At 42.8% G+C, this 130,012-nt stretch overlaps 3 protein-coding genes across 4 annotated transcripts in view; 2 read left to right on the plus strand and 1 right to left on the minus strand.

Annotated features, from left to right (window-relative positions):
* The window catches only part of DYNLRB1 (dynein light chain roadblock-type 1), a 15,479-nt gene extending 14,292 nt beyond the window's left edge, over positions 1–1,187 (plus strand). The window contains exon 4 of the mRNA XM_046679565.1: positions 805–1,187. Within this exon, the coding sequence (XP_046535521.1) occupies positions 805–848 (44 nt within the window). The 3' untranslated portion in view covers positions 849–1,187. The remainder of the gene's footprint in view (positions 1–804) is intronic.
* A 17,886-nt stretch (positions 1,188–19,073) lies between these two features.
* On the plus strand, positions 19,074–20,622 carry MAP1LC3A (microtubule associated protein 1 light chain 3 alpha). Of its 2 annotated transcripts, XM_046680085.1 has the most exons (5): positions 19,076–19,292; positions 19,556–19,611; positions 19,702–19,808; positions 20,026–20,195; positions 20,457–20,622. In XM_046680085.1, exons 1-4 carry the CDS (start codon positions 19,253–19,255, stop codon positions 20,186–20,188), a joined length of 366 nt encoding a protein of 121 aa, XP_046536041.1. In that variant the 5' UTR covers positions 19,076–19,252; the 3' UTR covers positions 20,189–20,195; positions 20,457–20,622. The 2 variants fall into 2 exon arrangements, with proteins under 2 accessions (XP_046536040.1, XP_046536041.1); XM_046680084.1 differs by having other exon boundaries at positions 19,074–19,292; positions 20,026–20,622.
* Positions 20,623–20,822: 200 nt separating this feature from the next.
* Positions 20,823–110,077, minus strand: PIGU (phosphatidylinositol glycan anchor biosynthesis class U). Its single transcript, XM_046679681.1, has 12 exons — positions 109,883–110,077; positions 100,314–100,378; positions 84,997–85,056; positions 84,059–84,121; positions 77,930–78,039; positions 75,620–75,720; positions 58,766–58,863; positions 44,594–44,748; positions 42,822–42,965; positions 39,954–40,078; positions 33,558–33,700; positions 20,823–21,252 (listed from the first exon to the last, which is right to left on the minus strand). The coding sequence occupies exons 1-12, from the start codon at positions 110,010–110,012 to the stop codon at positions 21,139–21,141; spliced, it is 1,308 nt and encodes a 435-aa protein (XP_046535637.1). The 5' UTR covers positions 110,013–110,077; the 3' UTR covers positions 20,823–21,138.
* Between the last annotated feature and the right edge of the window lie 19,935 nt (positions 110,078–130,012).

Below are 130,012 nucleotides of genomic sequence, written 5' to 3' on the forward strand. Positions count from 1 at the left end.
GGGTCCAGGATGGACGTTCCACCTGCTGGGCTAGACCCTGGAGCTGGCGTCCAGGATGGACGTTCCACCGACTGGGCTAGACCCTGGAGCTGGGGTCCAGGTAGTTTGGGCCCCTTTCGACCTGGTGCCTTTGAAATTTTCTCATCCAGAATGCTCTGGAAGGCCAGCAGCTGAGCTTGTGACAGAACTGACACTAACCCAAGACTAGTGGGGGTGAGGTTAGAATTCCATCTTTGACACTGACTAGCTGGGTAGCCTTAAACAGCGGTTCTCCCAGAACCTGCATTATCAGCATCACCTGGGGACTTGTTAAAAATTCAAATTCTCAGGCTGCACCCCAGACCTACTGAATCCAAAGGGCTGGGGCACAGGGGCGGGGGGAGCAGTGTTTGCTTTGAACCCAGCCCCTCAGGTGATTCACATGCCCTCTAGTTTGAGAACCACTTCCATGGGCAATTCATTTAAACCCTCTGAACCTGAGTTTCCCTACCCAGAAAGCAGGTGATAATCCTGCCTCCCTGTTGGTACCGGGAAGATTAGAAAAGAGGATGCGCTACAGAGCACCACTGATGGCTAGAGTGAGGGACTTTGCATTCCAGCAGCCGCACTTGCAGAAGCCCCCATGGGAAACTTTCAGGTTTATCTTCTATTTTCCCAGCAATTGGATGTAGCCTGAGCATTGATGCTTTTTTATTGCCCTACTCCCATTTTATGGTTGGTGATTTAATGATTTATTTCCTTTCCAGTGTGTTTCTCTCTCATTTTACATTTAGTGATTTGTTTTTTCATTTTTCTCTTTTGCAGATAAAGACTATTTCCTGATTGTGATTCAGAATCCAACTGAATAAGCCACTCTCTTGTCCTCCCCGTGTTATTACTTAATTTGATGCCCCCCAAGAATAATAGTGTTAATCATGTCAACCGATTGGCTGGTGGAAATCACCGTCGAGTCCACTCAGAGCAGTCCAGTGACCAAGGGTGGGTTGCAGCTTTGCCCACCCCACCAAAGCCATCCCTCTGCTGGCCGGTTGCCCCTGAGTTCCCAGGAGGGCCCTCTTTCCTCAAGTCCTGGTTTTGAAGCAAGAGCTTGTGAGAAACCCACATCCTGCTTCCTTCTGACCTTCAGTTCACTTTGTTACCCTTGGAAAAGGCTGTTTTTCTTTAACTAAAAATAACTGAAATGCTTATCCTGCTATGTGTCTTTCACACTAGGTTGAAAAGGCCTCTCTCGTCCCGTCTAATCACATGGTCTGAAGACTGAGCCCAGTGCTGCGTCCAGCCTCCACGCCAGATTGTGTTCATGGCTCTGAGAGGCCTGCTTCTTACTGCACCTGTGGCCACACTTGCAGAGCTGAGCCTGGTTTATAATTGGTACCCTGGTTCCTGGGCTTCTTATCCCTGGCCACCCCCACCAATGTTTTGAAAGATTTTCTAATACACTGCACTGGGGAAAGGAAAGGAGTGATATTTGTTAAGTACCCAGAATGCAGTAAGCGTATATTATATCATCCTCACAGTACCCTGCAGACTGGCTGTTAAAGCCATCTTAAACATGAGGAAATTGGGATCTAGAGAATCACTTGCCTGAGGTCTTACGGCTGGGACACAGGTCTCAGAATCCAAAAGCTTTGCTGTTTCTGCAATGCCTTTCCCAGAAATCAGGATGGTCCTGAACACCTGAGTGAGCTCATCCTGGGTAAACGTATGCCTTCCCTTAGACTCATGCCTGGGGGTCCCCGAACATGCCTGCTCGTCTCTGAGACTGTAGCCACCCATCACCCGACAGCACTCTGGGATTTTTCCCACAGAAACCACGCGTATTTATTCTTTATTAGGTTTTTCTTTTTGTGTTTTATTTCTTGTTTTGGAGGGAAAAGATGCAAAACTGTGTAGTGCAAACCTTGAAATCCCCCTTCATTGTCCTCCCTTCCCCAAAAGTAACCTCTGTCTAGAGCGTGAGTTCTTCCATCTAGCAAAATACTTCTCTAAATTTTCCAGTGAAGTTTCCTTAACAGTATCAGGGCAGTAAAACATGTACCCTTGGGAGCCTAGGGGTGTTGTTTATAAGGGCTCAGAAAAATTTTTTCAAAATCTCCTATTTTAGTGAAAGATCATAGGAATTTTCCACTTCATAATATATCCGTGTTTGTCTTAGTATAGATATAATCCTTTCAAATAATTTTCCCTGAATCTTCAAGTAAAACTGATTCTCTGGGAAACCACTGCCTGTTTGCCTTGTCCTGTGGACTCAGGAATCAGACCCTGAGGTGAGGGTGATTGATTGCAGGACTAGAGCAAAATGACTCTGAATTGTAATTATCTCAGAGATTGTGTTTTAAAAGAAAGGGAGGTGTGGCCACCAGTATCTTCTCTTTGTTCTCAGAGGCTTTTGGAGGCTGACATTCAAGTCTGAGGTTCTCCTGTCCTGGCTTGAGTTTCTCCAAGCAGGATAGTGGACGAGGGTCTGATTAGCTTAAATTATCCCTGGTAGGGAGGGCAGGTTTCTAGACGAGGGGAGGGCCTCTGTCCCTGGGGGAGGAGGTCTGGCTGCAGAGCAAGAATTGAGGACCTGGCCTTAGTCCCTCTACCACACCCTCTTGTTTGCCTTAAAGTTCCCCATCCTAAAACTCTCCCTCTAGGTCCTGAGGAAAGTTTACGCTCAGTCTGGCTTTGGAGGAAACCAGATGATTCGTGAATATAAAGACGCTCCGCCTCCCACTCCCCTGAGCAATGGGATTTCACACTTGGGAAGCCTTGGATGCATTCCAGTTTGTGATGCAGCAGACAGAATTCCCTGGATTCATCTTAAGATGGAAAAATGCAGATTTTAAAAAGTCTTAAGTAATGCCATCACACATGCAAATACCCTAGTGTTTCTGTACTTAAAAGTAGCAAATGTACGGGAATACAACACCTACTAAGGTTAGAAACCAACATCTGTCCTGGGCATGAAGGGAGGGCCAAGGCTTCTGGGTTTCAGAAGTACATTTGCCAGTGTAACAAGGGTGTGCCCACTCAGCATTATGAAAAATTTCAACCATACAGAGAAGCTGAAATAATTGTGTAACCTCATTTAATTCAACAATTAACATTCTGCTATATTTATCACATAACTATCCATATCTCCATCCATCCATTGTATTTTCTGATGCATTTCAAAGGACAGTTGTAGACAATACATATTCCTAAACACATCAACATGCATATCAATAGCTAGTTTACCTTTTTTGGAGGGTGAGACTCAGTGAAATGCACAAATCTTAAGTGAACCACTTACGTGACAAATGCTTATGCCTGTCAACCCAACCTCCTTTTCAAGATCACATTACCCCAAAACGCTCCCCTGCTGCTTCCCAGCCAGTTTCCACCCCTCTTTCCAGAGGCACCCTTTGCTCTGATTCCCTTCAGGTATGATCTTCATCCTCCAAGATACTGCTCTTGGGTGCGGTCTCTGAACAGGGGCCTGCAGTTCAGGGAACTTGCCTCTTAGGGAAAATGCAGCAGCTGCCTTCTCCATTCATCCCTCCACTTGAGCACTTGCCACGGTTCCTTGGAATTCTGATATTCCTCCATGAGCTAGTATGCCTTTTCTCCAAAATCGTGTTTTTAAAACACTCCAGGAATTATGTGCTTTCTCCCCTTTCATATGTTTGACTCCCAAACCAACTGCACTTTTGTAGATTTTTTCATTGAGAATCCTAAACCGTCTTTCCACACCAAATTCAGGTTGTGGTGGATTGCCAGAAAAAAAAAAAGGGGGGGCCAGTCCGGTGGCGCAGCGGTTAAGTGCGCATGTTCCAGCCTGGTGGCCCGGGGTTCGCTGGTTCAGATCCCGGGTGTGGACATGGCACCGCTTGGCAAGCTATGCTGTGGCAGGCGTCCCACATATAAAGTAGAGGAAGATGGGCACGGATGTTAGCTCGGGGCCGGTCTTCCTCCAAAAAGAGGAGGATTGGCAGCAGTTAGCTCAGGGCTAATCTTCCTCAAAAAAAGAAAAAAAGAAATGGCAATCTCATAAATTTGATCACTGCAAGTAGAAAGTATTAAGTTGCCGAACACATCAAATTAGTAGACAACAATCCGATGTCAGTTAAGTTGATCAATCATATCATTCAAATCGAAAAGGAACATGCCACAGAACACATTCAAAGTGCTAGTCCAACCATTATGTTAAACAAGCTCAACTGGATCAAAAAGCAACTTTATTTTGGCCTCCCACTGTCTTTCAGTTTACTCTTAGGGGCCCATTCTTCCCCTGCCCCTAGATGGAACATAGGGCAAGTCCAGGGGCTTCTCCCACCACTTTCAGGTACTGAAGGCCCTCCCATCGATAGATGATGTGTGCAGTCCAGTGTAAAAACAAAACCTTTGAACTGCATTTCGAGAGAGAGGCCGCCTCTTCCCCAGCTCAGGCTCGCTGCCAGCCTCGCCCTCTGCAGTGAGGGAGCAGTAAGTGCTTGGCCTTGGCCTTGTTTCCTGCCTTGTGCTGTCACCCGTTTTGACCGAAGTTGCTAAGAGCAGGGTGAGTTGGAGAGAGGAAAGTTCATGCTTTACCAGTACTGTTGTGAACTGGCCTCTGGCTGTCTGAGCTTGGTGTGTGTAGAAAGCTGAAACTTGTGCTTCTGGTACACCTTGCATGAGTTTTCAAAGACCTGCCCCTTGTCTGCCAATCCCATCCCCTTCTGTTTTCCTTCTCCCACACGGATTCCCTTACTTTGAATGATGCACTCTCTGGCTGGCCCCTTAGAACTTGCCTATTGGCCCCTGGTTCTCAGGGTCCCCCTCTACTCACTCTCGCTCTGTTGATGCAAGGTGAAGCAGAATCACTCCATCTCCCCTTATGGTGGGTGAGATTCACAGTACATCAACAGCTTCTAAAAACTGTCCTCTAACTTCCAGTTCTTGTAAGATAAAGGTCAGGCAGAAGTCTGAACTCACTTTGGGGCACCTTGTTTTGCAGCCTGCATTGGTCCTGCTCCTCTCCTTTGCCGGTGGCAACTACTGCCTCGGGGTTTCAGTAGAAACTGAGCAAAAATAATTACAGTTTAACTTTGTAGTTCATAAGAAATATGTTGTTAAAGACATTGTGTAAAAGGCAAGATAAAATAGAGAATTTCATGATTTTTTTAAACTTTTAAATACTTTTTTGACATGCAAGATTGTTTGACTTTCAGGTATTAGGTTTTCATATATATTTAGGGAAAACATGAACAAAAGTAGCAGATTGCATGTAACTTGTCCTTATTTTACAATCTTCCTTTACAAAATAGTGTTTTAGTCATTTATTCATTCAACAGTTATTTAGTGTATGCCTACTATGCACCAGGCCCCAGTCTAGACATAAAGGAGATGGTGACAAGAGCTTGTTTCTAGTGAAAATGAGACAGCCAATTAAAAAACAAGAACAAAACTATGTTTGGGCCCCACCCTAGACAAATTAAATCATAATCCCTGATAGTAAGCTCTGACATCATTAGTTTGTAAAAGCTCCCCAGGTTTTTGTGACATGCGCTAGGGTCAAGAACCACTGGCGTAGTGCCTTATATGCCATGGTTAAGACTACAGGAGGCTATAACAAAAATATCATTGAGAGATAAGGAAGAACTCATGTGTGTGTGTGAGGAAGATTGTCACTGCGCTAACATTGGTGCCAATCTTCCTCTCTTTTATATGGGGCACTGCCACAGCAGGGCTTGACGAGCAGTGCTGGGTCTGCACCTGGGATCTGAACATGTGAACCCTGGGCTGCTGAAGTGGAGTGTGTGAACTTAACCACAATGCCACTGGGCCAGCTGCAAGGAAGAACTCTTGAAAGATTGAAAATAAGAGGAGAATAAATTCAACAGGAGAGTTGCAAGATAAAGTTGAGAAAAATCTCCTAAAAAGTGGGAAAAAAAGAAAATGAAAGAGAAAAGTTAAAACTAAAGGATCAGTCTGGGATATGCAACATCTGATTAAGAGGATTTCCAGAAAGAGAAAACAGAAGGTGGAAAATTGTCAACGAGTGACTATAAGAAAATCTCCCAGAACTAAGGACGTACATTTCCAAATTGAAAGATCTGAGTCTCCAGAGCAATTAATTTTTAAAAGGCACACATTGGGGGCCAGCCTGGTGGCGCAGCAGTTAAGTTCACATGTTTCGCTTTGGCAGCCCAGGGTTTGGCCACCCAGGGTTCTCCAGTTCAGATCCTGGGTGTGGACCTGTGCACTGCTTGTCACCTACCATGCTATGGTAGGTGTCCTACATGTAAAGTAGAGGAAGATGGGCACAGACGTTAGCTCAGGGCTAATCTTCCTCAAAATAAATAAATTTTTTTAAAAAACGGCACACACCAGGCCACATCATGAAATCTCAGAAAACCATGGATAGACAAAATCCAGAGAGAAGAAAAACAGGGTGCAAAGGATGAGAAATTTCAACAGCATTGGACATCCCAGCAGCATCACTAGAAACTAAGCGAGAGTGGAGCAATGCCCTCAAAATTCTGGTTAAAAAAATTATTTACAACCTAGAGTTCTATACCCAGCCAAACTATTAGTCAAGTATAAAAGAAAGATAAATAGTTCCAGACCTATAAGGTCATGTGTATTTATCTGCCAGGCACCCTTTCTCAAGAAGCCACTGATGAATATATATCAAAATAAAAGAGTGAAGCAAAGAAAGTAAGACATGGGATCCAGGCAATTTGAGGCTCCAACACAAGAGAGAGACAAAAGGGATAGCTGAGGACGGTGGTGAAGGGCACTGGGCAGTAAACCCAGAGTAAAGTCCTGGATAGGGTAGGAGGCTGTTTCCAAGAAGAAGACAAAACACACTATCTTGGGTATTTGAATGTATTCAGAGGAGACTTTTACTTCTGCAAAGAAAATAGGGATAATTTAGAATTGGGGCATGAAAACAAAACAAGAAATGGAAAATTAACCTGAAACTCCAAAAAATAAAATATTGTACAACAAAAAGCAAATCCAGGGCATATCATGTAGCTCAGCTGTAATAGTTCTGTAGATAAAATATTACGAACCCTGAATGGTGCTGTAACTGCTGGGGATGGGAAGGGGGAGGAGAGGCAGAGTCAAATCCCCTTCCATGGTGAGAACTAAGGAAATAGGAAAACCAGCCTGCTTAGAAACATGAAGTAAATGTCAGAAGGGACAGCTAAAGTATTTAAATTGCTATTTGACTTTTTTATACTATACGTATTATTTGAGTAAAAATTAAATTTTAGAAGTTTTCAATAATCTAAAGCTATGCTTTTAATGTGATAAGCCAGTGCTTCTAACCCTTTTTCAGTGAAGTAACTGAAGAGTGAGGAGAGTTTTCTAGAACTCCAGGAGGAATCTGGAGGGGTAGACCAAAGGGAACCCATTGCAAGCACGAAATATCTTTGAAGTCTCCTACTGTCTTTAAAATTGTACGCATATTTTGCATTCTGGTGGCTCTGTGGAGAATGCAGGGCCTGAGTGGATTCAGGAGCCCAGGCAGCCAGGTGGGCACTGATGGTGGCCTGGACAAGAGGGGTAACTTGGGGTCATTGTGGGAGAGAGTCCCAGGGAGAGCATCTGGACTTGCTGATGGTTTTGAACATGGGAGTGAGAGAGTGAGATCTCATGGGGACTCCTAGGTGCTTGCTTGGAGCAACCAGGTGCTGCCGTTGAGTGAGATGTGGGTGACTGGGAACAAGTTAGGAAGAGAAGAGGGGATTAACGATTTTGAAATGGACTGCTTAATTTGAGCCTATTAGACATCAATATATCTAATAAGGTAGTTGAAAGACTGTTGAATACACACTTCTGCCAATCCATGCTGGACATATAGATTCAGAGCCATAAGTTTGTGATTAAAGCCAAGGGGCTTTAAGTGAATTCACCAGAGTGAAAGAGGGAGTGAAGGAGAGGGGAGAGATCTGAAGGCATCACCTGTGGAGGTCTGGTCACGGAGCAGGGGCCAGCAGAGAATGAGGAGGCCCGGAGAGTCATCTGAAACAAAAGCTGTTCCAATTAGGATTCGGTTCAGCTGCAGAAAACTCCAAATAACAGTGACTGAGACAAGATAAAAGTTTATCTAGTCAGCAGTCCAGGGTTGGATTGGTGACTCCACAAACTCATCAAGGATCCAGGCTCCTTTTGATCTTCAGTTTCACCATCCTCAGGGTGTAGCGTTTGTCCTTGTGATTCAAGATAGCTGCTGGAGCCCCAGCCATCATACTCAAGTTCCAGGCAGCTGATGGAGGATGGGGGTAGAGGAGGATGCATTCTTTTGCTTTAAGATTTCCCAGAAATCCCATACAGCACTTTCCTCTTTCTCTCTTTCTTTTTTGCTGAGGAAGATCTGCCCTGAGCTAACATCTGCTGCCAATCTTTCTCTCTTTGTATGTGAGCCACTGCCACAGCATGGCCACTGACAGGGAAGTGGTATAGGTCTGTGCCCGGGAACTGAACTGGGCCGCTGAAGTGGAGCACACTGAACTTAACCACTAGGCAACCAGGGCTGGCCCAACCACTTTTTAATTTTTTTAGAGAAGTCTGCCTTTATTGACCAAGCAGGCTACTTGAGGGGGATGAAGCAGGAGGAGTGGGTGGCCCTGATGCCAGACCAGCCATGCTTTCACGGCTTATAGGTGATGGAGAACTTGCCCAGGTAGTGACTGATCGATCATCTCAGTCTTGATTTCCACCTAGCTGGAGGTATTGCCATTGTAGCCGCCCACCATGCTGCCCACCATGTCAGGCAGGATGATATGTCCTGCAACACTTAAGTTTTATTGACCAAAGATTAGTCGTCTTGCCATTCCTAACTGCAATGGAAGCTGGGTGCATGGCCGCCCTAAGAGACATTCAGGGTTCTGTTGAAAGGAGGAAAAGGACAATAGTTGCTGGGGTACCAGTCGGCAGTCTTCGCCACAGAAGCCAAGAGTATTTCAAGGAGAAAGCGGTCATAGCAGTGGGTTGAGAAGGGAGCAGTCAGAAGCGGGGTGGGAGGTGGAGGGGGGGTGTGAGTTACAAGAACATGTTTGTTTGCTGCTGGGAGATACTGAGGGGCCTCTTGGAGAAGCAAAGCCCACGAGAGGGTGAGGAAGGATGGCACCGGGCACAAGGAGAAGGGCTGGCTTAGGCTAGAACAGGGGTGGCTATTCCATTGCCAGGGAGGGGAGGCAGGGTGAGGGCACAGAGGACAGGGCAAAATCTCTACTGGGGGAGTCAGGAGGGAAGGAGTGCTGGAGCCATAAGAGGAGGAGCTCAAAATTCCTAGGAAAACATGGGAGGGTTGGGCAGGGCCTAGCCCAGCATTGTTGCATCAACACTTTTGCATCATCTTTTACAGCCAGGGATGCAGCGATGTAGTAAGCTCACAGCTGGCTTTAATAAGGCTGGGATTTTGCTGGGTTAACTCAGCAGAAAAATGAGGGGTTAAGTGCTCTGGGAAATAATTATCATAATGGGCTGTGGAATTTTTGCTGGGCAAGGAGGAAGTGGAGACAGGTAGGGAAGCAATTGGAAATAGAAATCCTGTCTTGTTCTTGTTCGAAGGGTGGTGGTCAGTGTGCCTCTGCAGGGCATTTGCAGGGGAGGTGCATTGGTGAGGTGCACTTGGTAAGGCTGAGACTAGGAAAGTGGGAGGCCAAGGGGGAAGAGCAGGTTGCAGGGGACAGCCAACATGGTGGGGTGACAGTGGGGAGGGTTGGAAGGGGACAGATGGGTTTGAGAGCAACTTGGGATAGACCTGAGAGGACTCGGGGAGTGACTGGACTGGTGGGTGAGGGAGAGAGTCCAGCTGAGGCGTGGGTCAGGCTGGGGTGCTGAGATGCGAAGGCAGATGGGGATTAGCTGGAGGTTCAGGTATTGGGCAAGATGGTGGCTTCATTTGAATGTGTTGAGTTTGAGAAGCCTAAACCTCTGAGGCAACCTTTGTTCAGGAGGCAGGACCCAGACCTGAGGCCCAGAGAGAAAGTCAGGGGCTGGAGGCGGGGATTTGGGAGTCACTGTCAAGTTGGAGGCACTGATGGGTGTGAATGTGGCCATGACCCAGGACGACATGAGCATGCTGAGGAAAGCTGAGGGCTGTGGCAGGTCGAGAATTCTGAGGTGCAGTCAGAGGCTGGAAAGGCCAAGGGGAGGCAACTTCTCCAGGTGACTGGTCAACTGTGAAGGCCAGTGTCTGGGAAGGGTAGGGGCTGAGGAAATAGGAGGAGGAGAAGAGGGTGGCAACCCTGGCCCTGTCATTCAGTGAGGTGGAGTGAGAACTGAGCACTCCCCTGGCTAGAGGTAGAGGTGGAGACTGAGGCAGTGAGGCCCCATGTGGGCAGTGGGGATGGTGGTCATGGCCTCCACTTCCCATTGAGGCCAGAGAGCTTCAGGGGTAGGATCCAGAGGCTTGGGGACTCCTGGGTGGGTCTCTGTCCCTCCAATCTTTAGAAAAATTCTACTTAGAGTCTGTAAACAGGAACAACCAATCCTTACTCAGAGATAATGACCCTGACTCAGACTTCATTTCTCCTGGGTCCTCCCAATGTGAGGCCCATTTTACAAGTGAGTTCATTGCCTTAAATAAGATACCACAGCACCGTGGTACTAAAGTTGATGCATCTGATTCCAGGCCCTGTTTCCCTAAGACTCTGTGTCCTCCTGGTCACGCAATGATCCTTGACCTCGGAGTTAGGTTCTGTTACTGTCTCCATTTTGCAGATGAAGAAACTGAGGCTCCAGGGGAAAGAATTTGCTCAAAGTTATCCAGTAGTGGTAAAGCTACTTTAGAACCGGGTCTGTCTGCCATTGTGTACAGGAACAAACAGAGGCTCAGAGAAAGAACCTGCCATGGTCACACAGCAGTTGGTGGCTACCTAGGCCAGGGGTTGCTCCACCCTCATGTGACAGGCCACTCTCTGCCTTTTCTCAGGCCCACGAGTCCCAGTCAGAAGCCACAAACAGCAGGAATGCTGGGGCGGGGGGGGGGGGGGGGGGTTGAGACAGGGGTGAGCTTGACCATGGGTGAGGCACTGCCCTGAGCTGACACTGTTTCCCCAACCACCCCAAACAGTCCTCTTGGATACCTTAGTGTCCAGCAGGAGTGCTTGGCCCAGACTCAGTCCCTGCACATGGTCCAGAGGGGAGACAGACCCTCAGATGGGCAGTGACCCAGAGAGATGACATCATGGGGGCCCAGAGGCAGGTCCTCATCAGATGAATATTTAACTGAGTACCTATCATGTGCTACACTGTAGATGCTGAGACACAGCAGGAACCAAACACATAGAAAATGCTGCCCTTAAGAGGCCTGCATGTTAGTGATAGCGAGAAATAAAATAAATGTTTAAAATTACTTGGCATATTAAATTTAAACCCACAATGAGATACCACTACACACCCACCAGAATAGGTAAAATTAAAACACCTGGCAATACCAAATGTTGGTAAGGATGCAGAGCAAGTGGAACTCCCATATACTGTTGATAGGAATCTAAAAATGGAACCACCACTTTGGAAAAACGTGGTAATTTCTTATAAAACTAAACACACACCTACCCCATGACCCAGCAATTCCACTACTAGATATTCGTCCAAGTGAAACAAAATGAATATGTCTGTACAAAGACCTTTACAAGAATGTTCATAGCAGCTTTATTCACAATCCCCCAAAACTGGAAACAGTCCAGGTATCCATCAATAGACGAAGGATAATCAAACTGTGGTACATCCATCCAACAGAACCTACTCGGCAACGCAGAGAAATGGTCTACTGATAGCTGCCACAACACGGATGAACCTCAAAAACTGTGTTGAGGGAAAGAAGCCAGATGCAAAAGAATACGTACTGTATGATCCCATTTATAGGAAGTTCTGGACCAGGTCAGACTAATCTATGGTGACACACACAGAATCGTGGCTAACTCTGGAGGTGGGATGGAGATGCACTGGGAAGGGGCAGGAGGGAACTTTCAAAAGAGCTGAGAGTTATGTTCTGTATCTTGATAGGGGTTTAGGTTACACAGGTGTGTGTACTTATTGAAACTTATCAACTGCATACTTAAAATCTGTTTCATTATAGGTAACTTTTATCCCCTGAAAGACAAACAAACGAAAACAAATATTGATATAAATATTGTCAAGGGTTTAGGGATAAAGTGAACTTATGTCTGCAACTTACTAGGTTTCCCCCATTTTATTGATAGAATTGACATATAACATTATGTTAGCTTCAGGTGTACAACATAATGTTTCAATATTTGTACATATTGCAAAATGATCACAACACGTCTAGTTAACATCCATGACCATACATAGTTACAAATTTTTTTTTCTTGTTATGAGAACTTTTACAATCTACTCTTAGCAACTTTCAAATGTACACTATGGCATTATTAACCATAGTCACCATACTGCACATTATATCCCCATGACTTATTTTATAACTGGAAATTTGGCGTCCTTCATTTGGTCCACACACTACCCCCCAGCTCTGGCAACCACCAATCTGTTCTCTGTATCTATGAGCTCAGTTTTGGGGGTTTTTTTAGATCCCATATGTAAATGGTCCATGGAGATCATGTTCCATCACTGTTGTTTCAAATGGCAAGATTTCTTTCTTTTTTATGAACAAAGAATATTCATTCATGGAATAATATTCCATTGTTGATATATATATATATAACACTTTCTTTATCTACTCATCTATCAACAGACACTTAGGTTGTTTCCATATCTTGGCTATTGTAAATAATGCTGCAATGAGCATGAGGGTGCATATATTTTTTTGAATTAGTGTTTTTATTTTCTTCAGATATATACCCAGAAGTGGAACTGCTGGATCATATGTTGGTTCTATTTTTAATTTTTTGAGGAACTCCATACTATTTTCCATAGTGGCTGCATCAATTTACCTTCCCACCAACAGTGCACAAGGGTTTCCTTTTTCCACATCCTTGCCAACACTTTTTATTTCTTGTCTTTTCAACAAGAGCCATTCTAACAGGTGTGAGGTGATATTTCATTGTAGTTTTGATTTGCATTTCCCTGATGATTAGTGATGTTGAGCACCTTTTCATATACCTGTTGGCCATCTGTATGTTGTCTTTGGAAAAATGTCTATTTAGATCCTCTGCCCATTTTTTAATGAGATTGTTTAGTTTTTTGCTATTGAGTTGTATGGGCTCTTTATATATTTTGGAAATTAACCCCTTATCGGATATATGATTTGCAAATATTTTCTCCCATTCAGTAGGTTGCCTTTTCATTTTGTTAATGGTTTCCTTTGCTGTGCAGAAGCTTTTTAGTTTGATGTAGTCCCACTTGTGTATTTTTGCTTTCATTGCCTTTGCTTTTGGTGTCAAATCCAAAAAATCATTGCCAAGACCGACTTCAATGTTTAAGGAGTTTCATGGTTTCAGGACTTATGTTCAAATCTTTCATCTATTTTGAGTTGATTTCTGTGTATGGTGTAATATAGTGGTCCGGTTTTATTCTTTTGCATGTGGCTGTCAGTTTTCCAAACACATTTACTGAAGAGATTCCTATCCCCATTATGTCTTCTTGGCTCCTTTGTTGTAAATTAGTTGACCATATACGTGTGGGTTTATTTCTGGGCTCTCTGTTCTGTTCCATTGATCTATGTGTCTGTTTATATGCCAATACCATACTGTTTTGATTACTATAGCTTTGTAACATAGTTTGAAATCAGGAAGTGTGATGACTCCAGCTTTGTTCTCCTTTCTCAAGATTGATTTGGATATTCACAGTCTTTTGTGGTTTCATACAAATTTTAGGATTGTTTGTTCTATTCTGTGAAAAATGCCATGGGAATTTTAACAAATTTCATTGAATCTGTAGATTGCTTTGGGTGGTATGGGCATTTTAACAATATTAATTCTTCCGATCCCTGAGCACAGAATAGCTTTCCATTTATTTGTGTCTTCTTCCATTTCTTTCATCAGTGTCTTATAGTTTTCAGTGTACAAGTCTTTCACCTCCTTTGTTAAATTTATTCATAAGTATTTTATTCTTATTGATGCAATTTTAAATGGAATTGTTTTCTTAATTTCTCTTTCTGATAGTTATTATTGTTTAGAAATGCAACAGACTTTTGTATGTTGGCTTTGTATCCTGCAACTTTACTGAATTAGTTCTAAATTTTTTGGTGTAAGTCTTCAGGATTTTCTAAATATAATATCATGTCATCTGCAAATAGTGACAGTTTCACTTCTTCCTTTCCAATTTGAATACCTTTTATTTCTTTCTCTTGTCTAATTGCTCTGGCTAGGACTGCCTATACTATGTTGAATAAAAGTGGCAAGAGTGGGCATCCTTGTCTTGTTCCTGATCTTAGAGGAAAAGCTTTCAGCTTTTCACCCTTGAGTATGATGCTAGCTGTGGGCTTGTCATATATGGCCTTTGTTATGTTGAGGTACGTTCCCTCTATACCCACTTTGTTGAGAGTTTTATCATAAATGGATGTTGGATTGCAACTTAGTCTGAAAAGCATCAAAAAGATAAAAATGATGGCTAGACAGATGGACAGATAGTGATCAAGCAAATGGAACAAGTGTTAAGTGTAGAATATAAACTGGTGGGTATATGGGTGGTCATTTCAAGCTTTCTGTATGCTTGAAAGTTTTCATAATAAAATGCTTAGAAAAATTATATAGCATATTAGAAGGTAATAACCGGTCTGGCAAAACATTAAGCAAGGCGTTGGGAGAGAGGATAGGGTGACTAGGGAGGGGGCTGCAATATTAAATAAGACCATACGGATGGCCTCCCTAAGGAGAACTTGGAAATGAGAGTGTGAGCCACGTAGAGATCTTGAGGAAGAATGTTCCAGACAAAGGAAACGGTAAGTACAGAAAGGCCCTGGGGCACAAGCATGTCTGGGATTCCCAGAATAGCAAGGAGACCAGTGTAGCTGAAGCTTAGGGGGCGAGGGTGAGTATAGATGAGGCCAGGGGAGCAGCTGGGAGCCAGACAGCCCAGGCCTCATGGGCCGCTGTTCAGTCTTTAACTTCTGCTTTGAATGAGTGGGGCGCAAGAATAGCATGACCCAACTCCTGTGTGCACAGGATCGCGCGTCAGTTTAGTAGATCGAACTGAAGCAGGCAAGGCCAAAGCAAGATGATAGCAGTAGTCCAGCAAGAGATGGTGGTGGCTCTGGCCTGAGGGGCAGGGGTGGAAGTGGTAAGAAGTGGTCAGATTCTAGAGATATTTTGAATGTGGAACCAATAGGATTTGGTCATGGATTGGATGCGGGGGGTTGGGGGGGGGGGAAGAAAGGAGTCAAAGATGATGGATGGGGACAGGGAAGATTACAATTGGAGTACATTTTAGGGGAAGATCATGGGTTCATTTTAGGCAGGTCAAGTTTGAGATGTCTGCTGGACTTGAAGTTGAGACATGGAGTAGGCCAGGCCTTTGGATTGACGGGGGAGAGGAGGAAGTAATGAGGAGATAAACCAGAGGACTAGCCCTGCTGACTGGTCAGGTAAAAGAAAGAGTGAGCACAGACTTTGGGATTGGGGGATGGGCCCCTCCCCCACTATAACCTCAGCACAGGGCTTAGTCTGACAAAAGAGAGGTGTAACCATTTCCCCAAGGCCAGGGCTGACCTGGTTCTTACAGCTGTTCTTAAAGGTTCTGATCACACTCAACCTCATGCCACTTTGTGAGATTTGTCCCTTTTGACACACACACAGCTCTAGATCAAGAGTCAGCAAACTAAGGCCCTCAGGCCAAATCTGTCTGTTTTGGCAAATAAAGTTTTACTAAGACTCAGCCATGTCCACTAGGGTTGTCTAAGGCTGCTTCCACCTAAGACAGAACTGAGTAATTGCCAGAGACCACATGGCCTGCAAAGTAGAAAACATTTACTATCTGGCCTTTTAAAGGGAAAGCTTGCCGACCCCTTCTCTCCCTCCTTCACTAGAACAGGTGCTGTTCTGTTATAGGAATACACAAAATATTTAATAAGACATTTAGGTGGGTCCCAATTTTTGGCTATTTTGAAAAGGCTCCAATAAACATATTTAACGGTGTTTCCTTGGGCTCATGTGCACACCCGCAAGTGAAATTCCTGGTTTGTAGGACATGGGCATCTTCAGTTTGGAGAGATTTTCCAAAATTGCTCTCCATTGTGGCTGAAATGATTTACACTCCCATTTGCACTATAAAGAGTTCCCCTTTTCCCATATTCCTCTAAAACTTGGTATCATGTACTATCAGACTATTAGTTAGCAATCTTTTATTGTTTGCAGATTTCTTTGGGTTTTCTGGCTGTGAAGGATAGTTTTGCTCCTTTCTTTTCCTTGTCTTGGTGCTCTGGCTGGAACCTCCAAACACTATTTCATTTTGTTTGATTACAAAATTCAAAATTTTGTTCCTGGCTTTAAAGGGAATCATGCTTAACATTTTACCCTATATTATATAAGTATGGTGTTTAACCATTAAGTATAATGTTTCCTGCGGGTTTGGGTTTTTTTATTTCGGGAGAACTCACCTAGAAAATCATCTGGCCTATTTGGTTTTTTGAGGTACATGGCTATTCAGTTTGTCTATTTTTTTTCAAATTAGTCTTGGCAAGTTGTCTTTTTCTAGAAAATTGTCCATTTCATCTAAGTTTTAAATTCAGTGGCATAAAGTTTATAATCTTATTTTTGTCATTTCTACATCTGTAATTATGTCTCTTTTGTACACTAACGTTTATTTTATTGGTCTTTTCAAAGATCCAACTTTGTTTTATGGTCCATACTAGTGTTTTTTTCTGTCATCAATATCTACTCTTCATTATTCTCTTCCTTCCGCTTTCTTTGGGTTTACACTGTTATTTTAAAAATTCTTTTGACATTCAAATTTTCCATGTTTCTTCTTACTTAACTAAAAAGGCTGTAAATCTTTTTTTTTTTAAGATTTTATTTTTCCTTTTTCTCCCCAAAGCCCTCTGGTACATAGTTGCATATATTTTTAGTTGTGGGTCCTTCTAGTTGCGGCATGTGGGGTGCAGCCTCAGCATGGCTGGATGAGCGGTGCCATGTCCACGCCCAGGATCCGAACTGGTAAAACCCTGGGCCACTGAAGCGGAACACGTGAACTTAACCACTCGGCCACGGGACCAGCCCCAAGGCTATAAATCTTCTAAATGCTGCTTTAGTTGCCCCCCTCCCTGAGTTTTTATGTGTATTCTCATTTTCAGTTTGATCTAAATAGTCTTCATTTCCATATGATTTCATCTTTGAGTAAAATGTTTTTTACAAGTATGTTTAAATGTTCAAACATTTGGAGTTTACTTGGCTCTTGTCTGTGGTCAGAGAATATGGTCTGGATGAAATTGACTATTTGACATCTGTTGAGATTTGACTTGGGGTCTAGAAGGTCATTTTGTAAATGTTTCTTGTGTACCTGAAAGTAATGTTATTAGGTTCAGGGTTCTATCAGGGTCCATTGATCAGGATTATTAACAGGATTAAAATCATCTATATCCTTTTTTGGGGGTGTTTGGTCTATAAGGTACTGAAAGAGGTCTTAAATCTCCCACTATGATGAAATATTTAGGCATCTCTCCTTGTACCCTTGTCACTTCTGCTTTATACATTTTCAGCCTTTTTTTTTTTTTTAGCCTCTAATATAGAAGTTATAGCTTCCTTTACCCCTAATAGTGTCTTCTGCCTTAAAGCCTATTTTGTCTGATTTTGCTATAGATATATCTTTTGGTTAGTTTTTCCCTAGTATATCTTTTTCTTTCTTATTACTTTTGGTGCCCTTTGGTTTTAAAATGCCCTCTTGTAAACAGCATAGAGGTGCATTTAATTTTTCTTGGCCAATCTGATCATTTGTTTTAATAGGTGAACGTAAAACCTCTGGTTTTGTACCATTTATCTACTTCTTACTTTGCTTCCTTTTTCTCCTTTCCTGCCTTCTATTCTAATATCCTTTACTAACCTTTTCTCTTTCTTGCACTGGCAGTTATACTTTCTATTTCTAATCTTTTAATGATCCCTCTTAAGTCTTTGAAATACATACTTGACTTTACAAAGGCCAACAATTATCAATATCTTTATCCTCCCCTCAAGTAAACCAAGCTGCTTAGAACACTGGAACTGACTCCCCTCTCCAGTCTTACTGTTACTGTCTTCCAGGGTCCTGGTTTTGGACTCCACAAATCATCACTCTTCACGTTCCAATGAAGTGCCTGTTTAGATCTCCTTTTGCGTTTATCAGTTTAGTTGCTCACCATTTTTCCATCTAATTTCTTCTTTTTGGAGTTCTGTAACTTTACTACAAAGTGCCTAGATACCGATTTTATTTTTATTTATCCTGCTCTGGATTTTATGAGAATCCTCGTCTTTAATCAATTTAGAAGCTCCTCAGGAACTGCCTCTCCCACAGTCTCTTCTCTCCTTCTGGAACTCTGATTGGCCCTGTGAGTTCTTTTCACTTTACCATTCCTGTCACTCCCTCTTTTATATGTTTCACCACCTTGTCACTCTGGTTAATTGCTTCTAATCTATCCTCCAGCTCAGTGATTTTCTCTTCTGCTGGGTCTAATCTGCTTTCTTGCCTTATCCTTTGAGACTTTAATTTCAATAGCTCTATTTTTCAATTCTAGAAATTCCCTTCTAAAACCTGTGTTCCTTTTTAGTGCCTTGCTCTTTCACGTTTTAATCCCCGCTACCCTACCTTCTTCCGTCTCTAACATAAGCTCCACGAAGGCGAGGAGGACTTTTGGTTCACTTCTGTCATCCCCAGTGCCTCCTACCGTCCCTGGAACAGACTCAGAGCGCGCGCTGTCAGATGAATTTAGTGACAGCGGGAACAGAAGGATGCTGAGCCGCAAGCTGGGTGGACTCTCCCCACCGCTGGAGCTGGGAGCCCGCTCCCCCAACGGCTCGCCGGCTTTCCAGCCTCCGCTCAGTCCCGGCCTGGGTAGAAGGGACGCGCAGGCCATGACGTCAAGGGACTGTGACGCCTGCAAGCCCCCGCCCCTCCGCGGCGCGGGGTCGGGAATCCAGGCTCTGCGCCGTGACATCACGGTCCGGGCGGGCGGGTTTTGCGTCGGCCCAATAGGAGCGGCGCGCCGGCCTCCCCTTTAAGGAATGTTGTGACCTGACGTCACCCGGGCTAGTTACCTCCCCGAGCCGCCGCCGCCGCCGGGCTCAGCGCGAGCCCAGAGCCCTTGAGTGCGAGGCGCGGAGCCCCCGGAGCCCCCGAACCGCAGCCACATCCCCGAGCCGCGCGCCCCGGAGCCCCGGCCTGCGCGCCCCGCCGGGCCGGCGCGATGCCCTCCGACCGGCCTTTCAAGCAACGGCGGAGCTTCGGTGAGGCCCGGAGGGCGATGTGCGAGCGCGGGGTGGGGGCGCTAGGGTGGTGGGGGAGGGCGACCGACCCGACTGCTGTAGGTGACGTCAGCCCCATGACGTCAGGCTCCGGCCGCCCCCTGGGCTGGGAGGCAGGGTCAGGCCTGTGCCCAGGCCTCCGCCTCCCAACCTGGTTCTGTGCCGGGGCTGGGGGGCCGACTGCCCGGGGGGCGGGGGCTGTGGGGAGGCGGGGCGGGGCCTCACCGCACGACCGCTGTCCGCAGCCGACCGCTGTAAGGAGGTGCAGCAGATCCGCGACCAGCACCCCAGCAAGATCCCGGTGAGTCCCACCGCCCCCTCCCATCCCTGCTCAGCCCCAGGCCCCGCGCCCCACCTCAGGCTGACGCGTCCCGCCCCACCCTGCTCCCAGGTGATCATCGAGCGCTACAAGGGTGAGAAACAGCTGCCCGTCCTGGACAAGACCAAGTTCCTGGTCCCGGACCATGTCAACATGAGCGAGTTGGTCAAGATCATCCGGTGCGCGGGCAGCAGCTGTCAGAGGGGAACTTGGGTCCTGCTGGGGTCGGGCAGGGGGCTGGGTCCTTCTGAGAAGGTTGGGAAAGGTCAAGGTCAGGGCTGGGGTCAGCGTCAGGTAAGAGCCTCTAGAAGGGGCTGGGATGGCGAGGGGGGTCAGGGCTACACCGGCCTAGCAGCCAGGCCGCTCACAGTCGGCATGCCCTCCTGCCCACCTCAGGCGTCGCCTGCAGCTGAACCCCACGCAGGCCTTCTTCCTGCTGGTGAACCAGCACAGCATGGTGAGCGTGTCCACACCCATCGCCGACATCTATGAGCAGGAGAAGGATGATGACGGCTTCCTCTACATGGTCTACGCCTCCCAGGAAACCTTCGGCTTCTGAGCTCGCAGTAGGGGGGGTTGGCCTGGGAGTGGGGGGCCCTGTCAGGCTCTGCCCAGGTAGCACCTGGCTCCTGAAGCGAGCTGCCTCTGCCCCTGCTGGGCTGGGCAGGGATGCGCCTCCTAGCCAGGGGCACCAACCATGCCTACTCTGCCCCTGGGTGGATCCTGGGCTAGTCATGTTAGGATTGCTCCTCTGGGTGCTGGCTGGGATGGGGGAGGGTGGGGAGTAACCCCCAGCACCCCTGCTGTGTGGTTTGTCTTTTTTTTAGGCCCCTGCCTGTCTGCCCATCTGTCCCTCCCCAACCTGAGGCACTACCCCCTGCCTGGACCCGCCCACCCCTGAAGGACTGGCCCCTGGCTCACCCGTCTTGACATGGTGTATGGATCTGTGGTCATTGTCCCTCTGCAGAATAAAGATTGCTCAGGCCTGCCTGGCCCTTTGCCTCTGGTTGCGTGGGGACTGGGGAGGGCTGCTGATGGGGCTGTCCCACACCATTCTTAGCTCGCCAGTACACAGACTTGAGTTTTGTGGACTCAGGGCTCCTTCTGGAAACTGACACCAGTGTGTGGTGTACCACAGCCATATTAGGGGCCAAGTCCACCCTTCCAGAGTACAGTGTGGTCCCAGAGTAGACTTCTTCATAACAAAAAACATTTATTAAGTAGCCACAAGCTAACAAACCCTGCTCACCTGCTTCTTCCCCTTTCCTGCCTGGGAGGGGGCTCCTTGGTGTGCAGAGTCACAAAGAGGGGGTCCAAGTGGAAGTGCTCCTGGCTACTCCCCACAGGCCTTGATGCCAGCCTTGGCTCCCCTCTGGTGCCGGAGATTCGTGACCCTGGACTTGAAGAAGCTCATCTGCCCGAGGACTCGCCTGATGGCAGCTCTGGCTGGAGGGCTTGGCCCAGCTTCGGGCCTTTCACCCCCTGAAGTCTGTGCAGCCCCAGCCAGGCCTACTTGAGCACAAGCATGGCCTCCGTGCCGTCCTTGGCTGTCAAGTAGAGACCATGTGTGAGGTAGTACTCCCGCCGCAGGAAGGCGTAGAAGTAATCGGAGATGAGCAGGATCTGGGCAGAGAGAGAGGGTATGAGAAGCTTTGAGGTACCTCTGCCTAAACCCTGGGTCCCTGAGGGGCAAGGCAGGTGTTGGGGAGAGCCTGCCCAGGGACCCGCACCTCAGAGCCACACTTGACTCTGCAAGGACTCACTAGCACTTGTACTGCCCTCCCTCCCCTACCATGGTCTACACCTCCATCCCAAGTCTTGCCCTCTGAACTCCAAACTGGTGCCCCTCCACCCCAACCAGGCCCCTTGTCAAACCTGCTTCTCCCACTGGAAACCTATGCCCCATTTTCTGTCCAGGTGTTCAGGCCACAGAATCAACTGACACTTCTTCCATACACAAAGCCACCACGTCCTGTCAGTTCTACCTCCTAAACTCTCAACTCCACTCATTTCTATCCATCCCCACAGCTACCACCATGGACAAAGCTATTGTCATCTGAACAACAGCAGTCTCTTCTCTGGGCTCCCTGCTCTTACCCCCCACCCCAGTGTTTTCCCTAGCAGCCGGAGAGCTTTTCAAACAAATCTGGTCCTGTTACTTCCCTGTTTAAAGTCCTCTAAAGGCTTCCTACGGCTCTTAGGGTGAAGATCCCTCCCTGAGACTCCCAGGCCTTGCACCTGGTCCCTGCCCATGGACGTGCACCACCCTCTCCCCTACTCCACCTCACTGGGCTCTAGCCACACTGGCCTTTTCCCTCCCGCTGCAGGATCTTTGCTGTTTCCTCTGCCTGGGATAGTCTCTCCCCTTTCATTTAGTCAACACTTGCTTGCCATTCAGGTCTCAGAAAGGATCATTTCCTGAGAGAAGCCCTCTCTTACCCCTCAGATTGGGTCTTGGCCCCATTAACCTCTATTTGGTAGCACAAACTCATCCAAATTGCAGTTTTACATTCATCTGTGTGACTGCCTGATGACTGTGGCTTCTCCCCTGGACTGGACAGGATCCCTGAGTGGTTCTGCCACCATGGTATCTATGCCCAGCTCAGTCTGTTTTTCCCATCTGGGCCACAGAATCCAAAGGACCCTAGCAGCCCAGCCCACCTTCCCTCTCACTGAGTTCCAGAGGGCAGCAGGGATTTGCCAAGGTCCCCCACATGATGGACCTGCAGTCTTACACTCCCATTCATCCCAAGCTCCCAAGACCTCCATCCAGTGCCTGGAGCAGGAAGGGTATGGCCCAGCCCCACTGAAGAATGAGGAGAGAGGGGCTCACCACTGCAGACACCACCAGCTCTCAGGCACTTAAAGGCCTCTCCGACTGTCATCACCAACACCTCTAGGCACAGATGGGGAGACAGAAGCCCAGAGCAGGGGGAGCACCTGGCTAGGGTCTTGGAGCAGACCAGAGGTTGAGCTGAGCCTGGGATCTCGACTCCCAGAACCCTGTCCTGGGCAGTCTCTCTCACACAGTCTTCCCTCTTTCAGAGGGAAGCCCCTAGCTGGTTTCAGGCTGGCTGAGACAACCTCTTCTGACCCTGAGGTTTTCCATTTGGGCTGGGAAGGAGAGCACAGAGTGGCCTGGAGGAGGAGCTCAGGACCAACACCAGTGATGGCCCCTTGACAAGGACACCACAAGAGTCCATCTGGAAGGCTTGATGATCCCCATCTTACAGATGAGGAAATTGAGGTTCAGGGAGTTCAGCACGTGGACTAAGGCTATATTGGGAGAACTGGACTAGTGGCCATGACCTTGCAAGGCCATGCACAGGGGGCCCAGTCTGCCAAAGGGCACAGAACTCGGCCACTGACAGTATCAGTAGAGCAGACAGAGCCCAGGGAGCCCCTGAGGCATTGCCCCACAGCTGCCCGTGGGAGGTGGCTATCACAGCAAAGCCTGCAGCCCCTTTCTCACCCACACCAAAGATGCCCAGTCTGGGGAGTGGGAGCCTGGAGCCATGGCTGAGCGGGTGGGGGCTCATCTCCGAGCCCGGTCAGATGAGGGGCAGGTGCAAAGTCACAATTCACAACAAAATAAAATGAGCCAACTCCCATGTAACACACAATCAGCTGGACAAGTAGTAGAAAGTCAAAATACTAGGTATTAGGTTGAACCATATGAAATTGCCATTTTTATAGATCAAAAATGGTTGAGTATTGACAATTTCATATGGTTCAATCTAATATAAAATGGAAAAAAATACAAATAGTAGATTAGGCATGTTATTTAGAAGTACTAGAACAACAACTCTAAGACTTTAGGGAGATATTCTTTTTCTTTATAAGCCTTAACTGTAAATTATGTACATGTATTACATTGATTAAAAAATCCAATTAAAAACACCAGCCAATAAATGATTGAATAAATAAATGGGGGAGAATTTCTTTTGGAATCCTTACAGAAGAATTCCAAATAATATCTGTAGATAATCCCCTCCAGGAGGTGGAGCTTAATTCTTGCCTGCTCCCTACCTCCCGCCCACCCTGGGCTCGACTTACGGGACTCACCTCCAAAGAACCAAGCAGAGAAAGAGGAAATCACAGCTCGACACGGGAGAAGCCCGGCAACACTCTCTTAACCAGAGGATGAAGGGGAACATTAGCATGAACTCATGTGGCTAACTAGCATGTACTTCCTGAGCGTTCCAAAAACCCAAAACCCGGTCTCATGATGAGAAAAACATTAGACAAACCCAAAATAGGGACACTCTACAGGACACCTGGACAGGGCTCCTCCAGACTCTCCAGGCCATGAGACATTAGAAAGACTGAGAAAGCAAGCAGAGGACACAGGGGAGACATGACAACTAAATGGAATGTGGTGCCCTGGACTGGATCCTGAAAGAGAAGGAAGACATTACAGGGAAAACTGGTGAAATCCACATCAAGTCTGGAGTTTATTTAATAGTAATGTGTCAGGGTCAGTTTCTTGGTTTTGACAAATGGTACCAAGGTAATATAAGATGTTAACAATGCAGGAAACTGGGTGTGGGGCATATGGGAACTCTGTACTATCTAAAATTATTCCAAAATTTAAAAGTTTTTAAAAAAGCAATGCACTCTTATTATATGCAACAACATGGATGAACCTCCAAAAGGTTTTGCTGAGTGAAAGGCGGCTTTGGGAAATGTACATGTAAGATTTGTGTTTTTCATTGCATGTAAATTTCACATAAGAAAAATATAAATAAGTATTGAGTTCTGGTTAATGATATATGTGCTGAAATATTTAGCAGGAAATGTACTGATGTCTGCACTTCACTTTGAAATACATTAAAAAAATAAGATGGATTGAGGGATGGGTACTTTGTGATCACACAAGTACAGTAAAATGTTAACGGTAGAGTCTAGGTGGTTCAATGTTAAATCTTTCAACTTTGCTGTCTGTGTGAAAATTTTCATAATAAAGTGTCAGGAGAGGGTGGCGTGGAGGGAAAGAGCCCTGTGTGCTGGCTTGGTCTGTTTGGAACCGAAGGTCACTAGTCCTCAGTGGTTGAACTGGTCCTGTCCCCAGGGAAACGGCATCTTGTGGATACCGGGCTGGCCCAGAGGCGTGGCTCTTTCAGAGGAAAGCCCCTAGCTGGTTCCAGGCTGGCTGAGACAAACTTTTCTGACGCTGAGGCTTTCCATTTGGGCTGAGGAGAGGGGATTTCCCAGAGGTCCTGGGATTTAACCAACACAGCAGCTGCAGACCCAGGGTCCTGTGCCCAGTCTGGGCAAGGGAAGTTGGACAAGGGGCAGTGGAAATAGCATAGGTGAGGTAGTGGCTGTGTGACCCTGTGTAAGTCACTTCCCCCTCCCTAAGCCACATTTTCCTTACCCATAAAATGAGTGGTAAACTCTAGTTTATTACTCACAATGGTGGCTCCCTTAGTCCCTGCTCTGTCCCTCTCTGCTTTCAGAGACCTGAAGAGCAGTGTGTTCTTTAAAGTTGCTCTCACTAACTGTGGCTGAGCCCCTCAGCCTCTCTCCTGTCATCGACCACCAAGTCCTGCCAATTCCCCTCCTCAGACGTCCCACTCAGCTCCCTTTTCTCCCTCCCACTGCCATCTCTTGCTGGGAGGCCTCACTCATCCCTCCTGGCCCCCAGCAGTCAGTTATGTGACCTCTGAGGTGAAGTCATTTCCCGTTGGCCTACCAAATGGAGTGACATCTGCTCCAGCTCTGTGGCTCCAGACCCAGCACAGGGCTGGCGCTCTGAGTAGTTCGCCAGTCCCCACCCCCTTGGCACTGCCCCAGTGAGGGTTCAGTTGGACCACATTCCTCTCATTGGCAGCCAGAAGGCTCCAAGACTCCCCTTTTGGCCACAATGAAGATATAATGGAGCAGCTGATAAAAGGGTGGCCAGGGACAGAGAGGCATAGTTCAGAAGTGGAATGAAACAGTCAGAATACGCTCCATTACAGGGTGGGATAGAAGAGACAGAGAAAACAACATCTGAGTATCTGCCCTGGGCCAGGCCCTTTAATGAAAAGCATATCATTGAGTCTTCACGACACCCTGGGGTAGGGTTTATAAGCCTCACTTAGAGATGAGCCAATGCAGAGGTTAAGAGTCTTGCCCAGGGTCACAAGAGAATAAGCGGAGCGTTGGGCTGCAGTGCCCATCCTGCCTGTCTGAGGCCCAAACCCCAGTCCTTCCTGTCACCCTACAACTCCTCTCAGTTAAAGATGCTGGGAGGTGGGGGTGCAAGGGGCTGCGTGCACACGTGCCGAGTTCTGCCACAGATCCATGCTAACGCTTTGTATACACTAACACTCCTGTCAAGCCTGTGCTCCCCAGTTCACAGCTCTATCCCTTAGCCAAGATGAGAGAGAGTTTTGTGGGAAAAGGCAAAACAAGCATCTCAGATATCTGAGCCAGTGAAGGCCGTGAATTCAGTGCGTCTAGAAGCTGCGGGGCTCAGGACAGCAGACACAGCCAACACTGAGCTCTGGGCTGCAGATTTCTGGAGAAACAGATGCCGTCACCCCAGGCATGTCCTAGGTCCCCAGGTCTCTTGCTTGTGTTGGAGATGCTGACACTTGACAGCCAGCTCGCACTTGGGGGAACTCATGTGTAGTCACCATTGGCAAAGTACAGCGTCCTCTGCCCATGCTGCCTGGGGATCTAGGAAACTGGGAGCAAGAGGGACTGACAGCCGACTTGGGGAGCTGGACAGGGCTTTGGCGTGCCAAACTCACAGGCTGAATGGACACAGCACGGAGGAGACGGCTGAAGAACAGAGCTCCAGCCTCCAGCTCTAAAGAGGCAAAACAACAGGCAAATCTCTGGACCTGCATCTCGGGGTCTGGACGGTCACAAGGCAAGATCAAAGCCAGCTATGACGGCAATTATCTATGTGGCTCTTTTCAATTCATGGACGTTTTCCTCACCCAACTCCATACCGAGTCCTTAGGATCACCCTTCTAAGGCTGAGGAAACCGAGGCTACCACCCCCTCTTGCCAGGTTTCAACAGCCTCCTCCCTGGCGCTCGAGATCCCAGCGCACAGCCCTCACCTCTTCCCTTCCTGGCAGAGGGAGGTTTCCAGAGCATGAATCTGATCACAGTTGTCCTCAGCTTAAAACCAAAAGCTCAGCCTGCTCCTCAGCATAACGAGGCCCATGCAGGCCATGTGGCTCTGACCATCACTGTCCTGAAATGGCCTCATTTCCTATCAGGTAGCATGTGCCAGTTCTACAGAATGACCTTCCACACTCGCTCACTCGCTTTCTCTCACCCCCAGGTCTCACTGAGAACCTGGTTAGATCCTACGTCCCTCTGGCTCCACTTACAGGCTGCCTCCCCCAGAGGCTTCTGCATTTACCCCATTCACAGCACCACCATGCTGCCTGGCCCTACCTGTTTCCTTCTCTCTTCCACAGAATGTGGGCTCCTTGGAAGCAGGGCTGTGTCTCATTGAGCCCTAGCAGAGTGCCTGGCACATAGCAGGCATCTAATTAATATTTGCAAATAAATAAATTAGGCTCAAGGAGTTATGTGACTTGCTTAAGGCCAGTGAGCCAGGACACATGGGGCTGGGAGTCGCTGTGGAGTTCGGGTCTCCAAAGCCCAGGCCTTCCTGCTGGCCTTGTCCCCCTGTATTTAACCCGGCTTTTCTTGTCACTCTGGCTGTGGGGGGAGGAGAGGGGTGGAGAAGGGCCTATGAGAGACAAGCTTGGGATGCTGAGCACTGAGCTCAAGGTTTGAGGATAGGAGAGACAAAGGAGTGAACTAAGAAGACCTTGACAAAATGCCACCGGTTGAGGAAAAGCAAAGGAAATATGTAAACCCAGTTGGACAAGGACAAGGGGTCCAACCTGGGTCACAGGCACCTCACTTCAGGAAAAACAAATCTTTCCACACACAGACCCACGACTTTGAAGCCAGGGCCACAGACAACCCACGGAAATAAACCTGAAATGGGCCCCTATCTGTCCAGAAATGGGGGCTATAAACCTCTCCAGCACTGATGATCTGCCCAACATGTCCCCAAATATTTCCTCACTAGTCCTATTCCCCAGAATGACACATCCGGCCAGTTGAGAGGCAATTTCAGGAGAGAAGACCGTGGTTTCATTAGTGCTGGAATGAAAAAGCAAGTCCTGAGCAGGACCCAACATGCCAGAGAGTTGGTGCCCAGAGCCCAGGGCTCCAGGCCTCCCTGGAGACAGAAAGCAGAATGGCCAAAGCAGGGCCAGCCCAGGATCTACGGTCTGCAGCATAAGGAGGGGAGTCAGGGCTGGCCTCCCACAGTGAAGAGGTAGCAGCTTGTGGAGTATTCCAGGCCCTGCTGGGGAGGGCAGACGGAGGGTCTCCAGGGAGTCCATTTTGGACACAGATACAGAGGAGGAATGGGGCTCTCAGCACCAGCCACGGGGGTAGGAGGAGAAGGGGGCTCTGGCTCTGATCACATGGGAACCCAGCAGGACCTGCCACAGGCCCAGCTCTGACCAAAACAGACACTGGAACTGGGAGGTTAGGGTATACAAGGTTATGTGAAATCACTGCTCATAAAATGTGGTTTCTGATCCCAGCTCATTTCATTTATTCATCAATAGACAGTCGCTGAATATTCTTCTTGGTGCGGGGGACGGTCGTGAACAAAACAGACCTGGGGCTGCCCTAAGGGAACCCACAGTCTACTGCGAGGACGTGATAAACAAGGGCACGAACAAACAGACCACTGTACAGCTGTGTGACTTGCAAGCCTCAGCTTCCTCATTCTATCATGAGATGACAATAATAATGCCTCCATCAAAGGGCTGCCATGGGGATTAAGTGAATTCTTTATCATAATAAAAAAAATAGGCAAACATCTTAAAGGGCTGTCAGTAGCCCTTTCCATCAAGTGCGGTGAGCCCACACAGGTGGGACGCAATAAAGAGCTCGCTCTCTCACGTATGGACAAGGAAAGGTCACCAAGGTGTTTCATTAAAAGAAAAAAAGTCAGACTTTCATTGTGATGCCAACAATAAAACATACACACAAATAAAACTCTTTCTCCATGAGCATATGAGTAAATGTAAACGCGCAGGGAAAGGTCCAGAAGGCTGCACAAGCACATGATCCAGAAGATTAAAGGGATCATATGGGCCTGGCCCTTAGGAAGCTCTCTTTAAAAATGAGCCACTATTAATTATAATTTTAGGGAAATATTGCTGTATGTTCCCTGTTTTTAAGTTGAATGGGGGTGAGTAGGACATCTTACTATACTCTTTAAAAAAGCTAAATTTAAACCCAATCCTTTTTAATTATATGCAATCCTTGATGACCATTTTTCTTCTGCTGGTCACTGACTTGCAGAGGAAAAAAGGTTTAAAAAAAAAAGAGGAGTGGGATTGTTCTCTTCCCCTCGGTTTCCGGGACTGAATGTTTCCCTGGGAATTTGCTCTGGGTATTTGAACAGCGTGTTGCTCGTGCTTTTTCCCATGTCAACATCTGAATAATGGCAACAGGACCCACACATGACGTCCAACCCTCTCAACCCTCTGAGAGGTGGGGTTTTCATCCCCGTTTTCAAGAAAACTGCAACCCAGAGAAGTTCAATCACCTGCTGAAGGTCACACGGTGAGGAAGTGGAGGGGCCCTCAATAACCAATCTCAATCCTGCCTTCTCTCTCTCACACGTGTGTGTGACACTCCCCCCCCCCATGCACCTATGGATGGTTTACTGTTGTCATTTCCTGGTTACTGACTCTGAGGCACAATTATAATTAGCAAATGATCCATGCCACATGTTGAAAAATTCTTAATAGCCCCGGGGAAAGGATGAGGCCTAAGTCACTGGCTTACTTGCTGGTATAACTAATAATCTACCAATAATTTGTTCTATAATAAGTTATGTCACTGCCCAACTCAAACAGAGCAGGACTTAAAATCTACAGGTCAAGATGTTCTCTACATTCAGCTGATTTAGCAAGGATGGGCCCGGCTCTGGATACCTGCTGAAAAGCCATACTCATCTGGTGTCCAGGACAGCTCTGAGCTGTCTTGCCCAGGGACGGATGAATGAGGACCAAGTGGCTATAAAGCACCATCCCAGCTAGAAGAGCTGGCTGTGGGACTGAGAACACTTCCCAAATGCCACACATCTCAATGGGAGTGCGGACTATAGGTCAAAAAGAAGCAGGGGCTGGCTTGGGCTGTGGAGGACATGCGGGGTTTCACTGGCCACAGAGACCAGGTTCTAACAAAAGTTGGAGAAGGGTTGGGGACAGAACTGTCACTCACTGACCTTAGCCAGTAGGGGTGACTTGGCCCCCATCCTGCCTACCTTCAAAACCATCTCCCTTCCCCTCTTACTCTCCAAGTCTGAAAGGCCCAGCTCCTACTCCTCATTCCCTAGGGCTTTTCCTGACCACTCACAAAAGGCAAGGTGACCTCATTCCCTCTAGATTCCTCCAGCGGTTACTCTCTGCACATCTGGCCGTTAGTCACATGACGTTCTCCCTGGCCATCTTTGGTCCATTCATTCATTCAACAAATATTTGCTAAACAACTGCTCTGTGCCAAGCACAGATCTGGTAGTTAGGGACCCTACAGCAGGTAGGACAGGCAGATCTCTACCTTCATGAAGCACACAGGCTAGTGGGAGAAGTAAAGAGAGAAGTAAGTAAACAATCTAAAGTTACGAACTGGGTAAGTGCTATGAAGGAAACAAATAGAGGGCTAAGAAAGGGACAGTGAGGCAGGGGAATCTCATGGAAGACTTCTTTGAGGAGGTGACATTTAACTTCCTGAAATTCTAAATGTCTCATATTTGCACTCTGGCTCCCAACAGGTGTGAGGGCAGGGGCAGTATAACCCTCATGAGGGGGGGCACTCTTCTGCTTCAGTCAATGCTCCAGCATAGTGATATGACTTGAGTGACTGCCTGGTGAGTAAATGCCCCCATCTGACACACCCCTTTAGTGATCTGGCAGTGACAGTCACAAAGCCCAAAGCCAGCAGTCCCAGGAAGCATTTGACCTGACAGAGTTGTCTCTGGCTCAGAGCCACAGAGTCCAGACCCGAGGAGGCCAATGACACAGGCGTGCTGGATGCCTGAACAAGCTGCCAGCTTATGGGCACTTGGACCACTGCTTGGAGGCCTGGAGGTTGGTATGACCTGTCGGAAGGGCAACTTGGCAATATCTGCCAAAATGTACAAGCAGAAAATCCCACCACCTGAAATGTATCCTAAGAAAATACTGGCATGTGTATACAAGAGCATATGGAGGGACACACAAGGCTCTTCCATTTATAACAGCAAAACAACCAGAAGCAACCTTAACGTCCATCAATAGGGGCTTGGCTAGTCAAATAAATTACAACACATCCTACGATGGGACATCAGAGCTATTAAACAAATGGTCTCAAGATGAGATCACTAAGTGAAAAACAGCAGAGTAGGATGTCTTCTTCTTCTTTTTTTTTTTTGGTGAGGAAGATTGGCCCTGAGCTAACATCTGTTGCCAATCTTCCTCTTTTTGCTTGAGGAAGATTGTCATTGAGCTAGCATCAGTGCTAATCTTCCTCTATTTTTGTATGTGGGACACTGCCACAGCATGGCTTGATGAGTGGTATGTAGGTCCATACTCAGGATCTGAACCTGCAAACCCTGGGCCGCCAAGCAGAGTGTGTGAACTTAACCACTATGCCATCAGGCTGGCACTCGTTTTTTATAAGGACTATTTTTGTTGTTGTTGTTGTTGAGGGAAGATTCGCCCTGAGCTAAGATCCATGCTGATTTTCCTCTATTTTTTAGTATATGGGCCGCCAGCACAGCATGGCCACTAACAGAATGGTGTAGATCCACACTGAACCCTGGCTGCTGAAGTGGAATATGCCAAAGTTAACCACTAGGCCACGAGGGCTGGCCCTGTCATTTCTTTATATAAATAAAAAAGCTATTTATGAGTGCATATGTATTTAGAGCTGTCTGTAAATGCACAGAGGAAGTCTGCAAAGACACACACCAAACTGATCCCAACGACCACATCTGTACTAGGTGGGAAGGGATGGGGGCCTAAGTGGAGCTTTGATTTTCATTCCTTATGCTTCTATTTTGTTTGACTTCTTTTTCCTAGCAATAATGAATTCATGTGTTACTTGTATGACTAAAAATACATTTTAAAAAGAGATTCAGAAAAAAAGTAAAAGACAATGCCAACAGTTAGGCTACTTTTTCTCTATAGCTCAGCCACTAACACACTCCGTCTTCTCGGTCTTTGGTTCCCACTCCCAGCCCCATTCTCCTTTTCCAAACAATTCAGTTTCTCCTGCCTTAGATGGCACCTGACCATTTGCAAACATCTCCCATGCTGTTTACAGAGATCATAAAGCCAGCCATATAAAAAACCTGCTATCTGGCCAGTTCCATGAATGCTTCATAATCACTGCAATTGTACTCCTGACCCACACTTGACACTCATGGCCTGACAACAGGCTGTGGACTATTTCACTGGGGCTCGCCAACCTCCTCAGAGGCCAAGGGCAAGCCCAATGCCTTCACATGCCAGTCACCACTTTCAAGGGAAAAGGGGATTTCAGCAATAGAGAACAATCTTTTGGACTCCTTCAAGATACTAAGTTTAATCCTGCAGGTTTCTGTTTGCATGGAACACAGGTAGGAGGTGCTGAGCATCCACCATCAATAACCCCTGTGTGGTCAGGGAATAGACCCTCTAGCTTGGTCCCACCCAGGTTACAGGGCCCTGCATCTCTCTTCCTGCTATTCACAAACCAAGATAAATAGCTGGACTGGACATTAATTGTCCAGAAATGTCCATGCAGGAAATACCAGACCCATCATTCACTGAAAAAGCCCTATCTCGCTTCTTCTTTCCCAGCAGCTAACCCTGGAGGCAAGACTCTCCCTGGGGATTATGGCTGGCATCACTACTCTTTCCAGCTAGCCTTGCTTCCCATACAGTCCATTACGCACAGGAAATGCCAGGCTGTGCCAACAGCAATTGAAATGGTAAACAGGACAAGTGATTCTCATAAGACCTCGACAATGAGGACAGAGCTGCCCTGAGAGAACGTAGCAGAGGGGACGAGGGAACTTCAGAGAAGCCTGCTAGACCATCTGCAACAGAATCTCTGGGAGAGGAATCAGGGAATCTACTTTTTTTTTTTTTAAACCAAGTCATGTAATTTTAACAGTCACAACATTAACTACAGGATTTAAAACATATTAACAGGGAATCTGGATTTTTAACACCCTCCCCCTAGTGATTCTGATGCTGAGAACCAGTGCTCTATGGTACCAAGGGAGAGGCTCTCCCGGGGTCAGAGGAAGGTTGGAGCTCCTTGCAGGTAGTTCTCATTCTGTGACCCCCTCCCCACATGCCAGCCTTCTCTCCACTACTCCCAGCTGTCTAATTTGCACTCCAGACTTACCCAAAGGCTAGACCAAACTATTTCTCATCTCCCTGCCTTTGCTCCTGCAGTGCAGTTGGCAGTGTCTCCTCCCCTTGCTGCCCTCCCCGCCGCCACAGGGTGCACTCACTCTAGGTGCCACACAGCCCAGACACTGTTCCAGAAAGAGGGTGGCCTCAGAAACTGAGCCTTCCCTGAATTTGGTTCTTGGTTCCTCCAATGACCTTGGGCAAGAGACAACCTCTGTGAGCCTCGGTTCCCATTTGTAAAACATGGCTAACACTGTCTCACAAGCTTGCTGTGAGAATTCAGTGAGGTGATGGCTCAGTACGGTGCCCAATAAACTGTTAGCCAAATTCAGTTTTCCCCGCTGCTCTTACTTCTCTACCTGACTGAGAGCTACTTGAGTGGAGGAATTGTCCCTTTAGTCATGTTCGAACTCCTATTTTGCAGAACCCAGGGCCTAAGTCGAAAGTCTGAGGCTACGCAAAGAATCCCTGTCTCCATGCTGTCCTTGACTCTTACCTGCCCAACGTTGAAGGTCAGTGTGATGGCATAAAAGAAATTGGAGTTGGCACTTCCTGCATAAATCCAGAGGTGCCACAGGACAGGGAAGAGCAGGGAGCAGACGATAATGACGCAGGCAAGGACAAAGATGTTTCGCAGAACTGCAAAAGCAGATGGTCATAGTTAGCCCAATGCTGATTCTCTTTGAGACCCTTTCTTGCTGTGATGGCCCCACATGACGGAGAGGCCCAGGGAGAGCCTGGTGTAGCTCAAAGGCAGAGCCCCTACCCCCATACTCAGATGCACCAGGGTGCCAAGGGGCAAACCTGAGACCCTTGGCAATGGCTCCCCATGCCCAAAGCTAGTGGGAGGTCCTAGATTTGGACTCTGTATCTCCCACTGTGGCCTTGGCTGGCCAAAGATGGCAATGCTGTGAATGCCTCTGGGCACTGCAATGGGGGCATTTTAGCAAGACACTGCCCTCTACCCTCTAACCTCGGAGTGTCCAAGAGTAACTCCTCCCCTTTCCCCAAGCAGGGTGCTGTTTGGCCACCTCAGATCATGGATGGGAATGGCAGCATGAACTCACGCACATTAGGGCCCCCCAGTGAGTCTCTGCAGTGCCACAGCCCCAGGTCTGAGGAACAAGTTTTCCATTCTCCTTAATTCATGTCTGAGGTCCCCTGCCTTGCTCTTCAAATGTCCCTCACTCTTCCTTAGATGATTTAAAAATCTTTTTGACACCCTCCTTCTCTAATATCACTCCCCACTCACACAGGGAATATGGAATCCCACCGGGGAGAAAGCTCTCCCTGAGGCCCCAGGGAGGACCTGCTACACAGGGTGGCCCACGGGCAGGCAGCCGGAGTGCAGCTGAGGGGAAGGCAGCACATGGTGGGGCACAGACGTGGCCTCAGAGAGACCCTGGTTAAAATCTCTACTGTGCCAGCAAGGTTCTCTGAGTCTCAGCTTCCCCATCTCTAAAATAGGGCTACAATGCCTATTTCATAGGAGTGTTACATGAATTAAACAAGATGTATGAAAAACCTCACACAGATGTATTACAGATGTGTGTTTTCAACTGCTGCTGTAACAAGTTACCACAAACTTAGTGGCTTAAACAATATAATTTATTATCTTACAGTTCTGGAGGTCAGAAGTCCAAAATGGGTCTCACATGCTAAAATCAAGGTACTTGCAGGGCTGCATCCCTGGGGAGGCCCTGCGGGAGAATCCGTTTGCTCACCTTTGCAGCATGTAGAGGCTGCCTGCATTCTTGACTCATGACCCCCTTCCATCTTCAACCAGCAATGTCAATTAGGTCCTTCTCACTCTGACCTCCTCTTTCACCTCCCTCTTCCACTTTCTTTTTTAAAGTAGACTCTAGTTTTTCGAGCAGTTTTAGGTTCACAGAAAAATTCAGCGGAAGGTACCGAGACTTCCCATAACCACCTGTCCCCACCTCTTCCACTTCTAAGGGCCTCTGCGATTACACTGGGCCCACTGGATAACCCAGGATAATCTCCCCACCTGAAGGTCATTTTGCCATGTAAGGTGATACTTCACAGGTTCTGGGCATTATGATGTGACCATCTTTGGGATGGCGAGGAGAGGCATTATTCCGCCTACCACATGGTGCTATTTTTTCCCCCTTTTAATTCAACAGCTTCTATCTGACAATAGGATTATCTGCTATTTTCATTTCTTTCTTTACACTTTATTGTATTTTTTTTTAAGATTTAAAAAATTTTTCCTTTTTCTTCCCAAATCCCCCAGGTACATAGTTGTATATTTTTAGTTGTGGGTCCCTCTAGTTGTGGCATGTGGGATGCCCCCTCAGCATGGCTTGATGAGCGGTGCCATGTCCACGCCCAGGATCCAAACGGGTGAAACCCCGGGCCGCTGAAGCAGAGCGTGAAAACCACCATTTGGCCACGGGGCCAGCCCCTAAACTTTATTGTATTTTTAAATAAGCTAATAAATACTATTTAAAATACATTAATTAAAAGAATACCTTTTTAAGAAAAATTTAGCACTGGGTCTGGGTCCCAGCAGACACTTTATGAATAGAAGTTCCCTTCCTCCCTCTGATCCTGACCTTCAGGAAATCCCTTCTCCTAAATCAGAGTTTTGAGAGATTTAAGCGATGGGGAAACTCCCGGACCTTAAGGCCACTTGTCTCATTTGTACGACGACTTGGTTGAAATGCTATACAGGGGGCTCATGCATTGGAATGAGGACTGCATCACACACACTATTCTCAATTCTGGTTGTAAAATAAAATCACTTGGGGAGCCCCACCCAGACTAAGGAAATCAGAGTCTCTAGAGGTGGTGCCCAGGTGGCTACATGAGTTTCTAAAAGCTTCCCCAGTGATTCCTTTAGGCAGCCAAGGGTACAACCCACTGGGTTACAGCTGTAGATCCTCGCCAAATAAGACCAGACCAGTCTGCAACAGAGATTCCACTGGTCTTCAGAGTTCTTGTTAAAGCTGAATGTTTTCAACTTAAGATTCGTTCTTTTTTTTTTAAAGATTGGCACCTGAGCTAACAACTGTTGCCAATCTTCTTCTTTTTTTTAATTCTTCTCCCCAGAGCCCCCCCCAGTACACAGTTGTAGATTCTAGTTGTGAGTGCCTCTGGTTGTGCTGTGTGGCATGCTGCCTCAGCGCCACACAATGAGCAGTCTGCACCTGGGATTTGAACCGGTGAAACCGTGGGCCACCGAAGCAGAGTACACGAACTTAACCACTCAACCACAGGGCCAGCCCCTAAGATTCATTCTCTATTGAGAAATGATAGGTGTCTTTTTGTTGCTGGTTGTTGTTAAAAAGTCCTTTCTTTTACAAAATGGGGACAAATGGCTGGTAGTTGATTGTTTCAATGTCTTCAGCAAAACAAAAAGTTTGGCAATTCTGCCACTAGAATTTTTTGAAATGCTAGTGGTCTAGGAAAGCCCACAATTTGGAAACACTGGGCTGGAGGGCTTGCAAGGTCCTCTTTTCCAATCTGAAATTTCCACGATTCTAGGTTTTCAAAGATGAGATTAAAACTCTGACTCAAGCCAGCCTGAGACAGATCTGGGAAGCCTTGTCCTTGCAAAAGGGATTTTGCACTGAGAATTATTATTATTAAATAATGTTACAACCTCAAGAAAAGAGAACAAATCTATTTCCCATTCCTCCACTCTAACATCACTATTTACATTTCTCAGTGGTTCTTTCTGATCCCCTGGAAATTATTTGCTGAAAAGAATATACACTATTCCTAAAATAAAACTCTTGCGCCTGACAGCCTAGGTTGGTCTTTGTTCCGTGCCTCTAGCCACTTTGGATTTCAGACCAGGTGATAAGAAGGTGAGCAAGTGCACAGAGACTGAGAGAGGCTCACAGCAGCTCCAGGGTGCAATCACGAAGAACGCAAAGATACATTCCCATGTGCCTGAGGAAAGTCCCCAATGTCCAGTTGGCTTCTGGCCGGTGGTGACCTTTGCAGGACTTGAGAGCTGCTACTCACTCTTGCTGGCCGACCGGCCAGAGGATTAAAGCTATACGCCAGAACAGATGGAGCTAGGGAGCTGGGGCACAGGACAGCTTGTTCCAGGCACCAGGAGGTGTCAGAGATGTCAGAGATGACCAGGGCCTAATGAGACGAAAGGGTTCACCCTTCACCAGACTTGCTAGGCCAAATGGAATCAGATTCCCCACTATGTTCACTGGGTGGCTTACCCAATCTCTGGCTCCACTAACGACAAACTGAAACTTCAGGCAAGTCACCTTACCTCTCTGAGCCTCAGGCATTCAGAAATAAAATTCCAGTTGCAGAATTCAGTCTCATCGAGAGGGGCAGGGACACAGAGGGGATTTAGGGACTTCAAAGGTTGTGACGATGTTCCCTTTCTTAAACTAGGTGCTAGGTACATGGCAATTTATTGTATTATTATTCTTTAAAATGTATATATATTTTTATCAATTTTTTAATCTTTATACAACAGTTAATAAAAGCAAAATAAAACACACAAAATCCAGCCCTTTAGTAACTGGCTCTTTCAGCTGGACCACTTCAGGTTGGCACCGGTTCTGCCAGCAGGCTGTTCCCTAACACCGCAATTGTGTGTCTGTATGACTCATCCTGGCCCCAAACACCACAGAGTCACGGCGTCTGGGGCCCTTACTCAGGGAAGGGCCCACGTGCCTCTTCCCATCCCCACTGAACAGGATAGGAAAACAAAAAGGTGAATGTGCGAGCAGGCATGTTATCACCAGTAACTAATGTTTAAACTGAATTCTTAACCCCATGAAAAGTCTGAATATATTCAACCCAGACTTACATACTTGTAAAGAGTCTCTAGTCGTAGGTCTACAGGACTAGGCTGAAGACGCTCCTGGCTGAATTAATGACTCACAGTTGTCATGTCCCAAACAAACACTCTGAGCATGAGTATTCCCTGCCACAGGAGCGGGGCAGCACGGGGTGGCAGCCGACGCTCTGTGCAGGACCTCGAGACGAGCTGAGTTTGCCCAGTCAGCCGCAACAGCACCTCTAAAGTCATCCAGGCCTCTGAAAGCCCAACCATACTTCTTGTGCCTCATCACCCCAGAGGGCATAAAATAGCTTAATAGCTTAAGTCTTGAAAAATATGTTTATTCTAATGACTCTGAACAACTCTGGCTACCAAGCCTGAAGCTTTCATCGTGACACCATGCAGGAGACCCCCTGCACAATTCTGACTGACAATAACTGCAGCGCTACTTACATTTATTCTCTCTCACACTTAAAACACCCATGAAAGATATTCTCCCCATTTGAAAGATTAAAAAATAGGAGGCTCAGAAAGGTTAAATGATTTGCCTAAAAACCTGTGGCTAATAATGGGAAAGCCAGGGTTCAGACTCAGGTCAGTCTGGCTCCAGACTGTGTCCAGCAATATGGGATGAAGGATATTAGCCAAGGGAGAGAGATGCCCTACGTGGGATAGACAGCTAAGAAAAAACAACTCTACCTTGCAGGAAAGATGGTCAATGTTCCCAAGACCCACCCTGCCACAAACTGGGGTATGTTCACGTTTGGTGGCCTCGTGACTTGTCACTGTCACTCTGCCAAGGGGCCCCAAGCTGACTCTGAGCCTGCTGGACTGGGTGATTCTTGTCTGTGCAATGAGGATGTCACTTCCTCCTCCCAGTCAGGCTGGATTCATCACTGCCCTGCCAGGCCATCACCTGTAAGATTGGCCTGCCCACTCAGGTGTTTACCTTCACTCAGAGGCCCACTCCTACAGGTAGGTTTCTTTCTGGCAGCTGGTCAGTTTCACTTCCTGGTTGACACCCAGACAGCCCAAAACAACAACAAAGACTCATTCCTATGAAGCCTGCCCTCCCTGAGTTCTTTCCTGACACCTTGCTGTGCACTCACTATAGGCAAGGAAAGTTCAACAGCTCCCTTCCCATTTTAGTGACAGAATCAAGTGGTGTTGGGCCACTGACATTGCCTCTTTATTAGGGAGGTTTAAAAAAACCCATCCACAAACATCTGCCGAGTTGTTCTGTGTGTCAGGTTTGATCCTGGTTGTTGGGGACACAAAGGCAAGTGAGTCATGAGCCTACCCTAAGGGAGCTCACAAACACTGCAAAGAACCCACAGATAAGGCGAAGAGCCCAACCGAGGGAAACACTGGGGGCCTGGGAAGCACAGCTCGATCACCACCAGGCCGTCTTCTGAGGAGGGGATGGTTAGAGTGTGAAGGGTCTTCAGACAGGTCTGCAGGAGGTATAGTGTTGCCCCCCTGTCTTCTATGGACCTTTGGGTGCAGCACTGGGAACTGGGTTAAAGTCCAGGTCCAGCAGTGCACTGTCCAATACAGTAGCCTCTAGCCATGTGTGGCTTCCTAAATTTAAATTAATTTAAATCAAAAATTCAGCTTCTCAGTCACACTAATGGCTACTCTATTGGACTGTGCAGATATAGGACATTTCCATCATTACAGAGTCTTATCGGACAGCACTGGTAGAGGCTCACAGATCTGGATTCCAATACCAGCCCTTCCACTGACCAGTCATGTGACCTTGAACACATGGCTCTACCTTTCTCTACCTCAGTTTTCTCATCTGTAAAATGGCATACTTTCCTCAAAGGCTGGTGTGAAGATACAATGAGCTAATGCATGTAGTGTTCTTATCACCACAGTGACCAGGTACGCAGTTAGTGCTCAATAAACGGTAGTTATTTTCATTATCATCACTAGCCCATAGCACCTAGGAGGCAGATATAGTACCTCCTGTCACTGCCTCTCTCCTGGTGCTGCTAGCACCACAGGTGTCCAGCAAATGCCTACAAATTCCTTTTTCCCTAGCTGTTTCATCCAGGGGCCTGGCTGACATAAATCTGCCACCAGGGGGTTAGAGGCAAGAGTACTTACATCTGTAGAGATGGTTCCACACAGGGAAGAAGGCCATGTAGAGGGCCACATCCCCCACCGTCGGGTAGGACTTGAAGATAGAGATGATAGCAATCTGGATGAACATGAAGAAGATAGGGTGCTCCCTGTTGTAGGGCAGACAGACAGACAGACAGAGAAAGATCAGTCAGGGACCAGGCCCACCCCAGAGACTCCTGACCCCATCCCTCAAACCCAAAAATACTCTCCAGGGGACTTCAGGCTCTGCTGCCCATGTGACATGGGGCCAGGCCAAGTAGCAAAGCAGAAAACTATGGGGACCCAGCGATGCCCAGAGGTGGTAAGGAGGGCCCAGCAAACACAAGAGAAACAGCCCACAGAGACATTTCCCATCAACCCCCTCCTCTAGCTCCAGGCCTGCCCCCAGGAGCCACCGAGGAAGAAAACAAATGAAGTCAGCTTCTTTACAACTAGGCTTAAATGACTGCTTGTCAGAGTAATGAGGCAGCCTCCCTTGCCAGAGGCCCCTCTGACAACTGGACCCAGGACTGGAAGTGCCTCCTTGCTGATGTTTTTTTCTCTGACAATAGGGTCAGTGGGGTCTATGATGAGCTCCTTTCCAGAAAAACTGAGAGCTGCATGCAGCTTTTCAGCTCTTAAGGGCTGGAATTGGAATTCTTGTTACCTTAAACTAGTAACAATGGCTACCATTTCCTGACCCTCACTCTGTGCTAGGTTCTGTGTTAGTCTCTCTTCTTGCATCATCGCATGAGATCCTCACTACACCCCAACTACCCCGCGAGGTAGGCAGTACTGTCATCTGCACTTTGCAGATGAGGCAACGAGGTTCAGAGAAGTGAGTTAGTAAGCAATGGAGTTGTTTGTCTCCAGAACTCCTAAGCACCGCCAATACTGTTCTGAGTGCCTAGCAGGATCACAGCTCTGATCAGGGAGGCGGGACAGAGCTCAGTCTCCAGCGCTCCTCCGAGAGCGGACCAAGTGCTAAAGGGAAGCCAACAGGAAGAGGCCAGATCTACACCTTCCTCAGCTATACCTAAACAACATGCACGTGACCTACTTCTGCACAGTACCTGGATGCCCAACTCATGAAGGTTTTCTTCATAGGTTAACGGCATTGTCTTGCAGGTCAAAGGTCAGGGTGACTCAATGGGTGTAAATCTGAGATGTGAGAAAAATATGTACACACCCAAACACTCTAGCACTACTACACTGCAAACGCCTCAGAAATGCAGCATGGCAAAGGCACGCAGTCCTGTAGCCTCTAAGAAGGGTCCAGTTAACTAACTGAGCATCTTCCTAAAGACAATCTAAGTCATTTGCTTTGGGCTTTTCAGGTAGCTGGTAACAGCTGCAACACTTCTATGAAAAGGTCAGTGAAAACGAAGTGCCAAAAAACATGGAGCCCAGAACCTCCTGCAACACTGCCTGGGGAGAGGTGGCCCAAAGGGCCGTGTTCCCACAAAGCTGGCACTGGAAGCAAAGAGTGCAGGCACTGGAGAGTTAGAGGAACTTCATATCCAGGCACAGGAGGGAAGCAGAGGGGGAGGTCAGGTATCTTCATATCCTCTGTCCCCACAACTCTGAGGCCCTTGCCTGGGGAGGGAGGGGGTGTCACATGATGGTGGTGCTATTGTCTACACAGGAGCTATCTGTGGCCTTTCACATGCAGACACTGGAAACTGCTGGAAAGCTAGCTATACAGAGTGAGGAAAGGTAGTCTGGGCTCCCTGCTTCTCTCAGCCCAGTGGCTAGGCCTGACCAGAACGAGGGCTGGGAATGTGGACCACAGACAGCCGGAGAGCTCAGCTGGGCAAGGCTGCCAAGGTTCTGGAGCCTGCCAGGCCAAGGAAAGATGATTTTCTGTCAGACGCCAGGCCAAGGCTGTGTCATCGGAAGAAAGCATCAGCTCCGAGCTTTTACAGAATGGGAACGAGGTGCACTGGTTCACTGGCCACAGAGAAAGGCAGACAGGTTAGCGCAGAGAACTCGAGCTATTGAAATCTAAATCAAACTCTCTTCCAGCTTCCCTGGACCATCCAGGCATATCTGTACCTGTCAGGGCCTGTTTTCCCTTCTCAGAAGCAAGGATAATAGAACCATTTCCAGGGGCTACTACAAGTTATCTCTATCAGAAGCGTGGCATAGCGCAGAGGGCTAAGCATAGATTCTGGGGCCAGACAAACCTGGGTCTGAATCTCCACCTCCATTGCTTACTAGCTGTTTGACTTTGGGGAAATCATTCCACCTCTCTGAACATCAATTTCTTCAACTATAAAATGAGAGTGATGATAGTAAAATAATGCCTACTGGAAGGGTTAGGTATGAATACATTTCAGGAAGCTTACAAAGTTGTCTGGGATGGAGCCAGGCTCAACACATGTTAGCTCTCTTATACTGCAGAAGAGAGCTCTACAGACAGCCCTTTTGAGGGAAATTGATCAGAAGATTAAACAGAGGGGCAGGTAGACAGCCTTCCAACTAACACATCCTGAGTCCCCTTGGGCAAACTGTCACTGGGCTGCTGACGGCGGACACCCAACAAGATCCACTTTTTCCAAAGACAGGCCCCAACTCCAACCGCTGCTCTTACCCAAAATAGTTTGAGTGGGCTCAGCAGCAGTGTGGGCACAAGTACCCCAAAGTGAGGCCAGGGGAAATATCAGCGTGCTCCAAAGCACCCTCCCTACAGCCTGCACTCATGTGTGACTCCGTTGCTGGCTATGGCCACTGGCACCTGAGGCAAGTGAGGGGCAGGGTTCCCTGGGCCAAGATGGCATAAACCTGACAGCAGATGCCCCCAGTTTGAAGGGCACCTGTAAAGCTACAAACGGCTCTGTGGACAAGGAAGCAGCAGGTCCAACCACTTACTTTAGCTTTATGGCTAAGGGGATGGTGTAGAAGAAGACGTTGATCTGAAACACACACACAAAGAAGAGGCTGAAGTGCTCAAACATCTCCGCAAAGAAGTACCAGAAAAGACCAATGTTTGGAGTGAGATCTGGAACAGAAAGTCTGGAATAAAGAAAACAAAAGGAGAGAAAAAAAGAGAGGGAAGTTATAAATCATCTGCTTTGATCTGATTTTCGCCTGAAGACTGTGGTCACTACTGGGCAGCCAAGGATGATTTTCCCCCCAGAGAGGCATGTGAGGGATGTGAGGGGCTCTCCAGTACCCTGGATATAGGTAATTAGCAAAAACAAGGGGAAGAGACACAGAGAATGACAACCCATAATAAACATTAGCCGAGCCAAACTCTGACATGCCTCAAAGATCTGAAATGAGGCAGAGATTCATGCTAGAAATCAAAAGACCAGACCCTCTTTTACTGCCTAAGACATATACATTTAAAATTAGGAAATAGTACTGTAACAGGAAGAATGGGTTTAAATAAACAATATCTATTTGGGACTTTCCAAAGACTTGCCTCGAGGAACAAGCTCAAAGATTCTGCTCCTCCCCATTCTTGCTCCACATCCCCACAGCAAGAGCCAGAAGACTGAGCACCTGACACTGCAGTGAGACTTCTGGGGGCTTGAGGAACAAGCAGTAGGTTCTGGCTAGGATCTCAGACCTCATTTGAGAAAAAAGAGTTTAACTGGAAAACTTTTTGTCTAGCTGTATCAAATAAAGTTTGGCTACAATTCTGACATCTAAAAATTTACATTATTTTTTATTTAAAAAATATGGAGTTTAAACTGATGTCAATTCACAATTTAAAAAGGGAACAAACGGAGAAGGGAGAAACAGGCAATGGCTCATGGTCAGATTTCAGTGACCAATGCCTCCACCCAGGGCGAGTCTTTGCCTCCTGGTGTAACTACATTCCCTTTTCTGTGAAATGAAGTGAAGAACACAACCTGTGGCCCAGCAGAAAACTAGGAAAAGCTTTTTACCAGACATTACGAACTCCTACCCAAGGCAGAGCATGAAGAGCTGAAAGTTACTTGGTCATTGTTATGCTCAGCCAAAATTTAACAGAAATTGGGGGTCCAGAATCAAAAAGGGGATCTGCCACTCCAGCTTCCTTCCCCACCCTGACAGGTCTGTCTATCACCCCACTGGGCTGTGAGTTCCCTGAGGCTTGCACAGTGACCATCCCCCTCAGCGTACCACACAGAGAGCATCTAGAAATGTCTGCAGAATTCACACTGCAAACCCATTTCAATTTTCTCTAAAAGTTTGACACATGACAGGTGGCTTTATGTTAAAACTGTCAGAGACCCTCTTGCAGTAGAGGAATATATCCATTCCTGTTTGGGACTGAACCAAAACCTCTCAGGCAGCGGCTGGTAGGCACTTTGGATGTTCCTAGAGAGTGCTCTTTAATCTCACTAGTGCAAAGGTAGTCTCTAGACCAGTGGTTCTCAAAGTGTGTTCCCTGGACCAGCAGCATCAGCATCACCAGAAAACTTTTAGAAATGCAAATTCTTGGTCCGTACCCCACACTTTCTTAATCAAAAATTCAAGAGGTGGGGCCCAGCAATCTGGGTGTTAACAAGCCGTGCATGTGATTCTGATGCACACTAAAATTTGAGGACCACTGTGTCTAGATGCTTCCCTGTGGTCGCTGGCCCTGATTCCAGCTGGAGCTGTGAAAACAAAATTAGTTTCCAAAGTTTTCTAATGAGGTCATTACTTACATGAAGCCATATACTGCAGGGATGAAATCCCAGGAGCTAAGAAGGAAGAAGGAGAGGCAAACAATTACCACTAGGCTTCCCATGTACATCATGGCATACTCCCAAAAGAAGATCCAGAAGGCTTTGCTCTTCACTTTCACAGGTATGTACTGCCGCTAGGAGAGAAGGCAAAATGGTACATTTAGGGACGTCAAGATAGAGAGCAGTCATCAACTTAAACTTCAAGATCCCTCCTGCAAAACATAGGACGCAGAAAAGTTGAAAATCAAAGGACTGAAAAGATATGCTAGATAAACACTAACCAAAAGAAAACTAGTTTGGTTACACTGTTATCAGATAAAATAGAATTTAATGTAAAAAGTCTTGCAGAGATAAAGATGCTCCATAATGATAAAGAGTTCAATTCATCCAGAAGACATAACAGTTCTAAACTTGTATGTATCTAATAACACAGTCTCAAAATACATAAAACGAATATGAACAGAGCTACCAAGGAAAAAACAGACAAATCCATCATCTCTAGTAACTGACGGATCAAACAGGGAAAAATCAGCAACCAAGTAGGAAATACGAATAGCACACTTGATAAGTTTGATCTCATAAAATCTTATAAAACATAATATATAAAACAGTGCACCTAATAACTGGAGAATTCACATTCATTTTAAGTATTTTGCGGGCATTTATAAAAACTTACCACACATCTAAATCAGGTCATAAAGCAACATCAACAAACTTCAAGGAGTCTATATCATACAAACCCCATTCTCTGACCATAAGGCAATTTATCAAAATCACTAATAAAAAGATAACCTAAAAATACATTAAGAAAACTTTAAACCTTTTTCCAAATATGTCAGAAGCCTAATAAAAAATGATAATAGAAAATTTTGATGTTAGAAATTAATGGTTACAAAATACCTCATATCACTATTTGTGTAATGTAGATAAAAGAGTACTCTGAGGGAAAAATACAGCCTTATAAACTTATATTTGAAAAGAAGACTGAAAATAAATAAGCTAAACATCTGTTTTAAGATATTAGAACAACAGAATAAACCCCAAAAGAAGGAAGGAAATAATAAAAGAGGAGAATTTGTTGAAATGGAAAACAAAGTCACCATAACAGGAAGCAAAAAAGCCAAAAGCTGGCTCTTAGAAATGACTACAGAGATTGCTGAGTCTCTGAGAAGACTGGTCAAGAAAAAAGAGAAGGGGCCAGTCCCGTGGTGCAGTGGTTAAGGTCAGTGTGCTCTACTTTGGTGGTCCGGTGTTCGTGGGTTCGGGTCCGGGGCGCAGACCTACACCACTTGTCAGCCATACTGTGGCAACCACCCACATGCAAAATAGAGGAAGACTGGCACAGATGTTAGCTCATGGCTAACCTTCCTCAAAGCCAAAAACAAGAGGAAGATTGGCAACAGACGTTAGCTCAGGGTGACTCTTCCTCAGCAAAATAAGTAAGTAAGTAAATAAATAAATAAATAAATAGAAAGAGAATAAATAATATTAAGAATATAAAAGGGGACATAACTAAGGAAGCATCAGGGTTAAGAAATACAATAAAAAACTTATGCCAATGTGTTTAAAAAACTGAGGTGAAATGGAAACATTCTATGAAAAATATAATTTAAATGATTCAATTAAAATGCCAGTGTCATAAAAAAAAAACAGTAAAAGGTGGAGATCAAAGGAGATGACAATGAAATATAATACATGATCCTTGACTGGATCCTGAACCCCACCTCTCCCCCAAAATGCTATAAAGGTCATGTATATATTGGGGAATTTGCATTTGGAGTGTATACATTAGATAATATTAATCTATGAAAGTTAAACTTCTTGGGTGTGCATTAATAGTATTGTGGTTATGTGGAAAATGCTCTATTTCTTAAGAGTTACCTACTGACTATTTATGGTTGATATGTCTTATTGTCTGTAACTTCCTTGCAAATGAGTCAGGAAAAAAAAGAAAAAAATCTATATATCTACATAGATATTGGGCCAGCCCTAGTGGCCTAGTGGTTAAGTTCGGCATGCTCTGCTTTGGCAGCCTGGGTGCAGACCTACACCACTCTGTTAGTGGCCATGCTGTGCTGGTGGCCCACATACTAAAAAGTAGAAGAACACTGGCATGGATTTTGGCTCAGGGCGAATCTTCCTTAGCAAAAAAAAAGGTATCATTATATTAGTTTCTAACTTGTCTGAAAGTATGAAATAAAAAGTTAGGGGGAAAAACTAATTCAAGAAGAAATAGAAAATTTGAATGGTCCTGTAATCATTTAAGAAATCAAATTAGTAATGAAAACTTTTCCCATAAAGAAAAGAGCAGGCCCTGGCAGCCAGTTTTACAGGAAAGTTCTACCAACATTTAAGAAGCAGGTGAGTCTAATCTTACATTAACTCTTACACAGCAAATATTATAAGCTTGATACCAAAACCACTTACCAACACAAATACAAAAATGCAAAATGAAATATTATCTAATATAATTCAGCAACACAAGATCATGATAAAGTTGGGTTATGACCAGCTTGGGTTTATTCCAAAAATTCAAGGTTAGTTCAACATAAGAAAAGCTATTATATATGTATCATAAACAGCTTAAAGAAATCATTAGTTTCTAGATGTACGCAGCAACTAGTCATGATAAAAACAACAAACAATAAAAGAATTCAGTGAAGTAGCAGGATATAAAATTAATATACAAATAGTCTTCAGATGCACAAATAGGAAACAATTAGAGGACACAATGGTACAGAAAACCACACTGACAATAACACCAAGGAAAATAAAACTTAGAAGTAAATTTAACAGGAAATGTGTATAATCTATTAAAGGAAATTTTAAAACACTCCTGAAAGACACTAAAGTAGACTTGGACAAATGGATAGATATCCTCTGTTCTTGTTTAGGATGATTCAGCATTATACAGACGTCAGTTGCTAAATTAATTTATGAATTCAATGCAATAATGCAATCTAATTACAATGCAAGCTATTTTATGGAATTATACAAGATGACATTAAAGTTCATAAGGAAAAACAAAGCTGAAAGAATAGCTAGGAAAGCAGTGATAAGGAAAGATCATGAAGGGGAGACTGGCACTATCTGACGTTGAAATATACTATAAAACCCCTATAATTAGAACAATACAATACTGGCACATAAACAGACAAGTAGACTTCTGGAATAAAACAGAAAGTCCACCATTGGACCAGAATCCTTATGGAAATTGGGTGCATGACAAAGGTGGCACATCACTAGGCTAAAGAGGGCTTTTTAATAAATGGTGCCGGGCAGCTAGGTAACCATTTGGAAAAAGAAAAAATTAGATCTATGTCTCACACCATTCATAAGGAATTAAACCCCAAATGAATTAGAGATATAAATATTTTTTTAAATGAAACCATGAAGTACTAGAAAAAAAATAGTAAATTCCTCTTTAACTTTGAATGTAGGGAAAAGCTCAAAATCCAGAAGCATTAAAAGAAAAGACTGATTAAATTTGATTACATAAAAGCAAAAAGTTTTGCATAACAAAAAACCTATAAATAAAACGAAAATATATGTCCACACAAAAACTTGTATGCAAATGTTCTCAGCAGCATTATTCATAATAACCAAAGAGCTGAAACAACCTAAATACCTATCAATTGGTGAAAGGATAAATGAAATATGGTATATCCATACAATGGAATATTATTTGGCAATAAAAAAGAATACAGTACTAACACATGCTACAACATGGATGAACCTTGAAAACATCATGCTAAGTGAAAGAAGCATGGGTATTATAACAATAAGCATACCTAACACCCTTGGTTTCTAAATAGCATTCTCCAATAAAAGGAACCAGGAGTCCTTGAAGAAGTATTTGATTCCCGGGATGGGGCATGGAAAATACAAGATGAGCCTGAAATATCTTGTGGTACCAGAAAGAAAGAAAAGGCTCAAAACAGATGGGGCTTGTCAAAAGAACACAGGAGCCAATCAGAAGGAGCTCCTAACGGTCAAAGCCATAAAAGTTTGAGTAATACGCTAATAATAACATGGGATTTTTTTTAGGTGAAATCCACATAACATATACTTAACTATTTTAAAGTGTGCAATTCAGTGAACCATTCTGGTCATGTATAACTCACAGGTTCTTTAACAGTTGTCTTGAAAGAAGTTTGAGGTAGATGACGGTTAGCGCCTCCAATACAATCTCACCGCAAAGAAAGCAAGTTCCAGACCACATTCTGGCACACTTAGTGACGTTTATTAAACAAATATTCATCAGCAAGCAGCACAAAACAGTTCACACAAACTATTCTAGAGCTTGATTAAGTTCCAGCTCTCTCCCCTTTTAGCTGTTCCAGTCACTACTTGCAAGAAAGGTTCACTCAAGGGAGAAGTGACAATATCCAAAAGGCAATGTTCTCTTGCCCTTGGAGTCACATCAGGCAACCAGAAATCCTCCTAACTGAAGGCTAGACCAAGGATCAGTTAGAAATTAAGCCTTAGGCACCATCTCCAAGGGAAAAAGCTACAGGCCTTCCTAGATTCTTATTTCCTCTTCATGAAGTATGGGAAGAGTCTCTAAACTATTTTAGTCAATTCCACTTCTTTTGGATACTTCAGTTTCACCAATGAGAGCCTACTTCTAATATTCATTTTGTCATAAGACGCTAATCTCACCAATAAAAATCCAATCTGCTTCTGACATTCACTATGCTAAACAGCAAAGGCATGGATCAAGCTATACAGAGCTGAAGCAGAGATGGTAGCCATCTACGGAGTATGGCCTTTCTGATATAAAGCTAGGTGACCACCATGGAGTGTGGCCACTTCATTACAGTACTCACTGCCCCTTGAGTTGAGGCTGAAACTAACTGACACATATATAATATCAGATAGTCTATGCAGAAGTATTTTAAAATAAATTATAGACATCATAACTCCCTGGTAAAGACTTTAAGGAGAATAGGTCAGTCAAGAGATTGAGATTAGAGATAACATTACTGCTAACAGATATGAGGGGAAAGGAACCTGATCAACCCTACGGCTCCTCTCTAAACTTGCACCCACATAGCTCTACTCTTACCTCTCTTTAAAACTGTGCTGTCCCCTAGCCACATGTGGCTATTTAAATTAATGGAAATTAATTAAAATACAAAATTCAGTTCCTCAGTCTCACTAGCACACTTCAAGTTCTCAATAGCCACATGTGGCTTGTGACTACTGTATCGATAATATACAGATATAGAACATTTCCATCAACACAAAAAGTTCTATTGACAATGCTGCTCTAAAAGAACAAAGTTTCAAGAGAATAGTACATTTCTGGGGATGGAAAATAATTCAACAAAGAGGAGGCACCCCACAGATAAATTCAAAGAGGAAGGCACTTAGGTTCTGAGTTTCCTTCTAGAGTTCTACCTGCCTTTGATCATGTTGATCTCTCCTTCCTGAAAAATACTGCCATCTAGCATGGAAGGAAGGCGGGGAGGGAGGGAGGGGAGGCAGGGAACCACAGCCTAGGGGAGGAGAAAGAAAAACCTTGAAAGTAACCAGTCTGTTTTGTTTTGTTTTCCCCTTCCTCCTGACTAATGATATTTAAAAAGAAACTCGGGGAGAAATGAAAAAGACAGGCATGAAGCACTGAATCAGGCCGACTGTTCAAAGCAGCTCTCTTAGGAGTGTCCTAAGCACACCAGGAGATGAGGCTTCACTCTTCCCAAATCACTTCAGCAGAGCCGGCCCGGTGGCCCAATGGTTAAGGTTCTGAGGGCTCCACTTCAGCAGCCCGCGTTTGCGGGTTCAGACAGATCCCGGGTGCAGACCTACTCCACTCGTCAGCCATGCTGTGGAGGCATCCCACATACAAAGTAGAGGAAGATTGGCAACGAACGTTAGTTCAGGGACAATCTTCCTCAAACACAGACACACACAAAATCCCATTAGCAGCCCCCAAGTTTTGGTTTGCTACCATGTTCTTGGAGCTTTATTGGACCAAAATAGTGTTTCTGTCAAAGTTTGAGTGGAAAATGACTTTTTCTTTTCCCTGGCAAATTTGTGGTTATAAAATGTGACTAAATTTTAGTATAATTTTTGTTTTTAAGAATTGGTCTTGGAGTCAGGTTTGCTTTTGGAAACAGAGCTCTGAAAATATAATGTGGAATATTTACTGAGTCTACCTATAAAAACCAGACTTGCACTGAATCTTTCAGGACTACTCCTGTTACATAAAGTGAGGCACGCTTGAAATTGTTAAAAAAAAGAAACTCAAGCAATCCTTTGATGGCTTGTTTATTTACAAACCCTAGAGCCAAACTTAATCTAGAAGTCCATATTGCAAATTTCCCAGTGAACAGATAAGTATTCATTTTATCTACCTCTTTTACTCAATAGCAAATGCTGACTTAAAATTAAAAGTATGTAAGTAGAAGAGTTGGAAGAATGGTGCCTTAAACATTTTGATCAATTCTTTAAGCTTTTTTTTGTAAAATAAAATACAGAAAATGACATAAGACAAATATGTAGCTTAGTGAATGGTTATAAGGCAAATATCCTTATAATCACTACCTGGGACAAAAGAAAGGAATTTCCAGCAACTCCCCAAGTCTCTCTCTCTGCCCTATCCCAACCACAATCCCCTTTTCCCTCCAAAGTAACCATTTATCCTGGCTGTCACGGCAATCACTTCCTTGCATTCTCCATGGTTTCCCACCTAAATGTGCAGCCCATTAGACCATAGGTTAAGTCTTGACAATTAAAAAAAAAATTGATTCAACTTTCTCCACCCTACCCTACTCCCACCCATCTTGGCTTTTTTTCCCCTTACAATTAATCTGTTGAAGAACTCGACAGTATTTAACTTACAGAACCTCCCACAATCGGGTTTTGCTAATTATATCCTTTGTCTTCAATATTTCTTGCAAATTGGCAGTTGGATTCAGAGGCTGCAATTTTGGATTTGGTCCCTTTGGCAAAACTTTGGAGGCAGTGTGTTCTTTCATCAGGAGGCATGATTTTTGTTTGTTTTTGAAATTAGTTGCTATTACTGCTCACTGCCTAGATCAACTGGGGTTGCAAAATGATGCTATCCTATCATTTTGTTTTCATTCGTAAACTGGAATAATTTTATAAAGAGATGCTTCCCCTCATCTACCATATGGTTATCTAGTGGTGCGGGAAAGGCAGGACAAATGCTTAATTTTTTCCTTTTATTTATCCAGTTTTCAAGATAACGAATTGGTTCCCTGTCAATTCTCGTAATTTGAACAATTAAGTTTCTTTTTAAATATCATTATGAATGCTGAGACTTAAATATATTTATAGGTTTCAATCCACTGCAATTCTTACTCTAATGAAGCTCTAACTGTCCATCTTTGGTCAGTGGGAGCCTCTTCAAGTTGGATCCTGAGTCCTTTTGAGATGACCCTAGTAGCCTTTGATAACTTCCTTGTCATCTGGTTCCAGGATCATCCTATACATTTCCTGCCCTAAACCTAGCATCAGCCATTTCTCTAAGAAACCTCAGTTTCTTTCAATGGGTAAATGATATTTTAAGATCACAGCCTTGGCCCCAAGGATGCTCTCTGATACTGGGTTGGTCAAAGTTTCTAGATCTTTTAGTGGACATAAACAGAAACACACATACATACATATTCAAATACCTATAGGGGCCAGGCAGGTAACAAATGAGTAATGTGTGATAGAGATGAAGCACAGGGATTGTGGTAAACCGAAGAGGGTATGCCCTGTCTAAAGGAGCCAGATCTTCCAATTTTTCAAAAGAAGCCAGAAATATAAATTTTTAACATGAATTTTCAAACTGTTGACAACTAATTTAATAGAATTAAACACTAGGGTCAAATAAATCACATCTGTTGGCCAGATGTTGTCCATGGGCTATGTGTACTCTCAATTGGAAAAATTTAACCAGTAGTTTATAAACCTGAAGTCACATCATTGCTAACATACAAAAATATTTAGGGAAATAGAATTCTCAGACTGCTTCAGGAAAAGCCAAACTATAGTAAGGAAGGAGAGCAATGTATAATTATTTCCCTCCCCCCAACTCTCTAAAATACTAGGGAGAAAAGCATTTTCTGTATAGAAACCATCTTCTTACTAGGACAGGGTGTGAAAAGGAAAAAGTTATCAGAATAAACTCTTAAAGAAACTCTTTCAATAAAGGCTTAAAGAAAGAAACTCTTAACAAAAGTTTTTATACCTAAGTTCTTGGAGTCTCAGGATGAGACCCACTGCAAATGCATATCATGCCCTTATCCTCATTTTTACCTGTTCTAAAATGAAAGGAAGCTAACAGCATTTCCGCCTCTGCCTTGGCCCCCTCCTGGAAACAGCAGAGACAACAGAATGCAGCTGGGGAAAGAAAAAGATGTGAAAATTCTAAATAAGGCCCCAAGGAAGGTCTGGGGAAGGCCCAGTTATCAAGAAAGACCGAGTTGGATTTGGCTCCTTTGGGGCAAGCTAGTATCATGTGACTTGCCCCAAGCTCCAGAAAGTATAGAAATTACAGGGTTAACCTTTTCAGTTCAAAGACAAGAGAAGGTCAGATTGGACCAAAACAAACACCAGAAGAGCACTAACAAGGTATTTTCCCCTGGTTTCTGTTACTGTCTTTCAAAGAAAATAAGGACCTCAAACCATCTAAAGGGCTCCAAGCCTTTAGGAATCCCAAGCAAAAGGAAGGAGGAAACTAGAAACTTCCCTGGCAGCACCATGAGCCTCCCTCCACCAGCCTCATAGCTTCAGCCTCAAGGTCCTGTGCACTTGGGGTATTCTTCACTGTAGCCTCATGGTCTTGTGCATTTTAGGGCTATTTTATTCTGCATGTTATCAGATCATAACATTTTAAGCTTCTTTCTAATTAAGAGTAAAGTTGGGGGAGGGGACCAGATGGGCTCAAACTACCGTTCTCATAAGTGACTCACCAGGGAGCCAGATGCAGCATGCCCTGCCTTTGATCCTGAAGCCTTCCTGTGTCTCATGTAGGAAAGAGAAAAACAGCTTTGCCTCTGGCACTGATCAGACAGTAGCTTGTCCACCACCTGCCTTTTATACCCTCTAGAAATTCCACCACAGGCAGGTTTGTAACGTCAGAGGAGGAAGTACGAACTAACTTTTAAGTTCCTCTGACTCTAGAAAATGAATTATTTTATTTTCCCCTCAAGACTCCACGTACCTCCAGACTTGTGACCATATCCTTTCTATGAACATTTGAATACTAACAACCACAGCTAGTATCTACTGAGCTCTTTTCATAGTCTGTTCTAAATATTTGACATATATTAACTCTTTGCAGTAGCTATTGTCTTATCCCCATTTTATTTACTTATTTTTTTTTTGAGGAAGATTAGCCCTGAGCTAACATCTGCCAATCCTCCTCTTTTTTCTGAGAAAGACTGGCCCTGAGCTAACATCTGTGCCTATCTTCCTCTACTTTTATATGTGGGACGCCTGCCACAGCATGGCTTGCCACGTGGTGCCATGTCCGCACCCAGGATCCGAACCAGCGAATACCCTGGGCTGCCGAAGCAGAATATGTGCACTTAACCGCTAAACCACCAGGCCGTCCCCTCTTATCCCCATTTTAAAGATGAGGAAATTGAGGCATAGAGAAGTTAAGTAGTCATTTGCCCAGGGTCACAAAGCTAATAACTAGCCAAGCCAAGACAACTTCAGAGCCTATATTCTATTTCCTTTCTTTTTATTATAAAATTTTTCAAACACACAGAAAAGTTGAAAGAATAATACAATAATCAACCATAGATTTCTTGCCTAGAATAAATGTTAACACTTTGCCATATTTTTTATCTGTTTGTATAAATTTTCCTGTGTGCATAAACTTTCTACATATGATGACACTTCTCCCCAAAACACTTCCATGTGCAACAACTAAAAATAAAGACATTCTCCTATATACGATGATACTATTATCACATCCAAGAACTTAATTCTCTATCATCTTCTAATATGGAATCTATCTTCGAAACATTCTAAATCTCTCCTAAACATCCTTTATAGCTGTTTTTTCCAAACCAGAATCCAATCAAGCTTCACTCATTCCATTAGGTTATTATGTCTCTTTAGCTTAGAACAGTCCCTCTACTTTTTCTTTTTCATGACTTTTTAAAGAGAACCAGACCAGCTGTCATATAGACCGTCCTACCTCCTGGTTGTTTTATTGTTTCCTCATGGTGTCATTTATCTCGTTCCTTTGCTCCTGTACTTCCTAATAACTGGAAGTCAGACCTAAAGGCTTAATTAAGGTCAACATTTTGGGTAAGATTACTCTGGAGTTGATGTGTACTTTGCACTGCGTCATCATCATGTCAGACTGCTCCACTGCAAGTCGTGCTGAGTTGGATTACTTGGTTAAGGTGGTGACTGCCAGAGCACTCCTTTGTAAAGACAGACTTTCCCGGGGCCGGCCTGGTGGTGCAGCAGTTAAGTTCGCAGGTTCTGCTTCTCGGCGGCCCGGGGTTTGCTGGTTGGGATCCCGGGTATGGACATGGCACCACTTGGCATGCCATGCTGTGGTAGAGTCCCACATATAAAAGTAGAGGAAGATGGGCACAGATGTTAGCTCAGGGCCAGGCTTACTCAGCAAAAAGAGGAGGACTGGCAGTAGGTAGCTCAGGGCTAATCTTCCTCAAAAAAAAAAAAGACAGACTTCCCTTTGCTATTAGCAAAGAATTTAGAGGTGGGAGGAGGGGTAATATTTTGGCACCATGCAAATGCAAATATCCTGTTCTTTCAAAACCTTTCACCTAATGATTTTAGCATCCATTTGTGATCTTTGCTAGATATAATAATTTCACTGGTGATTTGCTATTCTGTCACTCCTTCTACATTTATAAGCTGGCATTTTTCTGTAAAAAAGAGCTTTCCTTCTTCACCTATGGAAGAAGTCTGGCTCCTTTTTAAAAGGCAGGGTGACAGCTTAGTTCTTTCCTTTTAATTATTGAGTTTTCAGAGTAAGAAATTGGTAACAAAGCCATCTAATGATAGCATATGTATTTTTTTTCTCTCCTCACCCCTTTTCTGAGCATCACTATGGACACATGGATTATTTATTCAGTGTTTTCTAATTACTTGTAGTCGTTATGCTTTTGATGCTCAGAATGTCCTCAATTTAGCCAACAGGGGCCCCTCTGGGCTGGTTCCATTGTTCTTTTGACATAGTACCATTAGTCTTCGAGGACTGCTTTGTTTCCATCTTAACAAGACATCCCGGTCAAGCCTGTGCTCTTCTGTACTGCACTATACAGCCTTTCCTAGAGGGAAGAATGTGCCCATGGAGGGCTCGAAAAAACTCTGAGGAAAATATAATGTCAAGAGCAGATGTATCACTTCCTTGTGGTTATCAAATCCATTTTGATTTAGGGGTTCAAAGGATTTTTAAGATTTTCAGGTCCAGCTACCTGTGCTGATGCTTACAGCTTTGCTAAGACTCCCCAACAAATGGCCATTCGGCCAGCAGGCTAAACAGTGTGAATCACAGGGAACTTACCTCACTCCCATGCTGTCACAGAACTGCCTTAGACTGAGCTGCTTGTATCTCCCACCACTAGTTCTCGCTTCTCTCCTTGGAGCCCACAGATCTCTGAGAAACTCAGCCCTAAAGGATAATTTCCTTTTCTGTTCCCTCTCTCATATTTACACAGGTGGGTTTATTTCCTGGATGGGACTAGACTGATTTTCCAAAAGCCCTACCATGACTCACAAGACCCTACTGCCTTTCAGGCCACTTCATATACTTACATAAAAACACACAAATACAGTATGGGCTGGGATTTTAATTTCTTTTTTTTAAATTAAAAAAAATTTTTTTTTTATTTTTACCTTTTTGCTGAGGAAGATAAGCCCTGAACTAACATCTGTTGGCAATCGTCCTCTTTTTTTTTTTTTTCGCTCGAGGAAGATTAGCCCTGAGCTAACATCCATGTCCATCTTTCTCGACTTTATATGTGGGTCACCTGCCACAGTATGGCTGATGAGTGGTTTACGTCCGCACCTGGGATCTGAACCGGTGAACTCAGACTACTGAAGCAGAGCACGCCAAACTTAACCACTACTCCAGGGGGCCGGCCCTTGGGATTTTAATTTCTATATAAACAAGATCCTTAAGTTCATCTCGAACTCTTCCCAGTCCTGTTCCCCACATATAGATAACTGCCAAGCACAGCCTATTCTACCTCCTGGAATTCTGAATCTAGTCTCTCCTCTCTCCATTTCCCCTGACACTGGTTTGGGCTCCCACTCAACCCCTCTGACTCGATCTAATATGATGGTCTAACCTTTCCCCACCTTAGCTCCTCCTCACTCTGATCCACCCCACAGGCTGCCGCCAGAGCAGTCCTCCTGCTCAACAACCTTCAATTGCTTTACAGCTGCAGAGTCCAGCATGGTGCCGAGCACACTGGAGGTGCTCAGTAATTACTGGTAGAGGGAGGGACTGAATAAAACAACTGGCTAAGCTGCTTGATTTCATGACTCAGTTGTACTGCCCACTGTCATCAGGAGGAAATTTCTTGAGTTTTAAACAAAAGCTATTTTACAAAAAGCAGTATTTAGAAATGAGCTTCACAAAACATTTTTAAATTTGTGGTTACTTCATGTGTATCAATAAATATATTTTAATAGTATTTATTTGATAAATAACTGCACAAAACACTCTGGTTGCATACATTCTCCCTAGTGCTCAGACTTTCAAGGAATAAACTGTAAATATGAAGTAAGAAAGAAAAAACAAACAGCATATTGTTATGTGGAAAAATGCTTAGATTCATCAAGAATCTGGAAAGAAAATCAAAGCAAAATAACTTCACGGTATGATGATACATTTATTAAACAAGCAATCAGAAATCAAATTTGAAAAGCCAGTGTTGTCAGCCTGGGAGGAAGTTCACTTCGCTTTAGACACTGATGATGGCACTGCAAATTGGCTCAGGCTTCTGGTGAACAATCGGGTCTTGCATAACAACTATAAAACTTCTCACACCTTTGGGTTCAATGATTCACAAGGAGGAATATACCTTAAGGAAGTAACTCTTTAAAGAAAAACAAATTTCTACACTATTTATATTAGTGACAACTAGGGCATATCTCAAATACCCTAAATAGGAGAAAGACCAAGCTAACCATTTATTACTGTGTATATCAACACCAAGATATATTACAAAGTCACTTAAAATGACAAGCACGTGACCTATTTCAATAAATGGAGGTATACACTTGGTTTTAGCAACAGTGTCTATAATTAAGAACAAGAGCTCTGAAATCAGACATTTCTTGGTTTGAATCCTGGCACTGCCCACCTGTACGCTGTCAAGAAATGTTTCTCTTCTAAGAATGGATTTACCACGTGGCAGTTTTTTGCTCTTGAAGAGATGTATGTATTTTTATTTGAGTAGAAAAGAGAGATGGTTAGAGACCAGGCTCTTGCATCAGACTGCCTGAGTTCAGATCTCAGCCCTGTCACTTGCTGGCCCTGTGACCTTCGGCAAGTGACTAAACCACTTAACATTCCAGCTGCAATTCATGTGTCTAAGATGGCTAATATTAGACTGATACATGGCTAATAATATGACCCACCCCATAAGGTTCTTATGAAGTTGAAATGAGGTGATGCCTGTAGAGTGCTTAGCATTGTGCCTGACATGTAGTAAGTTCTCAGTAAATGTCACCAATTTGTATCCTTCAATTAATATTTATTAATCACCCACTATGGTCCAAGCATTGTATCAGGTGCACCCACGACATTTAATCCCTACAAGAATCTTACAAAGTGAGTGTTATTATACAGAAAATTTAAAAAAATAGGCTCAGGGTTGGGGGAGGTGTCTATGTATATTAGGTGTGAAAAAGAGAATGCAAGATGGTTGGTAGTTCCCAACTACAAATATGTAAAATGAAATACACTTATACATTTGCAATGATATGCACAATTAGAACTTAACGATCATTAAGTCCATTTTGTTTAAAGTTAGTCAAGTTTCTTTGTTTGTGTTTTTAATTAGAAGCAAGCAAGTATGAGTTGGGGACCCAGTGCCATTGCTTTTATTAACCCGTGCCCTTCCTTCCCCCAAACAGGGACCCTGCCTGGTTTTAAATGTCACTTGAGTGCTGGCTTACCTGAGAGCAAGTGCTTACCTGGAGGAGATAGAGGAGTCCTGGGACAAACAAGGTGAGTGGGTACAGAGACTGGTACGTTGCTAAGGCAAGAAAAATAGCACTGAGGAAGGCACTACCTGTAAAAAGAAATAAATGTATGGAATAATCCAGCCTCATCAATCAGGATTAGACTCAGCAAGTCCCCAAAACAAGAAACTTTCCAGAACTGCTCAAACAATCACCTGCCAAATGTCTACCAGTACACAAGGTGCTAAGCAAATGCACACAGAGTGAGAGCTTCTTGGCTTGATTTCTAATGAAAGGAAAGCAAGGAAGTCAAAACCATTTACTTTTGGCAACCTGAGACACTCCAGGTATATTTCTTGAAAAACTTTCAGACATGGAAAGATTTTTCAAAACTTCAGCCCAAAGATGAATAAAGGGATCAAGTCTATTGGCATCCAGGCCTATTTAACTTATTAATTGATATAGCCTACAAGTTATTGCTTATGCTATTCAGAGCTGTGAAACTTATCCCTTTGCATGTTGCCACACTCCATCACTATTTTTATAACATTCCTTCCCTAGGTACTCTTTAGGTTATATATTTATTATTTTTTTCAAATTAAAACATATTAATTTTTATTAATAATGTCATGTCCCCATTCTTTATATAAAATTGACCACTACAGAATCATTAAACATGATGTTATAAAGAATTTGCAATGACGTTGAAAGATGCTTATAGCATCCTATTAAGTGAAGGTTATAAAAGACATATATACTATGATCCATTTAAAAATATATGCAAACACATTTCTTAAAAAAAGACTAAAAGGTTAGGCCAGAAAATTCACAGTGGTTATCTCTGGGTGGTGAGATTATGGATGCTTTTTCATTTTTGCTTCTCTGTATTTTCTAAACTTTCTATAGTGAACATGGTTTGTTTTCGTCATAAAAAAACACCTGATTTATATTTTTTTAAAAATAGCCACTCCCCCAGAGCAATCAGGCAAGAAAAAGGAATAAAAGGAATCCAAATAGGGAGGGAAGAAGTGAAACTCTCGCTGTTTGCAGACGACATGATCTTATATATAGAAAACCCCAAAGAATCCATCGGAAAACTGTTAGAAGTAATCAACAACTACAGCAAAGTGGCAGGGTATAAAATCAACTTGCATAAATCAGTAGCATTTCTATACTCCAGTAATGAACCAACAGAAAAAGAACTCAAGAATACAATACCATTCACAATCACAACAAAAAGAATAAAATACCTTGGGGTAAATTTAACTAAGGAAGTGAAGGACCTATATAATGAAAATTACAAGGCCTTTCTGAGAGAATTGGATGATGACATAAGGAGATGGAAAGACATTCCATGTACATGGATTGGAAGAATAAACATAGTTAAAATGTCCATTCTACCTAAAGCAATCTACAGATTCAACGCCATCCCAATCAGAATCTCAATGACATTCTTTACAGAATCAGAACAAAGAATCCTAAAATTCATATGGGGCAACAAAAGACCCCGAATTGCTAAAGCAATCCTGAGAAAAAAGAACACAGCTGGAGGCATCACAATCCCTGACTTCAAAACATACTACAAAGCTACAGTAATCAAAACAGCATGGTACTGGTACAAAAACAGGTGCACAGATCAATGGAACAAAATTGAAAGCCCAGAAATAAAACCACACATCTATGGACAGCTTATCTTTGACAAAGGAGCTGAGGGCATACAATGGAGAAAAGAAAGTCTTTTCAACAAATGGTGCTGGGAAAACTGGAAAGCCACATGTAAAAGAATGAAAATTGACCATTCTTTTTCACCATTCACCAAAATAAACTCAAAATGGATTAAAGACCTAAAGGTGAGACCTGAAACCATAAGGCTTCTGGAAGAAAACGTAGGCAGTACACTCTTTGACATCAGTATTAAAAGGATCTTTTCGGACACCATGCCTTCTCAGAGAAGGGAAACAATAGAAAGAATAAACAAATGGGACTTCATCAGATTAAAGAGCTTTTTCAAGGCAAATGAAAACATGATTGAAACAAAAAAACAACCCACTAACTGGGAAAAAATATTTGCAAGTCATATATCTGACAAAGGCTTAATATCCTTAATATATAAAGAACTCTCGCAACTCAATCACAAAACATCAAACAACCCAATCAAAAAATGGGCTGGAGACATGAACAGACATTTCTCCAAAGAAGATATACTGATGGCCAATAGGCACATGAAAAGATGCTCATCGTCGCTGATCATCAGGGAAATGCAAATCAAAACTACACTAAGATATCACCTTACACTCATTAGAATGACAAAAATATCTAAAACTAATAGCAACAAATGTTGGAGAGGTTGTGGAGAAAAAGGAACCCTCATACACTGCTGGTGGGAATGCAAACTGGTGCAGCCACTATGGAAAACAGTATGGAGATTCCTCAAAAAACTAAAAATAGAACTACTATACGATCCAGCCATCCCACTACTGGGTATTTATCCAAAGAGCCTGAAGTCAGCAATCCCAAAAGTCCTGTGCACCCCAATGTTTATTGCAGCACTGTTTACAATAGCCAAGACGTGGAAGCAACCTAAGTGCCCAGCAACAGACGAATGGATAAAGAAGATGTGGTACATATATACAATGGAATACTACTCAGCTGCAAAACAGAACAAAATCATTCCATTTGCAATAACATGGATGGACCTTGAGAGAATTATGTTAAGTGAAATAAGCCAGCAAGAGAAAGATAATCTGTGTATGACTCCACTCATATGAGGAATTTAAAACTATGGGCCAAGAACAGTTTAGTGGATACCAGGGGAAAGGTGGGGTGGGGGGTGGGCACAAAGGGTGAAGTGGTGCACCTACAACATGACTGACAAACATTAATGTACAATTGAAATTTCACAAGATTGTAACCTACCAATAATTCAATTAAAAAAAAACTGAAAAAAAAAATAGCCACTCCCTTTCAAATGGCATAAGACAATGAAGTAACCTAAAAGCAAGTACCTTAAAAGCAAGGCTAGAGAACCCTAGTTTACAACAGAGGTTTCAAAGTGGCCCAGAATTAGGGTGCAATTGATGATCCAAGGCTGGTGTCTTACAACGGTAGTGTTTCATAAAATGGCAGTACCCATGGTCACTCTTATTAATGTGGGGTCAACTGTTTACCAAAAATAACAGACATCCTCTCAATGATGTTTCATAAAAGGAGGAACTAGTCACTCCACTCAGTCCAAGGAATTTTACCCTCTCCCAGCTCAGCTCCAGAGACAACAGAAGGAGATGTTCCATAGGATCACTTGCCCACCAAAATGGTCTATATACTTGAAACATCTAAGAGCCTTCTTAGAAGAAGGAGGGTCATGAATATGACTACTTCATAGGACATGGAGTGGAACGGAAAGAACTTTGAGTGTTCCATCCCTCAAACCAAGGAAACTCACCAGCTAGGAATAATTCATGGTTGAAAGAAAGTGGAAAGAAGGCAGAGAAAGGAGGAAGCTGGAAGTAAAAGACCAAGGACAGAATTCTATGGGGTGGGCTGTCTTGCCATGTTGATTACTACCAGGCATGATGTCCTATAGCCAGGGTACTTGTAAATATGACTGAGCAGGGACAGGGTCATGCCAAGCCAAGCTGATCCACCAGCAGAGGCCCCCACACACCTGCTGAGCTGCAGACACCTATAACCAGAACCAGGTCAACTCTGAGATAGGGAGATGGCAGTGGTGGGAAAGCAGCTGTTCTGGAGCCCAACAGCTAGGGTGGGCTCAGGAGTCCTTGACTTGGCCAAAAATCTGAATGACATTTTGTGGAAAACTGGCTAAGAGAGGTAAAAACTGCAAAGAATTTTTAAAGTTAACATGGCTTTCCACAGATACTGGGTGTGGGAGAGAAAGGAGGCCCATGTGTCTATTACCAGAGGAGGGAGGCTAATGTTCTGCCTCCATCCATTCTTAAAAATGTGGTGAAAACAAACACATGACTTTCACCTCTCTTCCCCAGGAGACACCAGGGAGTGAAATAAACATAGCCACCTTCTGCCCTAATTGCCTGAGATCAGCAATTACTCATCAGGAGTAGCTGACTATTTATAAGGCCCAAGAGAGAAGAAAGGGCTCATTAGCCTAATAGAATGGACTTGTGAGTTTTAGAATACTTGTTCCCAAGATGAGGAAGAAGCAGTCTGCCTGCCTTGGATGGAATCATTAGGAAGGAAAAATTCCTTTCTGCTATTCTCTCTGTCAGTAAATGGCATTAATATGCCCCGGACACTCCAGCTGTGCTTTCACCCTCTTCCTCCACACTCCTTACACCAGTCACATGCTCTGTTGATCCACCTCTGAAGCATTCGCCACTGCAGTTCTCACTCTCACCAAAAGTTTCAGCAGCCTCTTCCTTCTCCTCCTCAACGGTCTCCCCAAACCCCTCCCATCTGGTCCATTCTCCACAAAAGCACCAGAAGGATCCTTCTAAAACAGTTTAGATTGTGACAAGGTCCTCTTTAAAGACTTCTGATGGTTCTATTTCATCTATCAAATTAAGTCCAAACTCCAAAAGCAAACAAGACCCTTCACAATCTGGGTCTTTTTTCTCCAGCCTCACCTCTTACCACTCTGCTACACACACCCTGTCCCCCAGCTATATTGGATCATTCCCTCATTTTTGAAAACATCATGCCCTTTCATTCTTCCATGTCTGTTCTCAGGCTATTCATCCTGTCTAAGCTGTCCTTCTCTGCCGGCTTTGTAGTAGAGACCCACCCTTCAGTGGCCAGGTCTCATGTCACTTCCTCTATGAGGCCTAAGCAGAGTTTATAACAATAGTGATTAGAGCTACATTTATCGATCACATACTAGGTACCAGGGACCTACCCTCTGTGTCCTCTGCATCAAGAACAGCGCCTGACTCAAAAAAGGCCCCCATTAAATATCACAACAACCTCGGGAAAGCTCTATTCTTTACCCATTTTTATTCTATCCATTTTACAGATGAAGAAACCAAGGCACAGAAACAGAAAGGTTAAGTAATGTACCCAAACCCACTCTGCTGATTCCAGTGCCTATTCTCTTAACTCATTCAATACTGATACTGTCTTATAATAATTTGCTAATGTTTCTCTCTCTCCCCATTTGTCCATGAGTTTCTCAAGGGCAATAATCCTCTCTTAACTTTGAATCTCTCTACCACCTGGCATATGTGTGAATGAATGAATGAATATCATTCAGTGATACATATTAAATTCTTTAAAAAACGCAAGCATATTAAAGGAAACCAATGTTCTTTTTTTAATTGAGATATAATTGACATATAACATTATATTAGCTTAAGGTGCACAACATAATGATTTGATATTTGTATATACTGCTAAATGATCACCACAATAAGTCTAGTTGAAACCAATGTTACTGAGGAAGGAAAACTTACGAAGTATAAAACACAGGGTAATGAAACATGGGCAAAGCACAAAATAAATCTGACTCTTGAAAAAAACAGAACCTGCAGCATAGCAGCTGAGGACTTGTTATGGCAGGGGGCCGGGCACAGAGAGTGCTCTCTGTGGAGTACACTATCCTCGGATGGCTGAGGCCTGCAGTCCGGGGGCAGAAACATAGTGCTCCAACAGTCAGGAGCCTGGTGTGTGGGATGCTGGGGCAGGTGTGGATGGAGCGCATGCACAGTCTGATCAAAGTGAGGGGAGTATGGAGGCACACAAGACACTCAGAGAGGGCTGAGATGTTTGGAAAAAGCTAGAAGGGGCAAGAAGAATGGGTTAGGAAGGCAGAAGGAGGATGATATATGCTTGGGGCAGAGTCAGGGGAGATAAAGAAAAGTAAAAGGTGGCTTCAAATATTTTAGACAAACTGTTCAATAAGCAAACATTTCTGGAGTGCCCGCTCTATGCCAAGTCTGTGCTGGGTGCCAAGGAGACTGGTGACTCAGACAGTCTCTGTCCTCAGAGAGTTCCCGGTAAACAATGACAAAACACAGGAGGAAAGTACAAAGGAAGCATACCTGGCCCATTAGGGCAGGCTGACAGCTGAGTTATGAACAATGAGGAGGTAAGCCAGCAGTCCAAAGGACCAGCATGTACACAGGCAGGAAGGTGAGAGAGAGAATGGTGTGCTGGGGGTGGGGGGCTGGGAACTGTAATTAGCTCAACATGGCAAAAACAGGGTGAGAATTAGGAGGAATGACTAGAAGAGGGCACAGAAGGGGCTCTTGTGGATGTTGGTAACATTCTGTTTCATTCTTTCTTTCTTTCTTTTTTGGTGAGGAAGATTCACTCTGAGCTAACATCTGTTGCCAATCTTCCTCTTTTTTTTTGCTTGAGTAAGATTAGCCCTAAGCTAACATCTGTGCCAATCTTCCTCTACTTTATATGTGGGTTGCTGCCACAGCATGGCTTGACAGTGGTGTAGGTCTCAGCCCAGGATCTGAACCCACAAACCTGGCCCACCAAAGCGGAGTGCAATGGACTTAACCTCTATGCCACAGGGCCAGCACCAGCATTGTGTTTCTTAATTTGTGTGCTGGTTACTCAAAACCAAACAAATGGTTTTGGTTACAAGACCAAAACAAATTAACATTTTGTGAAAATTCATTGGACTATCCACGAATGATTTGTGCATCTGTATATATGTTATACTTCAAATAAAAAGCAATCTACAGCTACACGTAAAAGAATGAAACTACACTGCTATCTTACATCATACAAAAAATGAACTCAAAATAGTTTAAAGACTTAAATGTAAAACCTGAAACCATAAAACTTCTAAAAGAAAACATAGGCAGTACGATCTTTGACATTGATCTTAGCAATATCTTTTCGGATATGTCTCTTCAGGCGAGGAAACCAAAAGCAAAAATAAACAAATGGGACTACATCAAACTGAAAAGCTTCTGCACAACAAAGGAAATCGTAACAAAATGAAAAGACAACCTACCAAATGGGAGAAGATATTTGGAAATCATATATCTGATAAGGGGTTAACATCCAAAAAAAAAAAAAGAACTCATATAATTCAATGACAAAAAAACACAATTCAGTTAAAAGAAAGGCAGAGGATCTGAACAGACATTTTTCCAAAGAACACATAAAGATAGCCAACAGGCACACAAAAAGATGTTCAACATGACTAGTTATTGAGGAAACGCAAATCAAAACCACAATGAGATATCACCTCACACCTATTAGAATAACTATTATCAAAAAGAAAAGAAATAACAAGCGTAGAAAATGATGCAGAGAAAAGGGAATCCTCATACACCTTTGGTGGGAATGTAAATTGGTGTAGCCACTTTGGAAAACAGTATGGAGATTCCTCAAAAAATTAAGAATAGAACTACCATATGATCCAGTTATTCCACTTCTGGGTATTTACCCAAAGAATAGAAAACACTAATTCGAAAAGATATCTGCTCCCCTATTTCACTGCAGCATCATAAACAATAGCCAAGACATGGAAACAACCTAAGTGCCCCTTGACAGAAGAATGGATAAAGAAGATGTGGTGTATAGATATATACAATGGAATACTATTCGGCTATAAAAAAGATGAAATCTTGCCATTTGCAACAACATAGCTGGACCTTGAGAGTACTACGCTAAGTGAAATAAGTCAGACAGAGGAAGACGAATACAGTATGACTTAACTCATATGTGGAATATAAAAAACAAAATAAAAACAAATGAACAAATTCATAGAAGCAGACAACAGACTGGTAGTTACCAGAGGGGTAGGGGGCTGGGAGTGGGCAAAATGGGTAAAGGGGGTCAACTGTATGGTGACGAATGGAAACTAGACTTTGGTGGTGAGCATGCTGTAGTATATACAGATGTCAAATTATAATATTGTACAACTGAAACTTACATAATGTTATAAACCAATGTTACCTCAAAAAAATTATAATCTAAAAAGTCTGCAAGAGGTATGTAGGGGTCATATGATGGAGGGCTTAGCTTGCACAGTCATCCAAAAACATCTACCCACAGGCCTAGATATGACATTTCAAATAATGCCTGAAATGGCAGCCTCATTTGGGCAAGAGGTAGAGCATACTTCTCATCTAACCAGGAGGAAGTATGCCAAGAGGACTCTGAGTTTTACCAAAAAAAGATGTAACCTACCTTTTATCTGCTAGTAGAGCCCAGATACTCACACGCTAAGTTTTCTGTACAAGCCCCAGTCTTCAGCCTTATCACGAGACCATTAAAGTAAATCAATCAAATGTATACATTCACTGGCTATAGTATCAGGGAATTTCATCATCTACCCAATCTAGCTTTGAATATGTTTTCCAACTGTCTATTTGTGTCAGGGTGGGGGCCAAAACAAGCCTAGGCAGGACCTGGGGTAACACTCTGCCTCCAGGGACTGCACCTTGAAGTGATCTGGGCCTGGGTGGGTGGCATAGCTACAGGATAGAGTAGGAATGCAGATGAGGTGGGGCCGTGAACGCTTGTTCAACATCTATATTTCAAGTGGAATGAGCAGAGGCTAGGTCATAGACAGTGACCTGTGCTGAGACAAGCAGTGGGACAGAGTGGAATGTGGTCAAAAGGACTCAGGTCCTAAAGGACACTCAGAAGAGAAAGTTGCGCTAGGGCCTGAGCAACAAGCAAGATTGCTGGGGAGGAGGAGATGATGCTGGGGCCTGGCCCAATGTACTACACTCCTTGCCAAGTGCTCTTTTAACAAGGCAGGCTCTCTCAGACTAGTCCATCCATATCAACGATGATGATAATTTACTGAGCACATTCTCTGTTCCAGCCAGGACTGCAAGCACTTTAGACATATTTAAGTCATTTAGTCCCTCCAATAACTCCATGAAGTGGGTACTACTACTATCCCCATTTTACAGATACGGAAACGGAAGGACAGAGAGTTTATTTGCCTAGGGTCACAAAACCAGTGAATAACAGTAATAGGATGTGAACCCAGACAGTCTCATTCCAGACCCTGTACTCTTTTATCTGCATCACTACGCTACCTTCTTGATGTCAATCTATGGCTGTGCCATAAAAATCACAATAAGCAGAGCGACTATTTGTTGAGCGGGTTCTGCTAAGGAAGCATACTAAGCATTTTATATTTCTCATTTTCCTCCACTAATCCACGAGGTAGATATTATCTCTGTGATCAAACTGAAGCTCTTGAGGCTGTGTGATTTGCATGAGGCTACAGAACTGGTAACCTGAACTGGCAGGTTTTGAAGCTGGGTTGATCTAATGAAACCCCAGGCTGCTTGGTCCTAGTGTCCTTGGGTCCTTATCCTCTACAACTGTCTTCAAGGGCAGGGCTTTACCCTAGAGGAACCCGATACGAAGTGATGGGCTCATCAGGCCTCAGGATCATCACTCTGACATTGCTCTTCTAGGACTGGGTGCCAAGAAGAGAACTTCTCATTCTAACCTTCTCCTAGTCGTCCCCAGACGGCTCAGGGAGACCCCATCAATCCTGAGGGATCTTTTAAAAAGGAGGATACTATTGAGAGTGACAAGCAGCACCACCATTTACTGAGCACTTAGTACATGACCCTACACCATGCTAAGTGTTTTACATGCACCATCTCATCCATTCTTTATATTCACCCTATGCAGCAGGGACTGTTTCAATCCTCACGTTACAGATAAGGAAACTGAGGCCCAGAACAGTTACGTGACTTGCTCAAGGTGATACAGCCAGGAAATGGTGGAGCCGGGATTAGCTACCAGATCTGTCTGACATCAGAGCAGCCTGAGCTCTTAATCACTCTGGACTGCCTCTGATAGTACTGGGATCCTTCTTTTTCCATGGGAAGCAAGTCCTGTCACTCAGGCCTCTTGTGATGGAAGAAGAGGAGTTGGAAGGGTCCTTAGGTGGCAAAACTCAAAAATTCCTACTCTGGGACATCTCATTGTTGACAAATGCCAACAGTGAATAAGCAGGAGTACCTATTAACATCTGTTTGTTTTCCTTTTTAAAGCCTAATGAAGACTACTTCACAGGGATGGAATATTTTAATTAGCTCACTGAAAGGCAGAGTACCCCTTAACCAAAGCACCAACCTTTGAAGTGAAACCCAAGCTGCCCCACTAAACTAACATCAACCCTGCTCACAGACCTGTGTTTCCTGGCCAACACCCCAACAAGGACATCACAATACAATGGCCTGGGCCTTGTCCTGGCATGCAGCTCTCAGTGTGTCCCAGGTAACCCTGGGCTGCCACAGAGGAAGCCAAGGGAGAGTAAGTAGAAGGAGTCAAGGGGACAAAGCAAACAAAGCCACTCTCTCCTGTGGGGCACCTGCTCCATGGAAGTCTGGGGAGAGAGTTGCCAAGTTTACTTCCGCTGTCCCTATCTTTTTATTAAGCAAGTTAATCTATTTTTAATTATGTGCTCATTGAAGAAAATTTGGGAAAAAAACAAATATGAAAAGGAAACATGGGGCTGGCCCAGTGGCACAGCGGTTAAGTGCACACGTTCCACTTCAGTGGCCCGGGGTTCACGGGTTCGGATCCCGGATGCAGTCATGGCACTGCTTGGCAAGCCATGCTGTGGTAGGCGTCCCACATATAAAGTAGAGGAAGATGGGCACGGATGTTAGCTCAGGGCCAGTCTTCCTCAGCAAAAAGAGGAGGATTGGCAGCAGATGTTAGCTCAGGGCTAATCTTCCTCAAAAAGAAAAAAAAAATCAAAAAGGAAAGAAAAATCACTCACGAACTTACTCTACAGAAACAAGTATTACTCTTTTGGAATCTATTTTCTATCTAATTTTACTGTTTTAACATAGTTCAGACTACATTTTATTAAAATATACAATTTTGTATTCTGCTTTACAAATGTATTCTCACATAATTTACAATTATTTTTAAACATCATGTGCATGGGCAAACTGTATTTTATTTAACGACATGGGCAAACCATGTTTTACTTAGCCATTCCTCTCTCTATTTTGAAGTATTTTCCCATTTTTCTAGTCATTATAATAATCCTGCAATTAATGACTTTGCACCATAAAGTTTTGTCTGTATTTCTGCATTACTTTAGGATGAGTTCTCAAAAGTACAAACATTTTAAGACTACTGCCAAACTGCTTCCCAAGAGGACTGTACTCATTGACAAGTCAACTTGCCATGGGGGGAATACCTATTTGATAGAACCTTTGCCAGCACTGAGAATTATCTTCTAAAATCTTTGCCAATCTGACAGGGGGAAAAAAAAACCACTTCTTTGTTATTTCAGTTTGCTTTTCTTTAATGATTATCTATGTAGTTGAATATTTTTTCATATATTTTAGTCATTTATATTCCTTCCTTTGTGAATTCTCCCGTTTTCTTCTTTAAATAAAAAGTGAATTATTCCCTTATTAATTTTATTAAATATCTAATTATGTGGTACAAATGTCAAACGTAGAAATAGGACTTGCAGATTTCATAACTGAACTAACTTTACTGTATACACTATTAGTAGGGATTACTAATACACTCCAAGAGTTAGAGTGGTTCAGAGACCTAACTAAAACAGAATTCTTCAAATATTTTAATAGATTAGAAATGTAATTTGTGATGGTCTCTATTTACAGGTGTCAACAATGAAACATAACTTACATGTCCAGCAAAAGTGAAAGCCTGGGACCCCATGACAAATATACCTGAGGAATGGAAGTGGAGGTGGGGCAAGGTGATGAAAGACTTACTTCTCATTTTATATGTTTGAATTTCTTTTATTCTTACCAAGTACTTGAACTACTCCTAAAATTAAGAAAAATTAAATTTAGATTTAAAGAAACTGACAAATATGTGACCAATGTCATACATGATTCACATGAAATAAGTGATAAGAGTTCAACAAAATTGTGTGTATAACATTACAAAAATGTCTATGAATTTATTCGACAGAAATCTAGAATAATATAATAATAAAAACATTTGCCCTGTGGAACCAAAAACAACGTAGCTGCAAAAGAGATACACGTAACTTCTTTATATGTTTTTCCCCTAAACAAAACCTCTCCATTGATTAAAGGATTGTACAAAAGATGTTTTTAAAATGGCACACTTCGTTTTTGTGTGAGATGCCTACTGCACACACCTTCAGAGGCCATGTCTTCAGTCTTTCTATCTTTGTGCTCAGCCATTTTAAAGGTGACATTTCCAAAGGCCAATGCTCATAGTTCCTCTGCCAGGCTGCAGTATATATTCCTTTATTTTAATAGACACCTTGATAAATCGGTCTACCTGAGCCTGCTACTCTGGAAATACAGACTGAGGCAGGGAGTATTCTCAGACGGCAAAGAGTCTTTACTATTTCAGAGTTGTTTCTGATGAAATGATCACAATCTTCAGAAAAAGACAATTCGGTTTATGCAATACCTAGTCATTTTAAGTAACCTGATAATAAGTTAAGCTAAAGGGTCTACAGAAAGACCACCCACAGCCACTCTAAGAGAAACAACGTCTAATGAAGACCTAAATCATTCCCATGTGCCACTCTAAACTGTAAGTAAAAGGTTCTATGTACAACTTTTGATTCTTTATTTCCCGAGTGTGCAAACTATTCAGCAACAATTTAGGGAAATAAGAACTTTCATACAACTTCTTACGGGAGTACAAATTGGTAAAACGCTTAAAGGCAATTTAGCAAAAAATTTCAGTAATCTTAAAGAAGGTGCACACCCAGTGTCACAATAATTCTATTTCTAGGACTTTACTGTAAGAAAATAACTGGGGGCCGGCTCCGTGGCCAAGTGGTTAAGTTCACGCACTCCGCTGCAGCGGCCCAGGGTTTCACTGGTTTGGATCCTGGGCGCGGATGTGGCACCACTCATCAGGCCATGGTGAGGCGGTGTCCCACATGCCACAACTAGAAGGACCCACAACTAAAATATACAACTATGTACTGGGGGGATTTGGGGAGAAAAAGCAGAAAAAATAAAATGAAGATTGGCAACCATTGTTAGCTCAGGTGCCAATCTTTAAAAACAAAAAAAGAAAAGAAAAAAGAAAACTGAACATGGGTGCGAAAATTAATGTATATTACAAAATTAATTGTAGTATTATTTTAATAGCTTAAAACTGGAAAATTACCTAAATATTTAATAGTAGAAGTTGGTTAAAGAACTTCTCTACATTCATCCATACAACAGAATAGTATGTAACCATTTAAAATGACAGACTAGGGGCCGGCCTGGTGGCGTAGTGGTTGAGTTCACATGTTCCACTTCAGCGGCCTAGGGTTCACAGGTTCGGATCCCAGGCATGGACCCAGCAACGCTCATCAAGCAACACTGTGGCAGCATCCCACGTAACACAGAGGAAGATTGGTATAGATGTTAGCTCAGCAACAATCTTCCTCAAGCAAAAAGAGGAAGATAGGCAACAGATGTTAGCCCAGGGCCAATCTTCCTCACAAAAAAAATAAAAAATAAAATAAAATGACAAACTAGATGTTTACTGATATATGTGGTAGACTGTATTATTGGCCCCAATTCTCCACCCCTTCCTATGTCTACACCCTTTGCCATGTAACTTCGCAGTACCCTCCCATTGTGGACAGGATGGAAGTCTCCACCCCTGGCCTCAGCCATGTGTTATGTTTTGATCAATGGGATTCTAGGACATGTGATGCAACCAGAAACTTCAAAAGCGCATGCCTGATTGGGCTTACTCAGAGTTGTACCTCTGCCATCGCTATGAGAAGAACATGGCTAAATTCGTCTCCTGGTCCAGGAGGATGACAGACTTGTGGAAAGGAGCCCACCCTAGATTAGCCAACTCCTGCCAGCCACTGTTGCATGAATGAGCCCCAATAAAACCAACAAGCTGCCTAGCCACCTAGATCAGCTGACTTACATAAGCCAAGTAAATGTTTATTGTTCTTTTAAGCCTCTAAGTTTTGGAGCGGTTTGTTAAATAACATTTTTGTGGCAATAGTTATTGACACAATATTTAAAAGTCTGAAAGAAAAATGGGGGGGGGCAATCTGGAAATACATACCCCAAATGCTAATAAACTTCCAGTTAAAAATGGTAGATTAATCACATGTGTATCATCTCTTCCTCCAAAACCTCACTAAAATGACAATAAAGGAATAAAACTGGTCTTAAACCACAAAGAACAGGACAGGAGATTATAGCAAAATAAATTTTAACACAATAGTAGAAACACAAAGCAGATGGAAGAGGGGTAAACGACTTAGCAATATGGAAGAAATTACAGCTCAATGGCCTACAGAAAGGGGTACCCATAAAAATCAGGCCAACTCACCACAAAGAACTTCTGAGAAATTTAGCACCTTGAAGGCATCAGGTACCGTGGAAGGTGGGGGTAAGGTACAGAGATGAAAAGCAAGCTGCAAGTCTGTATTCAGGCCAGTCAGAACCTCAGGTCTCATCTCAACTATGTGCAGCCAGGTGACTACCCCTGGATACCCCATCCTTACAACTTTCTACTCCATCCCCAGAGATTACAGTTTTGAAGAAAATTAAAGAGGCACAGGTCTAGGGGATACTAAGCCCAGTAATGGGCTGAAGAAAAGTGTGAGCTGAAAAGTAATGAGATTAAATAAATGTTAGTGCCTCACTCTTAAATAACAGACAGCCAAGGATCAGCACAAATAAGAGAAAAATCTTCCCATATAAAAGATAGAGCCCAAAACAAACAGGAAAAAAAAAGCGGGGGGGAACCAGGAAGATAAAGAGACTATGCTTAGAACAGATGGAAACTGAAAAAAAATACTCAGAGTAATAAGAAAGGACATTGTGGTAATAAAATAATAATAGGATGTATCAAAGAAACAACTGGAGACCCAGAAAGAACTTAAAAATATAATATAAAAATAAAAAATTCAGGGGCCAGCCCAGTGGCACAGCAGTTAAGTGCACACGTTCCGCTGTGGCAGCCTGGGGTTCACTGGTTCAGATCCCGGGTGCGGACATGGCACCACTTGGCAAGCCATGCTGTGGTATGCATCCCACATAAAAGGTGGAGGAAGATGGGCATGGATGTTAGCTCAGGACCAGGCTTCCTCGGCAGAAGGAGGAGGATTGGCAGCAGATGTTAGCTCAGGGCTAATCTTCCCCAAAAAAATAAAAATAAAGAAAACGAAAATAAAAAATTCAATGAAAGGGTTGGAAGATAAAAACAATGAAATATTCCAGAAAAAGTAAGTAAAAAAGATGGAAAAATAAATAGAAAATAAAATATGCAAATTAGATCAATCAAGAAAGTCCAATATCTAATGTATGTCCCAAACAAGAAGACAGAGAAAAGAGAATTTGAAAAATAGTACAGAAACACTTTCCAGAACTAAAGGACTCTAGTCTCTCTATTAAAAGCGCCTACCGGGGATGGCCCCGTGGCCGAGTGGTTAAGTTCGCGCGCTCCGCTGCAGGCGGCCCAGTGTTTCGTTGGTTCGAATCCTGGGCGTGGACATGGCACTGCTCATCAAACCACGCTGAGGCAGCGTCCCACATGCCACAACTAGAAGGACCCACAACGAAGAATATACAACTATGTACCGGGGGCCTTTGGGAAGAAAAAGGGAAAAAATAAAATCTTCAAAAAAAAAAAAAAAAGCGCCTACCAAGTGTCCAGCATAATGAATGAAAAAAAGACTCAGGTCAAGACACAGCATGACAAAATTTCAAAACACTGAGGATAAAAAAATCCTAAATCTTTCAGAAAGAAAAATTAGGTTACACATAATGGCATCAAACTGCTCAATAGCAACCAGGATGCTAGCAGACAGTGAAGCACTGCCTTCAAAATTCTGAAGAAAAAGTTTTTCCAGTCTAGAATTATATACCTTGCCCCAACTATTAATTTGGTGCTAAACGGGAACAAAGACTGTTTTCAGACCTGGAATGACTCATAATACATATCTCATACACTCTTTCTTAGAAAACTACTAAAGTAACTACTTTAGCAAAACAGAGGAAAGAAATGAATAAAGGAGAGAAGGAACCCTTTCAACACAGGAGAATTATAAACGGAAGTCCCAGCATGACAGCTTTGCACCAGGCCCAGACAACAACCAGCACAGACTGGGGCAGGAAGGAGGATGCGTGAGGGAGGTCTCCAGAAAAATAATGGAACTGATAGACTATTTGATGAATTTAAGCATTTGTTAAAAACTATTGTTAGGCAACTGACAGATCTACAGCAGAGCAACTGGGGGAAAATACTGGTTGGTACAAAGCCTAAGAAAAAAACCAAACAAGCAAAATAAAAAAGACAATTATTAACCCTGGGAGAAATAAAAGGTTGTAGAAGAAAGAAAAAGTAATCATAGTTGCTACTTTGCCCAGTAGTGAATAATACATATATAGTGTCATAAAATATAGGTACTGACCACTGATTTAATCAAAACCGTGACTTGACTTCTCTAGGAAACTTGGGTAAAGGGAAGTGAAGATATGGGTACAAAAGAGCTAAATCTTTATCTCCCGTAATGGAAATGCAATAGATAATGTCTAAAATGTATAATTCATGAAATAGCAATATCAAGTCTTATTTAGAAATATGTAAATAAATACTAGCAAAAGCCAGAAAGTAGTTCTTTTGGAGAAGTTGAACGAGGGCTGGGAAGACAGAGGCAGAAGGCTGCCATTCTCACTATAAGCCTTTGTTTGTTTGTTTGTTTGTTTGTTTGTTTGAACTATATTAATAGTGACTCTCTGAGTGGTAGAATTTCAGGATGTTTTAATTAGTTTTTTTCTCTTGTCTTAGCTAAATTTCCTATAATAAACATATTACTACTGTAATTTTAAAAAATGTTTTTAAGTGTTACATTGGTTTTTTAAAAAATCTACAGCATAAAGTTTTACAAAACCCTACACAAATCAGGGACTGCGCGTTTTGTACCTTCCTTTGGGGCCTTACCTTTTATCGTAGTCAAAATGAAGAAAGCAATGAGGGTGTTGTTGATGGCACAGGTAGACTTGGCAACACAAGACAAGACCGTGTAGGGATTTAAGAGATAGCTGGGGAAAAACACACATATTTGTTATTAGTAATCCTGGTCAAAGGACCAGGGAGTCCAGGCCACCACAGTCAGGAAGTTCAAGAGATTTACTAGAAGCATACTCAAGGGAAGCCAACTTCTTAGAAATGAGTTCTCCTAAATAAAAGAGAATGGAGTTGGGTTGAGGCCAATGAGTAAAAGACACTGAACATTCACTGCCTACTCTGTGCTATGCGTTTCATGAAAAACTGTCGTATTTAATCATCACAGAGATCCTGTAAACTAGCAATAACATGATTCCCGTTCTGCAGATGAGGAAACTGCGACTCACTGGTTAAGGAACTTGCCAAGGTTTCACAAGTTAATAAATACATCCCAAATCAGGCTTTTCTGGCTTTAAAACCAATGTTCTTTCTACTACTAGAGACTTCAAAAATGATGAAAATTCTACCAATTCCCACAGAGTCATATATTTTAAGAATGGCTACAGTTGGCTCTGAAAACCAGGAAAGTGCTTTTTTCTCAATCAGGTTTCTAAACTCTGACAGAGGCTACTCCCATTCGAGAGGTCAGAGTAGCTTAGGTTTAGCCCTTTTGGTAGTCAAGCTGCATCTACCATGCCAGACCCCAAGGACAGAATAAGTACCTGCTGAATTCAACAAGTTAGCTGCCATAGAACTTCACAGGACATCTTGAACTTCCACTGGGAATGAATGAAGCTGAAACACCTAGTCTTTTCCTCAAGTAGGAAGGAATTGACTGAGAAAATGAATTTGAAATGCTAAGGAGGAAAATCTTATATAGTCATAATGGATTATTATTTGTATTTATTTCTATCCTGCTTCCACAAAAGATGTGAGGCAGCTCAAATGAGAACAGATGAAAAATAACAGCAGAACAAAAAGAGAAATAAAGAATCTAGACCAGGGAAAACATAAATAAAAGGAAAAACTAAAGGCCACAGAAAGAAGACCAAATGGATCTTCCACAGCATTGTTATAATCAGCTTCAAATCTGGCTCTGAGTTTCCTGGCAGTCAAAGTGAAAAGGGAAACCAGTTACATAATTCTGATTATCAGATAGGAAGAAATATACCAGTGTCTCAGGGAGAGATTATAATTATTATTCACAAAGAAAGACCTTAAATTCAATACCTCCCAGGGCTGTAAGATTAGCAGTTCTAAAGCCAAAGGCCCAGAAATTGTCGGTGTTTTCTTTTCAGCAATTACAGAAAGGCTTGTTACACAACCCTTTAAAGAAATGGCTGCTGCTATTACAAAACTACCCCCAAGAGACATATGAGTCCATAAGGGATTCATAATGTTGCTAACCCTCTGGTTCTATTATTTCCACCAATATTTCTGAAATACATAGATAGGAACTGATACCTCAAAATTGTTTGGTGAGGGGGGAAAATGCCATTTGTAAATAGCAGGTGTTATTCAAGAAGCAGCTGCATAGCCACCTATCTGGAATACTGAATGGGAGATTCACACACAAGGCAGAGGGTTGAATAAACTGTCCTCATAAGCCTCCTTCTAATTCTGAAGTTCTAAAGTCATGTTTTTCCACAAGGAAACTTGTCTGTCCTGTTTACTGCGTATCCCTAGAAATTAGTATATTATTAATATTTAATGACTATTAGTTGACCAAATAATTATTTACATTTACCTATCTGAGGAATACAAACAGGAATAACCTGAAAGAATTAAACTTACTGGCAGCACTGAGTATTCATAGGGAATTTTTTCATAGAGCCTCAACAAGTTTCAATCTCCCATACTGGTCACCTAGCTAGGATGGGTCTGTTTGGCACTTTAGTTTCTGAACCACAAAGGGGGGACTAAATCATACATAAAACATAGGAGCTGCTTGAAAGAACAGCCACATAAAGATCAGAATTTTATTCAATCCATATATCACAACTGAAGAACTTCTTTTTAGAAACGCTGGTTACAAGTAGGCTGGAGCCCAGATCAGCATCGAGGGAAAAAGCCTTTGTGAAGGGCTGATTGTGCATGTCCCTGTGTGGGGCTTTGTCCCAACAGAAACAGAATGGCTCTGTCTCTTTTGCTGGGCAGAACCCCAGTTGTGCAACAGAACTACAGCAAATACTTGATGACTAAGACTGCAAATCTCCAAAAATACAACAAACAACATGAGAAAGTCTCATCAGATTTTCCTCGCATTCGCTGGCACTGAGCCCTGTTTTGTCAGAGAATACTTACAACAGGGCCACTTTCAGAGGGATGTAACGCATTTCCATAGGGGTTCGGATGAGTTCGGCCACATCTGGGGCATACTGGTCTAGTTCTAGGAGGAGTTTCTGCTTTTTAAACTGGAAAAAAATGACAAAACACATGAAACAAATTACTTCCCATTGCTTTTAGAATGAAGACAAAAGTCCTGCCAAGGCCCACGTGGCCCGACCTGGCCTGGCCCCACCTTTCCCAGCTCATCTCACACCCACTCTCCTCACTTCTCACTTTCTGGGTTCGAGCGCTACAAACATGCCACGTCCCTCCTGCTCCCAGGACTTTGCGTCTAACCTGAAACAACCTCTTCTCTTTCCCTTGTTAACTCCCATATAGTCTTTAGATCTCAGTTACATTATCACTTCCCAGGAAGGCACACTCAGCCCCCACCCCTCCCCTGGGTAAAGTCTCCCCATAATATACATTCTTTCACAGCACTGTCCACAATTACAACTTTTTAACTTATTTATGTGACTAATACTTGTCTTCCTCACTAGACTATGACTTCCATGAGGGCAGGGACCATGTTATTTGCTGATACCTGGCACAGTGAGCAAACAATAAATATTTGCTGGATAAGTGGCAAAGTTCTTAGTCATTTTGAAGAGTTATCATCAGGGGCCTAAGGACTCCAAAGTTCAATCAGCAAAGTGAAATATTTTCATGCAAAGTAGAATGATCCCCTGAATGTCATAGTACCCTGGGTTCTCTTCTGAGCTCTCTTGTTTCAAGCTTTTGACTTCCACAGAGGAAGTGGGCAATGGGCATGATAAGAAGGAAGGGGAGGGCTGGGTATGGCTGGACAGCTGGACAGTTAAGAGGGAGTGAGATGGGGTGGAAAGCTCTTGCCTTCCCCTGATTTGTCCTAACAAGTTCATGGGTGCGTTCCAGAATGAAAAAACGTTAGGCAATCCTGTAAGCAAACATGGGTCAGAATATAGATGGGAAAAGCTTCTGAACCCAAAATGGGTAGCCCTGCTTATTTAATGATCAGAGAATCTTATTTAGACAGTATAAAATCAACACTGTGCCCTATTATAAAACAGAGTAATTCGGGGAAACCAAAGTAGCAAGTGCTTAACTATTTGTGTGTGATTAAAGATTTAATGATGAAAAAAGCAGATGACAACAGAACATATAGTGCATTGCACTATTTACATAAAGTTAAAAGCAAGCAAAATAATATTATATGTAATTTAGGGATATTTACAAATGTAGTAAAAGTTAAGGTCATGTGTGGGAATGATAAGCTGGTGAGAGGGGGAACAAGGAGATGAAACTGTCAGAGAGGCAACTATATGTGGAATGTTTTATTTTTTAAGCTGAAATAGGTCCACAGTATGTATTATTCTTTATATATTTTTGCATGTCTTAGGTATTGCAGAATTTTAAAAAAATTTTAATTAAAAAAAAATTTTTAAAGAACCATCTTTCAGTTTCAAAGAAAATCAAGGAGTCATCACCAGAATACAGGTAACCCCAGATTTCTTGTATAGGTTTAGGTAGAGGCTTAATCAGAAAAGCTGAACAAACTTCAAAAACCTCCCTTTGAGCATCTCTGAGAGTCCAAGTGGTGGGAATTATCATCAGTGAGATTTATGCTGCCATTCACAGCTGGGATTGTTTAATTAAAAGGACAAAGTATAAACTAAGGTGCTTTTATCAGAGAGAAGGGGGCTAGCTCAGCAAACAAAGCACTTAGTGAGGACAGCTGCAGCAGCGGTAGAAGCATGGAGGCCCCACTAGCTAAGGGGTCTGGAGGGTGAGATCCACAAAGAAGGCTGCTAAAAGGAAACAGGGAGTTCATCCCCGAGCAGCCAGAGAGACAGGTGGGAATGCAGACTCAATCCCCAGGCTGGCAGCCAGCCAGCCGGACTACAGTAAGAGACGGAGGCAGCTAAAGAGGGATGTGTAGACCCTGGGTAAAGGTGACACTGTGCCAGCAGTGAAAGAAAAGTACTTCCTCATAACCTCAATCTTCCAAAATACTTTAAATCAGAAAGATTTTATGAAAGGAGTGTCTCCAGGAGAGAAGGACAGTCAGGGCAACAATCTTGATTCTCTGCTACCTCTCTTTTTGTCTCCCCTAATCTCACCAGCACAGCTGCCATAATGCCCGGCCTCACCACTGACTCAGCTCCCCTAAGCATAGGCAAAATCCCTTTAAAAATTCCCACTGCATCCAGTTAGAGACAGGAAAGTGGCTAAAAATCTGAGGAAAATTAAACACACGCAGGCACACATCAAGAAAATATTAGAAGTATAAAAATAAATGAGGTTAAGGAGTACAACTTAAAATCCAAAGATAAGTATTTCTAGATATATTCAGCAGCCTTGACAATGATGAGATTTAAAGCCATCACAGGAGAGCTTAAAAGTGACTTAAAGGGTAATTACTTGGATGTTACCTTTGTGATCGTTAATCAGCTTGTACACAGATGCTTATATGCTTTTCCATGTGTGCTATATTTCAGTAGAAATTTTTGAATTAAAAAAAGTCTCTGGAGTGGAGTTTTCCCTTCCTTTTATCCACCCCCCGCCCCCCATGCAGCCCTTTCCTTATCCCTTGCAAGATTTGGTTTTTCAAGGACATAATTCTCCTACTTCAAATAAAGAGCTTTTTCTAATCACTGAAATTGTGTCTACACCCATTTGCATCCTCAAAACCTATGGTGCCAGGGTGAGGGTGGAGGGGGTGAACACTCCCCCACCTCCGCATCTCCAACTGTTAGCCTCAGCACTTGCCAAATTCAGGAGCCTATCCTCCAAATTCATAAACCTCTAATCACATTAAGGGGATACAGGTTTTTATCACTCCCAGTCAAACTACCTGCAGCTTTACAAGACGAATTCTGAATCCAAATAGGAAGCACAATCTCAGATAAGGACAGACTAGACTTGGTTGCTTTTGTCAAGTGAGGTACAGGTAAAATGTCCTGAGAATCAACAGGTCAAAATCAATCAGCATTCATATTCCACAGGCTAAGACCTGGAGAGGAGGTGGGGATGCAGTCTCCTCTCTCTGCACCATAGTTTTCCAGGATGTATTTGCGTGTAGACACACTTTCACTACCAGGGATGAAAAATCTCAAATGCCAGCAAGACTGACATGCTTCCAGACTATATGATATGGGCCCATTCTGACAAAGTGGGAAAGATTCTGAGGAAGATCTGCTGATATTCTATTTAAATCAATAGTGGTATATTAGCATCATCAAAATTTGCCATTTAGAAAGAGTTAGTTTCTGACACAGTGTAAATAAAACTCTTATTCTGACCAAGAAACCTTAGGTTCCAATAGGCTGAATTCTGAGGATGGGAAAACAAAACTATGCCAAATTTTAATTCAGTCTTAACAGAATTCAGTGATAACAGAATATTTTGGTATGCTAAAAAACAGAGTATTGACAACAGCTCATTTGGTTTTCTCTCGCTCTTTGTCACACAAAGAATAAAACAAAAATCTCTATGTTTCCATATAAACTCAGAAATAACTAAGAAATGAATTAAAATGATTGGTGCTGTAAATTAAAGGTATCTCTCCTATTGACACTGAAGCCTCACTTTGTTAGGAAACTAACTGAAACCTAGCTGCATTACGCCCTCATGAGCTTCCCCCACCATTAACAGTTGTTTTAACTGGAGTATATTTGTGATGTTTTTATGACAGTTGAACAGAAAAAAAAAATAGAGTACACACGAGGTTAGCATCTTTAATCAACTTTCATTAAAACACATTTCAGTTTTAAATCTTGGTCGAGAAGATCTGGCTGCTTGTGTTCTTAACGAAAGCTACCAATCCCCCCTTAGATATTCACATATGCCATGTATATATACACCCACATATATGTACACCCCCACACACGCACACACACACATTAGTGGGTATAGACATGGATCTGTTTTTTCCTCCAGTGTTTCATATTGAAAAATTTCAAACTACAGAGAAGTTAAAAGAACAATTCAATAAAACACCTAGATCCATCAAGTGTTAACATTTTGCCACATTTTCTTTATCTCTACACACATACACAAACATGCACACTTTTCATTCTGAGCCATTTAAAAGTAAGCTGCAGATATCATAAAAATCACCCCAAAATATTTTAGCATGCAACTTCAAAGAACAAAGATTGCGGTTTACATATACAATCTATCTTGGAGAAGAAAATAACCAATGCTAATTTATCTCTGAATTCCTTTGTTTATGAATCTCATGCCCAGTTATTTCATCTCTGGCCTTCTAGGGAATCCTGTTAAAGCATTTCACCTCAGCCCCTAAAATTCTCTTTTCTTTTCTCTTTCAGCTTTCTTGAAATATAATTGACATATAACATTGTGTAAGTTGAAAGTGTACAATGTGACGATTTGATATACATATATATTGCAAAATGGTTACCACAATAAGGTTAGTTAATGCATCCATCACCTTACATAATTATCTTTTGTGCGTGTGTATGGTGAGAGCATTTACAATCTACTCTCTCAGCAACTTTCAAAGACACAATACAATATTATTAACTAGAGTCACTATGCTGTATATTAGATCGCCAGAACTTACTCATCTTAATAATTGGAAGTTTGTACCCTTGACCAACATCTCCCCATTTCCCCCACCCCCGGCCCCCGGCAATAATCAATCTACTCTGTGTCTCTATGAATTTGACTTTTTTAGAGTCCACATATAAATTAGATCCTGCAGTATTTGTTTCTCTCTATCTGACTTATTTCACTACGCATAATGCCCTCAAGGTTATCTTGTCACAAATGCTGCATTAGTTTAAGATGTATACTCCCTGGTCTTAGCAATACTAAATCTCTAAAATGTAGTTTTTAATCCTTTAGGGGATGAATCAAGGACTCTTTGAGCACTGATAACAACCATGGACTACTTGGAAAAAATGACATATGCACATACACATACAATTTTCTATACCATTTCAAGTTTTTATAGACCTGTTAAGGCTATAAATGGACCCCAAGCTAGTAACCCTCAGTCTAGATATTTTAAAAATCCTTTGGAGGTCTAAAATTCTAGAATTCACCTTTGTTTGAATTCAGCTTTATTTGTTACTGATGACCAGTGCCACAGAATGGCAGACTGCTATTTCTGGTTCTATTACTTGGTAACAGACGTGAAAATGAACTACAAACAGATAACATGAATAGGATGCAGCCTTCTCTCACCCCAGTCTAAATCCTCTCAGTGGCTCCCAGCCAGTCAAGTAGGACTGCAGCCAATTTTTTAAATAACATGGATAGTACACATGGTTAATCTATTAACTCTCTCAGAACCCAGGAAAATGAGAATGGCCCCACTATACAATTCCCTTTGGCTATTACGTATGGATTAAAACTAAAGTTTACATCAATACTTTCAACAGGCATTTAATACATGCCAAATTTTCCAGAGTGCTCTCTGCAGGGAAACAGAAACTACATTAGGAATCCAATTTTACTTCGGATAGGCATAACACAGTGAGTTAAAAGCTGTATTCTTTTCCCTTTGGAAAGAAAACTAGTGAAAGGAATGGAAGATTTTTAAGGGTGCTCATTAATATAGGTGTAGTTCAACGTCATTTGTTCTAGAAAGCCTGAACTTGCACAGTGAGTGGATATCAAGCTACATAGATTAAGCTGATCTTTTGCGTGTGTGTGTGAGGAAGATTGGCCCTGAGCTAACATCTGTTGCCAATCTTCCTCCTTTGTTTTTATTCCCCAAAGCCACAGTACATTGTTGTCTATCCTAGTTGCAAGTTATTCTGGTTCTTCTATGCGGGATGCTGCCATAGCATGGCCTGACAAATGGTGTGTAGGCCTGGGCCCAGGAACCCTGGGCAGCCAAAGCAGAGCACATGAACTTAACCACTTGGCCATGGGGCCAGCCCCTAAGCTGACCTTTCTGTATCTATTAGTAAAGCTGTCTTGCAGGTTTGGGTTTGGCCATTCCAGGGCTGGCTGAACAAGCCAGAAGTTTCACTCCCACTTCTTAGTATTTTAAAACAGTTGGATACTTAAGTCATGACCTTTGATTCTTTGTAACAACAGAGACCAGCAGGCTACCAAATTCCATCAGTTTTGTCCCACCCACTGGCTACTCACCACAACTTTATTGAAGTCCTGAATTGCAAAATACAGGGCAATGGCAGTGAGTGCATCAGTTATCTGTCAAGAGAAAGAGAAACAACAGGAAATGAAATGAACCCAATTAGTGTAGGAGTAATGGAATGCTGCCAGGGCCTGAAGTTTTTGGATGGTGACAGACTATCCAGTACTAAACTCTTACAGTCAGGCAGAACCTCAACCCTCACTTTGACTACCCAAAGATAAAGCCTTTTCAGGGAGGTCTGACTGGAAAACCCTGAGGATTAGGATTCATCTAGATTTACACCAGTTCGTCGTTCCACATCTGTTCTGTAAATTGCAGGTTACTTAAGTTTTCTGTAAAATGGGAATAATACTCACTGCTTTGGAGGCCTGACATATGTCAAGTGCCTCGCACACAGTAAATCCTCAATAAACAGCAGCCATTATAATTATTAAGGAAGGCCTCAGTGGACCTCCTACTTGACCTAGATTATGAACCCTAGATTATGCAAGTGTTTCAAATTACTACGTCCTCAAAACAGCCCTGTCATCTCAATTTTGAAGGTTCTTGCCCCTGAAAGTCTCATCAGGCCCAAGTCCTCTTCACAGAATCTCTTGGCAGAATGCTTAGAAAATTCAGGATGCCCTCTACACTGGCACCACAATTAAAGTCACTCATAGAATCCTGGAGCTAGAAAATTCAACACTACACAGTCTATACATCAAAACTTAAAAGTATAAGGAACTGGAGCTGCTCAGATGTCAGAGACTACTCCTCACACTTCTATAATGCTATCACAGTTCCATGAATTCAAATTAAACATAAGTTTTTGCTTTTATAGTCTGAGAAACTCCTGAGCGTCTAAAATAGATTTTATTCTTAAAAACAAAAAGATAAAAGACTGTAACATTAAAAATATATACATATTGATTTTATGTGGGAGGTTACTTACCATAAATACCAATTCCGCATAGTCAATCAGGAAATGAAAGAGGTATATTATTAATGGAGTCTGTGGGAAAAAAGGGAAACAAACAAATTAAGTTAAATCTTATCATTACCAGTTCCCAGATGAGGGATGGAGAGGAGGCTAGTCCGTTAGCAAAAGTCTCTTTCTTTCCTAGAATACCATTCTCTGCTAGTTGGACAGGGTATGTAGGAGGGAGAATAATTTAGTATCGCTGGATCACTTTGTTTCACTGCACTATCTGCTGAATTAAGTAAACAGAATAAACAAAATCAGATATGCATTAAATATCTGTTGAAGAACCGTTAACGCACTCAAGGTCTGAGATGAATTTTAGTCCTATGACAGACATAATAGTCAAGGGGAACTCCATAGTGGACCAAGATTGCTGAACTCATAAAATAAACTGGGAAATGTTTCCCCTTCTTCTGTTTTCTGAGACATTTTATACGATGAATGTCATTTCTTCCTCAAAGAGTTGGGAAAATTCATTCACTGTGAAGCCCTCTCAGCCTGGGTTTTCTTTGAGAGAAGATTTTTTATTACAGATTCAATTTCTTTCACTATTCAGATTTGCTATTTTTTCTTTGCCAATTTAGGTAAGTTGTGGTTTTCTAGAAATTTATTCATTTCCTATAAAGTTTCAAATTTTTTAGCACAAATTTGTTTATAATATTTTATTTTTTAGTGTCTGTAGGAACTATAGTGATGTTCCCTTTCATTCCCAATATTGGTAATTTGTACCTTCCCTTTTTTTATCTTGACAAATTTTGCCAGAGATTTCTTAATTTTATTACTCTTTCAAAGAACCAACTTTGAGCTTTGCTGATTATTATACTTTTGTTTTCTTTTTTTTTAAGATTTTACTTTTTTCCCTTTTTCTCCCCAAAGCCCCTCAGTACATAGTTGTATATTCTTTGTTGTGGGTCCTTCTAGTTGTGGCATGTGGGACGCTGCCTCAGCGTGGTTTGATGAGCAGTGCCAAGTCCGCGCCCAGGATTCGAACCAAGGAAACACTGGGCCACCTGCAGCGGAGCGCGCGAACCTAACCACTCGGCCACGGGGCCAGCCCCTATACTTTTGTTTTCTATTTCATTAATTTCTGAACTTTACAATACAATATACAATTCTTCTTTCAACCTTTTCTGGGGATAATTGTTTTTTCTTTTTCTAATCATACCTAAATCAGTGATTTTCAGACTTTCTTCTTTCCAAATATATTCACTTAAGACAATTATTTTTCCTCTGAGTATGGTTTTAGCTGCATCACACAAGTTTTGATATGTTGTTTCTTCAAAATCACTCAGTTCATTTATTTTATTTATTTATTTATTTATTTATTTATTTATTCTTTGAGGAAGATTAGCCCTGAGCTAACTACTGCCAGTCCTCTTCTTTTTGCTGAGGAAGACTGGCCCTGAGCTAACATCTGTGCCCATCTTCCTCTACTTTCTATGTGGGACGCTACCACAGCATGGCGTGCCAAGCGGTGCCATGTCAGCACCCGCGATCCGAACTGGTGAACCCCGGGCTGCTGAGAAGTGGAACGTGTGAACTTAACCACTGCACCACCAGGCCGGACCCCATCAGGATCAAGATATTACATTTCCACTGAGATTTCTTCTTTAATTAAGACTACTTTAAAATGTAGTGTTTAATTTCCAATTATTTGTAAGTTTTCTTTTTATTTTTTCTATTTATTTGTAAATTTTTATTTATTTGTAAGTTTTATTTCTGTAATTTATTTCTAGCTTAACTCTACTGTGGTCATAGAAAATACTTGGTATGATTTCAATCATTTAAAATGTGGGGAGACATGGGGCCGGCCCTATGGCCAAGTGGTTAAGTTCGCACACTCTGCTGTGCCGGCCCAGGGTTTCACTGGTTCGGATCCTGTGTGCAGACATGGCACCACTCATCAGGCCACGCTGAGGCAGCATCCCACATGTCACAACTAGAAGGACCCACAACTAAAAATATACAAAATGTACTGGGGGCCTTTGGGGAGAAAAAGGAAAAATAAAATCTTTAAAAAAATAAAAAACAAAATAAAATGTGTTGAGACTTGCTTTATGGGCCATCATATGGTCAGTTTTGGTAAATGCTCCATGTACACTTAAAAAGAATGTGCATACTACAACAACATGGATGGACCTTGAGGGTATTATGTTGAGTGAAATAAGCCAGACAGAGAAAGACGACCTCTGTATGACTCCACTCATAGGTGGTAGTTAACATATAGACAAAGAGAACTGATCGGTGGTTACCAGGGGAAAGTGGGGGGGTGGGGGGAGGGCACAAAGGGTGAAGTGGTGCACCTACAACATGACTAATAATAAAGTACAACTGTAATTTCACAAGGTTGTTAACTATCATAATCTTAATTAAAAAAAAGAATGTGCATACTAACATTTACGGGTGTAACATTCTATATATGACATTTACATTAAGTATGTTAATGATTTATTCAAATCTATACCCTTATTGATTTTTTGGTCTGTTAGTTGTATCAGTGACTGAAAACAGTTTGTTAAAAACCTCCCTCTATGACTATGGATTTGTCTCTTTTTCCTTTTAGTTATCTCATTTTGGCTTTATATATTTTAAAGCTATGTAGTTAGATGCATTTATATGTAGAATTACTATATCTTCACAGTTAATTGATGTATTATCATCATAAAATAATCTTCTTTACCTCAAGTAAAATTTGTTACCTTAAAGTCTTCTTTACCTATTGTTAGTATAGCTACACCAGCTTCTTTGGATTAATGTTTGCATGATATATCTTTTCCCATATTTTTTCTTTCTACTTTTTTTGTGTTCTTGTATGTAAGATGTGTTTCTTTTTTTTTTTTTTTTTTAAAGATTTTATTTTTTCCTTTCTCCCCTAAGCCCCGGTACATAGTTGTATATTCTTCGTTGTGGGTCCTTTTAGTTGTGGTATGTGGGACGCTGCCTCAGCGTGGTTTGATGAGCAGTGCCATGTCCGCGCCCAGGATTCGAACCAACGAAACACTGGGCCGCCTGCAGCGGAGGGCGGGAACTTAAGCACTCGGCCACAGGGCCAGCCCCCGGTAAGATGTGTTTCTTAAAAGCAACGTATAATTATTTTTCTTTAACCCACTCTGACAATTGCTATCTTTTATTTGGATTTTTAGTCTATTTACAGTTAATATAATTACTGACACATTTGTGTTTAAGTTTATGATCTTACTATTTCACTTTACATTTGTCCATTTTCTCTATACTATATTCTCTCCCTTCTTGCTTGATTCTGCATTATTTTTTATTATTCCATTTTCCCCTCTATTAGCTTGTTGGTTATACATTTAGCTACTATTTTTTAGTAATTAACTTACAGATTATGACACACATCTTTGACTTCAGAGTATAATAAAAATGATTACTTTTACCACTTTCTAGACAACATAAGGACCTTTGAGCACTAACTCCATATAGCTACTCCCAGCCTTTTCTGTTATTGTTGTTATAGCTTTAATTATACATATATTTTAAAACCACAAGACATTATCATTATTGTTTTATATAGTCAATATTTATTTAGATTTACCCATTTGTTTACCTTTTTCACTGTTATTTATTCCTTCCTATATTCCATGACATTGTGGAGGATCATAATCCTTCTGCCTTTTGTATTTTTTTAAATGCAAGTCTGCTGGCAGCAAATTCAATTTTTATTTGCCTGGAAATGTCTTTATTTTGGCTTCAATTCTGAGAGATATTTTCACTTAGTATAGAATTCTGTGTTGGCAGATGTTTTCTTTCTGGGTTCCGCCATTTTTGTTGAAAAGTTAGTTTCCATCTTACAGTTCTTCAAAGATAATTACCCCCTTTTAGCTGTTTTTAATCTATCTTTGGTTTTGAGAAGTTTTCTTATGATGTACGTTTTTCTTTTTTCTTTTTTTTAAAGCTTTTATTTATTTTTTGCTGAGGAAGATTCTCCTTGAGCTAACATCCATGCCAATCTTCCTCTATTTTTCAGTATGTGGGCCACCAGCACAGCATGTCCGCTAACAGAGCCATATAGGTCTACACCTGGGAAGTGAACCCAGGCCACTGAAGTGGAGCATGCTGAACTTAACCACTAGGCCACCAGGGGTGGCCTCTGTATGTTTTTCTTTGAATTTATCCTGCTTGGGTTTATAGAGTTTCTTGAATTGTAATATTTCATAAATTTTGAAAAAATTTTCAGCCACAAATCTCTTCAAATATTGTTTTTGCCTCATTATGTCTCTTCTCCCATTCTGGAACTCCATGTATATGTATGTTAAACCTTTTTATTGTATCTCATAGATCTCTTAATTTTTTCTATGTTTTCTATCCTTTTCTCTCCAAGCTGCAGTCTGGATATTTTCTACAGACCTATCTTCCAGATCATTAATCCTCTCTTTAGCATTGTGTAGTCTGCTGTTAAACCTGTCTATCTCATTCTTAATTTGTTATTATGTTTTCTAGTTCTAGAATTTCTATTTGATTCATTTTTACATATTCCAGTTCCCTGGTGAAATTCTCTATATTGTCACCTATCTTTTTTAACATATTAATCATTGTTCAGTTTTCTTTTTTTTGTGCTGAGGAAGATTTGCTCTGAGCTAAGATCTGTTGCCAATCTTCCTCTTTTTGTATGTGAGCTGCAGCAACAGGATGACCACTGACAGATGAGTGGCATAGGTCCTTGCTCAGGAATGAAACCCAGGCCACCGAAGTGGAGTGCACTGAACTTAACCACTAGGTCTCCAGGGCTGGTCCTATTCACAGTTTTGGGTTTTTTTTAAAGATTTTATTTTTCCTTTTTCTCCCCAAAGCCCCCCGGTACATAGTTGTATATTTTCAGTTGTGGGTTTTTCTAGTTGTGGCATGTGGGATGCTGCCTCAGCATGGCCTGATGAGCAGTGCCATGTTCGCGCCCAGGATCTGAACCAGCAAAACCCTGGGTCACCAAACTAGAGAATGCAAACTTAAACACTCGGCCACGGGGCCGGCCCCTATTCACAGTTTGTTTGTTTTTTTTTTAAAGATTTTATTTTTTTCCTTTTTCTCCCCAAAGCCCCCCGGTACATAGTTGTATATTCTTCGTTGTGGGTCCTTCTAGTTGTGGCATGTGGGACGCTGCCTCAGCATGGTCTGATGAGCAGTGCCGTGTCCGTGCCCGGGATTCGAACCAACGAAACACTGGGCTGCCTGCAGCGGAGCGCGCAAACCCAACCACTCGGCCACGGGGCCAGCCCCCTATTCACAGTTTTTTAAAGTCCAAGTTTGATAACTCCAATGTCTGGATTACCTGTGAATCTGTTTTTATCAGCTTTTTTTTTTTTTCCTGAGGAAGATTTGCCCTGAGCTAACATCTGTTGCCAATCTTCCTCTTTTTGTATGTGAGCCACTGTAACAGCATTACCACCGACAGATGACTGGTATAGGTTCACACCTGGGAACCAAACCAAGGCAACTGAAGTGGAGCACACTGAACTTAACCACTAGGCCACCAGGGCTGGCCCTTTAGTGCCTATTTTTATCTGTCTTTTATTATGAGTGGTAATTTTTTATTGAATAATGGACATCATGTATGAAAAACAGTAGAGGTTCTGGATGAAGCTATTTTCTTCCAGAAAGGATTTCTTTAAGCTTCTGGTAAGCAATTAGAACAGAATTGTTTCACTTTAATCTATTAGGGGTTTAGCTAATTAGAAGCTGGATTCAGTCTTTGTTAAGATAGTCTATATGCGATCTACTTTTATTCCTGGAGAGCAGTCTTTCAGAAGACCCAACTAGAAGCCAAGTCCTTTACCAGAGCCCTGCCACCTCAGTTGGCCATGCACTCGAATTTGTATTTCCCCAGCACCATGACACTGCCAATAGCTCTGCTCAGCTCCTTAGCCTCTTACCAGCCAATTTCTGTTCTCTTTCTCTGCCTCTCAGCCTGTGCCACTTACACACTGGTAAATGCATCAAGCAGAAAGCAGCTGAGACTGTTAGTCTCACTTTCTACACTTTCCTATCTGGGATCTCAGCCCCTCAAGTCCTGGCTATCTTGGTACTCTCCAGTGACATTTTTTGTATTCATCCTGCTTTGCTAGTTGTTCTAGGCAGGAGGGTTGGTCTGCTGTTACAAGCCAGTTCGCCAAGATAGCCAGAAGGAAAGTGCATGACTTGGTTTTAGTGAGCCCATGCTGGTGTCTCAAGAGCACCTCTTCCCAACTCCTAACCACATGCAAAAATGTGTCCTACAATATTGTAAAGGTCATTGACAAGCTTCTTAGTAAGAATAAGCTGGCATGGTAGAAAGAACAAGGTTTTGGGATCAGACTCAGGTTTAAAACTAGGTTCTACCTATGTATCTCTGGGCAAGTTGTTTTGCCCTCTAAGCCTTAGTTTCCTCAACTATAAAATAAGAATAGTTACCTATTTCATAGGGTTCTTGGGAGGATTAAGAGATAATAAGCACAAAGTATTTAGCACAGTGCCTAGCACACAGTAAACCTCAATATATTAGCTACCTGAGACCAACTTTTTAACTCTTTTTGTAAACAGGGGCATCAGCTTTGCCTTTCAAAGTTCTAAAAGGATTAAATTTGTACAACTATCTAGTAATAGATTCTTTTTTGCATTTATCTTTGTCAGTAAGAAGTAGTAACTTGATATTTATATTACCAATAGCCTGCTTTCAAAGTGTTTTGATGCTTCAGATAGTTTAGAATGGCACTAAATAGGTCTCAGAAATGACAGAACAAACAGTTCTCAAAAAGCCTATCAGTGAATGGGCTGATTTCCATAATGAACTAACATGTACACAGTAGTTAATTGCATATCATGCTATTATAGAACGGTACACACTGAATATAATTTGTCTTTATGCTACGTCTCCATTTGGATGACCACGCCTAGTCAGGGTAGGGTATCTATGGATAAACTCACAATTTTACTACCAGTACTTGGGTAAACACGGAAACAGAAACATCTGTTGAAGGCAGTCATAAAATCTAACCTGTGGTTGCTAAATTCCTCTTTCCTCTCTTGTGCAGAATTTTCTTCTCCACTTTCTCTAAGAACTAGATAATAAAATCTGCTGACGATTAAGAAACAATGCAAAGTAATGATGAACTTTCTCTTCAAAAGAGTTCTTTCCTTTGGCTTGACATCATCTTATTTCTTTATATTTTATTACTCAGAGAAACCATATTAAAATATAGGTAGCTCTTGATTTATGAACGCCTAGCTTACAAACAAATTAGCTCATATTCAGGAATGGGGAACAAGAGACTCTTGAGTTTGAAGTCCTTGTCACTGTTTTCAGGGGAAGCAAGTGTTCTTGCCTCTTAATCCAGAGTTCTTAAAGGTTAACAGTCCTAAAGGGGTTATCTTCTACAGGTATAGAAAGTTAACATGCTTTTGGTAGCTAGAAATTACTACCTCATGCCTTTATCCCCCTTTACACACACACACGTGCACAAGATGAGGAGTGAGAATGTGTTCTAGGCTCCTTCATTGTATCCAGGATGCATTTTCCCAAAGAAACAACATTTTAAACAATGGTGAAGTGATTAGATATGGCTCTTCCATTTATTCATTCAATATATTCTTTCTGCAAGGACTATTTCACATCTTCCCCTCTCCTCAACTTCCAACTTTCCTCCCTGCTTCTCACTTTCAGCCGACAACCGCATTTCTTATCTCACTGAGAAAACAGAAGCAATGAGAATCACCTTTCCCAGTACCTAGCTGACCAACTTTCTCTTATTAACAACAGATGAGCTTCCTTTCTTCCTATCTAAAAGCCAAATCCTCCCCCATCCCACAACTAGAAGGATCTGCAACTAAGATATACAACTATGTACCAGGGCGGGGTTTGGGAAATAAAGCAGAAAAAAAAATAAAAATAAATAAAAAAATGAAAAATAAATAAGATAAAATAAAAGCCAAATCCTGGGGCCTGCCCAGTGGTGCAGAGGTTAAGTGCGCATGTTCTGCTTCGGCAGCCCAGGGTTTGCCCATTTGGATCCCGGGTGGGGACATGGCACTGCTTGGCATGCCATGCTGCGGTAGGTGTCCCAAGTATAAAGTAGAGGAAGATGGGCATGGATGTTAGCTCAGGGCCAGTCTTCCTCAGCAAAAAGAGGAGGATTTGGCAGTAGTTAGCTCAGGGCTGATCTTCCTCAAAAAAAAATAATAATAATAATAATAAAAAATAAAGTCCTACATAATCTAGCCCCTACCTTCTTCTCACAGCTTATCTCTATTAGTCACCTCTTTGCTCATTCTGCCTTAGCAACACTGGCCATCTTTCTGCAACTCACAAATGCCAAAGCTCATTCCCAAATCAGGGCCATCACATGGATTGCTAGCTTCATTTAGATCTCTTATTCAAATTTCACTTCCTCAGAGCGCCTTCCCTGAACACACGATCTAAAATAGCGACACACACAACTGTCACTCTTTATTCCTTTACCCAGTTTTATTTTTGTACATGTACTTACCACTTAACTAAAGTCTCATTTTTTTAAGCTTCAGCTTTACAGAGGTATAACTGGTATAAGATAAGCTGCACATTTTTGAAGTGTATAATTTGGTCAATTTTGACCTATTATGCATCCATGAGACTATCACCACCATGAAGAAAGTGAACATACACACCATTCCCAAAAGTTTATCAACTTTACTGTTCACCCCAAAGAACCAACTTTGTTTCAGTGATTTTCACTATTGTTTTTCTGTTTTTCATTTGTTTCTGCTCAGATTTTTATTTCTTTTATTCTGCTTACTTTGAATTTATCTTTGTTTTCTAGTTTCTTAAGGCAGAAACCAAAGTCATCAATTTGAGACCTTTCTTCTTTTCTTATATAGGCATTTAACACCATAAAGGTCCCCTAAGTGCTGCTTTAGCGACATCCCACATATTTTGATAGGTTATGTTTTCATTTTCACTCAGTTCAAAATACTTTCTAATTTCCCTTCTGATTTCTTCTTTGATCCATGGGTTATTTAGGAATATGTTACTCAGTTTTCAAATATTTGGGGATTTTCCAGATATCTTTCTGGTATCATTTTTTTTTTATTGAGTTGATAGGTTACAAACTTGTAAAATTTCAGTTGTACATTATTGACTGTCAGTTGTGTTGCAGGTGTACCACTCCACCCCCTGTGCCCACCCCCCACCCCACCTTTCCCCTGGTAGCCACCAATCTGTTCTCTCTATCTACATTTTAAATTCCTCATATGAGTGGAGTCATACAGAGATTGTCCTTCTCTAACTGGCTTATTTCACTTAACATAATTCCCTCAAAGTCCATCCATGTTATTGCAAATGGAATGCTTTTGTTCTGTTTTACCTACGTCTTCTTTATCCATTCATCTGTTGATGGGCACTTAGGTTGCTTCCATGTCTCGGCTATTGTAAATAATGCTGCAGTAAACATTGGGGTGCATAGAACTTTAGGAATTGCTGACTTCAAGCTCTTTGGATAGATACCCAGTAGTGGAATACCTGGGTCGTATGGTAGTTCTATTTTTAATTTTCTGAGGAATCTCCATACTGTTTTCCATAGTGGCTGCACCAGTTTGCATTCCCACCAGCAGTGTATGAGGGTTCCTTTTTCTCCACAACCTCTCCAACATTTGTTGCTATTAGTTTTAGATATTTTTGTCATTCTAATGGGTGTAAGGTGATATCCTAGTGTAGTTTTGATTTGCATTTCCCTGATGATCAGTGATGATGAGCATCTTTTCATGTGCCTATTGGCCATCTGTATATCTTCTTTGGAGAAATGTCTGTTCACATGTCTCCAGACCATTTTTTGATCGGGTTGTTTGAGTTTTTGTTGTTGAGTTGTGTGAGTTCTTTATACATTATGGATATTAAGCCTTTGTCAGATATATGACTTGCAAATATTTTTTCCCAGTTAGTGGGTTGTTTTTTTGTTTCAATCCTGTTTTCATTTGCCTTGAAGAAGCTCTTTAGTCTGATGAAGTCCCATTTGTTAATTCTTTCTATTGTTTTCCTTCTCTGAGAAGACATGGTGTCCGAAAAGATCCTTTTAATACTGATGTCAAAGAGTGTACTGCCTACGTTTTCTTCCAGAAGCCTTATGGTTTCAGGTCTCAACTTTAGGTCTTTGATTCATTTTGAATTTATTTTGGTGAATGGTGAGAAAGAATGGTCAATTTTCATTTTTTTACATGTGGCTTTCCAGTTTTCCCAGCACCATTTGTTGAAAAGACTTTCTTTTCTCCATTGTATGCCCTCAGCTCCTTTGTTGAAGATTCGCTGTCCACAGATGTGTGGTTTTATTTCTGGGCTTTCAATTCTGTTCCATTGATCTGTGCAGTACCAGTACCAGGCTGTTTTGATTACTGTAGCTTTGTAGTATGTTTTGAAGTCAGGAATTGTGATGCCTCCAGCTGTGTTCTTTTTTCTCAGGATTGCTTTAGAAATTCAGGGTCTTGTGTTGCCCCATACGAATTTTAGGATTCTTTGTTCTGATTCTGTAAAGAATGTCATTGGGATTCTGATTGGGATAGCATTGAATCTGTAGATTGCTTTAGGTAGAATGGACATTTTAACTACGTTTATTCTTCCAATCCATGTACATGGAATGTCTTTCCATCTCCTTATGTCATCATCCAATTCTCTGAGAAAGGCCTTGTAATTTTCATTGTATAGGTCCTTCACTGCCTTAGTTAAATTTATCCCGAGGTATTTTATTCTTTTTGTTGTGATTGTGAATGGTATTGTGTTCTTGAGTTCTTTTTCTGTTAGCTCTTTATTAGAATATAGAAATGCTACTGATTTATGCAAATTGATTTTATACCCTGCAACTTTGCTGTAGTTGTTGATTACTTCTAAGAGTTTTCCAATGGATTCTTTGGGGTTTTCTATATATAAGATCATGTCATCTGCAAACAGCGAGAGTTTCACTTCTTCCCTCCCTATTTGGATTCCTTTTATTCCTTTTGCTTGCCTGATTGCTCTAGTCAGGACCTCCAGTACTATGTTAAATAAGAGTGGTGATAGAGGGCATCCTTGTCTCATTCCTGTTTTCAAGGGGATGGCACTCAGTTTTTGCCCATTGAGTATGATGTTGGCTGTGGGTTTGTCATAAATGGCCTTTATTATGTTGAGGTAGTTCCCTTCTATGCCCATTTTGTTCAGAGTTTTTATCATAAATGGCTGTTGGATCTTGTCAAATGCTTTCTCTGCATCTATTGAGATGATCATGTGGTTTTTATTCCTCAGTTTGTTGATGTGGTGTATCACGTTGATTGATTTGCGGATGTTGAACCATCCCTGTGTCCCTGGTATGAATCCCACTTGATCACGATGTATGATCCTTTTGATGAGTTGCTGAATTCTGGTTGCCAAAATTTTGTTGAGAATTTTTGCATCTATGTTCATCAGCGATATTGGCCTGTAGTTCTCTTTTTTCATGGTGTCCTTGTCAGGCTTTGGTATCAGCGCGATGTTGGCCTCCTAGAATGTGTTAGGAAGTGTTCCATCCTCCCTAACTTTTTGGAATAGCTTGAAAAGGATAGGTATTAAATCCTCTCTGAAAGTTTGGTAGAATTCCCCAGGAAAGCCATCTGGTCCTGGGGTTTTATTCTTTGGGATGTTTTTGATTGCTGTTTCAATCTCTTTCCTTGTGACTGGTCTGTTCAAATTGTCTGCTTCTTCTTGAGTGAGCTCTGGGAGATTGTAGGAGTCCCAGAATTTATCCATTTCCTCCAGGTTATCCATTTTGTTGGCATATAATTTTTCATAGTATTCTCTTATAATCCATTGTATTTCTGCAGTCTGTTGTTATTTCTTCTCTTTAATTTCTGATTTTGTTTATTTGAGCTTTCTCCCTCTTTTTCTTTGCAAGTCTGGCTAGGGGTTTGTCAATTTTCTTTATCTTCTCAAAGAACCAGCTCTTTGTTTCATTGATCCTTTCTACCACCTTTTTCATTTCAAAAGCATTTATTTCTGCTCTGATTTTTATTATTTCTCTCCTTCTGCTGACTTTGGGCTTTGTTTGTTCTTCTTTCTCTAATTCAGTTAGGTGTAGTTTAAGATTGCTTATTTGGGATTTTTCTTGTTTATTAAGATGTGTCTGTATTGCAATTAATTTTCCTCTTAATACAGCTTTTGCTGTATCCCATATGAGTTGGTATGGCATGTTATCATTTTCATTTGTCTCCAGGTATTTTTTTATTTCTTCTTTAATTTCTTCAATGATCCATTGCTTGTTCAGTAGCATATTGTTTACTCTCCACATCCTTGTCCCTTTCTCAGCTTTTTTCTTGTAATTAATTTCTAGCCTTATAGCATTATGATTGGAGAAGATGCTTGTTATTATTTCAATTTTTTTAAATTTGTAGAGGTTTGCCTTGTTTCCCAACATATGGTCTATACTTGAGAATGTTCCATGCACACTTGAGAAGAATGTGTATTCTGCTGTTTTAGGATGAAGCATTCTATAAATGTCTATTAAGTCCACTTGTTTTAGTTTTTCATTTAGCTCCACTATTTCCTTGTTGATTTTCTGTCTGGATGATCCGTCCATTGATGTGAGTGGGGTGTTGAGGTCCCCTGCTATTATTGTGTTGTTTTTAACATCTTCCTTTAGGTCTGTTAATAGTTGCTTTATGAACTTTGGTGCTCCTGTGTTGGGTGCATAGATATTTATAAGCATTATTTCTTCTTGAGGAAGTGTCCCTTTGATCATTATATATTGTCCCTCTGTGTCTCTCTTTACCTGCCTTATTTTGAAATCTGTTTTGTCTGAATAAGTATTGCAACAGCTGCTTTCTTTTGCTTGCTATTAGCTTGAAGTATTGTCTTCCACCCCTTCACTCTGAGCCTGTGTTTGTCCTTGGGGCTGAGGTGTGTTTCCTAGAGGCAACAAATTGTTGCATCTTGTTCTTTAATCCATTTTGCTACTCTGTGTCTTTTTATTGGAGAGTTCAATCCCTTTACATTGAGGGTGATTATTGTCTGGTAACAATTTTTTATTTAATTCCACTGTGGTCAGAGAATATATTTTGTATGACTTCAATCCTTTTAAATTTATTGAATCTTGTTTTATGGCCCAGAATACGGTCTATCTTGCAAATGTTCCATGTATATTTGAAAAGCTTATGTGTTTTGCTGTTGTTGGATGAATGTTCTATAAATGTCAATGAGATCAAGGTGGTTGATAGTGTTATTCAAGTCTTCTATATCCTTGTTATTTTCTGTCCACTTGTTCTATCAATCACTGAGAAAGGGATATTGAAATCTCTGATTCTAATTATGAATTTGCCTGTTTCTCCTTGCAGCTCTATTGGTCTTCAAGTATTTTGAAACTCTGTTGTTAGGTACATAAACATTTAGAATTATTTTGTTCTCTTGATGAACTGACAGCTTTATTATGATGAAATGACCTTCCTTATCCTTGGTGATATTCTTTGCTCTGAAACCTGTTTCTTTTTTACTAACTTACTGTCTGTTTCTCTGAGAAATATACGTACCATGGGGCCAGGGACTGTACCTTGTTCTGTATCCCTAGTGCCTTGCAGCATAGCTGGCATTTGGTACCTACTTAACAAATTTTTATTAAAAAAAAGAGAGAAGAAAGGGAGGGACTGGAATACACAGGCAGATATAGAGCTAGGCACTAGGAATAAGTGATGAAAAGGTGCCAATACTTGTTCTGAGGAGCATATATCATAATGGATAAAACAAGTACAGAGGCAATTTCAAGAGTGTGATATGACCCATGAAAAGGATAAGCACAAGATGCTTTGAAGATACAGGAGGAACACCTAACCTAATCTAAGGTGATGAGGGATGGCTTCCTGGAAGAGGTAAAACTTAAGCTAATATCTGAACAGTAGAACCAACAACAAAAAGAGGGAAGAATGGAACTCCGTAAGGAGACGATAGGAGCAAACACACAAAGGTAATAGAAAATATGGTGCTGAAGCATAATGAAAGTATGTCAGAACTCTCTCATGAGGAAAACATACTGCCCAAGGTCCACAGCACACTAAGCCTTCATGGCTAATGGGCTACTCTTTGGTATGCCCACACAATCTGTTCTCAGTAATTGAATTGTGTGCTTATTAAGGGTCTCATAAATTACTCCCAACCTGTTTCTGCTGGTAGTTCTTGTTACTGTCCTTCAATTAGATAGTAATACAAAGATAATGAAATATCAATGCAAAAGACAGTTGTTATCACCATGAAAACTAAGTTGAAAGCTTTCAAAAAACTAGATAGAAGAACCAAAAAAAGACTGTTCTCAAAGTAGGTATGAGGGAGACAACTGTAAAAATTAGGGACTAAATTATCAAATTAGAAGACTTCTACTTTTTTTCTTTTTTGAGAAGATTAGTCCTGAGCTAACTACTGCCAATCCTCCTCTTTTTGCTGAGGAAGACTGGCCCTGAGCTAACATCCATGCCCATCTTCCTCTACTTTATACGTGAGTTGCCTACCACAGCATGGCTTGCCCAGCAGTGCCATGTCCGCACTCGGGATCTGAACCGGCGAACCCCAGGCCGCCAAAGCAGAACGTGCGAACTTAATCACTGTGCCACCGGGCCGGCCCCAGAAGACTTCTACTTTAAAATGAGATGGGCAATAAGAATTGGAAGGGGAGAATGGGAAGAAATGTGGTTGATGTGGTGAGCAGGGCCCACAGGGCTTTATACCTCCTAATCTAATGTGTTTGGATTTTATCCTGAGGTCAGTGGCAAGCATTCAAAGGGACTGAGCAGGACAGTGACAAAACCAGATTCACATTTCAGAAAGATGGCTCTGAGCAAAGTAAGGAGTAAAGGGGCAAGACAGAATGCAGAAAGAACTGGCAGGAAGCTGTTGCAGTAACCCAAGAAAGAGATGATGGTGACCTAAGAGTGATTTTATTATTCTTAAGAACTAATTTTATGAGTTAAAAAGGCTTTTGTGGGCTTTCTAAGAAACCAACATTGCCGCCACGGTTTTCATGGAAAAGCATGTCCCAAAGAACCAATTACATGCCAATTAGCATTCATGGACTGGGAACTGTTTACAATTTATTTGCCATTAAAAATGGTAACTTTTACAGAAGTCTCATCTGCTTCCCCAAATTACAATCTTAATCTGGATCCTTTCCACTGCAATTGTGAAATTTCCTTCTTATGTGAAGGACATCTAAAAAAGGGCTGTTTCTAAATATGATTTTCAAAATTAGATCTTTTTAAATGTTCATACTAAACAAAGGTTAGGCTTTGGTATCTGTGACTATAAATTACTCTTAGTACCCAGAAAAGAAAACAAGAACACTTACTTCATGAAATACTGCTCCAGAATATGGCGACACTCCCAAGTCCAACAGTGAGAGGCCTTCAACCACTGAAAAGTAAGACATCCAAGTTCACTCTTACTTTAAAGACATATGGAGATGGCCATAAACCAAAGTGTTAGATACTGCCAGGACCAACAAAGGCCTTACAGTTTATCTAACCCCTCTACCTCATCCCCAGGAAGTGGCTTTAACTGTTGATTTGAACATTTCAGATAATGGGAAACTTTCTTCCATACACAGTATCCCTTTCCATTGTGAGGCAGCACTCATTATGAGTAGGATCATGGATTGGATCTTGGACCAGAAAAAAGACAGTGGAACAACTGGAAAAATCCTAATAAGGTCTGTAGTTAATAGTACTGTTATCAATGTTAATTTTCTGGTGTAAGTCATTGTACTATGGTTATATAGGATGTTATTAGAAGAAGGTGGGTGAAGGGTAAACAGGAACTCTATTTACTATGTTCGCAACTGTTTTGAAAATCTAAAATTATTTGAAAATTAAAAGTTAAAATAAAAAAGTATACTACAGAAATATATTTACTGAAGGAAAGATGTCCACGAAATACTCTTAAATGAAAAGCAGGTCATAATACAGCATGTAAAATATGATGGAATGCGGCTGGCCTGGGGTGCAGCGGTTAAGTTTGCACATTCTGCTTCAGCGGCCCGGGGTTCGCCAATTCGAATCCTGGGTGTGGACCTACGCACTGCTTGTTAAGCCATGCTGTGGCAGGCCTCCCACATAAAATAGAGGAAGATGGGCACAGATGCAAAAAGAGGTTTGGTGGCAGATGTTAGCTCAGGGCTAATCTTCCTCAAAAAGACCAGAAAAATCATTGAATTTTATTTTAAATATTTGTAAGCGTTTATTCATTTAATTATTTGAGAGAGAACGAATATGTATTAATGAGAAATGTCTCAAAATAGACATAAAACATAAACATTAAATAAAATAAATAAACATAAACAAAAAATGTCAACAGTGACCATCTCTGGGTGATAAGATTACAGAAGATGTTTAGTTTCTTTTATCTTTTCTTCGTTTTCTCAACCTTTAGCAGTGAGCATGTATTATTTTATAATTATTAAAAAGAAATAGGAAAATTAATTTTAAAAGAAAGTGAGTGACAAAGGACAAGAAAAAAGATAAAGCCACAAAAACCTAAAAAGTGTAAAAGCTTATAAATGCAAAAAATATCTCAGAAATATACATAAGAAACTGTTCCCTCCAGCAAGAGAGCTAGGTGGTTATAGGAAAGTGGTGGAAAGTCACCTTTAAATTATATAGCCTTTTGCACCTTTGATTTTTGATGAGTGACTGAATTACCAACTCAAAAATTTTTTTTAAAAAATCAAAGTTACAAAGCTTGCTCAAAATAAACTATATATTTGTAATGAGTGGGCCATAAATATGGCTTTAAACTTTATAGAGCTACCTTAGAAGTAAACCTAATCAGTTACACAATTCATGGTGGCTATAAAATAAAACATGGCCCATTGCTCCAGACAATTGTGCTGGTCCTTATACTAGAATCAGAAAGAAACTCCCCTCAAGGAGCCACATCAAGAAGCTGCAGTGTGACACAACCATTAAACTCTCCACTCTAAAAGCTCTACCAGAGACCCAAGGAGATGATTCATCAGGCCACTTCACAAAGCAGCTCTGAGTCTAAGCCAATGGCATCCTACCACCGAGCAGTAAAAGCAACTCTACAGAGGACCAGTAAGATGCTGTCCAGGAACATCACTCTCTACTGGTTTGATCCAGAGGGAGAGTCTTGATTTTAATAGCTAGAGGAACAGACTGCACACCTTTCAGGCAATTGTCTAAAATACAGTTTCTCTCAGATACGCTTTTGCTAGATATTGTACACCGTTGAATTCGTTAATGTGTTCTCTGGCAAGTGGCTGGAATGTGGTCTCACATTCCACATTACTTAATAGATAATTGATCCGGGGTAAGAGTCAACCTCATGTAGAAACATTTTTGCAAAACCCAAAAACCATCATTTACTACTACCATCTATAACATTAAAAAGTATAGGAGGAGCATAAGCTCACAATATTTTTACTTGAATACGTTTAGCTTTATGATAAACTTCTCACAATGTTCTTTTCTTGGTGCACATGATTGAAAACTCTGGCATGGTCTGCAGGGCCTTTGGGAACATCTGAGCTATAGAGTACCAAAATCTTCTAGACTATAATAGTGAAGCCACTCTATGTATAAAAGAATAATCAGGGCCCCCAAATTCTACTATATATAATAACGTTCTAATAATATTTTGCTGGAGACATTTTAATGTAGGTTTCACAAAATGCCTGTTTGGGGAAAAAAACAAACCAAAAAACCCCTCAATTTAAAAAAAACAAAGAATCCATAGCTTTAAGCCATTCTTTTTCCTAGAGTACCCCCACCCCAAAATAAAACCTGTGAAAAGTACACCAGAGCAACTGAACAACATTTCTGCCTCACGAGACTATTATCCAATAATTAACGGGGTTTTTAAAAGTTTTTTGCTGAGGAAGACTGGCCTTAAGCTAACATCTTTGCCAATCTTTCCTCTTTTTGCTTGAGGAAGATTGTCCCTGAGCTAACACCTGTGCCAGTCTTTCTGTATTTTGTATGTGGGATGCTGCCACAGCATGCTTGATGAGCGGAGTATAGGACCATCCCAGGATCTGAACCAACCAACCCCGGGCCTCCAAAGTGAAACACGTGAACTCAACCACTATGCCACTAGGCTGGCCCCAATTAATGGTTTAGAATAGTTGACCATAGGGGCCGGACCAGTAGCACAGTGGTTAAGTTCAAAGGTTCCACTTCGGTGGCCCAGGGTTCGCCGGTTCGGATCCCAAGTGCGGACATGGCACCGCTTGGCAAGCCATGCTGTGGTAGGCATCCCACGTACTAAAAAAAAAAAAACGTAGAGGAAAATGGGCACAGACGTTAGCTCAGAGCCAGTATTCCTCAGCAAAAAGGGGAAGATTGGCAGCAGATGTTAGCTCAGGGCTAATCTTCCTAAAAAAAAAAAAAGAATACTTGACCATAAAAGCTAATTAATGATGACCAACAATTCTAAAACATGTTGTGTTTTTTTAATAAAGTCTCTCAACTCTTAACTAATAAATCCTACGGAGCAAGAATTCTTAGTTACCTTGATGTACCTTTCCTATGGATGATAACAAAAGCATATCATCTAGTATAAGACAAACAATGTCTTTCAGCTTCCTATATCAAGAAGGGCATGCATTAAACTTTTTCAAAAGAAGTAGTATTCTTATATTTCTAGCCCAGAGGTCCCAAGAAACAGTATCATCCCAGTAGCAATGAACACATCTAGCACCCAGATCCTGGTTTCTAAACAACATTCTCCAATAAAAGGAATCAGGGCTCCTGGAGAAGCGGCTGATTCCAGGGATGGAGCAAGGTAAATATAAGATACGCCTGGAGCATCTTGTGATTCCAGAAACTAATGAAGTGCTTAAAAAAAAAGAAGTTGGGAGGGAGGTATGTCAAAAGGACAAAGGAGTCAACCTGAAAGGGGTCCCAATGAAATAGTTTGAGTAATAAAATAAACACCCATGAGTCCATACTGATATAAATAAATGACTGAACAAATAAATAAATAAGAAAGGACAACTCTTGCTTATAGAAGAATTCCAATTAATAAATGAGAAGGAATGAAGAAAATAGAAAAGTCACCATTAAAACACCACAGTAATGACTGCAGCAAGCAAGATCAACCTATAAATGCAAAAAGCAGTAGGCAAAAACTTAAAGAGAAACAGGATATTTACAGACCCCAAAGTATATCCCTCAAATGTTTACTAATTAAAAAGGGAAAATAGTAATTTTACAGTGGAGAAACCAGGCAGATACTACCTTAACCAAGAGATTAAGATTAACATCACCGGGGGGCCGGTCCCGTGGCTGAGTGGTTAAGTTCGTGCGCCCTGCTTTGGTGGCCCAGGGTTTCACCAGTTTGAATCCTGGGCACAGACATGGCACTGCTCATCAAGCCATGCTGAGGCAGCATCCCATGTACCACAACTAGAAGGACCCACAACTAAATATACACAACTAGGCACCAGGGGGCTTTGGGGAGAAAAAGGAAAAATAAAATCTTTAAAAAAAAAAAAAAAGATTAACATCACCAGTAATAAGACTTTTCAATGGGCTGCACCCCCGGTCCAATGCATCGAGAGGGTCACACCACTTCAGTGGGATTCTTCCCCCAAATCCATTACCTCAATCTAACTATGAGAAAACATTAGACAAACCCAAACTGAGGGACATTCTACAAAATACCTGACCAGTACACTTCAAAAGTGTCAAGGTCATAAAAGACAAGGAAAAGCTAAGGAACCATCACAGATTGGAGAAGAATAAGGAAACACAACAACTAAATACAATATAGGATCCTGAATCAAATCCTGGAATAGAAATAAAACAGTGGAAAAAATGGGAAAATCTGAATAACAACTATAGTTTAGTTAATGGTATTTTATCAATGTTATTCTCTTAGTTTTGATCACTGTACCATGATTATGCAGGATGTTAACATTTGGGGAAGGTGGGTGAAGGGTTTACAGGATCTCTTTGTACTATCTTTGCAAATATTCTGTAAGTCTAGAATCATTTCAAATAAAAAGCTAAAAAAGAAAAGGAGGCCAGCCCTGTGGCCAAGTGGTTGAGTTCATGCACTCCGCTTTGGCAGCCCAGAGTTTCGCCTGTTGGGTTCCTGGGCGTGGAACTAGCACCACTCATCAAGCCATGCTGAGGCGGTGTCCCACATGGCAGAACTAGAAGGACCTACAACTAGAATATACAACTATGTACCGGTGGGGATTTGGGGAGAAAAAGCAAAAAAAAGACAAAGAAGATTGGCAACAGTTGTTAGCTCAGGTGCCAATCTTTAAAAAAATAAATAAATAAAATAAAATCGTCAAAGCCATAGTGAATTGCCACATACCACACTATTCCAAGTGTTAGTCTTAAAATATGATCATAAAAAAATAAAAGCTAAAAAAAGCAAACAAAAAAGTACTGGTATCCAGTCTCTGGATCCAGCTGCCAATTTGCAGGAAATACAGAGGACACAAGAACATTTTATACTGTCCGATGAATACACAATCATGAAAATCCAAACTATGGGAAACTCTACAGGTCAAACAGTCTGGGTTCACCAGATAAGTAAAACAGAAAAGGATGGGACAGACAGGGACCTTAAAGATTAAGGGAGACTTAAAAGACATATAAAAACTGTTTTTAGGGGCTGGCCTCGTGGCTGAGGTGGCAGCTCACATGCCACAACGAGAAGGACCCACGACTAAAAATATATAACTATGTACTGGGGAGATTTGGGGAGAAAACGCAGAAAAAAAACCCAAAAACTTTTTTAAGGGCAGGACTAAGCTATAGTGTCTAGGGATGCTCATTTGGCTAATAAAACAAAAAAAAAAAAAGCAAAGATGTCATTATTACAAAAGTCAGGATAATGGTTCCTGACGAAGGGGGTAAGGGAACTAGGATTGAGATGGGGCACATGGAAAGGTTTCTGGCTGGAGTGTGTGGCAAACTTCTGATTCCTGACTCGATGACAGTTACAAAAGTGTTTGCCTTATAATAATTCACTGTGCAATACATTGTTGTGTGTGGTTTACTAATTCTATATTTAACAATAAAAGGTTTTTGTTCTTTTATGTAGTGCTATCAGGAGTGTTCCTCCTGACCCTGACTCTCACAGCTGCACAGGAGGTGGGTTTCTAAAAAAGCCCAAACTAATAGCTTGGGATCTACCCTCAACTCAAGAAGCTAAGCCCATACTAACTTCTAATCTTTAGGTCAAAGGCTGAGGAAATGCCAAAGTATCACAGAAAGGTTCCAAAATGATTCCTGATGGATTTCTACACAAGATAGTATACAGTAAACTCTGGTGGAACAACCATGCCTAAAGATTGCTAGCTAGTCACATAAAACATTATCAACTATGTGTCTTTGGGCAGGTGACAACCTCTCTGTGCTTAAATTTTCTCATCTATAAAATCAAGTTAACAATAGTATTTATATCACAGGGCCATAGTAGAGATTAAATTAGCTTTTTAACATACCTAAAGTGCCTGGAACAGTGCCTGGCATGTAGAAAGCATTACATCATTGTTAATTATTACTATTTTTACTGGACAGAAAAGCACATGCTTATATTTTGTCAAGCAGGAAATCTGTATACATTTTAATTAGACTATCAAACTGATGGGTCTGTAGAAATGAGTGACACAAAAAAGATCTCTTCCTATCATAATGGATATCTGTTATTTTCACCGCCCAACATCAATTTCCCCCTCTTCTGGTAAGAGCACCCTAGTTTTCCTATGGAATACCTCCCTCTTCCATGGTTTGGGAGGTTGCCCCCTCTCCAAAGAGGAAGATATAGATACATGACCCAGACTGACCACAGTTATTGGTTTAAGAATTGGTGTATTACCCAAATAAGTTCAATGTGGCTCAATTCCAAGGCTTTTGTTGTGCTTATTAAGAAGAGTCACCCTCTTTCCACTGGACTTGACACTGTGAGCATTTAAAAGGTGGAGGCTATTAGTGGCTAATCTTGCCAATACCTGGGAAGAGCCTTCCTGAATGCAGTCAATGCCAAGATGGAAAAAGAATTAATCCTGAGGAAATCATTGAGTCTCTGGATCCAGCTAGGCCTGAAGTCAGGACCTACCCTTGGATAGTTCCATTATGTAGGCCAATAAGCTCACTTTTTATTATAATTTGGACAGTTTGAGTTGGATTCTGTCATCTTCACATAAAAAAATTGACAACCCATTTAAAACCCTTCGGATATTTGGAGACAAAAACCATCCCCTCCAAGTGTACAACTTCTCACTTATTCCCATGGAAAATCAGTCCATGATTACAGCCAATCAAAATCCATTTGGATCCAAGGCCCTTCATCCAAAGAACTGGTCACTCAAAAAACTCAAAATGTCATGTGAAACCAGAAGGACTCCTACTTCAATATTTTTAAATGTCTGCCTTTTAGAATTTAACACAATCATCTGCTTTTTAAAATATCCCATCTTAAAATATACCTTGAAGACAAGTGATACTTATAGACGTTGTACCCCTCTCTCCCAAATGGGACAAATAGTTATCCTGACTTAACCAGATCCAGGTGGGTGATTACCACATCGCTCTCTCTAGCTGAAACTGGCTCCCAAGCTCCAGGCCTAAACCTTTGAATATCATACTATCACCTTATACACACAGCAAACGCTCACTGCTGTCCTTTCTGACTCATCTATTTCAGCCAATATCACCACTGTTCTCCCTATTATTTAAACTCAAAATATTAAAATTAGTCATTTTAGCTTTGATTATTGTACTAAGAGCTTCAACATGGATTATCTTATTTAATGGGGTATATATTATAACTTCATATTTTACAGATAAGAAAACTGATGTTAGAGGTCACATAGATAGTGAGTGGCAGAGGCAGAGAAAGATTCAAGCCCATTTTGAGATCCCAGACCCTGTGCTCTTAATCACTGTCCCACATTGCCTTATCTTTGGATCCTTTACCCTGTCTATCCTATAAGTAACCAGATCTTAGGTTTTCTTTTTTTCAGTACTTATTCAACAGTAACTATACAACTACTCTATGCCAGGCACAAAGGATTCAGGAATGAATAAAATAGTCCTGGGCTTCAAGGAGCTCACAGTACAGTGGAGAAACTGGATATGAACAAATATGATATAAAATAAGAAATGCTCTTAATAGAGGTATGTATAAAGTGCTAAGACAACAGAAGAAGGAAGGCCTAATACTGTCTTGGGTTTTCTAGTATCCAGAAGAAAGCAGGAACCAAGTGGCTTCAACAAACAATTCAGTTTGTTCAACAAATAATTCTATGCAAATATTATACGCAAAGATATCAAGTCTAAGCTCTCACCATCACACATATGAATTACTACTACCTTTATTACCATTTGTTAACTGGGAAACTTGGCGAAATTACTTAACTCCTCTAAATTTCAGTTTCATCATCTGTAAAATGGGGAAAATAACACCATCTAACACACAAAAAAACTGGAGGACAGGGGCCAGCCTAGTGGCGCAGCAGTTAAGTGCACACGTTCTGCTTCGGTGGCCTGGGGTTTGCCGGTTTGGATCCCGGGTGCGGACATGGCACCGCTTGGCCCGCCATGCTGTGGCAGGCATCCCACATATAAAGTAGGGGAAGATGGGCACGGATGTTAGCTCAGGGCCAGTCTTCCTCAGCAAAAGGAGGAGGATTGACAGCAGATGTTAGCTCAGGGCTAATCTTCCTCAAAAAAGAAAAAAGAAAAACTGGAGGATAAAATGAGATTTACCACAGTCTCTGATACATAGTAAGTATTTTTAGAAATTTTAGTTCTAATTACTCACAAAACACCCATTCATCATGCCATTCCCCATTGCAAAATGTCTACGGGATAATATCAAAACTCTAGCATTTAAAGTTCAAGGACACAAAGGGGACTTTTGGGGTGCTGGGAATGTTCTGTTTCTTGATCTGCATGCTGGCTCCATGGGTACACACAGTTTGTGAAAATTCACTGAGCTCTACACTTATTATACATGCATGGTATATTTATTGTACTTCAGTAAAAAAAGCTTTTAAAAAAATCTTCAAACTTTGGCCCTAACCTAACCCCCCCTCCATTACTCCCTACTTTGGACATTTCATACCCTTCAATATTTCTTGATCCTGTTTACCTTCTGCTACCTGGAACTCCTCTTTCTCTAATCTCGCTTTCCAAACTCTACATCCTTCAAGAGTTAGCTCAAATCCCTCATCCTTAGGAAACAGGAAAAGAAAAGGACACTTTCTTCAGGGTTAGAACTCCAAGGAACGAGATGTACACAGGAAGTACACTTTTCACACATGATTATAACTGTCTCTCTCTCCCACAAGCCTGTGGATCTTTCAGCCCAAACTCTTGTCTCATTGTAAGCGCTGGTATAAAACAATGTTTGAGGAAGGAGGTAAAGAAGAAGAAACAGCGGGAAAAGCTGCACTGCAAGTCCTAGACTGAGAACAGGCGTCTAAACACAGTCACACCCTCTCCTCGCTTAGTCCAGATTAGTCCCCTCACTCGAGCCCCCGACTCACACACCATCCTACACCCCAGAGAGCACCACTTGCGACCCCGGAGCAAATCCCAATCCCCTCCACAAATCCCACTCCACCCACAACGCCCTTTTCTTATCCCGACCCTTCCTCGGACCACGCCCCTCGGCTCAGGACCGGAGTGGGACACACCCCCTCAGATCCCCGCCCCTCGGGCGATGGGGCCCGCAGGGCCCAAATCGCTCGACACGGTCCCACGCCCCCTCCCCTCAGCAGCCCCGCCCTCAGGCCCCGCCCTCTCTGAGCACGCCAGAGCCGGTCAGTTCCCTCAGAATCTTGAGTTTGCGGCTACTACCCGCGCCTTCCATTCACGTAAGCCCAGAGAGCACGGGCGGAGCCTAGCCGCCTGCTTGAGCCAGTGACCTCACCTCTCTTCCAAGAGCTCAGTGGGGACACCACCTCCACGCGCTCGGAGATGAACTCGGCCAGACTGGAGCGGAACAAGGCCGCCCGCACGGTCACGGCCACCACCAGCACCAGGGCCAAGGGAGCCGCCATGATAGCTGGGGCGGGCGCGCAGGCCAGGAGGGAAAGGCGAAGCGGAAGGGCCTCGCGACCTGTGCGCCACCCTCTGTAGTTCCAAGCGCCGGCGCGCCTCGCTGCTGTCCCTGGAGCTGCCAGACTAGGGACTACCACTCCCAGTAAGCCTTGCGGCGAAACCAGGCGGAACGACGGAAAGCAAGGCGTCTCAAACTTGTTGCAAAAGGTTGGGTGACGCGTCCTAAGATAGCAGGTGAATTGTAAAAGCGCTCAGGGGCTGAAGTCTTGCTGACATTTGACAAGTGAAGGTAGTTATCTTCCTAGGATTGTGAGCGAGTTTTAAAAAGATGTTAATTTTACTCTTGTGTGTATGTTTTTAATGTTAAGGTATTTCCCTTTTATGTTTTTAAAGTGTTAAATATGTACTCGTTTAATTTGTTCTACAGTTGTTTATTGAACGCCAACTATATTCCAGGCACTATACTGGGTTCTGAGGGTACATTTTGGAGTAGTAAACAGATTTATTAGCTCGGCGGCCTTGAACAGGTTGCTTAACCCTTCTGTGCCTCAGGTCCCTTATCTGAAAATGTGCTTGCTGGTTGTTGGCTCGTACAGGCTCACTAGAAACGATAGAGGAATGCTTAGGAATTTTGCCAGTCGCTTTTAAACGCAGCCATTATCAAAAATTAAATTATTTAAACTTACAATTAAATACGTTATATTAAAAACAAAGTAATAAATACTCAAAGCTCATCATTTCCTAATTATTTTACTACACTTTTATCTGTGCTCTTGAGGTTATTTACCACTGCTATAAGACTATGGCAAAGACTGTATAATGGTGTGCTACTGCCCTTCACTTCTCAAATCGGCTTTCAGTGACGTCAGGTTGGTAGCTTGAAATCCCTCCCCATGGGAATGTTTACACCACAGAAATCAGCAAACACTACAAATCAGGGTTTTGGAGTTTGGAGAGCCCATTGATAAACATTAAGTAGCACGCCACTTCATTAGTTAGTGTATGAAAAGTGCTTATGGTGAGTGCTTAAATATTAGCTATAAAAATTAAATAAATATATAAGGAGATTTCAGATCTGTGAATAAAATGAAACAGGTTGCATGATCAGGAATAACTTGGGGGAAGAGCGGTAGTAACACTGGAGAGGGTGGTCAAGGAAGACTTCAGGAAGAGGTGACATTTGAGCTGAGATTAAAAGATGAGAAACTAACCACAGCTTCCAAGCAAAAGGAATAGACTCCGAGTCAGGAAATAGCAAGGTGTGTTTGAGAAAGGAAACAAGTATGATCCAAGTGGAGAGAGTAGTAGAAGTTGTGGGTGGAGAGGCAGATAGTGGCTAATCAGGTAGGGACCTGTTCTCCATGGTTGGGGATTTGAGCTTTATTGAAAGTGCAATCCCTGTGCCACTGGAGCATTTTAAGCCAGAAAGTGATGTGGTCAGGTGTTCATTTTTAACAGATCACTATATCCCCAGGAACTATACTGGGTGTTTGAGAATATTGGAGTGACAAAGTTGCACCCCCTGCCTTTATGGAACTTGGAGAATAGTTGAAGAGATGTGATAGTCTTAAGAATAACACAAATAAAACTAAAATCACAAATCATAGTGAGAGAAGGAAAAAGGGGAGCAGGATGGTAGGAGAATGTGAAAATCAGCTCTGGACCTGATAGCATTCTTGACCAGTGGGAGGGGCAGGTCTCCCTTGGGAGAGAGGATAATGAAGGAATAGAGAGAGGCGCTCTCATCCTTTGAGCTCTGCTCTGCCGAGCACTGTGCCATACTTTTTTTGTTTGTTTGTTTTGAGGAAGATTAGCTCTGAGCTAACATCTGCCGCCAGTCCTCTTCTTTTTACTGAGGAAGCCTGGCCCTGAGCTAACGTCCGTGCCCATCTACCTGTACTTTATATGTGGGACGCCTACCACAGCATGGCTTGACAAGCGGTGCCATGTCCACACCCAGGATCCAAACTGGCAAACTCCTGGCCGCGGAAGCGGGACATGCGAACTTAATCGCTGCACCACTAGGCCGGCCTGGAACCTGTATTCTTAATCTCTCCAGTTTATTCTGTTGCTGGTGGTTTAGGAGCCATACTTTGAAAAACATTACCCTGAAGGCATAGGTATCCAGTAGTTTATGCAACAAAAAGACGAAAATAGTAATAATAGCTAGCAAGTATTGAGTGCTTACAATGTGTTAAGTATTATTTTAAGTGCTTTACATGTTTTAGTCTCTCTTAATATATATACTATTACAGGTACTATAATTTCCCCATCACCACATACACATAAAGAAACTGAGGCAGAAACAGATTTAGTAATTTGTCTAAAGTCCCACAGCTAGTAAATGACATAACCAGGATCTGAATGTTAGCTGCAGACATTATGGTTAAGCTGCTCTGCCTGAGAAAATGAGAGGAATTTGGGTTGGGTTGGATTGAGTTGGGTTGGGTTGTTTTGTTGTTGTAGCTAAGAAGGAAGGGTAGAGAACTAAAAGGAGGGAGATAATAAAGGAGCAAGCCAGGTGATTTCTCTCCTGAGAAGCCAGAGATTCCAGATGGTAAGTGGGTTGTCTAGGAGGAAGAAATTGAGGCTCTGAGATATTAAGTAACCGGCTTTAAGCCACAAACCTGGGTAGTTTTTCCTTTAGCATTTATTGAACACCTACCATTGCCACGTCCTGCACTAGGCTGTGGAGATACAGTCTATCCAGCACATTTGTTTTATTCCAAATAGCAAACTGATTCTGGCCATCTTTAACACAAAGGAAACTAACTAGGAGGCTATGAGGGAGCTCACAGCGCCAAAGAGAAGTGTGAGGAACCAGACTTGGAATAGTGATGACCCAGGTCGGCAACAACACAGGGCCTGGGTGGCAGGAACTACCTGTCAAGTCAACCAGGTACCACCGCTGGAATGAGTGAACTCCAGCCAGTTTTTAATGGCCTTGCCTCATGCCATTCAGTAGTCAAAGTTCTTGGAAAGAGCATGAGATTGGTTGAGATGAGGTCCCCTACCTGCCTCTTGGCTGTGTGTAGGGCAGCAAGAGAAGAGGATCTGTGAGTAGTCGGATGATGAATTTACTATGCTTGCCTTAGGACAGAACACCCTGAAGGCCATTGAGTGAAGTCATTTGAGTGAAGGCAAAGGGTGATTGGATGCTGGATGGGGAAAAAGGGCAAATATCCACTAACAGTGATGAGAAAGATACAGTCCCTCCCATATTGGTGTTTATAGTCTAGCAGGAAGTTACACAAAATAGAAGTGAGAAGACAAATAAAATAGATGTTGTGATTAGCCCTATGAGGGCAACAGACCAGAAGCAATGATAATGAATAATGGAGGATCTACTATAGACTGGATTGGGTAATCAAGTAAAGTCTGTCTGAGGAGGTGATGTTTAAGCTGAGACCTAAAGGATGAGAAGGAGCCAATGATGTAAAGAATTGGCAATGGTGAATGGCGAGTATGGGGAGGGGGTAATTGAGGTTACCATGAACTTGCAGTGAGGGAGGCCAGTGTGGAATGAAGTGAGCAAGAGGTGAGACTTGCAGAAGTAGGCAAGGGTCAAGTGGCCTTTGTAGACCACGATGCAAAGTTGGATTTTTATTCTAAGAGCAATGGGAAGTCCACTAAAGGGTTTCGAGTAGAGTTAGAACATGATCACAATTTAGATTTAAAAAATTCCCCTCTGGCTCCTGGGTGAGTAATGGATTGGAGGAAGCGAGGGTGGCAGCAGGGAGACCAGTCAGCCAGGTGAGAGAAGATGGTGGCTTGGACCAGGGTGGTAGAGAGAAGTGGGTGGATTCAAGAGATATTTTGGAGGTAGCATTGATCAAATGCTTCCTGAATCCCCCTATATCTTGTCCCTGGTACTCAGACCCTGGCTCCTGTAAAGGTCTGATGGACAGTTCTCTGAGACTTTCACTAACAGACATTTGACAGACAGAAACTTAGAGCAACAATCTCAGGTTGACAAGTATACAAAATCTTTAAACATAGCTCAAGGCTTTTTTCCTTCCTGGCTTCCACCATTATGAATGACACAAGTAACCAGCCAGGCAAGGAAGTTCATGACATAGCAACTGTTTCTGCCTAAACAAATAGTCATAGAGGTCCTTCCTTCACCCTGGGAAAGCAACAGTACCTAAGCCAGAAATTCTTGAAAAACTAACCAAAACGTATGAGAATACACCAGATAATTATCTTTGTCTACAGATTTGAACCCACTTTGGCAATGGCAAAACAACAGACTTTTAAAAAATTTACAATTCCTTGGATTATGCAAAGAGAAATCAACCCAAACATAGATTTGCAAGATTTGGCCTGGGTGAGAAGGAAAGAACTCAAGAAAATCAGCAAAAGAAACACGAGAACAGAGTGAAAAAAGTCAGGGTTGCTATAATAGCAAAAAGAAGGATTAAAGATACAGCTTTGGCTTGATCTGTACAGGTTTTTCACCAGAAGACAATAAACTTTTAAAATAAACAGTAACATCTCAACAAATGGGGGTGAGTGGAAGGCAGTGTCATGTAGGGAAAAATAATTAAAGGCATCCTTAAGATTGAAAAAGTAGGAAAGGGCTGATCTAGTTCACTGTACAGATTGGGAAACTATGGCCCAGAGAAGAGCAGTGCCTGGCCCAGGGTCACACAGCAAGTCAGTGGTGGCACTAGACCCAGAAACTAGGTTTGTCATCATCTGTCTCCTACACCAGCTATCTCTTGTTCTTGGGCTGGGTTTCCGGTGAGGCCCACTGGGAGACTCATACCAGCTCCTTCCTCGGCTCTAGGACCCAGATATTGTAAGGACCCAAAAGGAACCAGAGATCTGGCCTTACCTAATGCCTGAGGAAAGGTTTCCGGGACCCTGTGCCTCCAGCTCTCTCAATTTCCTTCCTGTCCCCTACCCACAAAGGCCCACCGTTGCATAAGCCATCCTGTTAGGAAAACAAGACCAAGATGTAAACCAGGCCTACAACCTGAAGGCTAAAGATTGGCTCCCCCTCCCCAGCCTCCTCTCTCTGAACCCTTCTCCCTCCTCCGGAGCCACACCCTCCACAACTATGCCTCCAGAACCCTCATGCCCTCCCCACAAATACACATAAACTTCCCTGCTCTGGAAAAGGAGACAAGTGTAGTGGGCTTTGTTTATTGCTTCCTGGCATTCATTCTCCCCTTCCTAGTAGGACCCTGAATTCTCAGCCATGTGTTTTGGGTGGAGTTTTTTGTGTTTTTTTTTAAGATTTTATTTTTTTCCTTTTTCTCCCCAAAGCCCCCCGGTACATAGTTGTATATTCTTCGTTGTGGGTCCTTCTAGTTGTGGCATGTGGGACGCTGCCTCAGCATGGTTTGATGAGCAGTGCCATGTCCGCGCCCAGGATTCGAATCAACGAAACACTGGGCCGCCTGCAGCGGAGCGCGCGAACTTAACCACTCGGCCACGGGGCCAGCCCCTTGAGTGGAATTGACTTCAACCCCATTTCCAGGAATGGGCCCTAAATGGCTTAAATTAATCAATACATTCCAAATCCCTAGCCACGGTGATTGGTTCAGGGATGAGCAAACCAGGTCAATCAGAGCCAACAACACTCAATTCTAGAATTTTGGATTGAGCCATTTGGGGAAATGGGCCTTTCCTTTTCTTTCTACTAGGTTGGAGCTTGGAAGCACCCAGACCTAGGAGCAGCTGGTAGCTTATACGTACAAGACAAGATAAGGCAAGGCCAACGCCAAGGCCTAATTGATTCTATTGGTAAAGATACAATAAGCCACTTTTCAATTTAAGCAGTTTGTTACTTACATAGACAGCAAGAAGAACAAGCCAGCTCCCTGTGATCCTTGTTCCACACACCGAAAAGGATGGCACTGAAACAAAAGGGGCTGAATAATTGCAACACGAGTTGTGGGTACCCTGTTAAAGAGGAGCCAGTTCTAGACTGCAGTAAACAGGTTTTATGTTCTGTAGCTCCATCATGAGTAGGGTGGGGCAGAAAGTCTTTTAATCAGAAACTGGGAAGCAATAAAACTGTCTCATGACAGTCTCCCAGGGGAGATAGGAAGGCAAGTAGAAAATAGCCTTAATGCCTTACAAGCCTCCCATCTTCTCATGTTCTCGGATGATCACAAGGCATTCTGCCAAGGCTCAGATAAGCTTTTCAAACCTTTGCGTGTGTGGCCTGTATGAACGAATATATGCAGAGTCACCAGGGTGCCAAGGCAGAGCTGTTCCCCTACATTGTCATGTGGTCACAAAGAGACAGCCTGTCAAGAATTAAGCCAACTTCCAGGAAGTGTTTTGGGGAAATTAGAAAAGATTGGATCTTAGTTCCATTATTGAAGCCACTAGATCAAGCCTTGCCTGAAGGTAATTATTGCTAAACATTTCAATCAAATTCCTTTTCTAGTTTAATCCAGTTTGAGTTGGGTCTTAGTTACTTGCAACCAAAAGCTCTTAACCAATACAACAGGAGATGGAACTCAGCCTCCCAAAGGACTCTCATATACTTTCGTAGTTTCAGTTATTGTTTATATATTGATGACTCTCAGATATTTATTTCCAGCCCAGATTTCTCTTGTTGAGATTCAGACATATGATCAAACTACCTCCTAGACGTCACCACCAGGGATATCCCAAAGTCACGTTAAACTCCAAATGTCTAAAACTCAGCTCATGATCTTCCTTCCAACAACTTACTCTTCCTCCTTAATTGCTTATCCCTGTGAATGGCACCACCAGTCTTTCAGTTGCTCAGCCAAAAACCTGGAAATCAGCCCTGACACCTCCCACTTACTCTTCCCTTGTATACAATCCACTTTCAAGCTTTGACCTAAATATCAGGCAAATCCACCTACTCCTCTGCATCTTCACTGCCACCACCCTGGTCTAAGCCACCAGCATTTCGCACCTACGTGTCTGCTATACTCTCCTGACTGGTCTCCTGCTGCCACCCTCCATTCTCCAACCCGTTCTCCATGCCTGACACCCATTGTTGAATGAATGAATGAATGAACAAATATCATTAACCTCTCACTAAAAACCCTTCATGGCTTTCCTTTGTACTTAGTTTAAGAACCAAAGTCCCTAAGATGGCTCAACAGGACCAGCATGATCTATCCCCTACCTTCCTCCCTAAGATGGCTCAACAGGACCAGCATGATCTATCCCCTGCCTTCCTCCCTTCCTTCATCCCCTACTTTTCTGCACTATTTGCACCTGAGGAAGTAAACTATCAATAGTCATTCGCTTGGTACATTCTACTTTGTACGCCCCACCTGCTACCTCCAACAGCACCTGTCCTCACTGGGCAAAGTCCTACTTCTCCTTCAAGGCCCATTCTTAAAATTCCTTTCTTTTCTTTTCTTTCCTTTCCTTTTTTTTTTTTTTTTTTTTTGAGGAAGATTAGCCCTGAGCTAACTGCTGCCAGTCCCCCTCTTTGTGCCAAGGAAGACTGGCCCTGAGCTAACATCTGTGCCCATCTTCCTCTACTTTATATGTGGGATGCCCGCCACAGCATGGCTTGACAAGTGGTGCCATGTCCACACCCACCATCGGAACTGGCAAACCCCAGGCCGCTGAAGCGGAATGTGTGAACTGAACTGCTGTGCCACCGGGCTGGCCCCTAAAATTCCTTTCTTTATGAAGACTTTGATTCCATCAGGGAGTCTGTTCTTTCTCTATGCTCCCCAAACCCTCAGCAGCTGCCTCTAACCTGCACTTAGTAATCTCTATCTGATAATTCTGTTATCTGAAGTTCTTGGGAGTCTGATTCCTCTGTTTGTTGTGTCTACTGAAGCTTACTCATGGTGGATTGTTTCCTTGTGTACTTCATCAGTTGCTTCCTTGTGGATTATTAGCTAATGTTTGGAAGAGCCTTATATATTGGAATTCTGTGTAGCCTACAATGGGGGGATGGGGAGATCCAGAGAGGATTTGCATTTGCTTCTGCTAGGCATCTAAGAGATGGTTTTGGAGTAGGTCTCCTTTTATGTTAATTTCTCCGCCCTGTGGGTTCCCAGCTGTGCAGCTGATATAAATACGAACCCAAGACTCGAGGGCAGGCATGTGGTTTCTAATTCTCAGGAGGTAGTTTCTTTTCTCCGCCCAGAGACCGGGTCAAGATGGACGCATATCCTTTTTGTCTCCTTTGCTAGTAGTCAGATGTTTGTTTTTCCCTAGTCTACTGTTTCATTGGGTGTAGCCCTTAAAGGGTCCTAGATTCATCAAGGGTCTCAGTTCCAACCCCTAACTTCATGTAAGCCCAAGCCTTTATCTCCCCAAATGTCTGTTAAAACCCAAAGTGTTGCAGGTTCGGTTGTGCCTTTAAAAGGATGTTTGTTGTTTTTATTTCCAGCATTTTCATGTGTTACGTAGCAGGAAGTTCCAGATATTGTCAGAACAGGAAGTCCAACTCAATACTTAGTAGATAAAATTGTCACTGTCTGTTTACTTGTCTATTTTCTTCAGGAGTATCAAGCTCTGGGAGGGCAGGGACTAGGTCTGACTCATCTCTGGGTCAAGACACCAGCCCAAGACCTGGCACACAGTAAATACTCAGTGCATTTCTTGATACCAGACCTTCACTCAAACACCTCTAGTGTTGGCAGACTCACTTTCTCCCAAAGTAGCCTTTCCTTTGGAGAGGGTTGTGTTACCTGGGTGACTGCTTGGCTTCTGGGGGACAGCCTGCCCCTCATTTGTGTTCATCCTTCCCAACACTCAACTTGTCTACTCAGATTCTGCAGAGCGGGGCTCAGGGCCTGGATGATCTCAGTAATAACTGGGACTTTGAGCTTTAATTCAGGAGAAAGTACATGGGTCAATTCTAGGTGTAAACCTAAAGCTCTCATGCACCATTGGTAGAAGTTTGGATGGGCACAATATTTTGAGAGTGCAATTTGACACCATCTATTGAAATTTGAAATATGTATACTTGCAGTTCACTTCTCTGAATCTATTCTATTCATACAAGAATAGTTAGTGTAGCATTGTTTGTGGCACAAAAAATTGAAAACCACCCAAATGTCCATCAATAAGTGATCAACTAAATAAGCTATCTACAGTCATACAATGGGAAATTGTAAGACTTTTTTTTTTTTTTTTGGTGAGTAAGATTGGCCCTGAGCTAACATCTGTGCCAACCTTCCTCTATTTTGTATGTGGGACACTGCCATAGCATGGCTTGATGAGCAATGTGTAGGTCCGTGCCTGGGAGCCGAACCTGCGAACCCCGGGCAGCCGAGCTAAGTGGAGCACAGGAACTTAACCGCTATGCCACTGAGCCAGCTCCAGTATTTTTTTTTTTTTTAGGAAGATTAGCCCTGAGCTAACTGCTGCCAATCCTCCCCTTTTTGCTGAGGAAGACTGGCCCTGAGCTAACATCTGTGCCCATCTTCCTTTGCTTTATATGTGGGATGCAGGCCACAGCATGGCTTGACAAGTGGTGCTATGTCTGCACCCAGGATCCAACCATTGAACCCCGGGCTGCCGAAGCGGAACATGCAAACTTAACTGCTGTGCCACTGGGCCGGCCCCTCCAGTTTTTTTTTTTGATGAGGTAGATCTACGTGTATTGGCGTAGGTAGAACTCCAAGTCATACTGTTCAGTGACAAATGTGAGTCTGCGGGGTGGTGTATATGATATATCTATGTAGAACCAAACAAACCTACAAACAGTATAAGTTGGTACATCCTGAAGGCTGTTTGGCAATATCTATCAACTTTAAAAATGCTATTTAAACTTTTAAAATAACCTCAACTGACTAATCTCCACTAATAGATATTCATCTCACAAATAAATATGTGAAATTATAGATGAAAATATTAATTGCAGCATTGTTTGTAATAATAACATTTTGGACACAGCCTTTCTTTCCCTAGGGGGCTGGATAAATATCATGCATAAATGGGATAAATGCATAAATGGGATACTATGCAAATGTGAAAAAGAATGAGGCTGCTTTCCATACTGATAAGGGTGGTAAGATAAACTGTAGAGTGAAAAAAACAAGGTATAGAACAGTGTCTCTCTGTGAAACGTACATATATGTATATATACATTGGGTTTTAAAGGCTCAGAATATCTCTGGGAGGAATCACAGGAAACTGGAACTGAAGGTGGTCTCCAAGGAGACCAGGTGGCTGGGAACAGGGGAGTGAGGGCCACTTGATTTCCACTGTGGTCCCTATTGAACCTTTGGAATTTTGAACTATCTCCTTGTAATTAAGTAATAGAAATTTTAAAGTATAATTCTAAAACTAGAAGCAAAAAGCCCTATGAAACAAAACCCTTTCTATATGTATGTACATATGTTGTGTACAAAAAGGAAAGGAGGATACACTCCAAATTAGGGGCAGTTGTGGAAGATCCCTGGGATTGGACAAGGGGTGATCAAGGGTGACGTTGATTTCATTTTGATTGTTTGAATTTTATGTTTGTAATTTTTAAAAAATTAGGAATTTGGGGCTGGCCCGGTGACGCAGCAGCTAAGTTTGCATGTTCCAGTTCGTTGGCCTGGGGCTTGCCAGTTCAGATCCCGGGTACAGACCTATGTGCTGCTTGTCAAGCCATGCTGTGGCAGGAGTCCCATATATAAAGCAGAGGAAGATGGGCACAGATGTTAACTCAGGGCCAGTCTTCCTCAGCAAAAAGAGGAGGATTGGTGGCAGATGTTAGCTCAGGGCTAATCCTCCTCAAAAAAAAAAAAAAAAAATTAGGAAGGTTACTTGGATTTTATACAATATTTATGTAAACTGTTGCATCTTTTAAATTATGTTTTAATTTTTAAAAATAGACTTCAGGTGGCTAGAATACAACCACTCCAGGCAAAAGAGTGAGGCTGACCCTCTTCCTTCTGAGAGAAGGATTCATGTCATGCCCTTTGTTCCACCTGCCTTCCCCAAGGACACCCTGGCTCAGAAAGAGGCACCTAGGCTACTCGGGGCATCATTCCAAAGAGCCTCGCCTGTCACCTTTCACCCACTTAGCTCCCTGTCCCCAGTGTTCTGGGCTGAGAACCAGAACCGATTGACCATAGGGTTGTGTTTCCACAGGGCCTATCAATGTGAGGTCGAGTAGGGCCAGCCCAGGAAAACTGGGACATCTGCTCTGACCTCCACTTCTCTGTCCTTCCCCTTCAATGCCCCGCCACCCTTTCCCCACCTCCCAATCTGTGTTTCTCTCTCAGTCTATTCAGTGGAGAGAAGTCATCTGAAAAGCCCATTCGACTAGATGTATGGGGATTTAGTGTTCCCCGCTCTTGACTAGTTATATTTGAGGAGGCATCTAAAGGGGCAGTGCTTAACTGTGAGGAAGGACGCGATAATGGTGGAATTTCTAGCACCAGTGAGGATCCTGAGGCAAAAGGGCCTTGCTTTCCCTCATAAGTCATGTTGCTAGGCAATGCCATATAGCACTTAAGAGCTGGATGGGCTTTCAAGCCAGGCTGACAGGATTCATATCCCACTCTTTTACTTAGCCGTCAAACCTTGGGCAGGTAACTCAAACTCTCTGAACCTCAGTTTCCAAACCTACAAGATGGGGATAATAAGAGAAGCTCCCTTATAGGACCTTTGTGAAGCTGCAATGAGATATTACATGAAAACATAGAAACATAGAAAGCAATCAATAAATGTTAGCCATGATTACTATTACTTGTACAAATACTTTTTTTTAAAGGAAAGAGCTAAAAAGCTTTGAAGGCCCCTGCAGAAGAAATATTAAATCTGGCAAGTCAATAAGTCACCTGGATATAGAGCAAAGAGGTATTAGTCACCAACTTTCTTTCTTTCTTTTTTTCACCAGCATTCAAATCCAACCCAAGTCAGGAACAGTTGTCATGACAGAAGAAGTTTTTGAGCAAAAGTCTAAGGAAAATGATGTTCTGACCAAAATCTTGACAACTTCATTTGAAAGATGGAAAACATCTGACCTGGGGTTATGAACTGCTGAGCTTGCCTTGCTCACATGAATTGGTCAATGTTGATTTTGTGTATGTAGGTCAGTGGTCACATTGTATTTTCTCGACTAAATTGAGTAAGTATATTTCAACGTTGCCTTTTTTTTCTTCTTAAGGCAACTTTGAGGTATAATGAGTTTTGACAAATATATTCACCCATGTAAACAATCACACAATCCAAATATAGAACATTTCTATCGCTCCAGAGAGTTCCGTCATTCCCCTCTATAGTCAGTCCTTCCACTCATCCCCAGGCAGCTGTTGATCTGCTGTCAGTGTACATTACTTTTGCCTGTTCGAGAAGTTCACAAAAATGGCATCATATGGTATGTACTCTTTTGCGTCTGCTTGCTTCTGTTCAGCGTGGTATTTTGAGGTTCATCCATATTTGTTGCCGGTATTAGTAGTTTACTCCATTTTTATTGCTGAATAGTAGTCCATTCGATGAATATAACACAATTCTGTTAACTTTATATACTAGATTTTGAGAGAATAAAGGTTGACTGAGTTTAGACTCTAGAAGGAGACGGGGAAGAGGTAGGAGCTGGAAATCAAAGCCTCAAGTTCGTGTTCTGTCCTTTCCCTCATGCATTCTGTTACCCTGGGCAAGTCCTTCCCGCTCATCCGGGCTTCCGTCTCCTCAAATGTAAACTCAGGGCACTAGATGATCTCTAGATAACCATTCCTTGCAGTTCCATTACAGGGGGAAGGGTTTCTTTCTCTACAAAAGGCACATTTTTTAAGGCTCACAGGTAAGGTCCTGCCCCCAGGAGCTTAGAGTAGACCCAGTGAATTCCTCTGGCAGAAAGGGATGGCAAACTCCACAGAAAGCAGATAAGCAAATTGAGAGTAAGCAGGGAGGCCCCTGGCAAGTCCGGGAATTGATCAATAAATATTTACACGCTATTCAGAGCTTCTATCCCTGGATTTTCTGCCAAAAGCTCTTGGTGGTAAACTCTTGGCTGGAATCAAGGGAGTCAGGCCAGGAAGATTTTTATGGAGTAGGAGGGATTCTGAGAAACTCAGAGAGCAGGCCATAGTGAAGGGCTGAGGCTGCCACTCGGCCCAGAGGGTAGGGTGGGTAGAACCAAGGGAAAGGGCAGCAGGAAGAGCTTGATCCAGGGAATGGATCAGAATCTTTCAGAGACACCATTGAGTCCAAACGCTCCCATAACCCAGATAAACCCCAGGGCCCCACATGGCTCAGGCTTAGCACCTTCAATGTCACATTCAAGAACTGTAGTATAAAGGGCAAATTGGAGGAGATCATATATACATATACATACTTGTATATGCAGAGAATATTTGTGACAATTCACACAAGAAACCGGTAGCAGCATTTGCCCCTGGGGAGTGGAAATTGATTGGAGGGTGCAGGGGATGGAAATGGGAAGGAAACCTATATCCTTTTGTTCTCTGGGATTTTGAATCATATGCATTTTAACCTATTCAAAAATGAATAAAAATGTACTAAATCCAAGAACAATAGTCCAACTCCAAAAACTAATTTAAAATGAATCTAATATTTGTAACTCTTGAAAAACATCAAAGGGTCTCTAATCCATGTCAACACTCTTTAGAATCTCCTTTGTTCTCACTAATCCTTTCACGCCCCACTGCTGCCTCTCAGTGTCCCTCATTCGCCAAACTTGTCACTGTCCATCAAAAACTGTCCCTAGGGGCCAGCCTGGTGGCGCAGTAGTTAAGTGCGCACGTTCCACTTCGGCAGCCTGGGGTTCGCCACTTCAGATCCTGGGTGGGGACATGGCACCATTTGGCAAGCCATGCTGTGGTAGGCGTCCCACATACAAAGTAGAGGAAGATGGGCACGGATGTTAGCTCAGGGCCAGTCTTCCTCAGGAAAAAGAGGAGGATGGGCAACGGATGTTAACTCAGGGCTAACCTTCTCAAAAAACATCAACAAAATACTGTCCCTCTAGGCCTTTTCCCCCAAGCCTAGCTTTTTTTTCTTTCCTTCCCTCTTTCCTCTCACCTCTCCATCCTGTCTCTGTCACCCTGTTATCCAAGTTCTGTATCTCCAAAGCCTAGAAAGCAGTCAGACAAGACAAAGTTCTCCTTAGAAAAGCTCTCCTTAGGGGCAGAAAAAAGGTGAGCAGGCAAAGGAGTCGCCATCGTGCCCCCATTGTATAGACAGAGAAACAGAGGCCCATGGAGGGACATAGTCACACAGCAAGTCAGAAGCAGAGCCAAGGCAAGGGTGCAGGGCTCCTGATTTGAAATCATATTTCAGGCCTTTCAACCCCTTTGCCCCAAGCTTCTATTCATCCTTCCAAGCCTAGCTAAGGTGTCTTCTCTTCCAGGAAGCCTTCCTTGAATCTTTTTTTGTGGAGGGAGAGGTTACTTCTTCCCCATGAGATCTTGGAGAGCTTCCTGGAGGAAGTGCTATCCCTCGACTTCAACTATATGACTTTGGCAAAAGAAAAAATGATTTTTCCCAGTTATAACACTATTTATTATGTTTCACAGAACTATTTGCCCTAAGACAAAATGTACTACAGTATGTTAGTAACTCAAGCTGCCTCAATTTTCATGCAAGAAACTTTCTTTAACATGTGTGTAGTAGTTTTCTATTGCTGTGTAATAAACCTCCACAAACTTAGGTGCTCAAGATATACCATTTATTAGCTCACAGTTCTATAAATCAGAAGTCCAGGCACAGCTCCTCTGGGTTTTTTGCTCAGGGACCCACAAGGCTGAAATCAAGGTGTTGGCCAGCTGTGTCCTCATCTGGAGACTCAACCTGGGAAAGACTGGCTTCCAGGCTCCCTCAGGTTGTTGGCAGAATTCATTTTCTTGCGGCCATATTACTGAGATCCCCATTTTCTTGTTCTCTGTTGGCCAGGGAGGACTTTCAGCTGCTGCTGCTGCTGCTTTTTTTTTTTTTTTTTTTTTTTTTTTTGGGAGATTTTCCCTGAGCTAACAACTGCTGCCAATCTTCCTCTTCTTTTGCTTGAGGAAGATTAGCCCTGAGCTAACATCTGTGCCAATCTTCCTCTATTTTGTGTGTGGGTCACCACCACAGCATGGCTGACAAGTGGTGTAGGTCTGCACCCAGTATAGAAACCTGCGAACCTGGGCCACCAAAGCGGAGCATACCGAACTTAACCACTGCGCCACAGGGCCGGCCCCACACACTTAGCTTCTAGAGGCCCTCCTTGGGTCCTTGCCATGTGGCCATCTGCACAACATGGCAGTTTGTCTCTTTAAGGCCAACATGGGAATGCCTGCTGCTCCAGAAAATGATTTAATGTTGGGTAAAAATGCTGTACATTTTTCACACATAGGCTTTATCATTTTTATGCTATTTATTATTAACGTACAATATTTATTATGCACATACAATATTTCTATACAGTTGAATATATAGAAACGTGCACAGACACTTAATAGCACTGTGATCTTGAGCCTCAGCAACCTGAGCCTCAATTGCCTCATCTGTAAAATGGGGATAACAACAATGTCCATCTTGGAGAGTTACAGGCACATCATAAATGCTCAATAAATATAAGCTGCTGATTATATTAGTCCTGAAGACTAGAGAGGGTCTAGACACAGGGAGATTAAGTGAGTGAAGGATGGGGTTCCCTAGGAGGAAGAAAGTACAAGAGCAAAATCCTGGAAGCAGGAAAGCTGGTGGTGGTTTGGAGTGTGATCATTGGTAGAGGGGGTGTGTGTGTTGACAGAGAATGCTAAAAGCTTGGGTGAGGGCAGCTTCAAGCACAGCACTTACTGAATGCTTACTGTGTACCAGGTACATGAGAGGGGGCCTGGCCAGTAGTAGTATTTTCAGCCTGAAGGTGGTGGGGAGCCAAGGAAGAGCAGAGATCAGGAAAGGGCAGCGGTCTAAGCTTCAGGGAGTCCATTTGCTCTACAACAGTGGCTGGTCCAGCACGAGGGAAACTCACTGTCCACTCTCTCCTCTCCAGTCTCAAAGCTTGAGGGATGCAACCATTTTCCTTTAAAAGTTCGAAATGTGGGGATTCATGCAGGACACTCACAGCAGAGCAGCTCACTCGGGTACTTGTTCATACTCACAAACATACCCACATGTTTATCACATGGAGCCCCAAAGTCACCACCCCACCCTCACACCATGGGCAAATGGACTAAAACTAAGCTAGGCATTTGGCTTCCTGCACTCATCTCCTCTTCCTGAAATGAATCCTGTCCTGACCATCACCTCCTCATGGTCAGGGGCATTAAGCACAGTTCACCCAAACAACTCGGATGCCTGGAGGTTGGGGCTGGAGGTACTATTTAGGAAGCACAGAACCAGCCATTTTGCAGATAGGGAAACTGAGGCTCAGACAAAGAAAGTGACTTGCCCAGGGCCAGGCAGTGAGGCCAGGATTGATAGAACCAGGATTGAAATCTGGATTTACTGACAGTCAGACAAGGGTCTCTTTCATGGTGTATACGCATGCCCCCCCCTCCCCACCCCCACCATTATCCTCAATTCAGGCATCTCTGGGTTGAACAACAAAGCTTTTTGAATAGGAATTCAGGAGCTATGGCCCCTTGTTAATGTATAAACCTATCTCTTGGGGGAATTTGGGGATCGTGTCTGCCCTAGTTGGCTTTACCAATGAAATTTCTTCCCCTCTCTGTCTCAGTTTCTTCATCAATAAAATGGGAAGAATGATATTACCTACTACATACATTATGGGATTGTTGTGAAGACTAAATGAGTTATCAACACAGGTAAGCACTTAGAATAGTACCTGGCATATAGAAATCTCAATAGTTTCTTCACTAAAATTATTTGTTTAACTCTAGATCTAGGGCTAGTGGGGGGTAGGAGGAGAGCTCTGCTTCTAGAGTGATCAGAACTTGCTGGTTTTGACTCAGATTCCAAGCTACCCACTGGGCTTCATCTCAGCCTTGCACTCTAGCTTAGGGGCTAAGGGGGAGGGGGGAGTGGTGAGACAGTTCTCCAGCAGGTTCATACCTTCAAGTACACGGAAGGCCTGTGAGGGACACACCCAGGCTGACACATCTTTACCCTTTGAAGTGGGGGGCCCCAAGTCATCGGGGAGCCCCCAGGGTTTGGTGAGGCCAAGCCCAAGTCCCAGACAGGAATAGAAGGGTGACCTCTTGACCTCCAATCCTGGGAGCCATAAAATTGGGCAAGTGCTTACATCTGGGCAGGGATTGGATGGATTAACCCCATGGATGTGAGCTCATGAGCACATGGGTGTATATTTGTACATGGATGCCTTCATGTGTATGCATAGATGTCCATGCATATCCATGTGTGTACATAGGAGTGGCATCCTATGTCTGATTGGAAATGGGATTCTAGGATTACCCCCAGCATGGTGCCCACTGCCCCTTTTTACAGCCCCCAGGTCCAGGCCAAGGTCCCAGAATACTAAGCCCGCTCCCCAGGACCAGGGTCAGTAGATGGCTCTGCTACTCTATAATCCTAAGCACGTACCTTGACCTCCCTCTGCCTCAGTTTCTCTACCTATAAAGTGAGGAGTTTGGATGAATTGAGGTCTAGGTCTTCTCCAGCCCTGATAATAAATCTCTGCAGTGTAGAGGGATGGGTCCCCAGGGTTTCAGGAAGGGACTCCACTGGGCTCCAGCCCCCTACTTCCATAGGTACCTCTGACTCTACAGAGAAATGGAAGACTGGGATCTGACCTAGCAGTCTGTACATGGGGTTCAGCTAAGGCTGGGAGCAGAATCCAGGTCATTTAGGGTATCAGAGTTTATGTCAGGAGCCCCCATCCTGGGTTCAGGGAACCAGAACTCTATGTCCAATAAAAAACCTCCTGTCCCAGGATAGAGGGTCCAGCTGTCAACTTTTGTACAAGCCACCCTTCTTGAGCTGTAACTGCTGATTTGATTAGAGTCTACTCGCTATCAGGCCCAGCAGGCTGGGTGGGGGAGTATATGGACAAAGATTCTGCCCTTGGGATGCCAACTATCCACTTGGGAAGACACATACACACCCACAATTGGTCATCTTCATTTACTGTTTATTGAATAAATAAATGACTGTCCATCAAGATAGCTCTGGACACATGGCTGGGGACAGGGAAGGCTACCTAGAAGAAGGGGTGAGTAGAATCTTGAAGACAGGAAAGATCTGAATTCACAAAGGCCTGAAGAGGGCTTTCCAGGCAGGGGAAAGAGCTTGAGCAAAAGTGTGGATGTGGGAGAGTGTTGAAGGGACAAAGAGGAGTTTGACCTTAGCACAAGGTGCATGTGGGAGAAGAAGGGAAGATGAAACTGGAGAGAACTGGGGCTGCGTCATGGAAGGCCATGAATGCTGTGTGAGGAGTGTGGTACTTTGGGAGACACAGAAGGTTTTAAGCAGACAAGTGGTGTGACAGGAGATGCGTATTAATGATTATACAGTTAAGTCAGCAAAGAGGTCAAGAGAGGGTAGCAGGAAGCAAATGTGATGGGCATAGGCTCAGGGTTGCATGAAATGAGGACACTTTAGGGACACCATTCCAAAACACTGCTCTCTCCTCCCCCGAGCAGCCTCTGGATATTATTTCCTGTCTCCTTCTCCTAGTTGCTAGGGCTGAGGAGTCCCTCTGGGGTTTCAGACTAGGCTGGGACAGGATTTTGTCACCAAAGCATGAAGCTCTGGCCTACCTCACTCCCTGTCTCCTCTTGGGCCAGATGGGCAGTTCTCAGACCCACCCTCACCAGTCCTGCTGTACTGAGACAGGACTCAGAACCTCTGAGATTCTGAGGATGTATATTTGTGGCCTCTCCCTGGGCATTTCCCAGGCCACTGGGGGAGCTGGGGGTTTAGAGCATGGGATTGGCAGAATCCTGACAGCAGAGTGTTTGAAAGAAGCTCTAGAAGGAAGCTTGGATATGTTAAGTTTGACAGAAAAGGAAATTGAGGCCCAGAGAGGTAAGACGACTTTCTTGAGGTCACATAGCAAGTTTGGGGCAGTCAGGACTGGGCCCAGGTCCCCCTGGGGGTGCTGAAGCACTCTGGGATTTAGGCAATCTGGTGCATGTAGAGTAGAGAGGGCTGGGGCCAGGAGCTACGGGTTCAAATCCTGGCTCTGCCATTTACTATAGCTTTGTGACATTAGGAAGTCACTTAGGCTCTCTGAGTCTGTTTCCTTAACTGGAAAATGGGGATAATACTCACTTTTGGGGGTTGTTGTGAAGATCAAGACACATAAAACATGGGGCCGGCCTGTGGCTGAGTGGTTAAGTTGGTGCACACCACTTGGGCAGACTGGGGTTTCGCTGGTTTGGATCCTGAGCACCGGCACAGCACCGCTTGTCAGGCCATGCTGAGGTGGCGTCCCACATAGCACAACCAGAAGGACCTAGAACTAGAATATACAACTATGTACTGGGGGCTTTGGGAAGAAGAAGAAGAAGAGAAAAAAAGGAAGATTGGCAACACATGTTAGCTCAGATGCCAATCTTTAAAAAAAAAAAAACCAACCACATATAAAGTGCTATAGCACAGTGTCTGGTACTGGGTAACTGTTCAATAAATGTCCGTTAGTGGTCTGGCTGCGGCAATAGTAGGTACTCAATAAATGTTGAATGCATTATTGAATATGAATCCACATACTAACAGTGAGATTTGTGATCCTCAGTTTCCCCGTGTGAAAATCGAGACTAATAATTGATCCCTGTCCTGTCACTTTTCTGTCCAGCCCCGGTAGCAACGTGGATCAAATAAGGTGTGTAAATATTCCAGTACAGAACGGTCTCTAGGTCAATGTTTATTCAGCCCAAAGCAATTCCTCTCCACGTCCTACTCTGCAAAATTTCCCGTCAGCCTAACCAACTCTACATATCCAGGTGCTCCCGCGGAACCAGGAAAAAGGGATGTCGCTCACCTCTCAAGTCTGCCTAGCTAAGGAAAAATAGGGTGGGAAAGCAGAGAACGTATTGGGAGTGAGGAGGTGAGAGAGAAAAAGGAGAGAGAGCAGGGAGAAAGGAGGTGCGTGGACGTGGTGTGGAGTTGAGAAAAGGGTACAGACTGGGGTACTTGGATATAGGATGACGGTGAAAGGATATGGGGGGAC

The sequence above is a fragment of the Equus quagga genome, chromosome 12 (genome assembly GCF_021613505.1).
Source record: "Equus quagga isolate Etosha38 chromosome 12, UCLA_HA_Equagga_1.0, whole genome shotgun sequence".
Taxonomy (NCBI): Eukaryota; Metazoa; Chordata; class Mammalia; order Perissodactyla; family Equidae; genus Equus; species Equus quagga.

Coding starts and splice junctions, on each gene's coding strand:
- MAP1LC3A (XM_046680084.1), top strand. CDS start 19,253: ATGCCCTCCGACCGGCCTTTCAAGCAACGGCGGAGCTTCG. Junction 19,293..19,555: donor CAAGCAACGGCGGAGCTTCG/GTGAGGCCCGGA, acceptor CGCTGTCCGCAG/CCGACCGCTGTAAGGAGGTG. Junction 19,809..20,025: donor GAGTTGGTCAAGATCATCCG/GTGCGCGGGCAG, acceptor TGCCCACCTCAG/GCGTCGCCTGCAGCTGAACC.
- PIGU (XM_046679681.1), bottom strand. CDS start 110,012: ATGGCGGCTCCCTTGGCCCTGGTGCTGGTGGTGGCCGTGACCGTGCGG. Junction 44,749..58,765: donor GACTCCTCTATCTCCTCCAG/GTAAGCACTTGC, acceptor CTTCTCTCCTAG/CGGCAGTACATACCTGTGAA. Junction 33,701..39,953: donor GTGGAACCATCTCTACAGAT/GTAAGTACTCTT, acceptor CTGCTTTTGCAG/TTCTGCGAAACATCTTTGTC.